At 48.7% G+C, this 144,179-nt stretch overlaps 1 protein-coding gene across 1 annotated transcript; it reads right to left on the reverse strand.

Annotated features, from left to right (window-relative positions):
- Positions 1-9,094: 9,094 nt before the first annotated feature.
- Positions 9,095-116,865, reverse strand: MAN2B2 (mannosidase alpha class 2B member 2). Its single transcript, XM_075333372.1, has 19 exons — positions 116,685-116,865; positions 113,525-113,671; positions 110,428-110,533; positions 107,976-108,148; positions 102,746-102,861; positions 102,017-102,194; positions 76,731-76,926; positions 75,893-76,083; positions 72,282-72,435; positions 70,549-70,670; positions 54,035-54,300; positions 53,008-53,199; positions 51,799-52,051; positions 51,551-51,661; positions 49,825-50,017; positions 47,763-47,894; positions 46,740-46,849; positions 42,865-42,982; positions 9,095-9,545 (listed from the first exon to the last, which is right to left on the reverse strand). The coding sequence occupies exons 1-19, from the start codon at positions 116,805-116,807 to the stop codon at positions 9,457-9,459; spliced, it is 2,970 nt and encodes a 989-aa protein (XP_075189487.1). The 5' UTR covers positions 116,808-116,865; the 3' UTR covers positions 9,095-9,456.
- Between the last annotated feature and the right edge of the window lie 27,314 nt (positions 116,866-144,179).

Below are 144,179 nucleotides of genomic sequence, written 5' to 3' on the forward strand. Positions count from 1 at the left end.
TAAGCCACATTCGGGTTATAAGACGCACCCCTCATTTTCCTCCCAAATGTTAGGGAGCAAAGCGAGTATTATAATCCAAAAAGTATAGTGATTAATTAAAAAATAAATGAAGAAGTTTAAAACAAACATTTCAAATTAAAAAAAGTTCTAATTTCTTCTATAAATAAGATGCGAGGAGGCTGATGAAGCTGCATTTCCTGGCAATTGTTTGTTCTATAGAATGCAGATTATAACACCTATTTACCACAAACTTATATTTGTCCCAGTCCGAACAGTCTCAATTCTAGAAAAAATTGCAAGAAAAACTAAAACAAACTTAAATAAAAAAAAAATCAAAAAAAAAAAAATCACATTTTAAATGTATACCTAAATCTTCTAATTAAAGAAAAATCTAAAATGTATTCTTGCTTTTTTCTGCTTGTAAATAGTGATGTTCTTGTAGAAAATTTTGGTTCCAATTCATCGTTAATATTTTTTTTTTAAAGGGAACCTGTCAGGTGTAATATGCACCCAGAACTACGAGCAGACTGCCTAACTGTCCCTGTAAACACCAGCATAGATTATAAGATCCTTAGAAAAAGTATTTCTAAAGATCTTATATCGTATGCTAATGAGTGAGGGGACTAGTCCCCTGGGCGTTAGTTCCCCTAACTAGTATGCTCCACTAGCATGTTTCACTTTAAAGTCACTTTTTTGTCTTATGGTATTAATTTTGTGCTGAATCATTAAAAATGGTACATTTTGCGTAAGATCAAATTACCGTATTTTTCGGACTATAAGACGCACCTGACCATAAGACGCACCCTGGTTTTAGAGGAGGAAAATAGGAAAATAAAATTTTAACCAAAAAATATGGTCATGACACACTGTTATGGGGCGAGGATCTGCTGCTGACACTGTTATGGGGGTAATGTCCCCAAATTCTCTACTAAGGTACCCCATTCTGATAAGGATCCTCCTGCCTTGTATATGATCCTGCTCATATACCCCCCATCCTGCTAATAATATACCCCCCATCCATCCTGCTAATAATATACCTTCCATCCATCCTGCTCATGATATACCCCCATCCATCCTGCTCATGATATGCCCCCATCCATCCTGCTCATGATATGCCCCCATCCATCCTGCTAATGATATGCCCCCATCCATCCTGCTCATGATATGCCCCCATCCATCCTGCTCATGATATGCCCCCATCCATCCTGCTCATGAAATGCCCCCATCCATCCTGCTCATGAAATGCCCCATCCATCCTGCTCATGATATGCCCCCATCCATCCTGCTCATGAAATGCCCCCATCCATCCTGCTCATGAAATGCCCCCATCCATCCTGCTCATGATATGCCCCCATCCATCCTGCTCATGAAATACCCCCATCCATCCTGCTCATGAAATGCCCCCATCCTGGTAAATGGCGTGTATCCTGTGGCACAGGAAAAAAAAAAAAAAAAATGTTTATACTTACCCTTCCTCACTCCCTGAAGCACCGATCTCTGTCTCAGCTGCAGCGCCGGTGTATGGAGCCGTCACCGTGTGTGGAGCCGTCACCGGTGTCTGCAGCATCGTGTCTTCTTGTCTGTGCCGGCGGTAAGCTGATCGATTCTGGTGGATACTAGCGGCGCGCACAGCGATGACGTTATCGCGGTGCGCGCCGCTAGTGTCCAGATCAGCTGACCGCCGGCACAGACAGGAAGACGCGATGCTGCAGGGGGGCGGCTCCACACACGGTGACGGGTGAGTGCACTGATTCACTGCACCCCGCGCTGATAATGATGCACGGGGGGCAGTGAATACAGCCGCACATGATCACTCCAGGCTGTAGTTGCCAGGGGTGATCACGGCCGGCTGCTAATTATGCACGCACCCCCGCCCATCACCCCGCCCACCTGTCAGCGCCGGTTTCGCTGAGAGATGATGGGCGGGAGGATGGGCGTGCATATATAATAAGCGGGCCCACGTGGTCACGGCAGGCTGTTACAGCCTGCTCGTGCCGCCGATGACACGCTGCACCGCGGCACCCTCATTCCCCGCACCCGCAACCTTATAGTCAGACCATAAGACGCACCCCCCACTTTCCCCCAACATTCGGGGGGGAAAAAAGAGCGTCTTATAGTCCGAAAAATACGGTAGCTTTTTATTTTTGTCTTTTACCTTTTGTGCATCTATTTTAGCGTTCACCTTCGGGGGATTTAGAGTACATTTGTGAAAAACATTTAAAGACTTTTTAAAAACTTGGAATGGATCAATTTTACACAAACATCTGGAAAATAAAAAAAAACTATGTCCATAATGGTGAACATAAAAACAGGGGAATACATGAAGTAGACTTCAAAGAAGGTGAAAATTAAAAAAAGTTGGTGAAAATAAAAAAAAAAAAAAGACGAAAACACAAAAAATTAGACAAAAATAAAAGTGGAAATGAAATAATGAAATCAGGCCCTCTAATTTTTCTATTATGACTGATTTAAACACAAATCTACAATATGATTTTCACAATTACAGTACCAAAAGTTAAATGCCGAATATTCTCGCATATAAGCCGACCCGAGTATAAACCAAGGCACCTAATTTCACAAAAAAAACCTGGGAAGATTTATTGACTCGAGTATACACCTAGGGTGGAAAATGCAGCAGCTACTGGTAAATTTCAAAAATAAAAATAGATACCAATAAAATGTGATGTGCCCATCCTTGTGCCCTGTAGTAACGTGCCCATCCTTGTGCCCTGTAGTAACGTGCCCATCCTTGTGGCCATTAGTAACATGCCCATCCTTGTGCCCTGTAGTAATGTGGCCATATTGTCTCCTGTAGTAATGTGCCCCATCCTTGTCACCTATGTGCCAATATTGTCCCCTGTATTAATGTGGCATATTGTCCCCTGTAGTAATGAGCCCTCTAGTAATGTGCCCATCCTTTAGTAATGTCCTTGTACCGGTCACCTTCTTGTCCCCTATTATGCCGTTGTTCACATACACAAAAAATTATTCTCACCGGTCATCCGTTCCCACGGTGGCCTCTTACCCGCTTCTTGCGGACCGCAGGCACAACAGACCCCTCTGTGATCGCGGACGGTACACGGGGCCACCACTGCTATCAATGCTTTACTGTAGTTGAATGATTTGCGGTGCCGCAAATTATTCAAATGAAGTAAAGCGCTGATGACAACAGCGGCGGCCCCTGCATCGGCTGCGATCACCGCGGAGTCTATTCAACTTGTGGTCTGCAAGAAGCAGGAAAGAGGGCACAGTGGGAACTGAGGGCAGGTGAGAATAATTTTTTGTGGGAACCTCACTTGAGTATAAGCCGAGGGGGGAGTTTTCAGGGTAAAAAAATGGACTGAAAAACTCAGTTATATAGGGTATGTATATAAAAATACTTGCCGACTGAAGTATTCATGTTTTTCAAGGGATCCTTCCCATTTTTTGGACTAACCACCTGTTGTGTCAAATTGGTTCTAGCGCCAGATCAGAAAACATTGCATTCACTGATCTCCGATTTGGCTACAGATGCCTTGATCAATAACATGTTTTTGTTTGATTACTTGTACAATACACAGCTATATTGCAATTTATTAGTTTGTTAATGTTATCCCGTTAATTCATGCCTTTGGTTGCCAAAGAGGTGATTATTGCTATTGACTGAAACACGTTAGCAGCTTTTGTTTTGATCCAAACCATTGAAGAAGAAACCTGCTCTACCTACTGCTCTGTTTCTTCACCTAAAGTCCCTTTTTTTTTTTTTTTGAGGTTGAGGTCTTGTCTTATGGTATTTTGAGTTATTTGGGTCATCAATTTGGGAAAGTATATATCAGATGTAGATTAATTATCCATTTAGAAGAAACAAATATTGTCCCACCATGTGTGCCGTCTAGGGTGCCTAAACAAAAATCCCATTTTTGTACTTATCAAATCCATACGGATGTAAAATTACTCTAATGGTAATTGTAGCACATTTGGTTTTAACACATAGCAAAAAAAATTATGTTAAGTCTGTCAGATGGTGCACATCTTGGCATATATTAGTAACACTAACACAGTTGTGGTTACAGTGTTTCTGGCACAGGAAGCCACAAAAATATGTAGTCACTTTCGGAATTTTAATGTACACCCCCCATATTAACGTATAGTACCAGGTCTTAGTGAAGGGCACTGCCATCCCCTCCAGAGGCCAACAAATCACGAGACTCAAAAAAAAATGAAATGCAGATTGGGTGGAGGGTCTCTACGCATGACCCTCGCGTCGGACAACTTCTGGGCTGTAGCGAACGTTTTTTGACCATCTATGTAATTATGTTTATGCACAAAAAAACTCAACAATGTCGACTGGAGATGGTGGTACTAACCACAGTGTAGGTATGTACCTTGAAAAGTTGCATGTCCTAAATTCTTAACTACCAAAATCAATATAAGAGAATTTACCACCAGCAGACCTGGCAGACCTCAGCTTTGTGACATACATGGTTCTCAGGGTTCCACTTCTTTAACATCAGCTCAAAACACTCTTTGCACTCCACTTTATGGTTTGCTGATGGGGTTTACGGTAAAACGTTCATTTTATATGGCTCGTAAAATAGAACTGGGCATAAATCTTTCCTTCTAGAATACATAACTAATGTAGAAATATTTAGTTTCTTCTCAGTTATTTCTTAATCTTTTTACTCACTTACGCAGCGCTTTACAGACTATATAGAAAACTTCTCTCCAGATGGTACAGAACTTTCACGTGATGACCGTTGGAAATTTTCTTTGGTTTTCACACTATGCAGGAGATGCTCCGATGATCAGGGCACTAAGCGCCACATCTCATGAGCTAGTTGGTACCATACATGATCTTGGAGGCACCATTATCCATTTCTTCAACACTATTTTCAAGGGTTGGGTAGCAAATTCTCTTAAAGCTTCCAATATATTATCCATCCATTCGGAAGTGATGTCTTAGGTATTTTCTGATGGGCATGAAGTTGGTCGTTCTCAGACTCCCACAAGCCCCACCAGAGCACAGTGGGTACAAACAAGAATTTTTCGGATTGGTAATCGGGACAGTTGAAAAAGTCTCTCCACCTAGCATGGCTTCCATGGACATCTTTCTGGAGCTCCACATATTGTTAAAACCTGAGTTATTGGAATCTGACCCTTGCTACACGTCTAAAGTGAAGAAGATTTCTACTAATGTAGGAGAGGATCTTTATTGTAAGAGCAGGGGGACAATGAATGTTGTCACCAGGTAAAACTGTCGTGCTGAATTCACACAGGATGTCTTTGTTTATAGGAATGAGATTACCTATTCTGGGTACTCGATTATTGGAAATGAGTCATTAATCCAGGGTTTTTTTCTGATGTCAGTCTTTTTCCTAATTTGTTTTTGTGTCATTGGGATTTTTGCCTTCCTCTGGAGACTAGGCCGAGAAGGTAGACACTTCAGTTTTACAAACTTTTTTTTAATATTCATTTTTTTGTCGCGTCAGATGAAGGCTTTTATTTCTTCCTTCCAATTCTCATCACCAAACACCTTCCTCTTTTTTACACCCCCTGTACAGTATGTACCCCTTACCCTGCCTTCCCTGTCTTTTCTCCCCTTTGTTTCTTGTGTATTTCCTTTGTTCTGTATCTTTCCTACACCTGATAAATAGCACACACTTTATTCTGTCACTCCTTTATGCGCTGAAGTGGCTTCATCTATTCACAATAGATCATTTCCAACCTTAAGTGATATTTTGCCATATTTATAATGTGGACTACTATTTTAAGCTATTAAGTGTTTGTAGAAAAAAAAATTGGGTTTGTAATGCTATATTGCGAGAACAATAACATTTTAATTTTTCACATGTGTAAGATTTTGCTTTTTGTAAAATGAGATGACTGTTTTATTGCTATAAGTTTAGGATGCACATGGGGTTTTGATTGCTTATTGTTGTAATTTTTTTAGTGAGGTGTGGTGATTGAAAACCTGCCATTTTGGCATTTTTCTCTTTCAGCATCTACCCTAGACATATACAGTCTTGGCCAAAAGTGTTGGCACCCTTAAAAATGTTATAGAAAATGGAGCATTTCTCCCAGAAAAATTATTGAAATGACATGTTTTGTTATACACATGTTTATTTCCTTTGTGATTATTGAAACAACACAAAAAAAGGCAAATTGGACATAATTTCACACAAAACCCCAAAAATGGGCTGGACAAAATTGTTGGCACCTTTCCAAAAATTGTGGGTGAATAACTGTTTCAAACTCACCTGTGGCAACTAACATGTGTGGGCAATATTGAAAATCACACCTGAAATCAGATAAAAAAAGGGGAGAAGTTGACTCAATCATTGCATTGTGTGTCTGTCTGAGTACTTGAGAAGCAAAATGGTTGAAAAATCTAAAAAATCTGAAGGTTAAAAGTCCATCTCCAGAAATCTTGATGTTCCTTTGTCCTTGATTAAAACAACATAATCAAAAGGAGTTTACAACCAGAGTTGAGCGAGTACCTAACTATTCGTACTCGATATACTCATAACAAATACTAATACTCGCGTATTCATTCCGAATAGCTTGTGCAATGCAAGTCAATGGGGGAAAACTCCCAATGTAATGAGTAAACCGAATGCCACACTATTCGCTAGTCGCACAAAAAGTATGACATTCAGGTTACTCATTACATTGTGAGTTATTCCCCATTGACTTGCATTGCACATGCTATTCAAAACGAATACGCGAGTATTGGACAGTATTTGTTATGAGTATAGCGAGTACGAATAGTAAGGTACTCACTCAACCCTATTTACAACCCATGGCACTGTAGCTAATCTCCCTGGACGTCTACAACAGAGAAAAGTTGAAGAAAGGTTGCAACGCAGGATAGTCTGGTTGGTAGATAAGCAGTCCCATTCAAGTTGCAAACAAATTCAAGCTGGCCTGCAGGCTCAGGGTGCATCAGTGTCAGTGTAAACTATCCGACATTTGAATGACGCGCTATGGCAGGAGACCCAAGAGGACCCCACTATAGACAAAGACATAAAAAAGTTATAGACTGCAGTTTGCCAAAATGTACATGAGTAAGCCAAAATCCTTCTTGGAAAACCTCTTGTAGATAGATGAGAGCAAGATAAAGCTTTTTGGTAAAGCAAATGCTACGGTTTACTGAAAACGAAACACATACTTGTATTTATATTACTTAGTTCAAAAATGTCCAATCTATCAAAATATGAAATCAAATTAATCCGATCAGCAAATAGGGTAAAAGAAAAATAAATAAATAAATAAGCCAGAATTACATTTCTTGGACCACTGCAACATTACAATACAATAAAATACAATAAGATATCAAAACATCGCATCTACTCAGAAATAGTAATCAGTAAAAAAATCAGCTTAGGGTGCAAAAAATAAGTCATCTCACAGCCATACATCCTGAAAAATAAAAAAATTATCAGTCTCGGAAAATTTCGCCAAAAGCAAACTTTTCCATGTTTATTTTATTTTTTTTTTTTTATAAACTTCTGAATTTTTTTTCATTATCTAAAAGCAAAACTATACATGTTTGTTATCCAAGTATTCATACTGACCTGGAGAATCCTAATGCTAGGTCAGTTTTACCATATCGTGAACATGGTAAATAAACCCAAAAGACAATAATAGAATTTGCAATTCCACTGAACTTTCTTTTCCCATTTTCTAGTACACTATATGATAAAACGTAATGGTTTCATTAAAAAGTACAACTCTTCCTGCGGGAAAATAAACAAAAAGTTTTGAGAAAAAAAAAGACGAAAAAACACGAAAAACTGAAAAATCGGCGGGTAGAGAAGGGGTTAAGTTGAAAGTGCCAACAATTTTGGCCAGCCCATATTTGAAGTTTATAATTTTTGGCTTTTTTTCTGTTTTTTTTTTTTTTCTTTGTTTTAATACACGCAAAGGAAATAAACATGTGTATAACAAAGCATGTAAATTGCAATAATTCTCTGGGAGGAATACTTCATTTTCTATAACAATGTAAAGGGTGGAAACTAGTGATGTGCGGAATCGCAGATATCTGGGATCACTGAGTCTAACTGGATTTAAAATAAGAAAACCAAAAACCTGTTCCAGTCCGCAACTGATCTCGGATAACTGGACGGACACGGTCCCCATGCAAGTTTATGGGGACCAGAATACGGCTCTTAAAAAAAGGTGGTAGACGGGCAAGGGTGATTAGAGCAAGCGCGCTGTACTTACCGAGGCACCAGTGTGGGTGTAACTGCTTTTGGGCCGCTAATTAGCCTCATACATATTTAATGCTTCAAGCACCCACCGGCAGTCCTGGAGTCTGTGATTGGTTGCAGTCAGACAGCGCCCCCAGCCTGTGTGACAGAGTGTCGCACTGCTTGTAATCACAGACCCTGTCTGCGGGTCACTGTACATTGCTGTAAAAATAAATCAATAAAAAAAAAAAAAAAAAAAAAAAAACAACTTGTCGTAGGGTCCCCCACTGCAGTCCACAGCCGTGCACTTATTTCGGTTGTGTATCAAAATAAGAGGAACCGCATGCGACTTTTTTAATATTTAAAAAAAATAATTAAAAAACAAAAAAAAAAAACAGCCTGCGGTTACCTGGTTCTTCCCGATTGTCCTGGTGCGGAGGCAATCAAGGTAATAAGGGGTTAATAACAGCTCACAGCTGCTACTAAGCCCTAGATTAGTAAAGGGACATTAATGCTCAACATTTCTTGATGTTTGTGTGAAAATTTGAACTGTTGCATGTCACAAAACTGATAACATTTTGCAACTATAACATACCCCTGATGTGAGCTGCACACAGCGCTTTACAGACATCATTCCTGTCCCCGTTGAGGCACATAATCTAAATTTCATAGCAATATGGCTTTGGAGTGTGGAAGATAACTGGAGAATCCAGAGGGAAACCCGGAGAACCCAGAGGGAAAGCTACAGAACCCAGAGGGAAACCCACGCATACACAGGGAGAACATACAAACTCTTGGCAGACGTTGTCGTCAATGGTGGGATTTTACCCAGGACCTGACTGCTTTAAAAAGGTTACAAAGTTTCTATATCTGCATTAAAACTCTGTTTTCATTAATATAGACCAATAATTTCATATTTATCAGCAATTTAATCATGTAACCATAAAAAATATTTTTTTTCATTTACAAGTGAAAATGTATTTACATCATCAACTGGACATAATAAACAACATTTTTTTTTATATATATATAATACATCTCATTGGTCACTAAAGTTTTGGTTTAACAGGACAAAGTGCAGAAGTTCCATAGAATAACAAATAAAGAAGGTCACTGAGAAGATTCACTGGGTACCCAATGTCAAGATCTCTCCAACACTGAAGACCACCAGATACCTAATCACATTTACTGTTCTGAACTCCAGGTGTTGCCAAAAAAAATCAAACCCCAAAAAACAGGAAAGAAAAACGGAATAAACTAGTTTTCTTTGTAGTATAAGAACTACTAGTTACTGAAAGTATACAAAAAGAGTTCTTATTTCCTTTGATTCAACAGTTACAGTAAAGTTCTCCATGCTTTTCGAAGATATTCTTTCACCTATATAAAAAAAAGCAAAAAACAATTAGCAATTTTTAAGGCAACTATATTCACCCCCTTTGTATAAAAAAAACAATAATTCAGTATCAGAAATTTCATCTTCTGTCAGTTCCGCCACACCAACAATCTATATATATAATTGCCTTATTCTGTCTGTCTGTCTGTCTTGCTCCAAAATTGTGTCCTTACGGTGACACAAAGCTGATTGGCCGCTGGGCTCGCCATGGCCCCGCCCCCCTGCCGGATTGGCCGCTCGCCCACGCTCTGCCCCCACACGGATTGGGCGGCCGCTCGCCCAGGCTCCGCCCCCCACACGGATTGGCCTCTCGCCCCGGCACCCTGCAGGCATTGGCAACTCGGCCACGCCCAACCCCCCTAACGCAATGCACGCTCGCTCTGGCCCCGCACCCCGCACGCATTCCCCGAACTGACACGGAAACACGACTCCCAGGTGAGTACTGTACCCCCGGGAGCCCACATCAGCGTACGCCGCAAACCCAGCCGACACATACCCTCGCATTGCTGGGGCTGGCCGGCGTATGCTGGTGTGGGCCACCGTGCGAGCGGGGGACGGGATACGCTGGTAACCATGTTAGCATAGTTACCAGCGCATCAAGGTCCTGTAGCGGCGGAACATACACACACGCACACACATAACAACAGACACACACACACATCAGATCACACTCACTCTCACACACACCTCACACACACATCACATCGCATCCACACACTCAACATCCTGGAATATCGCTTGCTTCTCGGCGGCGATACTGTGCTGTGAGCTTCCAGGACCTGCCGGAGGATCACATGGCCAGAAGCATGTGGTATCTCCGGATGTTGTGAGTGTGAGCGCGTATGTGTAATATCGTCAATGTGTGTGTGCGTGAGTGTATGCGATCGGGTGTGTGAGAGTGTATGCGATCGGGTGTGTGAGAGTGTATGCGATCGGGTGTGTGAGAGTGTATGCGATCGGGTGTGTGAGAGTGTATGCGATCGGGTGTGTGAGAGTGTATGCGATCGGGTGTGTGAGAGTGTATGCGATCGGGTGTGTGAGAGTGTATGCGATCGGGTGTGTGAGAGTGTATGCGATCGGGTGTGTGAGAGTGTATGCGATCGGGTGTGTGAGAGTGTATGCGATCGGGTGTGTGTGAGTGTATGCGATCGGGTGTGTGTGAGTGTATGCGATCGGGTGTGTGTGAGTGTATGCGATCGGGTGTGTGTGAGTGTATGCGATCGGGTGTGTGTGAGTGTATGCGATCGGGTGTGTGTGAGTGTATGCGATCGGGTGCGTGTGAGTGTATGCGATCGGGTGTGTGTGAGTGTATGCGATCGGGTGCGTGTGAGTGTATGCGATCGGGTGCGTGTGAGTGTATGCGATCGGGTGCGTGTGTGTGTGTATGCGATCGGGTGTGTGCGTGTATGCGATCGGATCTGTGAGTGTCGGCAGAGGAGCACGGCGTGCTGGAGGAGGCTGGGAGGAGAGAAGCTGATCCTGGGGAAGGCTGGGAGGGGGAGGGGGGAGGCTGAGAGAAGAGAGGCTGATGCTGGGGGAGGCTGAGGCTGGGGTAGGCTAGGCTGATCCTGGGGAAGGCTGGGAGGGGGAGGCTGGGAGGGGGGAGGCTGAGAGAAGAGAGGCTGGGGAAGGCTGAGGCTGGGGTAGGCTGGAAGGAGAGAGGCTAATGCTGGGGACAGAGAAGGCTGATGCTGGGAGGAGAGAGGCTGATGCTGGGAGGAGAGAGGCTGATGCTGCGGGCAGAGAGGCTGATGCTGGTGCAGCATGGGGGATGGAACACGATGGGGGGTGCGCAGCATGGGGGATGGAGCACGATGGGGGGTGCGCAGCATGGGGGATGGAGCACGATGGGGGGTGCGCAGCATGGGGGATGGAGCACATTTGGGAGTGCGCAGCATGGCGGATGGACCACGTTTGGGAGTGCGCAGCATGGCGGATGGAGCACGTTTGGGAGTGCGCAGCATGGCGGATGGAGCATGTTTGGGAGTGGGCAGCATGGCGGATGGAGCACGTTTGGGAGTGCGCAGCATGGCGGATGGAGCACGTTTGGGAGTGCGCAGCATGGCGGATGGAGCACGTTTGGGAGTGCGCAGCATGGCGGATGGACCACGTTTGGGAGTGCGCAGCATGGCGGATGGACCACGTTTGGGAGTGCGCAGCATGGCGGATGGACCACGTTTGGGAGTGCGCAGCATGGCGGATGGACCACGTTTGGGAGTGCGCAGCATGGCGGATGGAGCACGTTTGGGAGTGCGCAGCATGGCGGATGGAGCACGTTTGGGAGTGCGCAGCATGGCGGATGGAGCACGTTTGGGAGTGCGCAGCATGGCGGATGGAGCACGTTTGGGAGTGCGCAGCATGGCGGATGGACCACGTTTGGGAGTGCGCAGCATGGCGGATGGAGCACGTTTGGGAGTGCGCAGCATGGGGGATGGAGCACGATGGGAGGTGCACACCTCCCCCCAACACACACACACACACACACACGCGCACTGCACAACACACCACACACTGGGAACCACAAACACCGCCCTACATAGACACCCACACACAGACAACGCCGCACACACACAACACACAACACCCAACACACAAACACCGCAGCATACATAAATATACGCACATACCGCACAACACACACATTGCACAAAACATACCTCCCCCAAAACACACCACACACACACAAACCGCGCAACACACACACAACGCTCCACAAACAACGCAACACACGCAACACACATACAACACCGCTCTCACCCCCCGCCACACCCAGACAACACCCAGAACATGTACAGCGCCCTACACAAACACTTGGTAACTACACACAACAACATCTATAGATATATATATATATATATATATATAACAAAAATCATACATGAACTACACAATACGTAAATTCTAGAATACCCGATGCATAGAATCGGGCCACCTTCTAGTCTATATATATAATTGCCTTATTCTGTCTGTCTCCAAAATTGTGTCCTGTGTCCTTACGGTGACAAACAGCGGATTGGCCGCTGGGCTCGCCATGGCCCCCCCCCCCCCCCCCGCACGGATTGGCCGCTCACCTCGCCTCGGCTCCGCCCCCTCACACGGATTGGCCTCTTGCCCCGGCCCTCTGCACGCATTGGCAACTCGGCCACGCCCCGCCTCTCCCTCACGCATTGCACGCTCGCTCTGGCCCCGCCCCCCGCACGCATTCCCCGAACCGACTCCCAGGCGAGTGCTGTACCCCCGGGAGCCCACATCAGCGTACGCCGGGGTACGCTGGTGTGGGCTCCCGTGCGAGCGGGGGGGCGGGGTACGCTGGTAACCATGGAACTCATCGAGTAATATTGTAGCATGGTTACCAGTGTACACCGGCTCCCAGGTGAGCGCATCAAGGTCCTGCAGCGGCGGAACACACACACACGCACACACATAAGAACAGACACACACACACACATCAGATCACACTCACTCTCACACACACCTCACACACACATCAGATCGCATCCACACACTCACAACATCCCGTAATATCGCTTGCTTCTCGGCGGCGATACGGTGCGTGCAGTGACCTTCCAGGACCTGCCGGAGAATCACATAGCCGGAAGCATGTGGTATCTCCGGATGTTGTGATTGTTTGAGCGCGTATGTGCAATATCGTCAGTGTGTGTGTGTGTGTATGCGATAGGATGTGTGTGAGTGTGTTCTGATATGTGAGTGTGTGTGTGTGTCAGTGTATGCGATCGGATCTGTGAGTGTCGGCAGAGGAGCACGGCGTGCAGCACAGCTGCTGGGACCGCCCACCGGTGGGCACAGGGAGAAGTGGGGTGTGTGTGTGTGTGAGTGTATGCGATCAGATGTGTGCATGTATACGGTCTGATGTGTGACTGGAGCACGATGGGGGGTGCACAGCATGGGGGATGGAGCACGATGGGGAGTGCGCAGCATAGGGAATGGAGCACGATGGTGAGTGCGCAGCATGGGGGATAGAGCACGATTGGGAGTGCGCAGCATGGGGGATAGAGCACGATGGGGAGTGCGCAGCATGGGGGATGGAGAACGATCGGGAGTGCGCAGCATGGGGGATGGAGCACAATGGGGAGTGCGCAGCATGGGGGATGGAGCACAATGGGGAGTGCGCAGCATAGGGGATAGAGCACGATGGGGGAGTGCGCAGCATGGGGGATGGAGCACGATGGGGAGTGCGCAGCATGGGGGATGGAGCACGATGGGGAATGCGCAGCATGGGGGATGGAGCACAATGGGGAGTGCGCAGCATGGGGGATGGAGCACAATGGGGAGTGCGCAGCATGGGGGATGGAGCACGATGGGGGGTGCGCAGCATGGGGGATGGAGCACGATGGGGGGTGCGCAGCATGGGGGATGGAGCACGATGGGACGTGCGCAGCATGGGGGATGGAGCACGATTGGGGGTGCGCAGCATGGAGGATGGAGCACGATGGGGGGTGCGCAGCATGGTGGATGGAGCACGTTTGGGAGTGCGCAGCATGGGGGATGGAGCACGATGGGGAGTGCGCAGCATGGTGGATGGAGCAAGATGGGGAGTGCGCAGCATGGGGGATGGAGCACGTTTGGGAGTGCGCAGCATGGGGGATGGAGCACGATGGGAAATGCGCAGCATGAGGGATTGAGCACAATGGGGACTGCGCAGCATGGGGGATGGAGCACAATGGGGAGTGCGCAGCATGGGGGATGGAGCACAATGGGGGGTGCTCAGCATGGGGGATGGAGCACGATGGGGGGTACGCAGCATGGGGATGGAGCACGATGGGGGTGTGCAGCATGGGGGATGGAGCACGATGGGGGTGCGCAGCATGGGGGATGGAGCACGATGGGGGGTGCGCAGCATGGGGGATGGAGCACGATGGGGGGTGCGCAGCATGGGGGATGGAGCACGATGGGGGGTGCACACCTCCCCCCAAAACACACACACACACACACACACACACACACACACACACACACTGCACAACACACACACACACTGGGAACCACAAACACTGCCCTACACAGACACCCACACACACAGACAACGCCACACACACACACAACACCCAACACACAAACACCGCGGCACACACAAATATACGCACATACCGCACAACACACACACTGCACAAAACATACCTCCCCCCAAAACACACACACCCCACACCAACACACACACACACAACGCTACAGACACACAGCGCTCTACAAACAACGCAACACACATACAACACCGCTCTCACCCCCGCCACACCCAGACAACACCCAGAACATGTGCAGCGCCCTACACAAACACTTGGTAACTACACACAACAACATCTATATATATATATATACATATATATATATATATATAAACAAAAATCATACATTAACTACACAATACGTAAATTCTAGAATACCCGATGCGTAGAATCGGGCCACCTTCTAGTTAAAACATAAAAATCTAGGTGATCACTACTATGATGCTAAAAATTTGCCCGATGTTACTTTAAAAAAAAAAAATTCTACAACTTTCCAATATACTTTGTTTAAAATTTTCTGCTTCCGGTCAGTAAATGAGAAGTCACTTGTTTACAGTCACAGGCTGCAGATCTACACATAGCTAGTCCTGCTCACAGCTGGATACACTCGTTTCTAGTCCAGACAATGCTCTGTGAGTTCAACAACTGGTAACAGACTAATACAGCAAACTTATGTATTTAACTCGCAGAGCATGATCTAGAGCTGGGTCGGGCAAGTACAGCCCACAGGCCACATCTGAATGTTCCAGTCCGGCAAGTGGAGAGACAGCCGAAGAGCTGAAAACATTCGTCCATGGGCTGGGCTGTGCCTCCCCCACCGGGCAACTGCTGCGCCTCGCTTCCTTTACCACTATTTGCATCCATAGGATGCAGCAGCGGTGAACACATTGGTGGAGGAGGGGCCACAGGCTCTGTCTTCCACTAATCAGTGCGAGGAACAGCAGACACTATGAGATCACATCATCGCGAGTGCTGTGCAGAGCGTCAGTGCATTTGAGGCCGGAGCAGAGCGCCTAGGAATCAGGAGAGTGGGGAGTATGTGGTTTTTTTCCCTATGTGTGTGGGATGCTTACATGTATGTAGGAGGCCATTTCCGGCCTCATATAGGAGGCTATGTGGGAGTTCATGCTTTATAAATATGAGGCATGTGGGGTTTCTAATGTATATAAGAGGCCAATATGAGGGTCAACGTATATAGGCGGCTATGTTGGGGCTTATGCTTTATATATGGGGCTAAGAAATGTATATAAGAGGAAATATGGAGGCTCATGATGGATAGATATGTGGGGCTCATAATGTATATAGGAGTCTATGTAGGGCTCAATGTATATAGGAGACTATATGCGGGCACTGAAAAGTATATAGGAGGCTATGTGGGGGCTCCTGTTGTATATAGGGGGTTAAGAAATGTATATAAGAGGAAATATGGAGGCTCATGATGTATAGATAAGTGGGGCTCATAATGTATATAGGAGGCTATGTAGGGGTCAATGTATATAGGAGACTATATGCGGGCACTGAAAAGTATATAGGAGGTTATGTGGGGGCTCCTGTTGTATATAGGGGGCTACGAAATGTATATAAGAGGAAATATGGAGGCTCATGATGTATAGATAAGTGGGGCTCATAATGTATATAGAAGGCTATGTAGGGCTCAATGTATATAAGAGAGTATATGCGGGCACTGAAAAGTATATAGAAGGCTATATGGGTGCTCACACTGCATAAAGAGGGGCTGTATGGGGGCTCAAACTGTATATGGAAGGGCTACGTGGGGGCTCATACTGTATACAGGGGAATATGAGCATAGGTAATTCTGCTCAATACTAAGTGTTATTAATAATAGTTATTTTATATTAATAATACTTCTAATTAATATGCGAATACTAAAATTGAGCAGAATTAATTTCAGCCTATTGGTCCGGCTCCACACCAGTCACCGTCTCTCATGTGGCGCCTTTGGGAAAATTAATTGCAGACCCCCTTTCTAGACTGTATACAACTGTATCCCTTTCTCGGCTCGCAGCCCCCTCTAATTGTGAAGTGCTCTCATTCACTGACCGTAAGCATATTTTAATAATGGTGTGGAATTGATGAATAATACTGTGATTCTCAACAGAAGCTTACTGGACATTTGTTTCCATTGTCGGGGAACAAAGCTGTGATCAGTGGCCGAGACTGTAACAGAAGGGATTCAGGATTCCGTGACAGGCAGAACTGTCATAGTTGCTGAGATTTGTGCATGATCTGCTTCGGAGTTTTAAGATTACAGAATGCAGAAGAGCAGGACACACACCGGCATGTCCAGGCTCCGAGGCAGGAAACCACAAATTAATGAATGCTTACATTACTTTTTAGCTGGGTAACCCAGGGAATGACACGGCTAATAAGTTCTACGTTTGCCCAATATCTGTCAGTGGATGAAAACAAATCCAGATGCTGAAACCCATATGACGTGACATGTGAGTAATTCCTGCAATTTAATTCAGTGCAGTAAATTAATGTCCCAAATCTTTCATCCCAAGGATTTGCTAAATTGTATCACATCTGAATGATGGCTTCATCGCGTAGCGCATGGCTACTTTACTATACCTAGACAACACTTCTATGCCTATAGCTGCCGCTGTTCTCAAGTTAATGGCAGTGGACAGGATATGGGTGGACACACTGTATATAGATAACACAAGGATTCCTTTTACTCCTCAAAAGGAGAAAGGATAGGGTATAACTGGTGAAGAAAATGTATACCATGTACTATAGCAGCTATTAAAGGCAAAACCCCTTCAAGTGCAAGTAAAATTCAAAAGTCAACACAGCGGGATATGTGCAAAATCATATCCAGGATGAATCCTGCACCATCACATATCCCCGGATCTTCCTCCCTGATGAAGGAACAATACCCTGGTGAAACGTGTGTTGGGGGTCCTTAGGTCTTATTCTGGGGTTATGTGATGCACTCCATCCCTCACCTTACCCAAAAGCCTCATGTGTTTTTAACTTCCACGCTGATCTTATATGTAGGTTTTTAGAAGCCCAGACAGATGCAGTATAGAGTAGGAACTAGCAAGGGATGTTGCCGTGACATGGCTGCTGGACAGGTATTACAATGGCCATTCTAATATGCCAAACACCTGTAAATGTTTTTATATTAGTTTTTTATAAGTTTGCCATTACAGTGCACGACCGTTTTTCTCTTGGTTATATTATGCATTATGAACAGATACGCACTTGTTCACACTATTGGGAGTGCTGCCAGTCTTCTCTTTTGTTTGCATCCATAATTAGAGACGAGTGGACCCGTGGAAGTTCGGGTTCGCCTGGTTCAGCCGGACTTTAGATAAAGTTGTGTTCTGGACCGACACTTCACCTGAACTTAAATCCAGAGCACTAACCCCATTGCAAATCACTGATTGGGCTTTCCGCCCACATACGGCCATAAACAGAGCATTTTCGGGAGCGAGGGGTGTTTTGTAGATCATACATCCAAAATCATTGTTTTAACTCCCAGTGAGAGTCATTTAGAGACTGCAAGTGGCTCGCACTGGGCCGAGCACTGAGGGTACCCGAGCACTGTGATGCTTGATTGATTGGTCACCACCTGAACTCCGAACTCTGATACTGATTTTTTTTTTTTAAAAATCCGTGGTTGGTACAAACCCCAAACTTTACAATTCAGGTCACTCATCTCTATCCATAATGCTTGATCCTGTCTGGCCTAAGAGACCAAGTTTTTACCTCCTGATCCCAAATGTTTATCAACATTAGGAAGAAAAATTACACATGTACATAAGAATTTATGATATTTACTTCTAAAAAAAGAAAAAGATGTCGCACCTTTTGGAAACACTTGACCATTCCCGTTGTGGACGTCTTTTCCACAGATTAATAGTTCTCATGATATAGATGACTTATCTCCTCTGGAGATTGAAACTTCCTTTCTTGCCACTGTATGTAAAGCGCTGTGTTTAATCTTTCCTCATGACCAACGTCTTCCATGTCACATCAGTTTTGTGGCTTTTCTTTGTACTTTTTTCTATCCTTTCTATGAACTGATGCCCACAACTGAACTGCATATTCCAAATAGTGGTTGCACACACATTTTGTAAAGTGGTAGCATTATGTCCCTGTCCATCGAATTTATACCTCTGTGAGAATACATAAACGTAAAAAAAAAGTTTACAGCCGATGCCGTTGTAATGGCGCTGTCACATATTGACAGCGCCATTTAAGGGGTTAAACAGCACGAGCAGATAATGATTCTGCTCGTGCCTAGCAGGCACACATCTCAGCTGTGAAAATCAGCTGAGATGTGTGCACCGATCGCAGCATGCTGCCGGCAGCAGACTGTGGGCAGTAACATTATGACCGCTAGGACGTAATATTACTGCCCGCAGTCGTTAAGGGGTTAATATATTTTATATTTTGATAGAACGGACTTTTATGAATGTGGCGGTACCAAATGTGTATCTAGTATTTATTTTCAATGGGGCAATAGGGGGTTGATTTCAACTTGTGTGGGGTTTTTTTTACAATTTTTTTTTGTTTTATTGTGTTTACCAGTCTCTTCAGGGGACTTGAAGCTACAATTGTCCTATTGCCTGTGCTATACAGAGCAGACAGCGTTCACAGGAGGACTGTGAAGACAGGAACGAGAGTTATCAGGTGACGGGGGCGCCGATGGGTAGAATAAGTGAGGCGCTCCCTGTCAGCGCATGTTAAATATCGCTGCATTTAACTGGTTAACAGTCAGGTGCGGGGAAAGATGCGGGTTCAGCGTGTGAGCCCGCATCAAAGACAGGGACACAGCAGATTACGTCATATGTCGTGAAGGGGTTAATGCATGACAATACCCTGCTAACTTTAGAAGCTACTGATTGACATTGGATGCCATTACGTAGTCTTTGATCTACAAGTAAATCCCTCTCTATTAGGCTAAAGTCACACTTCAGAGTGACTCATATCGCATCACCCGCTACGGCCACACACTCTGACAGGAGCGTCTCAGCTGCATAGAGATACATGCAGCCGACCCGCTCCTGTGAGCAGAGTGCGAGTCTGTGACGGGTGATGTGATGCGAGTCACTCACAAGTGTGACTCCGGCCTAAGGCCAGTGTCCCACTTGCGATTGCCTCGCGTGTATCTCGCGCGAGTTTCACGGTGCATCACCCATCACGGACTCACATGCTGCTCAGAGGAGCGGTTCGGGTGCATAGAGATGCATGCAACCAACCCGCTCCTGTGAGCAGAGAGTGTGAGTCCGTGATGGGTGATGCACCGTGAAACTCACGCAAGATACACGCGAGGCAATCGCAAGTGTGACTCCGGCCTAACTTAGATCTACAAGTACATCCCCTCTCTAGAAGTGACTCCTAGTTTTACTCCCTCTAGAACACATGGAGCCTGTAGGTAATTAGTGCCCAGGTGCAAAACTCTACATTCTCTACATTGAACCTCATCTGCCAAGTACACGCTCAAATACTTAGTTTGTCCATTTTCCATCAAGAGTGAACATACTATTGGTGTAAGCTGTGCAGCCCTGTAAGGGTCAAAAAGGGAAAAGGAGTCACTTCCACCTCCAAAAGTAGTAAGCAATGTATGCCACAGACATAGCGGAGTGCATGATGGTGGCATAGGGCCCACATTCGGTTCTAGCACAAGGACCTTCTTTTGTCTCTGTCTTCTATTGTCTACACTATACTACGTTGTTCGGTGTCATCTGTAAAAATAGAATCACAAATAATTTTGTCATCGACATCATTAATAAATAATAGATGACCCAGCACTGAAACTTGGGGTCACCACTTATAACCGGGAACCATTCAGAGTAGGAATCATCACCACAACTCTATTTTTCGATCCAATTGCAAACCTTACTTTCTGAGCCTAAGGAGCTTCATTTACCCATTAAGTCTCTATGTGAGACAGTGTCAGATGAGTCCGCAAAGTCAAAATCATTCTATTCACAGCTAGGTCTCTGTGAAGGATTCTACTCACCTCTTAATAAAAACTTATCAGGTCAGTCTGACAATTCGTGTCCTTAGTAAAACCATGCCGGCTATCACTTATAATATTATTTTCTATCACATACTCCTACTTATAATCCCTTAAAAGCCCCTCAAACCATTTTTCGGTGATCACGCTTCAAAAGTTTGGCAATTTCAAGACTGCTGCATCCCTCTGCAAGACATCTCACAATTTTGGACTTTTCAGAGCCCGTCAAATCTCTCTTCTGACCCATTTTGCCAAAGGAAAAGGAAGTTGCCTAATAATTAAGCACACCTTATATAGGGTGTTGATGTCATTACACCACACCCCTCCTCATTACAGAGATGCAAATCACCTGATTTACTTAATTGGTAGTTGGCTCTCAAACCTATACAGCTTGGAGTAGGACAACATGTATAAAAGAAGGGAATTTTGTTTACTTACCGTAAATTCCTTTTCTTCTAGCTCCAATTGGGAGACCCAGACAATTGGGTGTATAGCTATTGCCTCCGGAGGCCACACAAAGTATTACACTTAAAAGTGTAAGGCCCCTCCCCTTCTGGCTATACACCCCCAGTGGGATCACTGGCTCACCAGTTTTAGTGCCAAAGCAAGAAGGAGGAAAGCCAATAACTGGTTTAAAGACCAATTCAATCCGAGGAAACACCGGAGAACTGAACCATACCACATGAACAACATGTGTACCCGAAAAAACAGAAAAACCCCGAGAAAACAGGGCGGGTGCTGGGTCTCCCAATTGGAGCTAGAAGAAAAGGAATTTACGGTAAGTAAACAAAATTCCCTTCTTCTTTTTCGCTCCTAATTGGGAGACCCAGACAATTGGGACGTCCAAAAGCAGTCCCTGGGTGGGTAAAAGAATACCTCGTGATAGGGCCGTCAAACAGCCCTTTCCTACAGGTGGGCAATCGCCGCCTGAAGGACTTATCTACCTAGGCTGGCGTCTGCCGAAGCGTAGGTATGCACCTGAAAATGCTTGGTAAAAGTATGCAGACTCAATCAGGTAGGTGCCTGACACACCTGCTGAGCCGTAGCCTGGTGCCGTAATGCCCAGGATGCACCCACGGCTCTGGTAGAATGGGCCTTCAGCCTTGAGAGAACCAGAAGCCCAGTAGAACTGTAGGTTTCAAGAATTGGTTCCTCGATCCCCCGAGCCAGGGTGGATTCAGAAGCTTGCGACTGTTTACGCCGACCAGCGACAAGGACAAAGGGTGCATCCGGGTGGCGCAGGAGCGCCATGCGGGAAGTAGAACCTGAGTGCTCTCACCAGAACCAACAGATGCAAATCCTTCTGAAATTGATGGACTGGACGAGGACACAAAGAAGGTGAGGTGATATCCTGATTGATATGAAAGTGGGATACCACCTTAGGGAGAAATTCCGGAATCGGACGCAGAACTACCCTGTCCTGGTGAAGGACCAGGAAGGGAGATTTGTATGAGAGCGTTGCTAGCTCGGAAACTCTCCTAAGAGACGAGACCGTTACTAGAAGGCCACTTCCCGAGAAAAGCGGGAAGGGAGACCTCTTTCAAAGGCTCGAAAGGCGGCATCTGGAGAGCAATTAGAACCTTGTTCAGATCCCAGGGCTCTACCGGCCGCTTGTACGGAGTGCTGAGACGACAAACTCCCCGTAGGAACGTGCGTACCTGAGGAAGTCGTTTCTGAAAAAATACAGATAGCGCTGAGACTTGTCCCTAAAGGGAACTGAGCGACAACCCTTTTTCCAACCTAGATTGCAGGAAGGAAGGAAACATAGACGATGCAACCGGCCAGGGAGAAACACCCTGCGCCGAGCACCGAGATAAGAATATCTTCCACGTCCTGTGGTCAATCTTGGCGGACGTTGGTATGCTAGCCTGTCTCATGGTGGCAACCACGTCCTGAGGTAATCCTGACGACACTAGGTTCCAGGACTCAATGCCACACCATCAGGTTGAGGGCCGTAGAATTCAAATGGAAGAATGGCCCTTGAGACAGCCAGTCTGATTGGTCTGGTAGTGCCCCCGGTTAGCCTACCGTGAGGCACCACAGAACCGGGAACCACAACATCCTCGGCCAATCTGTAGCGACGAGGATGGCGCGGCCGCAGTCGGTCCTGATCTAGCGCAGCCCTCTGGGCAACAATGCCAGAGGTGGCACATAAGGTAGCTGGAACTGCGACCAATGCTGAACTAAGGCGTCTGCCGCCAGAGCTCGATGATTGTGAAACCGTGCCATGAAGCTGGCACATTGTTGTTGTGCCGTGACGCCATTAGATCGACGTCCGGCCTCTGTCAGCGGCGCCAGATCTCCTGAAACCCGTCCGGGTGAAGAGACCATACCCTTTCGGCCACACCCCGGCGACTTAGGAAGTCAGCTTCCTAGTTTTCCACGCCTGGGATGTGAACTGTGGATATGGTGGATGCCGTGTCTTCCACCCACATCAGAACCTGCCGGACTTCCTGGAAGGCTTGCCGGTTGCGCGTTCTTCCTTGGTGGTTGATGTATGCCACCGCTGTGGAGTTGTCCGACTGAAGTCGGATTTGCTTGCTGTCCAGCTGCTGTTGGAAGGTTTGTAGGGCAAGATACACTGCTCTGTGTTCAAGAACATTGATCTGAAGGGTGGACTCTTGCTGAGTCCACGTACCCTGAGCGCTGTGGTGGAGAAAAACTGCTCCCCACCCTGATAGACTCGCGTCTGTCGTAACTATCGCCCAGGATGGGGATAGGAAGGACCTTCTTTTTGACCATGAGGTGGGAAGAAGCCACCACCGTAGAGATTCCTTGGCCGCCTGAGAAAGAAAGACGACTCTGTTGAGGGAGGTCGACTCCCCGTCCCATTGGCGGAGAATGTCACATTGTAGTGGACGCAGATGAAACTGCGCGAAAAGAACTGCCTCCATTGCTACCATCTTACGTAGGAAGTGCATGAGGCGTCTCAATGTGTGCGACTGGTTCTTAAAGAAGAGATTGCAGCCCGTAGTGAATGCTGTTTGTCTAGCGGACGCTTCACTATCGCTGAGAGAGTATGAAACTCCATGCCTAGATATGTTAGCGATAGGGTCGGGGTCGGATCTGACTTCAAAAAGTTGATGATCCACCCAAAACTCTAGAGAGTCTCCAGCGCAACGTTCGGGCAGTGTCGGCATGTTTCCTAAGAGAGTGCCTTGACAAGTAGATCGTCTAAATATGGGATCACAGAGTGACCCTGAGAGTGCAGGACTGTGACTACTGCTGCCCTGACCTTGGCGAAGACCAGTGGGACTGTCGCTAGCCGGAAGGTAGAGCTACGAACAGAAGGTGTTCGTCTGCTATAACGAAGCGTAGAAACGCTAGTGCTCTGGATCAATCGGCACGTGTGGATAAGCATCCTTGATGCCTAATGATGCTAGGAAATCTCCTTGGGACATTGAGGCGATGACATGGCGGAGGGATTCCATCCGGAACCGCCTGGTGTCCACGAGCTTGCTGAGCAGTTTTAGATCCAGAACGGGACGGAACGGCCCGTTCTTATAGGCACCGCAAATAATTTGGGGTAAAAACCGTGACCTTGTTCCTGAAGAGGAACGGGGGTCATCACTCTTTCTGCCTATAGAGTGCACCCTGTTTGCAGAAGAGCAGCGGCTCGGCCGGGAGGTGGAGAAGTTCTGAAGAATCGAGTTGGAGGACGAGAAGTGAGCTCTATCCTGTACCCGTGAGACAGAATGTCTCACACCCAACGGTCATTGACCTATGGCAGCTAAATATCGCCAAGGCGGGTGAGCCTGCTACCGACCGAGGATGCGGAGAGAGGAGGCCGCAAGTCATGAGGAAGCCGCCTTGGAAGCGGGTTTTCAGACTGTCTCTTTTTTGGGCGTGACTGAGCCCGCCAAGAATCTGAGCTCCTCTGATCCTTTTGAGTCCACATTGGACGAGGAAAAATGGGACCTGCCCGAGCCTCGAAAAGACCGAAACCACGACTGCCTCCTGCTCTGTTGGGGTTTGTTGTGTCCGGGCTGAGGAAAGGATGAATCCTTACCCCTGGACTGTTTAATGGTTACATCCAAACGCTCACCAAACAGTCGGTCAGCAGAAAAAGGCAACTGGTTAAGCAACCTTTTTTGGAAGCAGAATCTGCCTTCCATTCACTTAACGAGCAGACCAGGCTCTGCTTAAAAACACGGAGCAGCGTAGGCTACTGCCGTACGGTTCGCAGAGTCTAGGGCAACCTGAATCGCGTAAGAAACAAATGCAGACATTTGAGAGGTTAAGGATGCCACCTGCGGCACAGATGTACGTGTAACCGTGTCAATCTGTGTAAGACAAGCTGAAATAGCTTGGAGTGCCCCAAGGGTGAGAATGCTGGGGCCAACGGTGCGCCGACAGTCTCATAGATGGATTTAGACCAGAGATCCATCTGTCTGTCAGTGGCATCTGTAAGTGCAGCTCCATCTCCCACTGCAACTATGGATCTAGCTACAAGCCTGGAGATTGGAGGATGCCGCTTGGGACACTGGGTCCAGTCCTTGACCACGTCAGGGGGCAGGGATAACGTGTATCCTAAGCCGTTTGGAGAAGCGCATATCTGGATAAGTGTGGTGTCCCTGGACTGCCTCTCTGAAGGCAGAGTGGTCCAGAAAAATACGTGAAGCTGACTCCTCCACTGGAGGAGCTGGGTGAGAAATAACCAACATTCTATTGATGGACGCTATAAGATTATTCACTATGGCGTCACCATTAGGTGTATCCAGATTGAGAGCGGTCTCAGGATCAGAATCCTGAGCCGCTACTTCCGCCTCATTACACAGAGAGTCCTTCTGCTAGGACCCTGATGAAACCGAGGGCCGCTCATAGTGAGCCCGCTTAGGCTGTCTGGGACTGACGTCTGTGCAGAGCCGTGACTCTGGGATGCGTGTGACATTCCCGGAGCTGTTAGTTGTTCACACTGAGGGGGGCCATGGATCAATGATTCAACAGTGCCCATGTTGTGAGAGACATGTCCGGACTGCTAGGCTTCTAGTATCATAGCCATAGTCTCAGAAAATCTGTCAGTAAATACTGCAGACAGCGTCCTCATCCTCTGGCCATTAGCAGAGACTCCGGCTGAGTTAGACATAATGGGGGTCTATGTAACCTGCCGGCCGTATAGCCGTACATGCTGTACCGGCTGCATAGAAAAACATGTGGTTCTGCACCTTTGTTTTACACAGAGAATATGCTGATAACTCCTCCGCACAATCCAGGAGGGTATATACAACGTGCGACCAAACAGTGCAATGTATATAGTACAAGCATATCTATAAGTGCACTTCTGCACTAGTGGGGTTAGCACCACAGGTGCTGCTTAACGCCTGTTGCAGCGATTGTGTGACTATCAGAATGCCAGGGTCTTCCACACTTGTCTCTGTATCGTACAGAAACTGACACTAATGGCTGCCGGCGTCCTTGTAGAGAAGGAAGCCGTGGGCGTGCCTGAGAAAGTGCGGGAATCCGGTTTCACAGTGCACACAGTGAGAGGGGTGGAGTATGCAAAACATACTCCAGCTCTCAGCGCTGCTGTGCTATGCAGCGTCACGCCCCTACCCTGACTGTCAGGCCTGTGGGCGGTAACGAAGGGAGACTAGGCCCAGAAGCCGGGGACTCGAGTTAATAAGCGCGGCCGGCATATCAGTGCTGGCCGGCGCGGAAGTCCCCGGCGCACCACAAATCCCAGCGGCGCCTTAAATAAAAGTGGCAGCGGCGGTTAGCGCAGTAGTCACCCAATACACTAACACACCCAGCAACGCTGTGGTGTGCGATGGCACTAGTGCGGACAGCGCCGCTGTCCCTGGCGCACTAACACACCCAGCAGTGCTGCCGTGTGTCTGCGCGGTCCCCACAGGGACACAGAGTACCTCCATGTAGCAGGGCCATGTCCCTGAAGATACTCCGCTCCATGTCCAGCAGATACCAGGGGCTGTGGATGGAGCACGGTCTCAGTGCCTGGAGACCGATAGAATCCCACTTCACCCAGAGCCCTGTAAAAAGGGATGGGGAAGGAAGCAGCATGTGGGCTCCAGCCTCCGTACCCGCAATGGGTACCTCAACCTTAACAAACACCTCCGACATGAAGTGGGGTGAGAAGGGAGCATGCTGGGAGCCCTGTATGGGCCCTCTTTTCTTCCATCCGACATAGTCAGCAGCTGCTGCTGACTAAACAGTGGAGCTATGCGTGGATGTGTTGCCTCCTTCGCACAAAGCACAAAACTGGTGAGCCAGTGATCCCACTGGGGGTGTATAGCCAGAAGGGGAGGGGCCTTACACTTTTAAGTGTAATACTTTGTGTGGCCTCCGGAGGCAATAGCTATACACCCAATTGTCTGGGTCTCCCAATTAGGAGCGAAAAAGAAAGTATCATGTGATCAAAATACTCATTTGCCTAATAATTCTGCACACAGTGTAGTCACCACTTCAACCTCTCCGCTACTTTAAAGATCTGGTCCTTGCTGCATCTTTTAGGAGTCCCGAGGATTCCAGTGCGAGTGTCGGGAAATCAGAAGATACAGAGAGGACCAGACAGATGACAGTGAGTGGCAAAAAGGGTCGGAGAGGGGGGATTAGAATTTTTTTTTTAAATATTTTCATGGCCATTTGTGGTTCAGAAAGATGCTGGACAGTAACTGCCACTTTGCTGAAACCACACGGAAGAGAATTAAAAAAAAAAAAAAAAAAAATACTAATTGCCGAATTTGGATTTTTGAAGAATTTAATTTCACTTAAATTTATGCGCTCATCTCGAATTGTAACCTCTGGATGTAATCAGAAATGGTTCCAACCAATGAGGACAGGGAGGTGAGGACTCTAAATACAGATTATTTTAGAAAGTATAATTCATTTCTAGCTTCAAAAAAAAGAGAATTTTGTTTACTTACCGTAAATTCTTTTTCTTATAGTTCCGTATTGGGAGACCCAGACCTTGGGTGTTTAGCTTCTGCCTCCGGAGGACACACAAAGTACTACACTTAAAAGTGTAGCTCCTCCCTCTGAGCTTATACACCCCCTGGTGAGCCAGTCCCAGCCAGTTTAGTGCAAAAGCTGAAGGAGAATAGCCACCCACAAGTAGAACAGAGCAAGAGCCGGAACAACCAGAGACTCTGTCCACGACAACAGCCGGTGATAACACGCGGAACAAGAAATTGCCAACAGGCAACAGGGAGGGTGCTGGTTCTCCCAATACAGAACTATAAGAAAAAGAATTTACGGTAAGTAAACAAAATTCTCTTTTTCTTTATCGTTCCTTTGGGAGACCCAGACCTTGGGACGTTCCAAAGCAGTCCCTGGGTGGGAATAAACAGAAAAACTAAGAAGTAGGCAGAACCTAACTTCACAAATGGGCGACAGCCGCCTGAAGGATGCGTCTGCCCAAGCTCGCATCTGCCGAAGCATGAGCATGCACTTGGTAGTGCTTCGAGAAGGTATGCAGGCTAGTCCAAGTGGCAGCCTGACAGACTTGTTGAGCCGTCGCCGGGTGCCTAAAAGACCAAGAGGCACCGACAGCTCTGGTCGAGTGTGCCTTGATCCCCGGCAGGGGAGGCACCTGAGTACTCTGGTAGGCGTCCGAAATGGTCGATCTAATCCAACGGGCTAAGGTCGGCATAGAAGCAGGGAGGCCCTTGCGCCGACCTGTGGTTAGCACAAAAAGAGGTGCACCGCCTAAGCGCAGCGGTGCGAGACACATAGATCCGGAGAGCACGCACCAGATCTAGAGTATGCAGTGCTTTTTCAAAGCGATGAACAGGAGCCGGACAGAAGGAAGGTAGGGTAATGTCCTGGTTAAGGTGGAAAGGAGAGACCACCTTAGGAAGAAAGTCCGGAGTCGGACGGAGAACCACCTTGTCTTGATGAAAAACTAAAAAAGGTGACTCCGAAGAGAGCGCAGCCAAATCAGAGACTCTCCTGAGGGAAGTTATGGCAACCAGAAAAGGCCACCTTCTGAGAAAGACGATACAAAGAAACCTCCCTAAGAGGCTCAAAAGGGGGTTTCTGCAATACCGTGAGGACCAAGTTAAGGTCCCAGGGATCCAAGGGCCGCCGATAAGGCGGAATGATGTGAGACGCGCCTTGCATGAAGGTGCGGACCTGAGCCAGCCGAGCGAGACGCCGCTGGAACAGAACTGACAGAGCTGAGACTTGTCCCTTGAGAGAGTTGAGGGAGAGTCCTAGCTGCAGACCGGACTGTAGAAAAGACAGAAGGGTCGGCAAGGAGAATGGCCAAGGAGGATGGTCGGTAGAGCGACACCAGGACAGGAAAATTTTCCAAGTCCTGTGATAGATCTTAGCGGAGGAAGAATTACGGGCCCGAGTCATAGTGGAGATGACTTCAGGAGGAATACCAGAAGCCGTCAAAATCCAGGACTCAAGAGCCACGCCGTCAATTTGAGAGCCGCAGAATTCGGGCGGAAAAACGGACCTTGCGAGAGTAGGTTTGGACGGTCCGGGAGATGCCACGGCATCTCTACGGACAGATGGAGCAGGTCCGGATACCAAGCTCGCCTGGGCCAGTCCGGTGCAATGAGGATGACTCGATGGCCCTCCATTCTACACGTAGGAGAGACGAAACTGGGACCAGTCTTGAACCAGAGCGTCCGCGACGAAGGCCTGAGGATCGTGGGAGCGAGCCACCTAAACAGGAACTTTATTGTTATGACGGGATGCCATTAGGTCCACGTCCGGAGTGCCCCATTTGCGGCAGATTGACTGAAACACTGCCGGGTGCAGGGACCACTCGCCACTGTCCACGCTTTGACGGCTGAGATAATCTGCCTCCCAGTTTTCCACGCCTGGGATGTGGACTGCGGATATGGTGGACTTGGAGTCCTCCGCCCATTGAAGGATGCGTTGTACCTCCATTATTGCCAGGCGGCTGCGTGTCCCGCCTTGGTGATTGATGTAGGCAACCGCTGTCGCGTTGTCTGACTGGACTCGAATGTGCCTGCCCGCCAACAGGTGGTGAAAAGCTAGGAGAGCTAGAAGCACGGCTCTGGTCTCCAGCACATTGATTGAAAGGGCTGACTCGGACGGAGTCCAAGTGCCCTGCGCTCTGTGGTGGAGACATACCGCTCCCCAGCCGGATAGACTGGCATCCGTGGTAAGAATCACCCAGGACGGGGCCAGGAAGGAGCGCCCTTGGGACAGGGAGAGGGGCCGAAGACACCACTGAAGAGAGCTCCTGGTCCGTGGCGACAGAGTCACTAACCTGTGTAAGGAGGAAGGCCGCTTGTCCCAACAGCGGAGAATGTCCAGCTGCAGGGGGCGCAGATGGAACTGGGCAAAGGGAACCGCCTCCATGGACGCCACCATTTGACCCAGCACCTGCATCAGACGCCTGAGGGTATAACGGCGGGGCCTCAGCAGAGAGCGCACCGCTAGCTGGAGTGACTGCTGTTTGACTAAGGGCAACTTCACAAGTGCCGGCAAAGTCTCGAACTGCATCCCTAGGTACGTGAGACTCTGGGTCGGAGTCAGAGTGGATTTGGGAAGATTGACAAACCACCCGAATTGGGCTAGCATGGCGAGAGTGAGCGAGACACTCCGCTGACAGTCTGCGCTGGATGAAGCCTTGACTAGAAGGTCGTCCAGGTAAGGAATCACTGCCAACCCCTGGAGGTGCAGAACCGCAATCACTGCTGCCATGACCTTGGTGAATACCCGAGGGGCCGTGGCTAACCCGAAGGGGAGAGCCACGAATTGGAAATGATCTTCTCCTATTGCAAAACGTAGCCAACGCTGGTGTGAAACTGCAATTGGCACATGCAGATAGGCATCTCTGATGTCGATGGACGCCAGGAAATCTCCTTGGGTCATTGAGGCAATGACTGATCGCAGAGACTCCATGCGAAAGTGCCGCACCTGAACATGCTTGTTGAAAAGCTTGAGATCCAGGATGGGCCGGAAGGTACCGTCCTTTTTGGGAACTAGGAAGAGATTTGGAGTAAAAACCTCTGAACCGTTCCCGGGCGGGAACTGGTACAATTACTCCGTTGGCCTGCAAGGCTGCCACGGCATGTGAGAAGGCGGCGGCCTTGGAGCAAGGGGGAGTTGAGAGAAAAAATCTGTTTGGCGGGCTGGAAGAGAATTCTATCCTGTAGCCGTGGGAGATGATATCTCTCACCCACTGATCGGAGACGTGTTGAAACCAAGCGTCGCCAAAGTGGGAGAGCCTGCCACCGACTAAGGACGTTGCCGGAGCGGGCAGAGAGTCACGAGGAGGCTGCCTTAGTGGCAGCACCTCCTGCGGTCTTCTGTGGACGCGCTTTTGGGCGCCAGTTGGATTTCTGGTCCTTGGCTGAGTTAGCGGACGAGGCGGAGGGCTTAGAGGACGACCAGTTGGAGGAACGAAAGGAGCGAAACCTCGACTGATTCCTACCCTGGGCGGATTTCCTGGTCTTGGTTTGTGGCATGGAAGTACTCTTCCCGCCAGTAGCTTCTTTAATAATTTCATCCAGCTGTTCTCTGAACAGCCGGGACCCAGCAAAAGGGAGCCCAGCAAGGTACTTCTTAGAAGAAGCATCTGCCTTCCACTCTCGAAGCCACAAGATCCTGCGGATAACGAGGGAATTAGCCGAAGCCACCGCAGTGCGGTGAGAAGCCTCCAGCATGGCAGACATGGCATAAGATGAAAAAGCTGAAGCTTGAGAAGTTAAGGCAACCATCTCGGGCATAGATTCCCTGGTGAGGGAATGCATCTCCTCTAGAGAAGCAGAGATGGCTTTGAGAGCCCACACTGCTGCAAAAGTTGGGGAAAACGCGGCCCCCGCCGCTTCATACACGGATTTGGCCAGAAGGTCAATCTGACGGTCAGTGGAATCCTTAAGGGAGGTGCCATCAGCCACCGACACAACGGTCCGGGCTGAGAGCCTAGACACCGGAGGGTCTACCTTTGGGGAATGAGCCCACTCCTTGACCACCTCAGGTGGAAAGGGGAAACGGTCATCAGAACCACGCTTTGGGAAGTGTTTGTCAGGACAGGCCCTGGGTTTGGTCACAGCAGCCTGAAAACTGGAGTGGTTAAAGAACACACTCTTTACTCTCTTAGGCGAGGTAAACTGGTGCTTTTCTGCCAGAGAGGGTTGCTCCTCTGATACTGGCGGATTGAGATCCAGTACAGAATTAATGGAAGCAAGTCACTAAGATCTCAGTCACCCTCGGAAAGATCAATGGGGTACATGGAGTTAGCCTCCGAGCCCCCTGTAAAGGCATCCTCTTCATCCTGCGAGTCAGCTCTTGAATCAGAGCCGCGGGATGAGGAGGGAGAGGAAACCCTGCGTCTCCTCTTAGGAGGACGGGGTCTGGGCCCTGATGATGAATCCTCTGTGAGCTCCGGTGGACGGAGGTCAGAAGATAGAGATCCTAAGGGACCCTTAGCAGTAGAGGCACCCTGTAAAGGGGGCTGATGCATATTCATCAAGGTCCTGGACAGAAGTCCCATGGACTCAGCAAAAGACTGGGAGATAGACCTAGAAAAGGATTCTACCCAAGCCGGGGGTTCAGCCACAGGTGCAGGAGCAGCCTGAGAGACCACTGGGGGTGAGACTCCAGGCAAGTTAGAGCAGACATCACAATGTGGATAGGTGCTCGGTTCAGGCAGCAGGAGCTTACATGCAGCGCATACAGTATAAAGCTTTGGAGCCTTGCTCCTCGTGTGAGACATGCTGCTGGAGTGGGGGCTCTGCAAGAGAATGAACCCCAGAGAGTATATACAGAGGTCCACAACCAGAGACCGGTTGTGGCATACCAGACCGCTGGAAGCGGTGTGTGCCCTCCAGATCCCGAAGCCCGGACCCCCAATGCACAGAGCACCTCAGCAGGGATGCAGAGTGCAGGCCAGCGCAGAGTGAACCCTGTCTGAAAAAATGGCCGCCAGAGCGAAGAAAGGGGGCGGAACTTGGGGCGTTCCTGCAGGAGAGCGGGATCTGGAGGGCCATAGAGACCTACAGGGGAGGAGACACGCACAGCAGTGGGGAGTGTCCCTCCCCTGTGCAGGACGGCCGCCGGGAGGAGCCGAGCCTGTCCCTCTGCATGAGTGACATGCGAGGGCAGTGAACAGAAACTAGGCCTCCGGCAAAGCCGGGGCCTAAATTTGAGCGGCGAGGCCGACGCGCAGGCACCATCGGCGCGGTTCTCGGGCGACAGCTCGAGAACCCGCCGGAAATGCCAATAAATACAGTAAGCACACTCTCCCCAAACAATAAAGCACAGGGACCCCCAATATATAAACGTCTCAGGTACTTAGCTGCTGAGACGCAGGGCCAGGTCCCTGGGGATGAGTGCTCCGGTCCAGCAGGGTCCTGAAGGGCTGCGGATGGAGACCGGTCTCCTGCCAGGCATGGAGACCGTGCTGGCTCCCACTTCAAGCCAGAGCCCAGGAGGGATGGTGAAGGAGCACAGCATGTAAGGCTCCAGCCTTGGAAATCAACCTTACAACACCACCGACACAGTGGGGTGAGAAGGGACATGCCGTGGGTCCAGACGTGGACCTGCACTTCTTCAATCTCATTCCAAAAAGGAAAAAATCATATGAGAATGCATGTGTGGATGTATGCCTCCTGAACACAAAGTGATAAAACTGGCTGGGACTGGCTCACCAGTGGGTGTATAAGCTCAGAGGGAGCAGCTACACTTTTAAGTGTAGTACTTTGTTTGTCCTCCGGAGGCAGAAGCTAAACACCCAAGGTCTGGGTCTCCCAAAGGAACGATAAAGAAAATTTTGACATGTCAAAGTGATGGTCATACTTGTCAAAAAGCACAGCGGTAAGTTGAAGCTTTCTGCCTAAAATCGTATTTTCAATCAGTGCATTGTCCAGGGAATCTCACCCATCAAGACGTCTGACTTTCCAAAAGTATGGCGCTTAGCCGGGCCCTTTGTCCAGAGAATCAAGGTTAGTTTTGTAATGGTTCAAAGATACTATAATATCTACAGTAGACATTGTCCAAACACTTCCAAGGAGAGCAGAGCCGAGCACAGTGATCAATGGGGTCTCCCTAACCAAACTCCAAATTTTTTGACATATCACTTTGCTAATTAGGCCTGTGACTAGTTGCAGAGGACCCCCATTTCCTCCAACCTTCATGTATCACACATTTCTTGCACGTGTGTTACTGCTGTAGAGTTGTGTCTCTCCACGACCAATATCCGATCAAGTCCCTGTAAGTGAACTTTAAGGCCAGCTCCTAAAAACATTGCGCATGCGCTTGGCTCATTTTGGCAGCATAAGTGTGCCTTGGAAGCGGGGTGAACACTTCCTAGCTTCATTAGGTGCACTGCGCATGACCAGATGTTCAGAAGACGTGTACGTGAGCCTCCTTTTGCACTTCCGGTCACGTGCAATATGCCAAGTGAAGCGTCCACCTGCTTCTGAGGTGCACGGACGCTGTTGAAATGAGCCCCGTGCATGTGCGAGATTTCCAGGAGCGACATTAAAGTTCACTAACAGGGACCTGATCGAATATATCTGTCATGGAGAGACACAACTCTATAGCAGTAACACACATGCAAGAAATGTCTGATACATGAAAGTTGGGGGGATGGGGGTCCTCTGCGCCTCCTGTTCAGCACACCAAAGAAGAGAAATCCAGGAGGCTGTGCACAACCAGCGATATCTACACTTAGGGTGCACGAGGCGTACAATCTAATGGAGATATACCCTTTATTTTTCCATAGATCAGTAATTTCATGAAATAAAATACCAACAGTGATAATTAAATTAAGAAATTACTAATCTTTCTTCCTGGCTGTGTGGCTGACATGTTACAATGTACTGCTCTTTGATCTAAGGAAAGAGGGGGCTTCAAAAGGATGAAATCAATGGGTGGGGGAGCGCAGCTCTGTGCAGATAACATCTTCCCTGTGTGTAGTATTGGCATTTACTTACATTCAGAAAAATAAGTTGAAAATACTCTAAAAGCCGGGTTCCCTCATATGAAAATGCGTTTTTGCAGCTGCTTGCCCAACAATACACAACAGCAACCGGATTATTGTGCTCTTCTTCGTTTTCACCCTGTTTGCTGAATTTTTGGGCGCTGATTTGATGCAGCATTTTTACTGCATTTTTTAATTAAAAATAGCTGTGATTCTTGTGTTTTTGTGTGACTTTTATTTAGCCTCCCCATAGAAGCCCATGGGGGGGGGAGGGGCAAAAAAAGCACCAGAAACCGCAGAGTTTATCACCATCGGCAGGAGTTTTCATGAAAATCACATTAACTTTGTCTGACCTGTCCCCCAACTGCAGTGTCCCTGAATTTGATGCGGGCTTGCATGCTGAGCCTGCATCTTTCCCGAGCAGATGATGGCTGAACTATTCAGCCATCATCTGCCCTAACAGCCACGGGTGGAGCTGAGCTCTGATCACAGCTGTTAACCTATTAAAATGCCACTGTCAATCTCAGACAGAGGCATTTAAAACGGATCAGAAGGAGGGTGAATCAGTCCATGCACATGTAACGGGGCGCAGATGAGGTGCCATGATAGCTGGGGGTCTGCTGAAGACCCCTGTGCCTGTTATTAGGGTACTCCTATGACAGCCAGCCTGTATCTATACATAGCACAAGCAATCGGATGAACGCAGGTTCAAGTATTTTAAGGGAACTAACAAATACAGTAAAAAAGTGAAATAAAATGTTTATAAATATGAAAAAGAAGGGAATTTTGTTTACTTACCGTAAATTCCTTTTCTTCTAGCTCCAATTGGGAGACCCAGACAATTGGGTGTATAGCTTATGCCTCCGGAGGTCACACAAAGCATTACACTTAAAAGTGTAAACCCCTCCCCTCTGCCTATACACCCCCCCGTGCATCACGGGCTCCTCAGTTTTGGTGCAAAAGCAGGAAGGAGGAAACTTATAAATTGGTCTAAAGTAAATTCAATCCGAAGGATGTTCGGAGAACTTAAACCATGAACCAAAGAACAATTCAACATGAACAACATGTGTACACAAAAGAACAACAGCCCGAAGGGAACAGGGGCGGGTGCTGGGTCTCCCAATTGGAGCTAGAAGAAAAGGAATTTACGGTAAGTAAACAAAATTCCCTTCTTCTTTGTCGCTCCATTGGGAGACCCAGACAATTGGGACGTCCAAAAGCAGTCCCTGGGTGGGTAAAAGAATACCCCGGTAATAGAGCCGAAAGACGGCCCCTTCCTACAGGTGGGCAACCGCCGCCTGGAGGACTCGCCTACCTAAGCTGGCATCTGCCGAAGCGTAGGTATGCACCTGATAGTGCTTCGTGAAAGTGTGCAGACTCGACCAGGTAGCCGCCTGACACACCTGCTGAGCCGTAGCCTGGTGCCGCAATGCCCAGGACGCACCCACGGCTCTGGTAGAATGGGCTTTCAGTCCTGAAGGAACCGGAAGGCCAGAAGAACGGTAGGCTTCAAGAATTGGTTCCTTGATCCACCGAGCCAAGGTTGACTTGGAAGCCTGCGACCCTTTACGCTGGCCAGTGACAAGGACAAAGAGCGCATCCGAGCGGCGCAGGGGCGCCGTACGAGAAATGTAGAGCCGGAGTGCTCTCACAAGATCTAACAAGTGCAAATCCTTTTCACATTGGTGAACTGGATGAGGACAAAAAGAAGGTAAGGAGATATCCTGATTGAGATGAAAAGGGGATACCACCTTCGGGAGAAATTCCGGAACCGGACGCAGAACCACCTTGTCCTGGTGAAACACCAGGAAGGGAGCTTTGCATGACAGTGCAGCTAGCTCAGACACTCTGCGAAGTGATGTGACTGCCACTAGGAAGACCACCTTCTGCGAGAGGCGAGAAAGAGAAATATCTCTCATTGGCTCGAAAGGTTGTTTCTGAAGAGCCATTAGCACCCTGTTCAGATCCCAGGGTTCTAGCGGGCGCTTGTAAGGGGGGACTATGTGGCAAACCCCCTGCAGGAACGTGCGTACTTGCGGAAGCCTTGCTAGACGCTTTTGAAAAAATACAGAGAGCGCCGAGACTTGTCCCTTAAGAGAGCCGAGAGACAGCCCCTTTTCCATTCCGGATTGAAGGAAAGACAGAAAAGTGGGCAAGGCAAATGGCCATGGAATAAAACCCTGATCAGAGCACCAGGATAAGAAGATCCTCCACGTCCTGTGGTAGATCTTGGCTGACGTTGGTTTCCTGGCCTGTCTCATAGTGGCAATGACCTCTTGAGATAACCCTGAAGACGCTAGGATCCAGGACTCAATGGCCACACAGTCAGGTTGAGGGCCGCAGAATTCAGATGGAAAAATGGCCCTTGAGACAGCAAGTCTGGTCGGTCTGGTAGTGCCCACGGTTGACCCACCGTGAGATGCCACAGATCCGGGTACCACGACCTCCTCGGCCAGTCTGGGGCGACGAGGAGGGCGCGGCGGCAGTCGGACCTGATCTTGCGTAACACTCTGGGCAGCAGTGCCAGAGGAGGAAAGACATAAGGCAGTCGAAACTGCGACCAATCCTGAACTAAGGCGTCTGCCGCCAGAGCTCTGTGATCTTGAGACCGTGCCATGAATGCCGGGACCTTGTTGTTGTGCCGGGACGCCATTAGGTCGACGTCCGGCTTCCCCCAGCGGCAACAGATCTCTTGAAACACGTCCGGGTGAAGAGACCATTCCCCTGCGTCCATGCCCTGGCGACTGAGAAAGTCCGCTTCCCAGTTTTCCACGCCCGGGATGTGTACTGCGGAGATGGTGGAGGCTGTGGCTTCCACCCACAGCAGAATCCGCCGAACTTCCTGGAAGGCTTGCCGACTGCGCGTGCCGCCTTGGTGGTTGATGTATGCCACCGCCGTGGCGTTGTCCGACCGAATTCGGATCTGCCTGCCTTCCAGCCACGGATGGAACGCCTTCAGGGCTAGATACACTGCCCTTATCTCCAGAACATTGATCTGAAGGGAGGACTCTGGCTGAGTCCAGGTACCCTGAGCCCTGTGGTGGAGGAAGACCGCTCCCCACCCTGACAGACTCGCGTCCGTCGTGACCACAGCCCAGGATGGGGGCAGGAAGGATTTCCCCTTCGACAAAGAAGTGGGAAGAAGCCACCACTGAAGGGATGCCTTGGCTGCCCGAGAAAGGGAGACGTTCCTGTCGAGGGACGTCGATTTCCTGTCCCATTTGCGGAGAATGTCCCATTGAAGAGGACGCAGATGAAACTGTGCAAATGGAACTGCCTCCATTGCTGCCACCATCTTCCCTAGGAAGTGCATGAGGCGTCTCAAGGGGTGCGACTGGGCTCGGAGGAGAGATTGCACCCCTGTCTGTAGTGATCGCTGTTTGTCCAGCGGAAGTTTCACTATCGCTGGGAGAGTGTGAAACTCCATCCCGAGATATGTCAGCGATTGTGTCGGAGTCAGTTTTGACTTTGGGAAATTGATGATCCACCCGAACCTCTGGAGTGTCTCCAGAGCAATGTTCAGGCTGTGTTGGCATGCCACCCGAGAGGGGGCCTTGACAAGAAGATCGTCCAAGTAAGGGATCACTGAGTGTCCCTGAGAGTGTAGGACTGCAACGACTGTTGCCATGACCTTGGTGAAGACCCGTGGGGCTGTTGCCAGGCCGAAAGGCAGTGCCACGAACTGAAGGTGTTCGTCCCCGATGGCGAAACGCAGGAAGCGCTGATGCTCTGGTGCAATCGGCACGTGGAGATAAGCATCCCTGATGTCGATTGAGGCTAGGAAGTCTCCTTGGGACATCGAGGCGATGACGGAGCGGAGAGATTCCATCCGGAATCGTCTGGTTTTCACGTGTATGTTGAGCAGTTTGAGGTCCAGGACGGGACGGAAAGATCCGTCCTTTTTTGGTACGACAAACAAGTTGGAGTAAAAACCGTGACCCCACTGCTGAAGGGGAACGGGGATAACTACTCCTTCTGCCTTCAGAGTGTTCACCGCCTGAAGAAGAGCATCGGCTCGCTCGGGGGGCGGAGATGTTCTGAAGAAACGAATCGGAGGACGGGAATTGAACTCTATCCTGTAACCGTGAGACAGAATGTCTCTCACCCATCGGTCTTGGACATGTGGGAACCAGGCGTCGCAAAAGCGGGAGAGCCTGCCACCGACCGAGGATGCGGTTCGGGGAGTCCGCAAGTCATGAGGAGGCCGCTTTGGGAGCAGTTCCTCCGGCGGTCTTTTTAGGACGTGCCTTAGACCGCCATGAATCAGAGTTCCTCTGATCCTTTTGAGGCCTGTTGGACGAGGAGAATTGAGACCTGCCTGAGGGCCGAAAGGACCGAAACCTCGATTGTACCTTCCGTTGTTGAGGTCTGTTAGGTTTGGACTGGGGTAAGGACGAGTCCTTACCCTTGGATTGTTTAATGATTTCATCCAATTGCTCGCCAAAACAGGCGGTCGCCAGAAAACGGCAAACCGGTTAAAAACTTCTTGGAAGCAGAGTCTGCCTTCCATTCACGTAGCCACATGGCCCTGCGGACTGCCACTGAATTGGCGGATGCTACCGCTGTACGGCTCGCAGAGTCTAGTACCGCATTCATGGCGTAGGACGCAAACGCCGACGCCTGAGAGGTTAATGACACAACCTGCGGAGTCGCGGCTCGTGTGAGTGCATTAATCTCAGACTGACAAGCTGAGATAGCTTGTAGTGCCCATACGGCAGCAAATGCCGGAGCAAAGGACGCGCCGATAGAGCTCCTGATGAAATCCATCTATGAGGCTATCTGCCTGTCAGTGGCATCCTTGAGTGATGCACCATCTGCCACTGCAACTATGGATCTGGCCGCCAGTCTAGAGACTGGAGGATCCACCTTGGGACACTGAGCCCAACCCTTGACTACGTCAGGGGGGAAGGGATAACGTGTGTCATGAAGTCGCTTAGTAAAGCGCTTATCCGGAAAAGCTCGGTGCTTCTGAACTGCGTCTTTGAAGTCGGAGTGATCAAGAAACGCACTCCGTGTACGTTTGGGAAACCTAAAATGAAATTTCTCCTGCTGAGAAGCTGACTCCTCAAATCGGAAGGGGTGGAGGAGAAAGATCTAACACCTGATTGATTGACGCTATAAGGTCGTTTACTATGGCGTCCCCTTCAGGCGTATCAAGGTTGAGCGCGGCGTCAGGATCAGAGTCCTGATCTGCCGCATCTGCTTCATCTTCCAGAGAGTCCTCATGCTGAGAACCTGAACAGTGAGATGAAGTCGAGGGAATCTCCCAGCGACCCCGCTTCGTCGGTCTGGGACTGCGGTCCGTGTCGGAGTCCTCCCCGTGGGACCTATGAGTTGACCCAGGAGCACTTTGCTGCTCCGACCGAGGGGGGCATGGGGGCAATGAATCAACAGTGCCCGGGGCCTGTGTTACAGGTCTGGACTGCAAAGCTTCCAGTATCTTAGCAGACCATCTATCCATAGACTCAGAAAGTTTGTTAGCAAATACTGCAAACTCTGTCCCTGTCACCTGGACAGTGGGGGCTGGAGGTTCCACCTGGGCCGGGGGTCCCACCAGTGGCTGAGACTCCGGCTGAGTGAGTGTCACAGGGGCCGAGCATTGCACACAATGAGGGTAGGTGGAACCTGCAGGAAGCATTGCCGCACATGAGGTACAGGTTGCAAAGTAAGCCTGTGCTTTGGTACCCTTGCTTTTTGCAGACGACATGCTGTTTCTCCTCTTAGAATAATCAGTGAGGGTATATAGCCAAACGCTAACAGTGTGGCCGTACAGAGTAAATGTATACACTATAAGCATATAAATATACACTTCGGCACCCAGGGGGACCAGCACCTAGTAACAGGTGCGGCTTACCGACCGCTCCCAGCGGTTGTGTGACCACCAGATCCCTGCCTGGGCCTCCCAGAGCTGCTGGAGCTCAGTTGTCTCCCCTCTGAAGTTCTCCAGCGTCTTGTAGCAATGGCTGCCGGCGTTCAGAGAGGAGGAGGGGGCCGTGGGCGTGCCTGTAAAAGTGCGGGAATCTGGTGCCCCACGGTGCTCAGTGAGGGGGGAGGAGGATACAAAGTATGCTCCTGCCCTCAGCGCTGACGTCCAGTGCAGCGTCCCGCCCTTACCCCTGACTGGCAGGCCCGGGGGCGGGAATATGCGGCACTAGGCCGCAAAAGCCGGGGACTAAAGTTATAAGCGCGGCCGGCAAACAAGCGCGGCCAGCGCGGTAGTCCCGGCGCACTAACACACCCAGCAGCTGCTGCAGTGTCTATTACCCAGGCGCACTATGCGCCGTCCCCAAGGGGACACAGAGTACCTCAGAGTCGCAGGGCCTTGTCCCTGATGATACCCGGCTCCTGTCCAGCAGATTCCCCCAGGGGCTGCGGAGGGAGCGCGGTCCCAGTGCCTGGTGACCGGTCAGGATCCCACTTCACCCAGAGCCCCTAAGGGATGGGGAAGGAAAACAGCATGTGGCTCCTGCCTATGTACCCACAATGGGTACCTCAACCTTAACAGCACCGCCGACCCGAGTGGGGTGAGAAGGGAGCATGCTGGGGGCCCTGTATGGGCCCACTTTTCTTCCATCCGATATAGTCAGCAGCTGCTGCTGACTAAAATGTGGAGCTTGCGTGGATGTGTGCCTCCTTCCACAAAGCAATAAAACTGAGGAGCCCGTGATGCACGGGGGGGTGTATAGGCAGAGGGGAGGGGTTTACACTTTTAAGTGTAATGCTTTGTGTGACCTCCGAAGGCATAAGCTATACACCCAATTGTCTGGGTCTCCCAATGGAGCGACAAAGAAAATACAAGTTGCAAAAAAGTTCAAATCACCCCCCTTTTGCCCCATTAAAAATGCAATTGAAAAAAAAACAAAAAAAAACCAAAACACACGCATATTTGGTATCGCTGCGTCCAAGAACATCTGATGTAGCAAAATGTAAAATAAATCAATCCAAAAATCAAAATGCTTAAATTAATTTTTTGCAATAAAATTCCATAGGAGATGATCAAACCATCGTATCTACCCCAAAATGGTATCAGTAAAAACATGATCTCAGGGTGAAAAAACAAGCTCTCACACAGTCCCAAATCATGAAAATTAAAAACACTACAGGTCTCGAAAAGCGGTGTCATGAGAATTTATGGTAAATAAACAAACCCAAAAAGCATTATGAAATTTGACTTTTTTGGCATTTCAAGAACTTGGATTTTTTTTCCATTTTTTTTCCTGTACATCACATGATAAAATGAATGGTATCATTCTAAAAACACAAATTGTCCCGCAATAAAAAAACAAAAACAAACCCCTATATGGCTATGTTGATGGAAAAATAAAAGTTATGGTTCTTGGAAGAAGGGAAGTAAAAAACAAGAGGGCAAAAAGGGAAAAACATCAGATCATGAAGGGGATAAAAAGCAAACTGCGTTTTTCTCCCCTTTCCCAGATCCAGTGCCGAGTCTCTGCCTCTGCTCCTGGTGTTGTTACTGTCTGCAGCGCTGACAACACTGCAGCTAATCCATGAGCTAAACAGCTGGTGCCGTCAACTCTAGCAGAGGCGCTCCATAACTGGCTGCAACGCTGCCGATGTGATGTTAGGGCTGGCAATAATCAAAACTGGGCGCAGAGGTGGAGACTCCGCGCTGGACCCGGGGAGGGGGAGTAAAGCACAGTTTGTTTGTTTTTTTAAACACGCTGCGGCTGGGGAACCTTTGAGAAACCAGAAAATCCCTCTAAGGCATCCTTTACACGTCCGTGTCTCCGGAACGTGTTTGGTCCGTTTCCTCACGTGCCGGAGAAACGGGCACACGTAGACCCATTGAAATCAATGGGTCTGCACTCACGTGCGTGTTTTGCCATGGACCGTGTGTCCATGTGGAGCATACATGTGGCCGTGTGCTCCACATGTAGACATGTCCATTTTTCTCCGGCATCATGGGTGTCACACGGACCACACACGGACCGCACAGATGTGATCTGTGTGACATGCACCGGAGAATACACATGTGTCTGTGAAATAAAAACAATTTCTATACTCACCTTCTCCAGCACTGCTGTCTCTGCTGCTGCTGTCACTTGCTTCTGACCCCCGCTCATTATGCTCATTGCATATTCACTCCACTGCGGGCCGGAAGCAGCAGCAGCGGGGAGTCGGCAGGACGGGAAACCGAAAATCAGCACCACGGACAGTAACGCCAGGGACAGGTGAGTAGAAAGTTCCCATTCTCCGTGTGTTATCCGTGATAACACACGGAAAACACACGTGTGCCATAAACACTGCACACGAAGTGCAATACGCACCTTTTACACGTCCGTGAAAAACGTGCGTGATTATCATGGACATGTGAAAGAGGCATAAGTGCAGCACATTTTCTCCATAAAAGAACATTTTAATGTACAGACCTAATCAGTTATTACTATTTATGTACTCACCACTGTCTTCTTTCTGTGTGAACTTCCACTTCCACCGCTTCATGGTGGTCAGGTCCCAGGTTCCAGTAAGTGAGCGTTCCTCCACTAACCGCACAGTTCCCAGAGACTGAAGAAGAAGCTAAGACACAAAAAAATATTATGGCAATAATTTAACAATAAGGAAACTCAATGGCAAACAGTACAATCACATTAGAATATATTGGTATGCATTACTCACTACAGAAAACGTCGTTTCACACATACTATTAATTCTGAGTTCCCGAAGGTTCTGATGATTCTGATTTTTTTTCAATTTTATATATTTTTTATTTCTATGGAACATTTATGTATCTAACACATTTCTGCCTGTGCATCTAACAAGGAATATATAAAGATGGTTTCTGTTAGGCCCATGGCTCTCCTTTAAAACCAATGGTCCAGGTAATGACCTTTACCTGAACTAATGAGCATGGATCAGTGGGAGTCTCCCGTCCTGCTACATTCACAGTGGTGTTGCCTGGATTTCCCCTTTAAACCCACCTTATAATATAGCAAAGAGTATACTAACTGGAAATGATCCACACGGCAGACACTTTGGCTGAAGTCAGTGCGGTGTGAGAAGATCGTGTACGATAAAGCGATGACTGTATATGAAAGCATATGTGAGAACACGAGGTCAACCTCAGAGGAAAATATTCCATAGGAAGAGAACATCCTCCCTGCGATTCATAAAATAACTAGTAAATAGAAGAAGGAAAAGTCATCCACTTCTAGCAAAACCTAAAGTTTCAGAATTATTCCTGTCTCTGGGAAAGCTGTGTGCTTCCAGGGTGGACACTGAGCTTCTGAAGGACTCCCAAAAGGCAGTTGTTAATGATGAGATTCGAGGAGGAGCAAGAGGGAGGGGGAAGGAGCGAGAGGCAAGAGCAGGAGCGAGAGAGGGGGGCAGGAGCGAGAGAGGGGGGCAGGAGCGAGAGGGAGGGGGCAGGAGCGAGAGGGAGGGGGCAGGAGCGAGAGGGAGGGGGCAGGAGCGAGAGGGAGGGGGCAGGAGCGAGAGAGGGGGGCAGGAGCGAGAGAGGGGGGCAGGGGCGAGAGAGGGGGGCAGGGGCGAGAGAGGAGGGCAGGGGCGAGAGGGAGGGGCAGGGGCGAGAGGGAGGGGCAGGAGCGAGAGGGAGGGGCAGGAGCGAGAGGGAGGGGCAGGAGCGAGAGGCAAGGGCAGGAGCGAGAGGCAGAGGGCAGGAGCGAGAGGCAGAGGGCAGGAGCGAGAGGCAGAGGGCAGGAGCGAGAGGCAGAGGGCAGGAGCGAGAGGCAGAGGGCAGGAGCGAGAGGCAGAGGGCGGGAGCGAGAGGCAGAGGGCGGGAGCGAGAGGCAGAGGGCGGGAGCGAGAGGCAGAGGGCGGGAGCGAGAGGCAGAGGGCGGGAGCGAGAGGCAGAGGGCGGGAGCGAGAGGCAGAGGGCAGGAGCGAGAGGCAGAGGGCAGGAGCGAGAGGCAGAGGGCAGGAGCGAGAGGCAGAGGGCGGGAGCGAGAGGCAGAGGGCGGGAGCGAGAGGCAGAGGGCGGGAGCGAGAGGCAGAGGGCGGGAGCGAGAGGCAGAGGGCGGGAGCGAGAGGCAGAGGGCGGGAGCGAGAGGCAGAGGGCGGAGCGACAGGCAGAGGGCGGAGCGACAGGCAGAGGGTGGAGCAGGGGAGGGAGGGGCAGGGGAGGGAGGGGCAGGGGAGGGAGCGAGAGGCAGAGTGAGAGGCAAAGGGAGGGGCAGGGGAGGGAGGGGCAGGGGAGGGAGGGGCAGGGGAGGGAGCGAGAGGCAGAGTGAGAGGCAAAGGGAGGGGCAGGGGAGGGAGGGGCAGGGGAGGGAGGGGCAGGGGAGGGAGCGAGGGGCAGGAGCGAGAGACAGAGGGAGCAGCGAGAGGCAAAGCTACGCCCCCTCCTTCTCATCTATCTACATAGGAGTTGGCATGTGCTGCTGATGAGATTCTCTCTCAGTAATGGGAAAATCTTCACTGAAAACAGATATTACCTCACAATTGAGAATTTTGATAATAACTGATCCATTCTGGCAGAGAACTAAGCAGTTTTCTCTGATAATATATTACAAAGTTGCTATTTTCATGTGCAATATTTATTACATTTTTTTTAAAAAATGATGGTTATGCTTAAAATAAAGAAGCCCACCTAAGAATTAACATTTACTGGTGATATTTTTATATTGCAGGGGCAGTAGGGGTTCTCTGCTTTAAACAATTTCCTTCAGTAAAAGAATCCCCTGACAATAAGCTGATTACAAAGCGTCTGCTGGGATCATCTATAATCTTTGAGGAAATTGGGCAATACATTTTCACTTTGCTGGCAGCACCACCACTCGGGAAATCAAGCATTCCACAGTAACAATTAAAACAAATAGGTTGTCTGTGTAATGCAATACAGGACAGGGCACAGTCTATTCTGGATATGAAATGGGACGCCTATCTATTTCCAACTGTGCCAGATAGATACTGTTTGATAAAGCTTGTAAACATAAGCAATTCTGCAACTTACCGCTTATTAAAATATGCAGCCATTCTTGAGATTAACAATTTTCTTCTGAGCGCACTGCCTAGGAAACTGACCACTGCTGTTTGTCTAGTTTGTAAGCACTTCCCCACCATATTATATCCAGTGCAGGGTCTTCAGGGGTGGAGCAAGACACTTTTTGAATGCACGTCTTCTGCTCCGCCCCCGAGGATCTACTCCAGGAATAACACAGTTGTAATAGCTTTGAAATCAGAGTATATTTTCTAGAAAATTCTTTGTGATTTTGAAGACATAACCAGGGTGGTAAGGGGGTAGAGAGAAAGTGTGTCCATCTTTGGGAACATTTTTTTTTTTCGGAGCTAAAACTGTATATTACTTGAACAGCCCCTTCTTAATTGCTGTAGTCCCCAGAGTAAAATAAAAAAAACAACAAAAAAAAAAACAAAAAAACAAAAACCGTACACTCATTGGGTCTCTTATGACATTATTATGTCGCACGAGCAGTGCAGCCAATCAGCAGGCACTTTTTGGGCTGCGAAGCTCACACTCTTCCTGACTGTCCAAGTCTCATCCAAGGAAACATGTGAAAAAGCCCAATAGTGTCCGCTAATTGTCACGTCACGTGAGATTAATGGAACATGGTGGCTTAAATTTCTGGGACAATGGGGAAGATTTATTAAGGTCTTAAAGGAAACCTGTCATATCCCCAAATGCTTATAACCTGAAGATTTGGGGCCAATCTGCAGCATAGTGGTGTTTTAGAGCTGCATGGCCTCAGGCTTTCAGTCATAGAGCTGTGGCTGGCACAGCTTCAGTCACTGCTCAATACATAGCAAGCAGCAGCTGTGAGCACACTCAGCACATTGACTGACAGCCGTCTCTGCAGTGTATCAGTACAGATCCAGCTGTACGTCAGTGCACTGGTTACAGCTGCTGCTCAATTTTTACTGAGTGGTGACTGAAGCCCCACCGGCCGTGCCACTGACAGTCGTCTTTGCAGTGTATCAGTATACCAGCTGTCAGTCAGTGCCGCTCACTGTATACTTAGCAGTGGCTGAAGCCGCACCAGTCGCACCTCTATGACTGACAGCCGTCTCTGCAGTGTATCAGTTTAACAACTGTCAGTCATTGCTGAGGTGCAATTAGAGCTGCCGCTCACTGTATACTGAGTGGTGACTGAAGTGGTGTCACCAGTATGACTGACAGCCGTCTCTGCAATGTATCAGTATACCAGCTGTCAGTCTGTGCTGAGGCACGTTTACAGCTGCTGCTCATTATATGACTGAAAGCCAGTGCTGCCAGGAGGAATACAGTTCATTTACTCACAGTAGTAACAATCAGAAGGTGCTTTATCATGTGTTGAATATGCTTTTAGATGCCTCTAATTACCTTGATATTTATTGTAGCTGGTTTGGAGAGGACGGGGTCTTCATCAGCCTCATACAGGTGCTGTATCCTCAAAAGAACCCGGCTAAAATCTGCTTCATCCCGTTTATTAGCTTGGATTGAAAAAAGTGAAAGGTGGAAATATTTAACATCTTTTAGTGAACTTTTCTGGTACATATGTGTGCCACCCTGGCAAAACCAGGGTGTCACAGAGGTTTGCATACATCTTTATGGTGCAGAGGTCACTCTCCCTTGGGGAGTTTCCCACACCAATACACACCAGCCAATCAGGCCCCACTCGCCCCCTCCTCAGGAAAAGGGGAAGGGGAGAGAGGAGCTTGGGGAGAGCAAAGTGTAGTTTCAGTCAGTCTGCAGGAGGAGAGAGGGCTGGAAGCAGCCCCTGTGTGGGGCTAGGAGAAGTGGCAGTGAGGGCCTCAGGAATAGGCCAGCCGCTTCCTGTGTACGGAGCAGACACAGACACTAGGCAGGAGAAAAACACCCGAATTACACACAAGGATGTGGGACCCGTCCTCGCAGCAGCCGTGGGCACCAGTTACCAGCAACTTGGTTAATTCTTGGACTCGTGTCAGTTATTGCCTTATAATGTGAATACTCCTGCACCACCCGGTCCAAGCCGTGGACTGCACCCGTTACTCCCCAATCCATCACACCGGGGTCCCGGGACATTAGCACCCTACCCGTGGAGGGAAAATCACCACCTTGCTGCCCATTATCATCCCCAGGATCCTGTGACCGGCAGCGGCGGTGCTCCATTACCTCACCGCACACCACGGGTGGCATCGCGGAACATAGACTACCAAACCTCCCCTGTATATAATGCCCCTTTTGTTGTGGTGCCTGGGATCACAGACCGGGTCACGCCACCATGATACCTTCAGAAGCGACCCCTTGGCCTGGATCTAAGTACCCCCTATCCCTGGGCGACACATATGCATTTTTATCACTTGTTATTCCTCTTGGAAATGTATAAACAATGGATGATGTGAGAATTAATTATAATCCTACCTTTGTGTACAGTGCGCATGTGCTCCGTGTGGTCTGAAGAATATTTCCATCCAGGAACACTTAGGATCTGAAGGTGAATATTCGGGGGTAAAGTAACCGGGGCATCAGCCACCATTTGATCCTCAGCTTTTCCTGACCAACAATAATGATTATTAGAGCAGAGATTATAAGCCCTTTCCCATAACAAGCAAAAGAAAAAAATATATTTTAGCAAATATATGTAGTTGCAATAAAACTAACATTGTCAGGCCATTTATATTTTTTTTTTACTCTCCATTATGCCATTCCTCTGTTGTTCCTCTTGGAAATGTGTGAATAAATTAACAGCTAGGTGTTACCACTCCACTTGTCAAAGGTGTGCAAAAAAAGCAAATAAGAGTTCATCCTTTTGACTATGAGAAAGGTAAAACTTAATTGTCAATTTATTATTAGATTTACAGGAAGAGTTACAGAGGCACAACACATTAGAAAAGATGCTTGAAACTGATATTTTATTGGGAAATTTACCAAATCATACATTTAAAAAGGGACAGTATCAGCAAGTTTCTGCAATGTAATGTGAAGACAGCATGCTGTAAGAGTTAAAACAGAAAATTCAGCCCTGTGTCGGTTATCTCACAGACTTTTTTTTGTTTCCCTGCAATGATAGTTTTAGGCTCTTCTCTTTATCATTAGTAGGTCTCAGCTGCTCATGAGTTCTAGTCTAGTCTGACTCTGCCCCTTCTGTGATTACCAGCTTCTGTCTATGGAAATGTACACTGAAAGCCTGGTGTGGGTGGGGGGGCAGCTCTCCCAGCTCTGCTACATGCAAAATATCAAATCTGAAACTGTGTCAGAATGACTGTACTCAGTAATCTAAGTGATACATCGTTGAACTCAGGGCCTCTTTGCCTACATCATGCTGCTCTCAGAGGAGGTAACACAAACCTGCTGACACATTCCCTTTAAGAAGCCTGATATACTTGGTGAAAGGCTTCTCGGAAGTCATTATATTACCATTTGCACCAGATCAGTCTACCTGCCAGGGGTGTTGCTAGGGTCAGAAAAGATCAGGGGCCCAAGCCCCAATGCATATATGTTTTGCAGTCAACCACCTCCGTCAAATAAAACATGTAACTCCACAATATAACCCTTACAACGGGAAGGAGGAGGAGGAGGAAGCCGGGATGCGGGGAAGAGGAGGAAGATGCCGGGGTGCGGGGAAGAGAACGAGGAAGCCGAGGTGCGGGGAAGAGGAGGAGGAGGAAGCCGAGGTGCGGGGAAAAGGAGGAGGAGGAAGCCAGGGTGCGGGGAAGAGGAGGAGGAAGCCAGGGTGCGGGGAAAAGGAGGAGGAAGCCAGGGTGCGGGGAAGAGGAGGAGGAAGCCAGGGTGCGGGGAAGAGGAGGAGGAGGAAGCCAGGGTGCGGGGAAGAGGAGGAGGAAGCCAGGGTGCGGGGAAGAGGAGGAGGAAGCCAGGGTGCGGGGAAGAGGAGGAGGAAGCCAGGGTGCGGGGAAGAGGAGGAGGAAGCCAGGGTGCGGGGAAGAGGAGGAGGAAGCCGGGGTGCGGGGAAGAGGAGGAGGAAGCCGGGGTGCGGGGAAGAGGAGGAGGAGGAGGAAGCCGGGGTGCGGGGAGGAGGATGATCTGAGGTGTGGGGAAGAGGAGGTGGAAGCCAGTGTGAGGGGAAGAGGAGGAGGAAGCCAAGTTGCGGGGAAGAGGAGGAGGAAGCCCAGGTGTGGGGAAGAAGAGGAGTTGAGGTGTGGGGAAGAGAAGGAAGAAGCCAGGGAAAAAAAGGAGGGAAGACAAGGGTGCGTGGAGGAGACCAGGGCGTGTGAAGCAGCTACCAAGGTAACTATGGAGATACACCAAGCCGGGCTGTCAGGCAAATCCTGCTTCTGTGCGTGCCTGCACAAATAATGACATTTATTCAATTAAAAAAAAAAAAGGTGTTCAAGATAATCGAGCAGTGCACTGATGATCCGAGGCCAGGGCTCTGCATCCAAGTGCCTAGCGATGCCACTGCTACCTGCCATCATGATCAGACAGCTTTTCAGGCATATGACAAAAAAGAAAAAAAAAAAGTTACCTTTAAGTGGACTTAACATCACCAGCGGTTTGTGCTCCAGACAGATCCCCAATCTTGGGTACAAAGAACTGGTAACTTCTTTGGATCCCACCATGAGCCAGATGGTTGGCCGGACCACAGCGGTATCGTCCAGTGTGAGGTTGTAGTTCAGGTCCCATTCCATGTTGTTCCACAGTCTTCTATGTAACATGATCTAAACATAAAGAAAGTAGAAAACTGCCATTGACGTCACCAATAAAGTCCAATTAGGTATTCACTAGTTGTGTCGCTAAAGAGAGTCTATCCAGACAATTTTATTAATCTACAGATATCGCTGCATAGATGGTAGAAAAACAATAAAACATCTAATGTGCGAATATTGAGAAATCAATCTTTGAAGCCACATGAAAATTAGCCTGGAGGTGCATTGGGGGCATGCTAAACCATTGTGGCGTCCCACTAGCAATACTACTTAATTACTAACACAGTCCTCATGGGTTCCCCTTAATAAACACCTTGTTAATGAACAAGTGTCTAGTTTTTGCGCTTATTTTTTCCTGCTGCTCCCCTGAGTATTCTGCCATTTTTTTTTTTAACTGACAAAAGGTTACAGAGATACGGTGAAAATTGTCTCTCCAGTAAAGGAGACAAACTCTAGCACAGCGCCACCTATTGGAAGTAGCGATCCTAAAAGTCACAAGTGGATTTTCGACAATCCTTTGCAATATGACTCAGGATATATAAGCCAGATCAGAATCCCAATTTGCAGACACGGTGTTTCGGGGTGCTTGCCCCTCGTCAGTGCAAAGTATGGGGGTGTCTGATCTGGCTCATGAGAAAGCTATGTGGGGACCACGGGGGAACACTATTCTCCTTAAGGAGACTTTGCAAGCCAGTCTGGCTGCCAGGTAAGGGGACTTATAGCTGCAATGCCCCTAAAATTCCACGGGGGAACACTATTCTCCTTAAGGAGACTTTGCAAGCCAGTCTGGCTGCCAGGTAAGGGGACTTATAGCTGCAATGCCCCTCTGGGAAATATTCAAATTGTCTCTCCAGTAAAGGAGACAAACTCTAGCACAGCGCCACCTATTGGAAGTAGCGATCCTAAAAGTCACAAGTGGATTTTCGACAATCCTTTGCAATATGACTCAGGATATATAAGCCAGATCAGAATCCCAATTTGCAGACACGGTGTTTCGGGGTGCTTGCCCCTCGTCAGTGCAAAGTATGGGGGTGTCTGATCTGGCTCATGAGAAAGCTATGTGGGGACCACGGGGGAACACTATTCTCCTTAAGGAGACTTTGCAAGCCAGTCTGGCTGCCAGGTAAGGGGACTTATAGCTGCAATGCCCCTAAAATTCCACGGGGGAACACTATTCTCCTTAAGGAGACTTTGCAAGCCAGTCTGGCTGCCAGGTAAGGGGACTTATAGCTGCAATGCCCCTCTGGGAAATATTCAAATTGTCTCTCCAGTAAAGGAGATACGGTGCTAATTTTTGTTGTCTTTTCCAAGTAGATGGTGCTTAAAGGGTAACTATGCAGAGCAGCCCAATGACACTCGCCCACTTGTAAAGAGCTAAAGAAGTTAGCACTGATTAAAAAGACCTATATCTCTGGAACCGCTTGACAGATTAAAGGAAAAAAAACAAAAAAACAACAGAAAAACGGAATACTCATGGGGGATAAAAAGAGCAAAAATTTACCACTTTCGACCCAGATGGCAGGTCATCCAAGGTCTCCATCATACCTCCACTTGACCATTATATTGACTGGAGACTCCATGTGACCGCTCAGCTAGGAGGACGAGTCTTGTCTTCTCATCTTCAATATATGCCGTACGGACCATTGGGTAATAGTTCTAAAAAACATAAAAGAGAAAAACAAACTGATTATATTGTGAGGTCTCAGCATTGGCATTCATTAATTCATTTTGCTCTTCTGTCTAGTCCGTGGCATTGATCAGGAAGGTTACTACCCGTCTATCTCCCATCGTACCCTTGGCACTGTATTACTATTATATGTCTTGAATTCTCTGGCTTGCATCTGGAAGGCATTGTCATCAGTGAAAATCTTCTTATTAGTCTGTAGATTGGTCTGTATTCTGATTATGGCCTCACGATTGCGTTCTAGAGGTCCAACTCTATATTGCTGCTCTATAGGCCGGCAAGCCAGTGTCTTGTCATAGCCATCGGGGACTTGGTAGAGTCTGGAGAATACGGCATAAGTGTAATTCTGCTCGTTCACATCTCTGTAATGAGAGCGATAAAACATTAGTTATACGTGCAGTCTGATCACAGGCCTGGTTTCATAGAGCGATGAGGCTGCTATGTGTTCCCTGGACATAGGGGGTCCGGTTCTGGGCTCATAATATATGCTATTGTGTCACTTTAGTGTACAGGCCACCATACACATTAGTCTAAGGCACTGAACAGAAAACTCCCTGTGCAAGAACCATATTTGGGCCTTTTGCAGCCCAAGAGCTCATGAAGATGCACAATTGCACCTGGTTTGGAGGTGGAAATGGGCCCCAATACCTCCTGGGTCAATGTGCGGCTGCACATGTTGCACCAATGATATGTCCACCCCTGGTCTAACGTCAGCCAAAGCCACTGACAGTGTATGGGGGCTTCCCCACTCTCCCAAACAGAATTTCAGGAACGATAAGGATCTGGCAATCCTTTTGATTTCAAAGAAATATGTCCCCGTTAGAGGAGTCCAACAGCAGCTCTCTCATAGGGAACACAGGAGAGGCAGCGTTCCTATGTATGGGAGGGATGGGAAAGACAGTTGGCGGCTGAACAAACGTTCGGATGACAACTAACTAAAGTTTAGGGGGGCTTAAGACTGTGATTCAAAATATGCATTGGTAACAAGAGTAGGAAATTGGGCTGTCATAGATGGGGTGCGGTGGGAAAGACAAACACAACATCGTTCTGTTCTGGACAGGACAAAACTTGACCACAAAAAAAGTGTATCCTTCCTTATGTCTCCCCATGGTACGTATAAGACATCCTAGCATCAATGGTGAAACATAACCAGCTTTAGAAAATAAATAAAAGTTTGAATTTAACGGTATTAATTTTGGGGGAAAAAGGAAAAGTTGTTTGTTTTTTGTTTTTTTAAAGCTTGTCCTCTTGCGCAATCTGACATAAAGATGACGGGTAATGAGGCCTCCATTTACATAAACAGTCGCAAAGTATTTACCTGTAAAAATACTGTCGCACTTCTGTCACTAGTTTCCCGGTCACAATCTCCAGACCTACAGACTTTGATGCAGGAACAGCATTTCCATTAGAAAAAAACATGTAGTTATCAGATATTGGCCCAGCACCAGTATCCCCATTCGCATGGTATTCCAAAAACTCCTGGGTGGTCTGGACGGTGACATTTCTCTCCCTGCAATCAATAAAAATAAATAATAAAGGAGAAATTCAAAAAGTTAGCAACCGTCTAACTGTCTGCAAGACACATAAACCAAAAATATTATCTCTATCTATCTATATAATAATATATATATTATATATATATAAATAAATAATTTCATTCAAGATGGCAGCAGAACATCACATGTACATGAGACTCATTCATAAATCTTGACTTTGATTCATGTTCCGGACTTGTGCCAGGAATATCTCTTGACTGACATAACTAATGGAAAGCCCAAAGTCTGTAGCTTTATGCCATAAATTTGCAGTTACCAACTTTTATGTTAAAGAATCATTTACATTGCAATAATTGTATAAATTCAGGGACCTGAGAACTTATGTCAAGTTTGGAGATAATCAGAGCCTATGAATGGGTTCAGTACATGTGTCCTGAGCAATACAAAACTTGCATAACATGTTATGTCTACCTTTGGAGTGAGTGTAACCTTACAGCTGCAGCCATACATCACCAAGCACAATGCTAAGTCTCGGATAGAGCGGTGTAAAGCCGTCACCACTGGACTCTAGAGGAGACGTGTTCTGTGCAGTGATGGATCACACTGGTGAATGCCAGGGTGTTCTCTATTTAGGATCCTCATCTCCTGCCCCTGGATCACACATGCAAACCACTGATTTAAGTACTGTGTAATTCCTACCTTTGCCTGTAGTGGCGCTGCAGAAGGAGATTTATTTTTCAGGCTGGAGTTGGTAGACTTGTTAGAAGACTGTTTTGACAATTTAAGTGTCTTTATTTTTACATTTTGAACAATTGCCTTAAAATTAGGCCTATATATGACACCTCTTACCTATCTGTTATGCCAATGAGCATGTTAGTGTTCAGATCGATCCACAGAGTGTAGCAGTCGTTGGATACAGGCATTATTTTCTTTTTGGTGTTTTTAGTGCTAGCCCATGACTTTCTAGAAAACTTCCCCTGTCGTCCCACATTCAGAGTTTCCTTCCCGCGCTCTGCATGCTCGGTCTTTATAGAATACCGCCTGTAGCCAAGACCCGGCAGGGTAACAAGTATATACAAGTCAAAGGCATATCCGGGATCACTGGAATTCTGTATCTGATAGAAGTAAAATAAAAAATATATGAGGCAAAATGAAATCTAAAACACGATAATCGAGAAAAGTATTTTCTTGGTTGGCTCATTGGGGAGGTGGGAGGTGTGGACACAGGAACCATGGGTTCTATGTCCCATGGTTTCGGTGTCCCCCAATGAAGACTATGAGAGAAATGTTTTTATGTACCAAAGCTCTTAATTCAGGATCATTTTCACTCTCCATTAGCTACTGATAAAAGCATAAGAAACAGCCATCATTTGGGATATAATACAGTACCCAAGTACTCCTACAGATCACCAACTATAGCCTTTCATGCTATTAAAATTTAATATCTGATTTTAAAAACGACTTTAGATACAGTCATCCAAAAAAATGCAGCAGAGTGTGCGTCTCAGGACAACAGGCAGCAGAGTGTGCGTCTCAGGACAACAGGCAGCAGAGTGTGCGTCTCAGCACAACAGGCAGCAGAGTGTGCGTCTCAGCACAACAGGCAGCAGAGTGTGCGTCTCAGCACAACAGGCAGCAGAGTGTGCGTCTCAGCACAACAGGCAGCAGAGTGTGCGTCTCAGCACAACAGGCAGCAGAGTGTGCGTCTCAGGACAACTTGCAGCAGAGTGTGCGTCTCAGCACAACAGGCAGCAGAGTGTGCGTCTCAGCACAACAGGCAGCAGAGTGTGCGTCTCAGGACAACAGGCAGCAGAGTGTGCGTCTCAGGACAACAGGCAGCAGAGTGTGCGTCTCAGGACAACAGGCAGCAGAGTGTGCGTCTCAGCACAACAGGCAGCAGAGTGTGCGTCTCAGGACAACAGGCAGCAGAGTGTGCGTCTCAGGACAACAGGCAGCAGAGTGTGCGCCTCAGGACAACTTGCAGCAGAGTGTGCGTCTCAGCACAACAGGCAGCAGAGTGTGCTTCTCAGCACAACAGGCAGCAGAGTGTGCGTCTCAGGACAACAGGCAGCAGAGTGTGCGTCTCAGGACAACAGGCAGCAGAGTGTGCGTCTCAGGACAACAGGCAGCAGAGTGTGCGTCTCAGGACAACAGGCAGCAGAGTGTGCGTCTCAGCACAACAGGCAGCAGAGTGTGCGCCTCAGGACAACAGGCAGCAGAGTGTGCGCCTCAGGACAACTTGCAGCAGAGTGTGCGTCTCAGCACAACAGGCAGCAGAGTGTGCTTCTCAGCACAACAGGCAGCAGAGTGTGCGTCTCAGCACAACAGGCAGCAGAGTGTGCGTCTCAGCACAACAGGCAGCAGAGTGTGCGTCTCAGCACAACAGGCAGCAGAGTGTGCGTCTCAGCACAACAGGCAGCAGAGTGTGCGTCTCAGCACAACAGGCAGCAGAGTGTGCGTCTCAGCACAACAGGCAGCAGAGTGTGCGTCTCAGCACAACAGGCAGCAGAGTGTGCGTCTCAGCACAACAGGCAGCAGAGTGTGCGTCTCAGCACAACAGGCAGCAGAGTGTGCGTCTCAGCACAACAGGCAGCAGAGTGTGCGTCTCAGCACAACAGGCAGCAGAGTGTGCGTCTCAGCACAACAGGCAGCAGAGTGTGCGTCTCAGCACAACAGGCAGCAGAGTGTGCGTCTCAGCACAACAGGCAGCAGAGTGTGCGTCTCAGCACAACAGGCAGCAGAGTGTGCGTCTCAGCACAACAGGCAGCAGAGTGTGCGTCTCAGCACAACAGGCAGCAGAGTGTGCGTCTCAGCACAACAGGCAGCAGAGTGTGCGTCTCAGGACAACAGGCAGCAGAGTGTGCGCCTCAGGACAACAGGCAGCAGAGTGTGCGGCTCAGCACAACAGGCAGCAGAGTGTGCGTCTCAGGACAACTTGCAGCAGAGTGTGCGTCTCAGCACAACAGGCAGCAGAGTGTGCGTCTCAGCACAACAGGCAGCAGAGTGTGCGTCTCAGCACAACAGGCAGCAGAGTGTGCGTCTCAGCACAACAGGCAGCAGAGTGTGCGTCTCAGCACAACAGGCAGCAGAGTGTGCGTCTCAGCACAACAGGCAGCAGAGTGTGCGTCTCAGCACAACAGGCAGCAGAGTGTGCGTCTCAGCACAACAGGCAGCAGAGTGTGCGTCTCAGCACAACAGGCAGCAGAGTGTGCGTCTCAGCACAACAGGCAGCAGAGTGTGCGTCTCAGCACAACAGGCAGCAGAGTGTGCGTCTCAGGACAACATGCAGCACAATGTGTATTGTCTGACTCCAGCTTCTCCCTCCTGCTTTAACCTCCCTTCTCCATAGAATTATATGAGCAGCAATGGTCATCTATCTCAGTAATGGAAAAATCTGTCTTCACTATACAGATTTTACGCATGAATTGAGAGTGAAAGATCAGTCCAGGAAGAGAAAAAAGAGAATTTTGTTACTTACCGTAAATTCTTTTTCTTATAGTTCCGTATTGGGAGACCCATACCATGGCTGTTTAGCTTCTGCCTCCGGAGGACACACAAAGTACTACACTTAAAAGTGTAGCTCCTCCCTCTGAGCTTATACACCCCCTGGTAGGCAGTCCTAGCCAGTTTAGTGCAAAAGCTGAAGGAGAATAGCCACCCACAAGTAGAACCGAGTAAGAACCGGAACAACCGGAGACTCTGTCCACGACAACAGCCGGTGATAACACACGGAACAAGAAAATTGCCAATAGGCAACAGGGAGGGAGCTGGGTCTCCCAATACGGAACTATAAGAAAAAGAATTTACGGTAAGTAACAAAGAAGGGAATTTTGTTTACTTACCGTAAATTCCTTTTCTTCTAGCTCCAATTGGGAGACCCAGACAGTGGGTGTATAGCTACTGCCTCTGGAGGCCGCACAAAGAACTACACTTAAAAGTGTAAGGCCCCTCCCCTTCTGGCTATACACCCTCCCGTAGGAGTACGGATTCCTCAGTTTTAGTACCAAAGCAAGAAGGAGGAAAGCCAATAACAGTTTCAAAAACAAATTCAATCCGATAACAAGATCGGAGAACTTAAGAAACAACATGAACAACATGTGCACCCGAAAAACGAAACCCTAAGAACAAATAGGGCGGGTGCTGGGTCTCCCAATTGGAGCTAGAAGAAAAGGAATTTACGGTAAGTAAACAAAATTCCCTTCTTCTTTTTCGCTCCTAATTGGGAGACCCAGACAGTGGGACGTCCAAAAGCAGTCCCTGGGTGGGTAAAAAGATACCACATGAACGGGCTGTCAGACAGCCCTTTCCTACAGGTGGGCCACCGCCGCCTGAAGGACCTGTCTACCGAGGCTGGCATCTGCCGAAGCGTAGGTATGCACTTGATAGTGTTTGGTAAACGTGTGCAGACTCGACCAGGTAGCCGCCTGGCACACCTGCTGAGCCGTAGCCTGATGCCGCAATGCCCAGGACGCACCCACGGCTCTGGTAGAATGGGCCTTCAGTCCAGATGGAATCGGAAGCCCAGCAGAACGGTATGTGTGAAGAATTGGTTCCTTGATCCACCGCGCCAGGGTGGATTTGGAAGCTTGCGATCCCTTATGCTGACCAGCGACTAGGACAAAGAGCGCATCAGAACGGCGTAGAGACGCCGTGCGAGAAATGTAAATCCTGAGTGCTCTCACCAGGTCCAACAGATGTAAACCTTTTTCAAATTGGTGAACTGGATGCGGACACAAAGATGGCAAAGTGATATCCTGATTGAGATGAAAGGAAGAAACCACCTTGGGAGAAAACTCTGGAATTGGACGCAGTACTACCTTGTCTTGGTGAAACACCAGGAAGGGAGATTTGCAAGATAACGCCGCTAGCTCGGACACTCTTCGAAGAGACGTGACCGCCACAAGAAAAACTACTTTTTGTGAAAGCCGAGAAAGGGAAACCTCTTTCAAAGGCTCGAAAGGCGGCTTCTGGAGAGCAATGAGAACCTTGTTTAGATCCCAGGGTTCCAATGGCCGTCTGTAAGGAGGAACGATATGACAAACTCCTTGGAGAAACGTGCGTACTTTAGAAAGCCGTGCCAAGCGCTTCTGAAAGAATACGGATAGCGCGGAGACTTGACCCTTAAGAGAGCTAAGCGACAAACCTTTTTCCAACCCAGACTGCAGGAAGGAAAGAAAAATTGGCAATGCAAATGGCCAGGGAGAAAACCCTTGAGCCAAGCACCAAGCTAAGAATATCTTCCACGTCCTGTGATAGATCTTAGCTGAGGATGGTTTTCTAGCCTGTCTCATTGTGGCAACAACTTCATGAGATAAACCTGAGGCCGCTAGGATCCAGGACTCAATGGCCACACAGTCAGGTTCAGGGCCGCAGAATTCAGATGGAAAAACGGCCCTTGAGACAGCAAATCTGGACGGTCTGGTAGTGCCCACGGTTGGCCTACCGTGAGATGCCACAGATCCGGGTACCACGACCTTCTTGGCCAGTCTGGAGCGACGAGAATGGCTCGATGGCAGTCGGACCTGATTTTCCGGAGAACTCTGGGTAACAATGCTAGAGGTGGGAACACATAGGGGAGTCGGAATTGCGACCAATCCTGAACCAAGGCGTCTGCCGCCAGCGCTCGGTGATCGTGAGACCGTGCCATGAAAACTGGGACCTTGTTGTTGTGCCGTGACGCCATCAGATCGACGTCCGGCGTCCCCCAGCGGCAACAGATCTGCTGAAACACGTCCGGGTGAAGGGACCATTCTCCTGCGTCCATGCCCTGGCGACTGAGAAAGTCTGCTTCCCAGTTTTCCACGCCTGGGATGTGAACTGCGGATATGGTGGACGCTTTGCTTTCCACCCACGTCAAAATCCGCCGGACTTCCTGAAAGGCTTGGCGACTGCGTGTTCCCCCTTGGTGGTTGATGTACGCCACCGCCGTGGAATTGTCCGACTGAATCCGAATCTGCTTGCCTTCCAGCCATTGTTGGAAGGCTCGCAGAGCAAGATAGATTGCTCTGATTTCCAGAACATTGATCTGCAGGGTGGACTCTTCCTGAGTCCACGTCCCCTGAGCCCTGTGGTGGAGAAACACCGCTCCCCACCCTGATAGGCTCGCATCCGTCGTGACCACTGCCCAGGACGGGGGAAGGAACGACTTTCCCTGTGACAATGAGGTGGGGAGAAGCCACCAACGCAGAGAGTCCTTGGCAGTCTGAGAGAGGGAGACAGTCCTGTCGAGGGACGTCGATTTCCCATCCCATTGGCGTAGAATGTCCCATTGTAGAGGGCGCAGATGAAACTGCGCGAACGGGACCGCCTCCATTGCTGCTACCATCTTTCCTAGGAAATGCATGAGGCGCCTCAGTGAGTGCGACTGGCTCTGAAGGAGAGATTGCACTCCTGTCCGTAGCGAACACTGCTTGTCCAGTGGAAGCTTCACTATCGCTGAGAGAGTATGAAACTCCATGCCAAGATAAGTCAGAGATTGGGTCGGGGTTAGATGAGACTTTGGAAAGTTGATAATCCACCCGAAACTCTGGAGAGTGTCTAGTGCCACCTTCAGACTGTGTTGGCATGCCTCTTGAGAGGGTGCCTTTATAAGCAGGTCGTCTAGATACGGGATGACCGAGTGACCTTGCGAGTGCAGAACAGCTACTACTGCTGCCATGACCTTGGTGAAGACCCGGGGGGCTGTTGCCAGACCGAAAGGTAACGCTACGAACTGCAGGTGTTCGTCGTGTATGACGAAGCGTAGGAAACGCTGATGCTCTGGCGCAATCGGCACGTGGAGATACGCATCTTTGATATCTATTGATGCTAGAAAATCTCCTTGAGACATTGAGGCTATGACGGAGCGTAGGGATTCCATCCGGAACCTCCTGACTTTTACGTGTCTGTTGAGCAACTTTAGATCCAGGACGGGTCGATACGATCCGTCCTTTTTTGGGACCACAAACAGATTGGAGTAAAAACCGTGACCTTGTTCCTGAAGAGGGACGGAGGTCACCACTCCTTCCGCCTTTAGAGCGGCCACCGCCTGCAACAGAGCATCGGCTCGGTCTGGTGGTGGAGAAGTTCTGAAGAAACGAGTTGGCGGACGAGAACTGAACTCTATCCTGTACCCGTGAGACAGAATATCCCTCACCCAACGGTCTTTGACGCGTGACAGCCAAATGTCGCCAAAGTGGGAAAGCCTCCCACCGACCGAGGGTGTGGGAATCGGAGACTGCAAGTCAGGAGGACGCCGTCTTGGCAACGGTTCCTCCGGCTGTCCTTTTTGGGCGTGACTGAGACCTCCAAGAATCTGAGCGTCTCTGGTCTTTTTGAGTCTTTTTTGACGAGGCGAATTGGGACCTGCCCGGTCCTCGAAAGGACCGATAACCAGACTGACCCTTCCTCTGTTGGGGTTTGTTTTGTCTGTGTTGCGGTAAGGATGAGTCCTTACCCTTGGAGTGTTTGATGATTTCATCCAAACGCTCTCCAAACAATCGGTCACGAGAAAAAGGCAAATTGGTTAAGCACTTCTTGGAATGAGAATCTGCCTTCCAATGTCTCAACCACAGGGCCCTACGCAAAACAACGGAGTTGGCTGACGCCACTGCCGTGCGGCTTGTAGCGTCAAGAACAGCATTAATTGCGTACGACGCGAATGCCGCCATTTGCGAGGTCAATGGTGCTACCTGCGGGGCAAATGCACGTGTGACTGAGTCGACTTGCACAAGCCCGGCTGAGATAGCTTGGAGTGCCCATACGGCAGCAAAAGATGGCGCTAACGACGCTCCAATCGCTTCATAGATGGATTTCAGCCAGAGCTCCATCTGCCTGTCAGTGGCATCTTTAAGTGCCGCTCCATCTTCAACTGCAACCAAGGATCTAGCTGCAAGCCTGGAAATTGGAGGATCCACTTTTGGACACTGGGTCCAACCCTTGACCACCTCAGGGGGAAAAGGATAGCGTGTATCTTTAAGCCGTTTAGAAAAACGCCTTTCCGGATAAGCGTGGGGTTTCTGGATTGCGTCTCTAAAGTCAGCGTGGTCCAGAAAAGTGCTTAATGTACGCTTAGGATATCTGAAATGGATTCTCTCGTGCTGCGAAGCTGACTCCTCTACAAGAGGAGCTGGTGGGGAAATATTTAACATCTTATTGATGGACGCTATAAGATCATTAACTATGGCGTCACCATCTGGTGTATCTAGATTGAGAGGGGTCCCAGGATCAGAATCCTGATCAGTTACGTCCGCCTCATCACCCATAGATTCATCTCGCTGGGATCCTGACCATTGAGATGAATGTGAAGGCCCCTCATAGCGAGCCCGCTTAGGTTGCCTGGGGCCATCGTCCGAGTCAGAGTCTTCACCCTGAGGTGTATGTGCCCGTCCCGGAGCTTGGAGGTAATTCAGCTGAGGGGGACCAGGGGGCAATGATTGCACAGTGTCCGTGGCCTGAAGTACAGGCCTAGCTCGCAATGTGTCAAGAATTTGTGACATAGTGAGAGACATTCTGTCAGCAAAAGCTGTAAACTCAGTTCCTGTCACCTGGACAGCATTCACAGGTGGTACACCCTGGGTCACGTCCAGCAGAGGTCCCGACTGTGCAAGTGCCGCAGGGGCCGAGCACTGCACACAATGGGGGTCAGTGGAGCCTGCCGGTAGAAAAGTCCCACATGCGGTACAGGAAGCATATAATGTCTGTGCCTTGGCACCCTTGCGTTTTGTGGACGACATGCTGTTGGCTCTCTGCAATGTGAGAGAGTCTATAGCCAAAGGGCGACCAGCGCTATGCAGTACAAAGTATTTGCAGGAACAAAATACTAAGATTACTACTGGCACAAGAGGGGGTGAGCCCTGAGGGCTGCTTACCGCCCGCTGAATAGCGGGTAAGAGGCGCAGAATTCCTTGTCTGGGTCTCCCTGGCTCCCCTCTGCAGCTCAGCGTGTCAGCAGGAATGGCTGCCGGCGTCTGTGGAGAGGGGCGGTCCGTGGGAGTTCCCAAACAAAAGTGCGGGAAACAGTGTCCCCTCTGTGCCTATTGTGAGGGCTGGAGTATGTAAAAACGACTCCAGCCCTCAGCGCTGATGCACTGACCAGCGTCCCGCCCCTCTCCTGACTGGCAGGTCTGGGGGCGGGAACGAACGGAACTAGGCCGCAAAAGCCGGGGACTCGAGTTATCAGCGCGGCCGCCGTAAAAGCGCGGCCCGCGCTGAAGTCCCCGGTGCACCACAAGTGCCAGCCGCGCCGCAGTCCCAGCGGCCGGCGCGACCGTTTCCCAAAAGTGTGCCTGCTTCAGCGAAGCTGAATGAGGCCATGGCACAAGCGCCGCAGCGCTGATGTCCCCGGCGCACTACAACACCCAGCATGCTGCGGTGTGAGCGCCAAACGCACGGGGACACAGAGTACCTTGAGGAAGCAGGGCCATGTCCCTGATGTACTCCGCTCCATCCAGCATCTTCTCCAGGGGCTGTAGATGGAGCACGGTCTCAGTGCCTGGAGACCAGTAAATCCCACTTCACCCAGAGCCCTGTAAAAAGGGATGGGGAAGGAATCAGCATGTGGGCTCCAGCCGCCGTACCCGCAATGGGTACCTCAACCTTACAAACACCTCCGACATACAGTGGGGTGAGAAGGGAGCATGCTGGGAGCCCTGTATGGGCCCTCTTTTCTTCCATCCGACATAGTCAGCAGCTGCTGCTGACTAAAAACAATGGAGCTATGCGTGCGTGTCTGACCTCCTTCGCACAAAGCTAAAACTGAGGAATCCGTACTCCTACGGGAGGGTGTATAGCCAGAAGGGGAGGGGCCTTACACTTTTAAGTGTAGTTCTTTGTGCGGCCTCCAGAGGCAGTAGCTATACACCCACTGTCTGGGTCTCCCAATTAGGAGCGAAAAAGAAATTCTCTTTCTTTATCGTTCCGTAGGGAGACCCATACCATGGGACGTTCCAAAGCTGTCCCTGGGTGGGAATAAACAGAAAAACTAAGAAGTAGGCGGAGCCTAACTTCACAAGTGGGCGACAGCCGCCTGAAGGATGCGTCTGCCCAAGCTCGCATCTGCCGAAGCATGAGCATGCACTTGGTAGTGCTTCGAAAAGGTATGCAGGCTAGTCCAAGTGGCAGCCTGACAGACTTGTTGAGCCGTAGCCTGGTGCCTAAAAGCCCAAGAGGCACCGACAGCTCTGGTCGAGTGTGCTTTGATCCCCGGCAGGGGAGGCACCTGAGTACTCTGGTAGGCGTCCGAAATGGTCGATCTAATCCAACGGGCCAAGGTCGGCTTAGAAGCAGAGAGACCCTTGCGCCGCCCTGTGGTTAGCACAAAAAGAGAGGTGCACCGCCTAAGCGCAGCGGTGCGAGACACATAAATCCGGAGAGCACGCACCAGATCTAGAGTATGCAGCGCTTTCTCAAAGCGATGAACAGGGGCCGGACAGAAGGAAGGCAAGGAAATATCCTGGTTAAGGTGGAAGGGAGAAAAAAAAAAAAAAAAGGGAGAGACCACCTTAGGAAGAAAGTCCGGGGTCGGACCGAGAACTACCTTGTCTTGGTGAAAAACCAAAAAAAGGTGACTTCGAGGAGAGCACAGCCAAATCAGAGACTCTCCTGAGAGAAGTTATGGCAACTAGAAAGGCCACCTTTTGAGAAAGACGATACAAAGAAACCTCCCTAAGGGGCTCGAAAGGGGGTTTCTGCAATACCGTGAGGACCAAGTTAAGGTCCCAGGGATCCAAGGGCCGCCGATAAGGCGGAATGATGTGAGACGCACCTTGCATGAAGGTGCGGACCTGAGCCAGCCGGGCGAGACGCCGCTGAAACAGCACTGATAGAGCTGAGACTTGTCCCTTGAGAGAGTTGAGGGACAGTCCTAGCTGCAGACCGGACTGTAAAAAAGACAGAAGGGTCGGCAACGAGAATGGCCAAGGAGAATGGCCGGAAGAGCGACACCAGGACAGGAAAATTTTCCAAGTCCTGTGATAGATCTTGACGGAGGAAGACTTACGGGCCCGAGTCATAGTGGAGATGACTTCAGGAGGAATACCAGAAGCCGTCAAAATCCAGGACTCAAGAGCCACGCCGTCAATTTGAGTGCCGCAGAATTCGGGCGGAAAAACGGACCTTGCGAGAGCAGGTCTGGACGGTCCGGAAGATGCCACGGCATCTCCACGGACAGTTGGAGCAGGTCCGGATACCAAGCTCGCCTGGGCCAGTCCGGTGCAAGGAGGATGACTCGACGGCCCTCCATTCTGATCTTGCGCAGGACTCTGGGCAAGAGAGCTAGAGGGGGAAACACGTAGGACAGACGAAACTGGGACCAGTCTTGAACCAGAGCGTCCGCGGCGAAGGCCTGAGGATCGTGGGAGCGAGCCATGTAAACCGGAACCTTGTTGTTGTGACGGGATGCCATTAGGTCCACGTCCGGAGTGCCCCACTTGCGGCAGATTGACTGAAACACTGCCGGGTGCAGGGACCACTCGCCACCGTCCACGGATTGACGGCTGATATAATCTGCCCCCCAGTTTTCTACGCCAGGGATGTGGACTGCGGATATGGTGGATTTGGAGTCCTCCACCAAGAATGCGTTGGACCTCCAACATTGCCAGGCGGCTGCGTGTCCCGCCTTGGTGATTGATGTAGGCAACCGCTGTCGCGTTGTCTGACTGGACTCGAATGTGCCTGCCCGCCAACAGGTGGTGAAAGGCTAGGAGAGCTAGAAGCACAGCTCTGGTTTCCAGCACATTGATTGAAAGGGCTGACTCGGACGGAGTCCAAGTGCCCTGTGGTGGAGATGTACCGCTCCCCAGCCGGAAAGGCTGGCATCCGTGGTGAGAATCACCCAGGACGGAGTCAGGAAGGAGCGCCCTTGGGACAGGGAGTGGGGTCGAAGCCACCACTGAAGAGAGCTCCTGGTCCGTGGCGACAGAGCCACTAACCTCTGTAAGGAGGAAGGCCGCTTGTCCCAACAGCGGAGAATGTCCAGCTGCAGAGGACGCAGATGGAACTGGGCAAAGGGAACCGCCTCCATAGAGGCCACCATTTGACCCAGCACCTGCATCAGGCGCCTGAGGGAATAACGGCGGGGCCTCAGGAGAGAGCGCACCTCTAGCCGGAGAGACTGCTGTTTGATTAAGGGCAACTTCACAAGTGCCGGCAAAGTCTCGAACTGCATCCCTAGGTACGTGAGACTCTGGGTCGGAGTCAGAGTGGATTTGGGAAGATTGACAATCCACCCGAATTGGGCTAGGGTGGCGAGAGTGAGCGAAACACTCCGCTGACAGTCTACGCTGGATGTACCCTTGACCAGAAGGTCGTCCAGATAAGGAAGCACTGCTAACCCCTGGAGGTGCAGGACCGCAATCACTGCCGCCATGACCTTGGTGAATACCCGAGGGGCCGTGGCTAACCCGGAGGGGTGAGCCACGAATTGGAAATGATCCTCTCCTATCGCAAAACGTAACCAACGCTGATGTGACACTGCGATTGGCACATGTAGATAGGCATCTCTGATGTCGATGGACGCCAGGAACTCCCCTTGGGTCATAGAGGCAATGACTGATCGCAGAGACTCCATGCGAAAATGCCGCACCCGGACATGCTTGTTGAGAAGCTTGAGATCCAGGATGGGCTGGAAGGTACCGTCCTTTTTTGGAACTAGGAAGAGATTTGAGTAAAAACCTCTGAACCGTTCCTGAGCGGGAACTGGGACAATCACTCCGTTTGCCTGCAAGGACGCCATGGCCTGCGAGAAGGCGACGGCCTTGGAGCAGGGGGGAGTTGAGAGAAAAAATCTGTTTGGAGGGCTGGAAGAGAATTCTATCCTGTAGCCGTGTCTCTCTCACCCACTGATCGGAGACTTGCTTTAACCAAGCGTCGCCAAAGTGGGAGAGCCTGCCACCGACTAAGGACGTGGCTGGAGCTGGCCGAGAGTCATGAGGAAGCTGCTTTAGTGGCAAAACCTCCTGCGGTCTTCTGCGGACGCGCTTTTGGGCGCCAGTTGGATTTCTGATCCTTGGCTGAGTTAGCGGACGAGGCGGAAGGCTTAGAGGATGACCAGTTGGAGGAATAACAAGAGAATTAGCTGAAGCCACCGCAGTGCGGTGAGCAGCCTCTAGCATGGCAGACATGGCATAAGATGAAAAGGCTGAAGCCTGAGCAGTTAAGGTAACCATCTCAGGCATAGATTCCTTGGTGAGGGAATGCATCTCCTCTAGAGAAGCAGAGATGGCTTTGAGAGCCCACACTGCTGCAAAAGACGGGGAAAACGCGGCCCCCGCAGCTTCATACACAGATTTGGCCAGAAGGTCAATCTGACGGTCAGTGGAATCCTTAGGTGAGGTGCCGTCAGCCACCGACACAACGGTCCGGGCTGATAGCCTAGACACCGGAGGGTCTACCTTTGGGGAGTGAGACCACTCCTTGACCACCTCAGGTAGAAATGGAAACCGGTCATCAGAACCACGCTTTGGAAAGCGTTTGTCAGGGCAGGCCCTGGGTTTGGTCACAGCGGTCTGAAAACTGGAGTGGTTAAAGAACACACTCTTCACTCTCTTAGGCGAAGTAAACTGATGTTTAATAGAAGCAATCAAATCACTAAGATCTGAGTCATCCTCAGAGAAATCGATGGGATACATAGCCTCCGAGCCCCCAGTGAGGGCATCCTCCTCATCTTGAGAGTCAGCTCTTGAGACAGAGCCGTGGGATGGGGAGGGGGAGGAAACCCTGCGCCTTCTCTTAGAAGGACGGGGTCTGGGATCAGATGATGAATCCTCCGTGAGCTCTGATGGACGGAGGTCAGAGGATAGGAGTCCTCTGTCAAGAGTATTAGAGGCACCCTGTGAGGGGGGCTGATGCATATTCATCAAAGTCCTGGACAAAAGTCCCATGGACTCAGCAAATGACTGGGATATGGACCTAGAAAAGGACTCTACCCAGGCTGGGGGTTCAATCACAGGTGCAGCAGCAGCCTGAGAGACCACTGGGCCTTGCTCCTTGTGTGAGACATGCTGCTGGTATACAGAGGTCCACAACCGGAGACCGGCTGTGGCTTACCAGACCGCTGAGCGCGGTGTTGTGTGCCCTCCAGATCCCGAAGCCCGGTCCCCCAGTCGCAGCACCTCAGCAGAGATGCAGAATGCAGGATGTCCCAGAGCAGAGTGAACTCTGCCTGAGAAATGACTAGGGGGCGTTCCTATAAAAGAGCGGGAACTGGAGGGCTATAGAGACCTGCAGGGAAGGAGGGACGCCCCAGCAGTGGGGAGTGTCCCTCCCCTGTGTAGAACGGCCGAGCCGAACCTGTCCCTCTGCATGAGTGACAAGCGAGGGCAGGAAAATGAAACTAGGCCTCCGGTGAAGCCGGGGCCTAAATTTAAGCGGTGAGGCCGACAAGCAGGCACCATCGGCGCGGTTCTCAGGCAAAAGCTAGAGAATCCGCCGGAAAAGTTAAAACAATCACATACAGCATACTCTCCCCTTACAATAAAGAACCGGGACCCCCAACATAAACGTCTCAGGTACTTAGCTGCTGAGACGCAGGGCCATGTCCCTGGGGATGAGTGCTCCGGCCCAACAGAATCCTCAAGGGGCTGTGGATGGAGACCGGACTCCTGCCAGGCATGGAGACCGTGCTGGCTCCCACTTCAAGCCAGAGCCCAGAAGGGATGGTGAAGGAGCGCGGCATGTAAGGCTGCAGCCTTGTAAATCAACCTTAACAACACCGCCGACACAGTGGGGTGAGAAGGGACATGCCGGGAGTCCAGACATGGACCCGCTTTTCTTCAAACTCTTTCCAAAAGTCAAACAAATCAGATGAGAATGCATGTGTGGATGTATGCCTCCTGACACAAAGCAATAAACTGGCTGGGACTGGCTACCAGGGGGTGTATAAGCTCAGAGGGAGGAGCTACACTTTTAAGTGTAGTACTTTGTGTGTCCTCCGGAGGCAGAAGCTAAACACCCATGGTATGGGTCTCCCAACGGAACGATAAAGAAAGAGCATATTTCACTGATAAGATATAATACAAAGATGCCTATTTTCATTTATAGTATTGATTTATGAAAAATACATTTTAAAATGGTTACTTTTTTAAGCATGGCTTTGGGGGCAAGGTGGTTATAAAGTAGTTTGCCCTAAGAAAGCAGCCCAGGTGGCCATGCTAAAAATTATTGTTTTTTTTTTATTGGTACTTTTGGTAACGTTTTATCTCATTAACGTCTATAAAGTCTCTCTATAATTAGATTTCACTATTCATTACTGGATACAACTCTCGACATGTTGAGGACAGTTTACAAACTATAAAAAAAAAACCTCGGAATGTCTGAAAAATCATTTTTGAAAAATTTCCAGTCTGCTATTACAATGAGCGTTTTATAGGTCTGCAGTTTTTATTCTGAAATCTGACAGATCCCATTTAGAAACACCAAAACCAAGTTTTGAATACACACCCAATACAGTTCTGACCCAAAAGAGTAGCTGACTATTACGGCCATCGATAGATTTATTACAGACCTTCCTCCACAGAAGGTGGAGGAAGGTCTGTAAAAGCTAAAATGACAAATTCTGCTGATAAACACTAGCAGACCTGGAAATAGGGAGCTGCAGACTGTTAGCCCTAAATACAGAAGTGTGACATTCACAGAAGGAAGTAGATTTATGTGGTAGGAAGTTGGAAGCCATCCCCGACATGATGTGACCAATGTGTGATCAGTGCGGAGTCTGCAACACATCCAGAATAAAACATGCAAACAATATTATTAACAGACATTCACAAATGGGGACTCCAATGTACGGGGGCATCTAGAACTTAGATACTGATGTCCTATTCTTAGGGGCACTTTGCACGCTGCAACATCGCACGTGCGATCCCGTTGGGGTCAAATTGAAAGTGCCGCACATCCGGCGTCGCTGTCGATATCGTAGTGTCTAAATCCTTTATTATATGATTAACGAGCGCAAAAGCGTCGTAATGGTATCATTGGTGTAGCCACGGTCATTTCCATGAATTTGGAAATACCGATGTTACGATGTTGTTCCTCGTTCCTGCGCGTTCCTCCTTAATAAGGAGGCGGGTCGCCGGCCAGAGCGACGTCGCAGGGCAGGTGAGTGCATGTGAAGCTGCCGTAGCGATAATGTTCGCTACGGCAGCTATCACCATGATATCGCAGCTGCGACGGGGGCGGGTACTATCGCGCATGGCATCGCAGCATCGGCTTGCGATGTCGTAGTGTGCAAAGTGCCCCTTAAGATTGGTCATCAGCATCAGACCGACAGGGGCCCAGCACTAGGCACTCACAGCAATCAGCAGTGTGCAGAGAGATGACAGCTCCATACTCCATATACCGTTTGTCCTCGGGTAATTCAGCTCAGCTCTCATTATACTTATTGTGGAGAAGCTGAGGAATTCAGGCAGTCACAGGATTTGCAAACAGCTCATCAGTGGGTCTTATACTTGGCATCATAAGAAGATATCTTAAATATCGGAGTCCTGGACAAACCTTTAAACAGAGATCTTGATCTTAAATGCAATAAAGCTATATAGACTGGAGTGACCTCTATAACAGCAATTTGGAGCCCCCTACAACAGCAGTCTGGATGTGAAGCCTGGAGCCCCAACCCCCTTCTCCAAAACAGTCTGGATGTGTAGTCTGGAGCCCCCCTATAACAGGAGTCTGGATGTGAAGTCTGGAGCTGCCCTGTGATGGTGAAAAATGGGGGGGTTGTGTATTATTTTGTGTAGGTTTGAATTTTGGGCGAGGTGCTCTGTCCATTCTGTGTATATTGTCCTGTATGCAGGTTAATTACCTCCTGCCGGGCTTTTATCCCTATGGGGGAGGGGAGCCTGTGATCCACCAAACGCTCTGCTTACCTGGGAGATTATTCAGTCTGAGAAGGAGAAGAGAGAAGCAGGAAGATTCATTCTCTGGGTTTAAAGCTGCGGCTACAGGCAGCACCCCAGAGAGCTGTTGAGAAACCCAGATTTCCCTGGAAAAGGACTGCTGGAGGATTGTTACTGATTTATCTTCTGTGGGAGAAGCCGAGGCTCCCCAGAGAGACCTGGACATTTATCCCTTACTGGACTGTAGCCATGTCCCTGGACTATTTTACCCTCTGTAAAAGGGTAACATTTTTTATGAACCTTCTGGATTGCATTTACTAAAGGATCTTTAGATTGCTCACTCATCTCTCGGACCCTGTGACACCCACCTATAAGAGAAGTCTGGGCAGTCTGGATGTGTAGTCTGGAGCCCCCCCCCTTCCCCACAATAGCAATCTGGATGCGTAGTCTGGAGCCCACCTATAACGGCTGTCTGGATGTGTAGTTCCTCTATAACCCCGGTCTAGCTATTATATATGTAATCTTGCTTATTCTCAGTATATGTAGAGTCGGTACCTGCGCTGGCACAGTTTGGCCAAGGTCATCATACACTGCTGTGACTGAGGTATTCAGTGCCATGCTGATATACGTGGTGATGTTCCATGCCAGTGGGTTATACACAGTGATATATAGGAGACCTGTAGGACAAAAAAGAAGCTATAGAAGCACAATCTATTTAACAAATGCGATCTTTCTACATTTTTTTAGTATTTCTCTAGTACAAGCAGCAGTGTGAATATTGTGTGTTATTACTATTTTCCCCCCATACCTTGCATTCTATAGTAATGGACAAGCTGTGTGTATATACTGTAGTATATACGGAGAGTGTTCTACAAATTCTGAAGACTTTTTGTGGCACATCAAATGGATAACCTGCAAATAAATTCTCAGAATACAGTGGGGAGCCCCTCCTGACCACAAAAGTGGCCGGGGTGAGAAAACCATCAAAGTACTGAGAAACTGCAAAAAGATGTAATAGATGATTTCCAGCATACATTTGCTGTACTGGGGCGTTCTGCACGCTATAGGTCATTCGTGATACTGTAATTTATTCTTCACAATGTCAAAAAAAAAAAAAAAAAAAGCCTGGTGGAATCTGAAATGTTTTGAAGTTAGTATAAAAAGATAGACTCTACACATTAAAGTGAAGGGAAGGAAACTTTTATTAGGGTATGTGCCCACGATCAGGACTCCCTGTGTCCTGGACGCAGCGGGTCCTGACCTGCGGGTCCGCGAGTTTCCTCTGCAGGAGACCGCAGCTCCTTGTACTCATGATCAGGGTTCAGTGCACTGCGGTCTCTCACTTGTGTTCTCCCTATGGAGGACGCATGCAAATCCACAGCAAACAATTGACATGCTGCAGCCTGGAAAGCCGCACCGCAGGTCAGTGTTTGCTGCAGAAAAAACAAGCACAGTGGGCACAGGATTTCTAGAAATCCATCCACTGTGCTTGTACTGTACAACGCAGCATTTTGGATGCAGAGAAAACACTCTACAACCAAAACGCTGCAAACACTGATCGTGGGCACAGAACCTAAAGTCTTCAGATCTGATATGGCTCCATGTTTGATGTTCTGATTGGTGGGGGTGCGGGGAATCGAGAACCCACTGATCACTGAAACGAAGGCCCAATAAGGCTGTTCACACTCTAAGATAAGAGGAGCGATTTTGCACCTTTGTTTCAAGGATTGATTAAAAATGTAAAAGAGGTTGACCACTAGTTTTACATTGATGGCTTATCCTTAGGACAGGTCATTTATGTCTGATCGGCAAGGGTCTGACACCCAGCAACACAGCCGATCAGCTGTTCTCGGTCCCGACAGTGGTAGCAGGCAGCCAGAAATGCTTAGCTCTGGAGCTGCAATCTTTTCTGATAGCGTCCGCGGTCGGGTACTGCATGTCTGCTTCCTATTATAATCAATAGGAGGTGGATATACATTATTGGGCCGCGACTGCTATCGGAAGATGGACCAGCTGCAAAACGCAACATTTCCAGCCCTCTACTGGCGCCGCCGGGACCGAGAACAGCTGATTGGCGGAGGCGCGGGGTGTCAGACTCCGGTCAATCAGACATTGATGACCTGTCCTAAGGATAGGCCATTAATGTAATAGTAGTGGACAACCACTTTAAGTTTAATTACCCTTCTACCACTCTGCGATACAACACCCTGTGCTCGCTCTACAACTCATCTTTCACGCAGAAGCATTGAAAATAAATTAGTTTAACATTACAAACAGAATTAAACTACCTTCTGGAGTTCCAGTTCTCTCATATTCTAATTGGTCCATAACAATGGCTTCCATCAATTTTCGAACGCCAGTCATTCCTTGATGCAAATGTGCCATATACATATCTCTGACCTTTGGAGATTCGGTCCCAGTGATGCCATCATGATGCTGGACCTTTAAATCAGAGCCCAAATATGTATATATAATTATCAATTTATAAATATACATATCACTAAGTAAAAAAGTGCAAATAAAAATAAAAGCGAATAGCAGAATTATGAATGCTGCTCTGGAGTATAATAAAGACTCCAAATGTAAATAAAGGAATAAGTAATGTCATATACAGCGGATGAAATAAATATTCAACACCTCACCAATTGTCTAACGAAACATACTTCTTAAGGTGCTATTGACATGAAATTCTCTCCAGATGTCGGTAACAACCCACCTAATCCTCACAGGCAAAGAAATTAAACTTAAGGCCTTGTGCGCACTAGGCGTTTTTGCCGCGTTTTTAGCAGCGTTTTTTACCGCGTTTTGGTGCTGAAAACGCAGTGACATTGCTTCCCCAGCAATGTCAATGGGTTTTCATAAGTGCTGTCCGCACACAGCGTTTTTTTTTAGCTGCGTTTTTGTGGTGACCACAAAAACGCAGCATGTCAATTATTTCTGCGTTTTCCACTGCGTTTTTCACTCATTGAATTTAATGAGATGTTAAAAACGCAATGAAAAACGCATATAGCCGCGTTTCTATGACTAAAAACGCAGCTATAAACGCAAGGGGTGGGCACTACAGTGACGTGTACAGGAAGAGGATTCCTTCTGTTGGTAAACACAGAAGCATGAATCCTCCCGGTACCGTCACCGCTGCGTCCACCTCCCGTCCTGTGCATGTCAGCTCCGTGCGGCGCCATGTCTGGGCGGGAGGTGGAGGCAGCGGCGAAAACCAAAGTGAACAGTAGAAAAAAAAAAAATGTCATATATACTCACCTGTCTGCAGGGTCCCGGTGCCATGCCCGCTCCCATCTCCTCCCGGTACCGCCGCTCTGGCTGTGTGCAGTCTCCCCGGGGCAGGACCTTGCTTGCAAAACCTGGCGGTGGATCACCTGATGCAGTCACCTGACGCATCAGCTGATCGCGGTGTCGCCGGCTTTTTCGCGCCCGGCCGGCTATCAGCTGATCCTGCCGTCAGGGGACTTCATCAGGTGATTACTGGCAGCTGCTGCAGCGATCGGACGGGATCAGACTCCTGTCCAATCGATCGCTCCAGGAGCTGCCGGTCATAAGCACAGCACATAAGTGAGTATTATTTTTTTTTTTTTTGCACTGATGCATCAGCTGATTGTATAATCGGCTTTTATACAATCAGCTGATGCGTGATGTGATTCACATCCTTTAACCTGACACATCATCTGATCGCTTTGCCTTCCAGCAAACCGATCAGATGATATTGGATCCGGATTGGACGGCGCGGGACCCTGACCCAGGATTACTGCGGAGGGGGGTTTATTTCAATAAAGATGGAGTCACTAATTGTGTTGTGTTTTATTTCTAATAAAAATATTTTTCTGTGTGTTGTGTTTTTTTTTTTTATCATTACTAGAAATTCATGGTGGCCATGTCTAATATTGGCGTGACACCATGAATTTCGGGCTTAGGGCTAGCTGATAATATACAGTTAGCCCTAACTCCATTATTACCTAGCTAGCCACCCGGCTTCAGGGCAGCTGGAAGAGTTGGATACAGCGCCAGAAGATGGCGCTTCTATGAAAGCGCCATTTTCTGGGGTGGCTGCGGACTGCAATTCGCAGTGGGGGTGCCCAGAAAGCATGGGCACCCTGCACTGTGGATTCCAATCCCCAGCTGCCTAGTTGTACCCGGCTGGACTCAAAAATTAGGCGAAGCCCACGTCATTTTTTTTTTTTAATTATTTCATGAAATAATTAAAAAAAAAGGGCTTCTCTATATTTTTGGTTCCCAGCCGGGTACAAATAGGCAGCTGGGGGTTGGGGGCAGCCCGTACCTGCCTGCTGTACCCGGCTAGCATACAAAAATATGGCGAAGCCCATGTCATTTTTTTTTCTTTTTGGGCAAAAAACTGCATACAGTCCTGGATGGAGGATGCTGAGACTTGTAGTTCTGCAGCTGCTGTCTGCTCTCCTGCATACACTAGTGAATGGAGGATGCTGAGACTTGTAGTTCTGCAGCTGCTGTCTGCTCTCCTGCATACACTAGTGAATGGAGGATGCTGAGACTTGTAGTTCTGCAGCTGCTGTCTGCTCTCCTGCATACACTAGTGAATGGAGGATGCTGAGACTTGTAGTTCTGCAGCTGCTGTCTGCTCTCCTGCATACACTAGTGAATGGAGGATGCTGAGACTTGTAGTTCTGCAGCTGCTGTCTGCTCTCCTGCATACACTAGTTCTGCAGCTGTCTGCTCTCCTGCATACAATGAACATTTTGAAGAAGGAAATGACATCAGACCTTTTTTTTTTTTTTTTCATCAACAATCTTTAATGGCATTGTGCACTGATTAAAAACGCAGTGAGCAAAAACGCAGCAAAAAAACGCACCAAATCGCGGCAAAAACGCATGCGTTTTTGCCGCGTTTTTTTAGCCGCGGGTGCGTTTTTTAGACAAAAACGCACATAAAAACGCAGCGTGAAAAAAACGCCTAGTGCGCACATACCCTTAGATGTCCATAAATTAAGTTATGTGTAATAATGAAAATTGAAAAATAGTAAAAAAAAGTATAAAACACATAAAAGGAAAAAAAAAAAAAAAAGGAAAAGAAGAGGTGCAAAAAGCCAGGATGATTCATGCTGAAATCTACCAGTAATCAGAAAGTAATCCCGCCACTTAGTGAGAAATAATATCAGCTGATTCAACTGATGGCCAATCAAAGTGTCTCACTACTAAAGTGCCACACAAGAAACATCTCATGATGGGTAAAACCAGTGAGCTGTCTCACGACCTTCCCAACCTTATTGTTGCAAACATACTGATGGCATTGGTTACAGAAAAATGTATAAGTGAATATATTTTTAAAGTGTTATTGACATGAAATTCTTGCCAGATATCAGTAACAACCTATCCAATCCACACAAGCAAAGAAATCAAACCATAGATGTCATCAAGAAATTTAGTGATGTGTAATAATGAGCAAAATAAAGGGAAAAAGTATTTACTGAAATGTATTTAATACTTCGTACAAAACCCTTTGTCGGTGATGAAGCTTCAAGATGTTTCCTGTAAAAGGGGTATGCCAAAATGTGGTTATTTCGTGTGGGGTTAACAACCTACTGACAAGTAGTTGCCAAGTACCTGCCTGTTCTGCGCGGCAACGATCTCTGCTGGCTCACAGCGCTCCGGACGGAAATTCTGCTGCTTCTGGTGCCGACACGTCGTCAGTGGCTTTTTCTCTTCCTTGCTGTCAATCTCATACTGATTGACAGCTGGCTACCTGCCGCCTATCTGCAGGGAACTGGTTGTCAATCAGCACGACATCGGCTGTCCCACCAGTGGAAGAGAAGGAGCTGCTCTGTTGACGTGAGGTAACATGATGCAAAAGAATCGCCCCATATGAAAAAGATAACCAAAGTCACGGGTAAACCCTTTAACATCAGATTTACCTCGGAGACGGCCCATCGCAGAGCTTGCAGTTGCTCCAGTGCCCACATTTTACACACGGCACCAGACGGATATTTCATCAGATACTGAGTAAATGCAGACTCCCCCGCATACAGCAGTGAGCTCGCACTCCGTGCTACACCTTTTAGGACATTTCGGGATGCAAAAAATCCAGTCCAAGCTTGAAATTCATCTAGAAGTTAAAACAATCATATTATATGTACAATCTACAATATATGTAAGTAATATCACCAAGACATCTGAAGTCCAATTGTCTGGTACTTCTGTCCCCCGATATCTTTGCTAAGGGACAGTCACACCCAAACATGTTAGATGGTTAGCCGTTCCCACCACAAAACAGAAGGGTCATCAGACATTCATCTAATTACAATCTAATGAGTAAGGCTGTGTGCGCACAGTGCGTTTTTCGTGGCGTTTTTGCGCGTTTTTCGGGTGCGTTTTTGGCCTCAAAACTGCATGACTTTGCTTCCCCAGCAAATTCTATGAGTTTTCATTTTTGCTGTCCGCACACAACTTTTTTTTTAAGCTGCGTTTTTGAGCTTGAAAAAAAAAAAAAAAAAATGGGCATGTCAATTCTTTCCTGCGTTTTTCTGCGTTTTCCGCCCATGCAATGCATTGGAAAAACGCAGCAAAACGCAGAGATCAAAAACGCAAGAAAACGCAGCCAAAAACGCACCAAATCGCTGTAAAAACGCATGCGTTTTTTGACGCGTTTTTTCGACGCGGGTGCGTTTTTATTGGCCAAAAACGCACAAAAACGCAGCGTCAAAAAAACGCAGCGTGCGCACATAGCCTAAAGTTGAAAGTTTTGCAACACACCTGAAGAATAAGGAAGGAAATCCTGGCTGCCTCGCACTTCCCAGGTCATATTCCTATCATATAGAGCCTTGAAGTATTCGCCAAGTGTAGAATATTGCACGCTCACGCCGAACTCTGTGTGACTGTTTATATATTCCAGCAGCAGATCCATGTTACTAAACTGGACAGAAGAGTTGAAGAATTGCTTGTCGCACCCCTGCAATGGTAATCAGGAAAAATCAATAAAAAAAAAAAAAAAAGACACCAAGACCTTGGCTTAGGCATATGAATGTAATGGTAGAGCTGCAAATTACTAGTGCTCTACGCTGCAAACAATAAATCTGCTAACATAAGTCTGATGTGCTCAGGTGGCGATATACAGAAAGAAGGGAATTTTGTTTACTTACCGTAAATTCCTTTTCTTCTAGCTCCAATTGGGAGACCCAGACAATTGGGTGTATAGGCTATGCCTCCGGAGGCCGCACAAAGTATTACACTTAAAAGTGTTAAGCCCCTCCCCTTCTGCCTATACACCCCCCGTGCTCCCACGGGCTCCTCAGTTTTGGTGCAAAAGCAAGAAGGAGGAAAAAGAATTATAAACTGGTTTAAAGTAACTTCAATCCGAAGGAATATCGGAGAACTGAAACCATTCAACATGAACAACATGTGTACACAAAAAACAGGGGCGGGCGCTGGGTCTCCCAATTGGAGCTAGAAGAAAAGGAATTTACGGTAAGTAAACAAAATGCCCTTCTTCTTTGTCGCTCCATTGGGAGACCCAGACAATTGGGACGTCCAAAAGCAGTCCCTGGGTGGGTAAAATAATACCTCGTAAGAGAGCCGTAAAACGGCCTCTTCCTACAGGTGGGCAACCGCCGCCTGAAGGACTCGTCTACCTAGGCTGGCATCCGCCGAAGCATAGGTATGCACCTGATAGTGTTTCGTGAAAGTGTGCAGGCTCGACCAGGTAGCCGCCTGACACACCTGCTGAGCCGTAGCCTGGTGCCTCAAAGCCCAGGACGCGCCCACGGCTCTGGTAGAATGGGCCTTCAGCCCTGAGGGAACCGGAAGCCCAGCCGAACGGTAGGCTTCGAGAATTGGCTCCTTGATCCACCGAGCCAAGGTTGATTTGGAAGCCTGTGACCCTTTACGCTGGCCAGCGACAAGGACAAAGAGTGCATCCGAGCGGCGCCGGGGCGCCGTACGAGAAATGTAGAGTCTGAGTGCTCTCACCAGATCTAACAAGTGCAAATCCTTTTCACATTGGTGAACTGGATGAGGACAAAAAGAAGGTAAGGAGATATCCTGATTGAGATGAAAGGGGGATACCACCTTAGGGAGAAATTCCGGAACCGGACGCAGAACCACCTTGTCCTGGTGAAAAACCAGGAAAGGGGCTTTGCACGACAACATTGCTAGCTCAGACACTCTCCGAAGTGAAGTGACTGCTACTAGAAAAACCACTTTCTGCGAAAGGCGTGAGAGAGAAATATCTCTCATTGGCTCGAATGGTGGTTTCTGAAGAACCATCAGCACCCTGTTCAGATCCCAGGGTTCTAACGGCCGCTTGTAAGGAGGAACGATGTGACAAACCCCCTGCAGGAACGTGCGTACCTGTGGAAGTCTGGCTAGGCGCTTCTGGAAAAACACAGAGAGCGCTGAGACTTGTCCCTTAAGGGAGCCGAGCGACAAACCCTTTTCCAGTCCAGATTGAAGGAAGGACAGAAAAGTGGGCAAGGCAAAAGGCCAGGGAGAAAAACCCTGAGCAGAGCACCACGACAGGAAAATTTTCCACGTCCTGTGGTAGATCTTGGCGGACGTTGGTTTCCTAGCCTGTCTCATAGTGGCAATGACGTCTCGAGATAACCCTGAAGACGCTAGGATCCAGGACTCAATGGCCACACAGTCAGGTTGAGGGCCGCAGAATTCAGATGGAAAAACGGCCCTTGAGATAGCAAGTCTGGTCGGTCTGGTAGTGCCCACGGTTGGCCGACCGTGAGATGCCACAGATCCGGGTACCACGACCGCCTCGGCCAGTCTGGAGCGACGAGGATGACGCGGCGGCAGTCGGCCCTGATCTTGCGTAACACTCTGGGCAACAGTGCCAGCGGAGGAAACACATAAGGGAGCTGAAACTGCGACCAATCCTGAACTAAGGCGTCTGCCGCCAGAGCTCTGGGATCTTGGGACCGTGCCATGAACGTCGGTACCTTGTTGTTGTGCCGGGACGCCATGAGGTCGACGTCCGGCACCCCCCAGCGGCAACAGATCTCCTGAAACACGTCCGGGTGAAGGGACCATTCCCCTGCGTCCATGCCCTGGCGACTGAGATAATCTGCTTCCCAGTTTTCCACGCCTGGAATGTGAACTGCAGAGATGGTGGAGGCCGTGGCTTCCACCCACATCAAAATCCGCCGGACTTCCTGGAAGACTTGCCGACTGCGTGTGCCGCCTTGGTGGTTGATGTATGCCACCGCTGTGGAATTGTCCGACTGAATTCTGATCTGCTTGCCTTCCAGCCACTGCTGGAACGCTTTCAGGGCAAGATACACTGCCCGTATTTCCAGAACATTGATCTGAAGCGAGGACTCTTGCTGGGTCCACGTACCCTGAGCCCTGTGGTGGAGAAAAAAACGCTCCCCACCCTGACAGACTCGCGTCCGTCGTGACCACCTCCCAGGATGGGGGTAGGAAGGATTTCCCCTTCGATAATGAAGTGGGAAGAAGCCACCACCGAAGGGAAGCTTTGGTCGCCTGAGAGAGGGAGACGTTCCTGTCGAGGGACGTCGGCTTCCTGTCCCATTTGCGTAGGATGTCCCATTGAAGAGGACGCAGGTGAAACTGCGCGAAAGGAACTGCCTCCATTGCTGCCACCATCTTCCCCAGGAAGTGCATGAGGCGCCTCAAGGGGTGTGACTGGCCTTGAAGGAGAGATTGTACCCCTGTCTGTAGTGACCGCTGCTTGATCAGCGGAAGCTTCACTATCGCTGAGAGGGTATGAAACTCCATGCCAAGGTATGTGAGCGATTGGGCCGGTGTCAGATTTGACTTTGGAAAATTGATGATCCACCCGAAACTCTGGAGAGTCTCCAGGGTAGCGTCGAGGCTGTGTTGGCATGCCTCTTGAGAGGGTGCCTTGATCAGGAGATCGTCCAAGTAAGGGATCACCGAGTGACCCTGAGAGTGGAGGACCGCTACTACAGTAGCCATAACCTTGGTGAAAACCCGTGGGGCTGTTGCCAGGCCGAACGGCAGTGCCACGAACTGCAGGTGTTCGTTTTCTATGGCGAAGCGCAAGAAGCGCTGGTGCTCTGGAGCAATCGGTACGTGGAGATAAGCATCTTTGATATCGATCGATGCAAGGAAATCTCCTTGGGACATTGAGGCGATGACGGAGCGGAGGGATTCCATCCGGAACCGCCTGGTCTTTACGTGTTTGTTGAGAAGTTTCAGGTCCAGGACAGGACGGAAAGACCCGTCCTTCTTTGGGACCACAAACAAGTTGGAGTAAAAACCGTGGCCCTGTTGCTGAAGAGGAACAGGGACCACCACTCCTTCTGCCTTCAGAGTGCCCAGCGCCTGCAGAAGAGCCTCGGCTCGCTCGGGAGGCGGGGATGACCTGAAGAATCGAGTCGGGGGACGAGAGGTGAACTCTATCTTGTAACCGTGAGACAGAATGTCTCTCACCCAACGGTCTTTTACCCGTGGCAGCCAGGCGTCGCAAAAGCGGGAGAGCCTGCCACCGACCGAAGATGCGGAGTGAGGAGGCCGAAAGTCATGAGGAAGCCGCTTTGGTAGCGGCACCTCCGGTGGCCTTTTTAGGACGTGACTTAGACCGCCATGCGTCAGAGTTCCTTTGATCTTTCTGAGGCCTTTTGGACGAGGAGAATTGGGACCTGCCCGCGCCCCGAAAGGACCGAAACCTCGACTGCCCCTTCCTCTGTTGGGGTATGTTCGGTTTGGGCTGGGGTAAGGATGTATCCTTTCCCTTGGATTGTTTGATGATTTCATCCAAACGCTCGCCAAACAATCGGTCGCCAGAAATTGGCAAACTGGTTAAGCGCTTTTTGGAAACAGAATCTGCCTTCCATTCCCGTAGCCACAAGGCCCTGCGGAGTACCACCGAATTGGCGGCTGCAACCGCCGTACGGCTCGCAGAGTCCAGGACAGCATTAATAGCGTAAGACGCAAATGCCGACGTCTGAGTGGTTATGGACGCCACCTGTGGCGCGGACGTGCGTGTGGCTGCGTCAATTTGCGCTTGACCTGCTGAGATAGCTTGTAGCGCCCATACGGCTGCGAACGCTGGGGTAAAAGAAGCGCCGATAGCTTCATAGATGGATTTCAACCAGAGCTCCATCTGCCTGTCAGTGGCATCTTTGAGTGAAGCCCCATCTTCCACTGCAAGTATGGATCTAGCTGCCAGTCTGGAGATTGGAGGATCCACTTTGGGACACTGAGCAGAACTTTTGACCACGTCAGGGGGAAAAGGATAACGTGTATCCTTAAGGCGCTTAGAAAAACGCTTATCTGGACAAGCATGGTGATTCTGGACTGCCTCTCTGAAATCAGAGTGGTCCAGAAACATACTCGGTGTACGCTTGGGAAACCTGAAACGGAATTTCTCCTGCTGAGAAGCTGACTCCTCCACCGGATGAGCTGAGGGAGAAATATCCAACATACGATTGATGGACGCAATAAGGTCGTTCACTATGGCGTCCCCGTCCGGAGTATCAAGATTGAGAGCGGCCTCAGGATCAGAATCCTGATCAGCTGTCTCCGCATCATCAACCAGAGATTCCCCCCTCTGAGACCCTGCACAATATGATGATGTCGAGGGAAAATCTAAGCGAGCTCGCTTAGTCGGTCTGGGGCTGGGGTCTGTGTCAGAACCCTCAGCCTGGGATCCATGAGATACCCCGGGAGGACATTGTTGGTCCAGCTGAGGTGGGCCAGGGAACAAAGATTCAACAGAGTCCCTGTGCTGAGATACCGGCCTGGACTGCAAGGCTTCTAGTATCTTAGCCATAGTCTCAGAGAGTTTTGCAAACTCTGTCCCCGTCACCTGAACAGTGTTAGCAGGTGGCTCCCCCTGGGCCCCTCTTAGCAGAGGCTCCGGCTGAGTAAGTGCCACAGGGGCCGAACAGTGCACACAATGAGGGTCAGTGGAACCTGCCGGTAGCGGGGTCGTACATGCGGCGCAGGCAACATAATAAGCCTGTGTTTTGGCACCCCTGCCTTTCGTGGGCGCCATGCTATTATCTTCCCTGAGTAACACAATAGGGTATATAGCCAGAAATCAACTGTGCACCATACAGTGTAAAACATATATACCATAAACATATAATGTTACACTACTGCACAATGGGGCTAGCACCACAGGTGCTGCTTACCACCCGCCTAAAGCGGTTGTGAGGCCACCAGAGTCCCTGCCTGGGTCTCCCAGACTTTGTCCCCCTCTGCTGCGTCCGAGGAGCTGACAGGAATGGCTGCCGGCGTCCTGAGGAGAGGAGGGAGCCGTGGGCGTGACTCAGAAAGTGCGGGAACTGGTGCCCGCACTGTGCACAGTGAGGGGGGTGGAGTATGCAAAGCATGCTCCAGCCCTCAGTGCTGCTCGTTCTGTGCAGCGTCCCGCCCTTCCCCTGCCTGTCAGGGCTGTGGGCGGGAGGAAAGGAAACTAGGTCGCAAAAAGCCGGGGACTCTAGTAATAAACGCGGCCGCCGTAAAAGCGCGGCCGGCGTGAAAGTCCCCGGCGCACTACAAGTCCCAGCCGCGCCGCAGTGTTTCCATGGCCGCGGCGGTCAGTGCGGCAGTCCCTATACATAAACACACTCAGCAACGCTGAGTGTGTAATGGCACATATTAACCCGGTCAGCGCCGTGGTCCCCGGTGCACTAGCACACCCAGCAAAACTGGAGTGTTGCTGTGCGCGGTCCCCACCGGGATACAGAGTACCTCCAAGTAGCAGGGCCATGTCCCTGAACGATACCCGGCTCCTATCCAGCAGGCTCCACAGGAGTTGTGGATGAAGCGCGGTCTCAGTGCCTGGAGACCGATAGGATCCCACTTCCACCAGAGCCCTAAGGGGGATGGGGAAGGAAAAACAGCATGTGGGCTCCAGCCTCCGTACCCGCAATGGATACCTCAACCTTACAACACCACCGACAAGAGTGGGGTGAGAAGGGAGCATGCTGGGGGCTCTATATGGGCCCACTTTTCTTCCATCTGACATGGTCAGCAGCTGCTGCTGACCAATCTGTGGAGCTGTGCGTGCGTGTCTGACCTCCTTCGCACAAAGCAAAAAACTGAGGAGCCCGTGGGAGCACGGGGGGTGTATAGGCAGAAGGGGAGGGGCTTAACACTTTTAAGTGTAATACTTTGTGCGGCCTCCGGAGGCATAGCCTATACACCCAATTGTCTGGGTCTCCCAATGGAGCGACAAAGAAAATGTAATGTATCAATCTGCTGGTGCTATGTCTGCAAGTCTTATTATTAATTGGTCAGCGTCATGTCAATAAACTTAAAGGGAAGCTGACAGCTGAGACATGCTGCCTGATCCACAGGGAGCATTTATTAGCCACTGGCTGAATGGTTTCAGGCAGGTATGATTAACTCTTAAAGGAGCAGTTCCCCGATGCGTTCCGCCGCAGGTCCTCTATGCAGTCCACCGCAGTTCCTCACGACTCGGGTTCACCTGTGGCCTGAAGCAGTACGGTATTGTGGTGCCCTGTGCTTAAGTAGCCACAAAGAATGGCTGCATGTGTATTTCAATATACAGGGTGGGCCATAAGTAAAATGGAAGTGGTTGCAGATATCACTTTACCATTTGTGGTATATTAGTACATGAGAGGGGCCAAACATTTGAGGCCGGGTGACGCCCATGGCAGCCATCTCCAAAGCCGCCATTTTGAATTCAACTTTACTTTTTTCAATGGGAAGGGGGGGTCATGTGACACATCAAACACATAGAAAATAGCACAAGAAAAACAATGGTGTGCTCACTTTTAACGCAGCTTTATTCATTATCGAGTTATTGACAAGTTTATGACATGGAGCAATGACAGTAACCCACTAAACGATGTGCTCAAAGTGCTGCCCATTGACAATAAAACACAATGTGATTCTTTTCTCGCACTCCTGACACACCGAGAGCAATACCGCAGATCCAGGATCCAGGATGTGGGGCACCTGAAACATCGGATACAGGAGGCCGGTGGTATCATTTATTCTGCGGTATTGCTCTCGGTGTGTCAGGAGTGGGAGAAGAGAATTGCCTTGACAATTCAACACAATGGGCAGCACTTTGAGCACATCCTTTAGTGGGTTACTGTCGTTGCTCCATGTCACAAACATGTCAATAACTCGATAATGAAGAAAGCTACATGAAAAATGAGCACACCATTGTTTTTCTTGTGCAATTTTCTATGTGTTTGATGTGTCACATGACTCCCTTCCCATTGACAAAAAAGTAGTTAAATTCAAAATGGCGGCTTTGAAGATGGCTGCCATGGGCGTCACCCGGCCTCGAATGTTTGGCCCCTCCCATGTACTAATATGTCACAAACGGTAAGATGATATCAGCAACCACTTCCATTTTATCAGGGTGTATCCATACTTATGGCCCACCCTGTATATATAACATGTATTGCCAGCTTTAAATGAGATATGGTTTTCTCTCTTGTTCACCACATACACACAATCGCCCACACTCCCTTACTGGGGCTGTTCACCTGAGCTGATAGCAGAGCTCGTGTGTGCGCCCTAGAAGGAGAAAGGGGAGGAGCTTGTGTGCCCTAGAAGGAGAAAGGGGAGGAGCTTGTGTGTTCCCTAGAAGCAGAAAGGGGAGGAGCTTGTGTGTGAGGTAAATTCAGACAGTGGCAGTTGAAGTCGGCGTGAGGTGAAGAGAGGAGTGTAACATGGAGACGTCCTGTCCTGAGGTAACTGTTGAAACCTCTGAAGGGGCGGCTACACATAGGCAGGGAATGAGTACATATGCCACCAGGACTTTCAAGCTCAGTGGCAAACTGGGAGACTGCTATTAGCCTTTTCATAAGGAGCAGTGAAATTGCCCGGGAGCTCAGCGACGTGAACGGGTCTGGAAACTTCTAGAAGAAACAGGGAGTTTTCCCTCAGGATTCAAGTCGTCTGCTCGTCTGAAGGGATTAAACATCCAGAGTTTTCTTGTCTTGAAAATCCAAGGTCAAGACGCCTATTCCCAGGTAGGGAAGTAGCGGCAGGAGGACACGACCACCACACAGCAGAGAAGCCACACTCTCATTGGGGCAGGTCAGACCACCATCATTGTGAAGGCTGTGGGGAATGTTCCGCACTGTTCTGCAGAGATACAGTAAGAGCTCCCTGTCCTGTCTCTGGCTGAATGATTCTCTGCTGCGCCATCCTTTCCTCACCATCCCCAGGAACCAGCCCCAGATGGGGGGTGAGGGGGACCACCCTCCGGCACTGCGCACCACCACCTAACTCCTGGGCACCTCCAGCAGTACCCGGCCATACCACAGCCGAACATCCCAACTGGCGGCACAAACTCTCTATTTATTTAATTTTGTCTTCCCCTTTTTAATATTATTTTAAACCCCATCACAAAAGCCTGTCGCACACGCCTGGTATGGCCACATCGCATGGACCCACCACCATAACACCAGAGGTCTTCTGGGGGAGACACCGTATCCCTGGATGTGTGTGATGTTACTGCAAATCTGTGGAAGACACGGGGACCTGCTGTGAGAGGCGACTGGGATCGCAGGAGGACCTGAGAGCGACACAGACGCCCGGGGTTTGGTAGGTGCGATTCTCCTGGAGGGGGGGAGGCTGTATTTTTTTAGGGTGGTAAATTTACTGTGGTTCTCCAAAAACAAGCCCTAGCACATTTTTCGGGGGGGGGGGAAAAAAACAAACAAAAAACATAAAAGACAGGGTCTTATTTTCAGGCAAACACGGTATTTGGCTGCAATCATACAGCCAGTGTCTAATACAGGCTGCCCGCACATCAGCTGTCAGGTTCCCTTTTAGACTCACTTGATGAGCAATGCAATGATAAGAAGGGAATTTTGTTTACTTACCGTAAATTCCTTTTCTTCTAGCTCCAATTGGGAGACCCAGACAATTGGGTGTATAGCTACTGCCTCCGGAGGCCGCACAAAGTACTACACTTAAAAGTGTAAGGCCCCTCCCCTTCTGGCTATACACCCCCCCGTGGGAGCACGGGTCCCTCAGTTTTAGTGCAAAAGCAAGAAGGAGGAAAGCCAATAACTGTTTCAAAAACAATTCAATCCGATAAACAATATCGGAGAACGTAACTTATCATCATGAACAACATGTGCACCCGAAAAACAAATACCCTCAGAAAAAACAGGGCGGGTGCTGGGTCTCCCAATTGGAGCTAGAAGAAAAGGAATTTACGGTAAGTAAACAAAATTCCCTTCTTCTTTTTCGCTCCTAATTGGGAGACCCAGACAATTGGGACGTCCAAAAGCAGTCCCTGGGTGGGTAAAAGAATACCTCACGATCGGGCTGTCAGGCAGCCCTTTCTTACAGGTGGGCCACCGCCGCCTGCAGGACTTGTCTACCTAGGCTGGCATCCGCCGAAGCGTAGGTATGCACCTGATAATGCTTGGTGAAAGTGTGCAGACTCGACCAGGTAGCCGCCTGGCACACCTGCTGAGCCGTAGCCTGATGCCGTAATGCCCAGGACGCACCCACGGCTCTGGTAGAATGGGCCTTCAGTCCAGAAGGAGTCGGAAGCCCAGCAGAACGGTAGGCGTGAAGAATTGGTTCCTTGATCCACCGCGCAAGGGTGGATTTGGAAGCTTGCGAACCTTTATGCTGACCAGCGACCAGGATAAAGAGTGCATCTGAACGGCGCAGAGGCGCCGTGCGGGAAATGTAAATCCTGAGTGCTCTCACCAGGTCCAACAGATGCAAACCCTTTTCAAATTGGTGAACTGGATGCGGACACAAAGATGGTAAAGTGATATCCTGATTGAGATGAAAGGAAGATACCACCTTGGGAAGAAACTCTGGAATTGGACGCAGTACTACCTTGTCTTGGTGAAACACCAGGAATGGAGATCTGCAAGATAACGCCGCCAGCTCTGACACTCTCCGAAGAGACGTGACCGCCACTAGAAAAGCCACTTTCTGTGAAAGCCGAGAAAAGGAAATCTCCTTCATAGGCTCGAAAGGTGGCTTCTGGAGAGCAATTAGAACCTTGTTCAGATCCCAGGGTTCCAACGGCTGCTTGTAAGGGGGAACGATATGACAAACCCCTTGCAGGAACGTGCGTACCTTAGGAAGTCGCGCCAGGCGCTTCTGAAAGAATACGGATAGCGCAGAGACTTGTCCTTTAAGGGAGCTAAGCGACAGACCTTTTTCCAACCCAGACTGCAGGAAGGAAAGAAAAATCGGCAATGCAAATGGCCAGGGAGAAACTCCCTGAGCAGAGCACCAAGATAAGAATATCTTCCACGTTCTGTGGTAGATCTTGGCGGAGGATGGTTTCCTAGCCTGTCTCATGGTGGCAACAACATTATGAGATAAACCTGAGGTCCCTAGGATCCAGGACTCAATGGCCACACAGTCAGGTTCAGGGCCGCAGAATTCAGATGGAAAAACGGCCCTTGAGACAGCAAGTCTGGACGGCCTGGTAGCGCCCACGGTTGTCCTACCGTGAGATGCCACAGATCCGGGTACCACGACCTCCTTGGCCAGTCTGGAGCGACGAGAATGGCGCAACGGCAGTCGGACCTGATTTTGCGGAGCACTCTGGGCAACAATGCCAGAGGTGGGAACACATAAGGTAGTCGGAACTGCGACCAATCCTGAACTAAGGCGTCTGCCGCCAGAGCTCGGTGATCGTGAGACCGTGCCATGAAAACCGGGACCTTGTTGTTGTGCCGTGACGCCATCAGGTCGACGTCCGGCATCCCCCAGCGGCGACAGATCTCCTGAAACACGTCCGGGTGAAGGGACCATTCCCCTGCGTCCATGCCCTGGCGACTGAGAAAGTCTGCTTCCCAGTTTTCCACGCCTGGGATGTGAACTGCGGATATGGTGGATGCTGTGTTTTCCACCCACGTCAGAATCCGCCGGACTTCTTGAAAGGCTTGTCGACTGCGTGTTCCCCCTTGGTGGTTGATGTACGCCACCGCTGTGGAATTGTCCGACTGAATCCGGATCTGCTTGCCCTCCAGCCACTGTTGGAAGGCTCGCAGAGCAAGATAGACTGCTCTGATTTCCAGAACATTGATCTGAAGGGTGGACTGTCTCTGAGTCCACGTACCCTGAGCCCTGTGGTGAAGAAACACTGCTCCCCACCCTGATAGGCTCGCATCTGTCGTGACCACCGCCCAGGATGGGGGTAGGAACGACTTTCCTTTTGACAATGAGGTGGGAAGAAGCCACCATCGGAGAGAGTCCTTGGTTGCCTGAGAGAGGGAGACATCCCTGTCGAGGGACGTCGACTTCCCGTCCCATTGGCGGAGAATGTCCCATTGTAGAGGGCGCAGATGAAACTGCGCGAAAGGGACTGCTTCCATTGCTGCCACCATCTTCCCTAGGAAATGCATGAGGCGCCTCAAGGAGTGGGACTGGTTCTGCAGGAGAGATTGCACCCCTGTCTGCAGAGAGCACTGCTTGTCCAGTGGAAGCTTCACTATCGCTGAGAGAGTATGAAACTCCATGCCAAGATATGTTAGTGATTGGGTCGGGGTTAGATTTGACTTTGGAAAGTTGATAATCCACCCGAAACTCTGGAGAGTCTTCAGTGCCACGTTCAGACTGTGTTGGCATGCCTCTTGAGAGGGTGCCTTTATAAGTAGATCGTCCAAATACGGGATCACGGAGTGACCCTGCGAGTGCAGGACAGCTACTACTGCTGCCATGACCTTGGTGAAGACCCGAGGGGCTGTTGCCAGCCCGAAAGGTAACGCTACGAACTGCAGGTGTTCGCTTTCTATAACGAAGCGTAGAAAACGCTGATGCTCTGGCGCAATCGGCACGTGAAGATAAGCATCTTTGATGTCTATTGATGCTAAGAAATCTCCTTGAGACATTGAGGCTATGACGGAGCGTAGAGATTCCATCCGGAACCTCCTGGTTTTTACGTGTTTGTTGAGCAACTTTAGATCCAGGACGGGCCGAAAGGACCCGTCCTTCTTTGGCACCACAAACAGATTGGAGTAAAAACCGTGACCTTGTTCCTGAAGAGGAACGGAAGTCACCACTCCTTCCGCCTTTAGAGCGGCCACCGCCTGCAGCAGAGCATCGGCTCGGTCGGGCGGTGGGGAAGTTCTGAAGAAACGAGTTGGAGGACGAGAGCTGAACTCTATCCTGTACCCGTGAGACAGAATGTCCGTCACCCAACGGTCTTTGACCTGTGACAGCCAAATGCCGCCAAAGCGGGAGAGCCTGCCACCGACCGAGGATGCGGAGAGAGGAGGCTGAAAGTCATGAGGAAGCCGTCTTGGTAACGGTTCTTCCTGCTGTCTTCTTTGGGCGTGACTGAGTCCGCCAAGAATCTGAGCCTCTCTGATCCTTTTGAGTCCTTTTGGACGAGGAGAATTGGGACCTGCCTGAGCCTCGAAAGGACCGAAAACCAGACTGACCCCTCCTTTGTTGGGGCTTGTTTTGTCTGTGTTGAGGTAAGGATGAGTCCTTACCCTTGGAGTGTTTAATGATTTCATCCAAACGCTCCCCAAACAATCGGTCACGAGAAAAAGGCAAACTGGTTAAGCACTTCTTGGAAGCAGAATCTGCTTTCCATTCTCTCAACCACAGGGCTCTGCGCAAAACCACGGAGTTGGCTGACGCCACCGCCGTACGGCTCGTAGAGTCCAGGACAGCATTAATCGCGTAAGACGCGAATGCAGACATTTGAGAGGTCAATGGTGCCACCTGCGGGGCAGATGTACGTGTGACCGAGTCGACTTGTATAAGCCCAGCTGAAATAGCTTGGAGTGCCCATACGGCTGCGAAAGCTGGCGCCAACGACGCTCCAATAGCTTCATAGATGGATTTCAGCCAGAGCTCCATCTGCCTGTCAGTGGCGTCCTTAAGTGCCGCTCCATCTTCTACTGCAACTAAGGATCTAGCTGCAAGCCTGGAGATTGGAGGGTCCACCTTGGGACACTGGGTCCAACCCTTGACCACGTCAGGGGGAAAAGGATAGCGTGTATCTTTAAGCCGTTTAGAAAACCGCTTCTCAGGATAAGCGTGGTGTTTCTGGATTGCATCTCTAAAGTCAGAGTGGTCCAGAAAAGTGCTTAATTTACGCTTGGGATATCTGAAATGGAATTTCTCCTGCTGTGAAGCTGCCTCCTCCTCAGTAGGAGCTGGCGGAGAAATATCTACCATCCTATTGATGGACGCTATAAGATCATTCACTATGGCGTCACCATCCGGTGTATCCAGATTGAGAGCGGACCCAGGATCAGAATCTTGATCATTTATATCCGCCTCATCACCCATAGATTCGTCCCGCTGGGATCCTGACCAGTGAGACGAAGTTGAGGGCCCCTCATAACGAGCCCGCTTAGGTTGTCTGGGACTGTCGTCCGAGTCAGAATCGTCACCCTGGGGTGCATGTGACACCCCCGGAGCTTGGAAGTGTTCCAGCTGAGGGGGACCAGGGAGCAATGATGCCACAGTGTCCATGGTCTGAGTTACTGGTCTAGACTGCAATGTTTCAAGAATCTTTGACATGGTCATAGACAATCTGTCAGCAAAAGCTGCAAACTCCGTTCCTGTCACCTGGACAGCATTCACAGGTGGTACACCCTGGGTCACGTCCAGCAGAGGCCCCGGCTGTGCAAGTTGCACAGGAGCCGAGCACTGCACACAATGGGGGTCAGTGGAACCTGCCGGTAGAGCAGCCCCACATGCGGTACAGGCAGCATATAATGTCTGTGCCTTGGCACCCTTGCGTTTTGCGGACGACATGCTGTTGCCTCCTTGTAATCTAGGAGGGGGTATAGCCGAGAATCACCAGCGACCGTACAGTACAAAGTATTTGCAAACACAAAATACTCAGTATACAAACGGCACAAGTGGGGGTGAGCCCTTGAGGCTGCTTACCGCCCGCTGAACAGCGGGTATGAGGCCGTAGAATCCCGTGTCTGGGTCTCCCCGTCTCCCCTCTGCAGCTCAGCGTGCAGGCAGGAATGGCTGCCGGCGTTCTGTGAAGAGGGGCGGACCGTGGGCGTGCCACAAACAAAGAGCGGGAAACTGCGTCCTACTGTGCCTGGTGTGAGGGCTGGAGTATGTAAAAAAGACTCCAGCCCTCAGCGCTGATGCTCTGTACAGCGTCCCGCCCTCCTCCTGACTGGCAGGTGCGGAGGCGGGAACGAACGAACTAGGCCGCAATAAGCCAGGGACTGTAGTAATAAGCGCGGCCGTGATATATGCACGGCCAGCGCGGAAGTCCCCGGCGCACCACAAGTCCCAGCCGCGTCGCAGTCCCAGCGGCCGGCGCGACCGTTCTCCCTGAGTCTACCCACTCAGCTAAGCTGAAGTGGGGAAATGGCACAAGCGCAGCAGCGCTGTTGTCCCCGGCGCACTAACACACCCAGCAATGCTGCGGTGTGCGCGCGTATGCACGGGGACACAGAGTACCTTGACGGAGCAGGGCCATGTCCCTGACGATACTCAGCTCCATATCCAGCGGCTTCTCCAGGGGCTGCGGATGGAGCACGGTCTCAGTGCCTGGAGACCGGTAAAATCCCACTTCGCCCAGAGCCCTAATGGGGATGGGGAAGGAATCAGCATGTGGGCTCCAGCCTCCGTACCCGCAATGGGTACCTCAACCTTAACAAGCACCACCGACAGAAAGTGGGGTGAGAAGGGAGCATGCTGGGGACCCTTGTATGGGCCCTCTTTTCTTCTATCCGACATAGTCAGCAGCTGCTGCTGACTAAACAGTGGAGCTATGCGTGCGTGTCTGACCTCCTTCGCACAAAGCAAAAAACTGAGGGACCCGTGCTCCCACGGGGGGGTGTATAGCCAGAAGGGGAGGGGCCTTACACTTTTAAGTGTAGTACTTTGTGCGGCCTCCGGAGGCAGTAGCTATACACCCAATTGTCTGGGTCTCCCAATTAGGAGCGAAAGAAGGGAATTTTGTTACTTACCGTAAATTCCTTTTCTTCTAGCTCCTATTGGGAGACCCAGACGATTGGGTGTATAGCTACTGCCTCCGGAGGCCACACAAAGCATTACACTAAAAAGTGTAAGGCCCCTCCCCTTCTGGCTATACACCCCCAGTGGGATCACTGGCTCACCAGTTTTAGTGCAAAAGCAAGAAGGAGGAAAGCCAATAACTGGTTTAAACAAATTCACTCCGAAGTAACATCGGAGAACTGAAAACCATTCAACATGAACAACATGTGTACCCGAAAAACAACCAAAAATCCCGAAGGACAACAGGGCGGGTGCTGGGTCTCCCAATAGGAGCTAGAAGAAAAGGAATTTACGGTAAGTAACAAAATTCCCTTCTTCTTCGGCGCTCCATTGGGAGACCCAGACGATTGGGACGTCCAAAAGCTGTCCCTGGGTGGGTAAAGAAATACCTCATGTTAGAGCTGCAAAGACAGCCCTCCCCTACGGGGAGGCAACTGCCGCCTGCAGGACTCTTCTACCTAGGCTGGCGTCCGCCGAAGCATAGGTATGCACCTGATAATGTTTGGTGAAAGTGTGCAGACTCGACCAGGTAGCTACCTGGCACACCTGTTGAGCCGTAGCCTGGTGTCGTAATGCCCAGGACGCACCCACGGCTCTGGTAGAATGGGCCTTCAGCCCTGATGGAACCGGAAGCCCCGCAGAACGGTAGGCTTCCAGAATTGGTTCCTTGATCCATCGAGCCAGGGTGGATTTTGCAGCCTGCGATCCCTTGCGCTGACCAGTGACAAGGACAAAGAGTGCATCCGAGCGGCGCAGGGGCGCCGTGCGGGAATGTAGATTCTGGGTGCTCTACACCAGATCCAACAATGCAAGCCATTACATATCGATGAAATGGATAGCAGGAAGGTAAGGAGATATCCTGATTGTGATAAAAAGGGGATACCACCTTAGGGAGAAACTCTGGGATCGGACGCAGCACTACCTTATCTTGGTGAACACCAGGAAGGGAGCTTTGGATGACCGCGCTGCTAGTTCGGACACTCTCCGAAGAGACGTGACCGCTACCAGAAAGGCCACTTTCTGTGAAAGTCGAGAAAGTGAAAACATCCCTCAGAGGCTCGAAGGGCGGCTCCTGGAGAGCAATTAATACCCTGTGCAGATCCCATGGGTCTAACGGCCTCCTGTACGGAGGGACAATGTGATAACCCCCCTGCAGGAACGTGCGTACCTGAGGAAGTCATACTAGGCGCTTCTGAAAGAATACCGACAGCGCTGCGACTTGTCCTTTAAGGGAGCCGAGCGACAAACCTTTTCCCAATCCAGATGCAGGAAGGGAGGAAAAAGGAGACAATGCAAATGGCCAGGGAGACACTCCCGAAGCAGAGCACCAAGATAAGAATATTTTCCACGTCTTGTGGTAGATCTTGGCAGACGTCGGCTTCCTAGCCCGTCTCATGGTGGCAATGACGTCTTGAGATAATCCTGAAGACGCCAGGATCTCGGACTCGATGGCCATACAGTCAGGATCAGGGCCGTAGAATTCAGTGGAAAAAACGGCCCTTGGGACAGTAAGTCTGGCCGGTCTGAGAGTGCCCACGGTTGGCCGACCGTGAGATGCCACAGATCCGGGAACCACGACCTCCTCGGCCAGTCTGGGACGACGAGGATGGCGCGGTGGCAAGCGGAGATGAGCTTGCGTAGCACTCTGGGCAACAGTGCCAGAGATGGAAACACATAGGGTAGCTGGAACTGCGACCAATCATGAACTAGGGCGCCCGCCGCCAGAGCTCTTTGCTCGTGAGACCGCGCCATGAAAATCGGGACCTTGTTGTTGTGCCGAGACGCCATTAGGTCGACGTCCGGCATCCCCCAGCGGCTACAGATTTCCTGACACCATTCTGGGTGCAGAGGCCATTCCCCTGCGTCCATGCCCAGGCGACTGAGGAAGTCTGCTTCCCAATTTTCTACGCCCGGGATGTGAACTGCGGATATGGTGGATGCTCTGTCCCCCACCCACGTCAGAATCCGCCGGATTGCCTGGTAGGCTTGGCGATGCGTGTTCCGCCTTGGTGGGCGATGTCTGCCACCGCTGTGGAATTGTCCGACTGAATTCGGATCCGTTTTCCTTCCAGCCACTGCTGGAAGGCTTGCAGGGCAAGATACACTGCCCAGATTTCCAGAACATTGATCCGAAGGATGGACTCCTGTGAAGAGAGTCCTTGACCGTCTGAGAAGGGAACGTTCCTGTCTAGGGACGTCGACTCCCCAACCCATTGGCAAAGCATGTCCCATTGAAGTGGACGCAGATGAAACTGCGCGAAAGTGACTGCCTCTGCATGAGGCGTCTTAAGGGGTGTGACTGGCCTTGAAGGAGAGACTGCACCCCCGTCTGTAGTGAACGCTGCTTGTCCAGCGGAAGCTTCACTATCGCTGAGGGAGTGTGAAACTCCATGCCCAGATATGTCAGCGATTGGGTCGGTGCCCGATGTAACCTTGAAAAGTTGATGATCCACCCGAAACTCTGGAGAGTCTCCAGCGCCCCGTTCAGGCTGTGTTGGCATGCCTCTTGAGAGGGTGCCTTGACAAGTGGATCGTCCCAGTAAGGATCACAGAGTGACCCTGAGAGTGCAGGACTGCTCCCACTGCTGCCCTGAACTTGGTGAAAACCCGTAGGGCTGTCGCCAGACCGAAGGGCAGGGCTACGCACTGAAGATGCTCGTCTTCAATAACGAAACGTAGCAAACGCTAGTGCTCTGGAGCAATCGGCACGTGGAGATAAGCATCCTGATATCTATTGATGCTAGGAAATCTCTTTGAGACATTGAGGCAATGACGGAGCGGAGGGTTACATCCGGAACCGCCTGGCCTTCACGTGCTTGGTGAGCAGTTTTAGTTCCAGAACGGAACGGAAAGAGCCACCCTTTTTTGGCACCCCAATCAGATTGGAGGAAAAAAACGTGTCTTGTTCCTGAAGAGGAACAGGGATTACCACTCCTTCTGCCTGCAGAAGAGCCTCGGCTCGGTTGGGGGGGGGGGGGGGATGTCCTGTACACGTGAGACACAATGTCTCTCTCCCACCGGTCTGTGACCAGCGGCAGCTAAATGTCGCCAAGCGGGAGAGTCTGCCACCAACCGCGGATGCGGAGAGAGAGAGAGCTGAAGACATGAGGAGACCGCCTTGGTAGCGGTTCCTCCTGCAGCCTTCCTTGGGCGTGATTGAGCCCGGCCGGAATTTGAGCCCCTCTGAGCATTTTGAGCCCTTTTGGACGAGGACAATTGGGACCTGTCTGAGCCTGGGAAGGACCGAAACCTCGACTGTCCCCCCAGGACAGCATTACTAGGGTAAGTCGCAATGCAGACATTGCGAGGTTAAGGACACCACCTGCGGCACAGATGTACATGTGCTCAAGACCAGCTGCGCAAGACCAGCTGAAAAAGCTTAGAGTGCCCATGCGGCTGCGAATGCCGGAGCAACCGACACGCTGATAGCTTCACAGACAGATTTCAACCAGAGGTCCATCTGTCTGTCAATGGCATCTTTAAGTGACGTCCCATCTCCGCTGCAACTATGGATCTAGCCGCAAGCCTGGAGATTGGAGGATCCACCTTTGGACCCTGGGTCCAGCGCTTTACCACGTCAGGGGGAAGGGATAACGTGTATCCTTAATACGTTTGGAGAAAACGCTTATCTGGTAAGCGTGGTGTTTCTGAACTGCTTCTCTGAAGTCAGCGTGGCCAGAAAAGTACTCAATATACGCATGAGATACTGAAAAAGGATTTCTCCTGCTGTAAAGCTGACTCCTCCCCTGGGGGAGCTGAGGGAGCAATATCCAACATTCCATTGATGGACGCTATAGGATCATTCACTATGGCGTCACCATCCGGTGTATCCGGATTGAGAGCGATGTCAGGACCAAAGCCCTGATCAGCTACGTCTGCCTCATCATACAGAGAGTCCTCCCGCTGGGACCTTGACCAGTGATGAAGCCGAGTGCCGCACCCAGCGAGCTAGCTTAGGCTATGTGCGCACTAGGCGTTTTTTTCACGCTGCGTTTTTATGTGCGTTTTTGTCTAAAAAACGCACCCGCGGCTAAAAAAAACGCGGCAAAAACGCATGCGTTTTTGCCGCGATTTGGTGCGTTTTTTGCTGCGTTTTTGCTCACTGCGTTTTTAATCAGTGCACAATGCCATTAAAGATTGTTGATGAAAAAAAAAAAAAAAAAAGGTCTGATGTCATTTCCTTCTTCAAAATGTTCATTGTATGCAGGAGAGCAGACAGCTGCAGAACTAGTGTATGCAGGAGAGCAGACAGCAGCTGCAGAACTACAAGTCTCAGCATCCTCCATTCACTAGTGTATGGAGGAGAGCAGACAGCAGCTGCAGAACTACAAGTCTCAGCATCCTCCATTCACTAGTGTATGCAGGAGAGCAGACAGCAGCTGCAGAACTACAAGTCTCAGCATCCTCCATTCACTAGTGTATGCAGGAGAGCAGACAGCAGCTGCAGAACTACAAGTCTCAGCATCCTCCATTCACTAGTGTATGCAGGAGAGCAGACAGCAGCTGCAGAACTACAAGTCTCAGCATCCTCCATTCACTAGTGTATGCAGGAGAGCAGACAGCAGCTGCAGAACTACAAGTCTCAGCATCCTCCATTCACTAGTGTATGCAGGAGAGCAGACAGCAGCTGCAGAACTACAAGTCTCAGCATCCTCCATCCAGGGCTGTATGCAGTTTTTTGCCCAAAAAGAAAAAAAAAATGACGTGGGCTTCGCCATATTTTTGTATGCTAGCCGGGTACAGCAGGCAGGTACGGGCTGCCCCCAACCCCCAGCTGCCTATTTGTACCCGGCTGGGAACCAAAAATATAGAGAAGCCCTTTTTTTTTAATTATTTCATGAAATAATTAAAAAAAAAATGACGTGGGCTTCGCCTAATTTTTGAGTCCAGCCGGGTACAACTAGGCAGCTGGGGATTGGAATCCACAGTGCAGGGTGCCCATGCTTTCTGGGCACCCCCACTGCGAATTGCAGTCCGCAGCCACCCCAGAAAATGGCGCTTTCATAGAAGCGCCATCTTCTGGCGCTGTATCCAACTCTTCTAGCTGCCCTGAAGCCGGGTGGCGAGCTAGGTAATAATGGGGTTAGGGCTAGCTGTATAGCTGGCCCTAAGCCCGAAATTCATGGTGTCACGCCAATATTAGACATGGCCACCATGAATTTCTAGTAATGATTAAAAAAAAACACAACACAGAAAAATATTTTTATTAGAAATAAAACACAACACAATTAGTGACTCCATCTTTATTGAAATAAACCCCCCTCCGCAGTAATCCTGGGTCAGGGTCCCGCGCCGTCCAATCCGGATCCAATATCATCTGATCGGTTTGCTGGAAGGCAAAGCGATCAGATGATGTGTCAGGATCAAGTGCCTGAATCACATCACACATCAGCTGATTGTATAAAAGCCGATTATACAATCAGCTGATGCATCAGTAGAAAAAAAAAAAAAAAATAATACTCACTTATGTGCTGTGGTGATTACCGGCAGCTCCTGGAGCGATCGATTGGACAGGAGTCTGATCCTATACGATCGCTGCCGGAGCTGCCGGTAATCAGCTGATGAAGTCCCCTGACGGCAGGATCAGCTGATAGCCGGCCGGGCGCCCCCGTCACCGCGATCAGCTGATGCGTCAGGTGACTGCATCAGGTGATCAGCGCCAGGTCCTGCAAGCAAGGTCCTGCCCCGGGGAGACTGCACACAGCCAGAGCGGCGGGACCGGGAGGAGCTGGGAGCGGGCATGGCACCGGGACCCTGCGGACAGGTGAGTATATGACATTTTTTTTTTTCTACTGTTCACTTTGGTTTTCGCCGCTGCCTCCACCTCCCGCCCAGACATGGCGCCGCACGGAGCTGACATGCACAGGACGGGAGGTGGAGGCAGCGGTGACGGTACCGGGAGGATTCCTGCTTCTGTGTTTAGCAACAGAAGGAATCCTCTTCCTGTACACGTCACTGTAGTACCCACCCCTTGCGTTTATAGCTGCGTTTTTAGTCATAGAAACGCGGCTATATGCGTTATTCATTGCGTTTTTAACATCTCATTGAATTCAATGAGTGAAAAACGCAGTGGAAAACGCAGAAATAATTGACATGCTGCGTTTTTGTGGTCACCACAAAAACGCAGCTAAAAAAAAACGCTGTGTGAGGACAGCACTTCTGAAAACCCATTGACATTGCTGGGGAAGCAATGTCACTGCGTTTTCAGCACAAAAACGCGGTAAAAAACGCCGCTAAAAACGCGGCAAAAACGCCTAGTGCGCACATAGCCTTAGGCTGTCTGGGACTGCCGTCCGTGTCAGAGCCTTCTTCCAAATGAGGGTGGCCAGGGAGCATTAATCAAGATTGCCCATGGCCTGTCTGGACTGCAAAGTCTCTATCCCATGACAATCTATCAGCCGAAACTGCAACTCCGTCCCTGTCCCTGGACAGGGTTCACAGGTGGTTCCTTTGGCCACCTCTAGTAGAGACCCCGGCTGACCAAGTGCTACAGGGGAGCATTGCACACAATGGGGGTCAGTGGAACCTGCCGGTGGAACAGTATCACATGCAGGAAAAGCAGCATAGAAAGCCTGTGTTGCTTTTTTGCTGCTGTATTCTAGCCATCTATGCAATGTATAGCATACAAGCATAAACACTTCAGCACATGCAATACAAGCAGCCTATAAAGCCTGTGCCTTGGCGCCCATGCTTTTTTGCTGCTGCTGTCCAGCCCTCTAGGAGAATATAGCCAAGAGTAGCGACCGTACAGTGCAATGTATAGCATACAAGCATAAGTACAAATGAACACTTCAGCACATGCAATACAAGCAGCCTAGAAAACCTGTGCCTTGGCGCCCATGCTTTTTTGCTGCTGTTATCTCGCCATCTAGGATGGGCATATAGCCAAAGATAGCGACCGTACAGTGCAGTGTATAGCATACAAGCATAAACTACAAATGGACACTTCGGTATTTAGTGGGGTCAGCACTTCAGGTGCTGCTTACCGCCCGCCTATAACGCGGGTGTGTGGTCGCCAGAGCCCTGTGAGTGGTTGCCCAGAGCATGTCTCCGTTCCCCAGCTCGGACTGCGTGCAGGAATGGCTGCCGGCGTCCTTCTCCAGCTCGTGTGACGAGGGGCGGGCCGTGGGCGTGCCCCAGACAAGAGCGGGAAACTGGCGTCCCACTGTGTCCAGTGAAGGGGGCTGGAGAATGCAAAGCAGACTCCAGCCCTCGGCGCTGACTGTCTGTACAGCGTCCCGCCTCACCCCTGACTGGCAGGGCTGGAGGCGGGAACGAAACGAAAACTAGGCCGCAAAGCCGGGGACTCGAGTAATAAGCGCGGCCGACCATGTGCACGGCCAGCGCGGAAGTCCCCGGCGCACCACAAGTCCCAGCCGCGCCACAATGTAAAAAACACCCAGCAGCGGCCGGCGCGGCAGTTCCCAATACATAAAGTCACTCAGCAAAGCTGTAGTGAATAATAGCACGAGCGCTCCGCGCTGTTGCCCCCGGCGCACTAACACTCCCAGCAATGCTGGTGTGTGTGTGCGCGCTTGCCCGGGGACACAGAGTACCTTAATGTAGCAGGGCCTGTCCCTGACGATACTCAGCTCCATATCCAGCAGGTTCTCTGGGTCTGTGGATGGAGCCCGGTCTCAGTGCCTGGAGACCTGTAAGATCCCACTTCACCCAGAGCCCTGAGGGGGGATGGGGAAGGAAAACAGCATGTGGGCTCCAGCCTCCGTACCCGCAATGGGTACCTCAACCTTAACAAACACCCGACAAAAGTGGGGTGAGAAGGGAGCATGCTGGGGGCCCTAGTATGGGCCCTCTTTTCTTCCATCCGACATAGTCAGCAGCTGCTGCTGACTAAAAACAGTGGAGCTATGCGTGGATGTCTGACCTCCTTCGCACAAAGCAGAAAACTGGTGAGCCAGTGATCCCACTGGGGGTGTATAGCCAGAAGGGGAGGGGCCTTACACTTTTTAGTGTAATGCTTTGTGTGGCCTCCGGAGGCAGTAGCTATACACCCAATCGTCTGGGTCTCCCAATGGAGCGCCGAAGAAAAGAAATTACATTTTCAACCCGAAAAATCACTACAAAAATGAACTGTCCACTAGGCGTTTCCCTTCTGTGTAACTTGCTGTCCACTGCCTGTTTTCAAGTGGAATCCTTCTCCAGCAGCAGAGACACTGACAGATTACAGGAAGAGGGTGGTGGGAGCATTATCATTTTGCTCCAGGTCTGTCTGTCAAAATGCACACGGGCATACCAGAGAGGCGAGATTTCAGTTTAGGGCTGGAAGCCACTGGATAATGGCAGGAAGAAATCATGCTGGGAGGACGGGAAAGGAAGTACTAACACCTATAGTGCTGGCAGAATGCTATTGAAGACCAACTACACTCAAAATTAGATGACAAATTAAAAAGAGTATGATAATTAGGACAGTTACTGGTTTGTACGTGAAAAGGCATTGCAGGAGTTGAATGCAGCAAGACCATACTTCTCTATAGGTTTTATGTGAGAGGACAGGTATCTTATAACTTTTATATATGTAAATGTGTATTAGGCTAAGTTCACATTTCCGCTAAAATCTATCAGTCACAATCCGCTGCTCTTGTAAACAGCGGAATCCGTTTAGCGGATTCCGCTGCTCCCATAGACTTGTATGAGCAGCGGATTGTGACTGATGATGCTGCGTTGCACCCTCCGCCCGACTGATCAGTCGTGGAACGACTGACCGCCGGGCGGGGAGAACGCAGCATGTAACGTTTTTTGAGCAGCGAGATCCGTCGGATTTCGCTGCGCATGCTCTCTGGCTCCCTGCACACGTCACCAGCTTTGGTTGGTTACCCGATATTTACCCTGGTTACGGTGCAAGGAGCCAGCGCTAAGCGGTGTAGGCCCGTAACCAAGGTAAATATCGGGTAACCAAGGTAAACATCGGGTGCTTTGCTGTTACCCGATATTTAGGCTGGTTACGTGTGCAGGGAGGCCGACACCTCCCCGCTCGGCCCCGCCCCCTCCCGCACTCCGCACATGTATGTACACACACACACACACACACACACACACACACACCTGTCCCCAGCCATGCAGACAAGCACTGACACCCTCGTCTGGCCCCGCCCCCTGCTCGGCTCCGCCCCCTCCCGCACTTTGCATGTGCACACACACACATACATACATACATGCACATACACACTCACTCACACATACACTCACCTGTCCCCAGCCATGCAGACCGCAGCACTTCTACTGACATCCTCAGCGCCTGGCCCCGCCCCCCGCTCGGCTCCGCCCCCTCCCGCACTTTGCATGTGCACACACATACATACATACATACATGCACATACACACACTCACTCACTCACAGATACACTCACCTGTCCCCAGCCATGCAGGCCGCAGCACTTCCACTGACATCCTCAGAGCCTGGCCCCGCCCCCCGCTCGGCTCCGCCCCCTCCCGCACTTTGCATGTGCACACACATACATACATACATACATGCACATACACACACTCACTCACTCACAGATACACTCACCTGTCCCCAGCCATGCAGGCCGCAGCACTTCCACTGACATCCTCAGCGCCTGGCCCCGCCCCCCGCTCGGCTCTGCCCCCGAACTCCGCCCCCCGCACACAACGGAATCCGACAAAGAATTCTGTTCTTTGTCATCCGTTGTACAGCGTTGAACAGCGCATCAGTCACATGCGTCAAGCGACGCATGTGACTGATACAAATCAACGGAAATGTGAACTTAGCCTTAGGGTTATCAAACATGGTGTAAAGTGAAACTGATTCAGTTGCCCTTAGCAACCAATCACAATCCACATTTTTTTCCCCAGACTCTTTGGAAAATGAAAGGTGGAATCTGATTGGTTGCTAAGGGCAACTGAGTCAGTTTCACTTTACACCATGTTTGATAACCCCATTACACATATGTTCCACCTACGTTTGGACCACCCTGTATATATACAGTATACACACACACACACACACACACACACACACTTTTCTCATGGAGCTTCCTCTATTATGTGGGAGTCTTTGCACTTTATTCATACAGTGTATTTGCAGTAACATCTAATATGAAGCATAAAACACTATGGAGTAAGACAGAAGTCGTATTTACCCATGGCCACAGGACATCATTACTTCTAAACCAGGCTGCTCGGGTCTTTATGTTCTTCACCATGGTTTCTGCATACTGGTGAACGGAGTCACTTGTAACTGGCAGACTCATGTTGGGATAAATCCCATCTTTTGGCGGATCAGGAAACAGAGCGACGCCATTCCAGTAAAATCCCGATCTATATAGAAGAGAGGAGCCATAGGTCACATAACGCGAGCATGTACCTTCCATAGCTACTGCATATGCACGACCCTCTCTGCCATTCCCCTGGATGACGTTGGAGGGGGCAGAGGTGTTAGAGGATTGCATTTATGGCCTTTTTACAGTTAATGATAGGAAACCCCTCTCAATAGAATCCATTGCATGTCTGTACAGATATGGTTTCTGCCCTCTTCATGCACAGATCACAAGGTCCTACTAATCGTCACTTAAAGGGATTGTCTGATTAATCTTCTATTGCCTAAGTGGATCTGGAGGTTTGCGCCATTTGGGAGTCACAGCACTGCTGCAGGTTGTGATTGGCTGCAGTGGTTAGATGTCTAGGAGAGCACATGATCGGAGAAATATCTAACGATGCACTCTACTAGTGACATGATTGCTGCGGCCGGTAATTGGCTGGGACTTCCAAAGTCAGCACAGACCTCCTGTGCTGGAGCCGGGCTGTGGATCTCCAGGGTGCTGGGAGTCAGGGACGTACACACTTTTGCCCATTCCTTTATACTAATGTACCTGTTGGTAAAGGGCAAGTAAGAAGGGGTACAGTATCTGAACTCGTCCATGACGTGTGTAAAGATCTCCTGCTTCTCAGATAAGGAGCGAGACCCTCGCCAAACAAACTGCAGCTTCTACAAAAGAGAAAAGATAGGGATAGCCATGAGTAAAGCTGGGGTCACACTAAACGACAGCGACAACGACGTCGCTGTTACGTCACCATTTTCTGTGACGTAACAGCGACCTTGTAAGTCGCTGTTATGATCGCTGCTTAGCTGTCAAACACAGCGACGCAGCAGCGATCATAACGTCGCTACATGTGCAGAGAGCAGGGAGCCGCGCACACTGCTTAGCGCTGGCTCCCTGCTCTCCTAGCTACAGTACACATTGGGTTAATTAACCCGATGTGTACTGCAGCTACATGTGCACAGAGCAGGAGCCGGCACTAGCAGCAAGAGCGGCGGAGGCTGGTAACGAAGGTAAATATCGGGTAACCAGGGAAAGGTCTTCCCTTGGTTACCCGATGTTTACCTTGGTTACAGCTTTCCGCAGCTGCCAGACGCCGGCTCCTGCTCCTTGCTCGCTTCATTTCGTCGCTCTCTCGCTGTCACACACAGCGATGTGTGCGTCACAGCGGGAGAGCGACGACGAAAAAATGAAGCTGGACATTCAGCAACGAGCAACGACCTCACAGCAGGGGCCAGCTCGTTGCTGGATGTCACACACAGCGACGGGACGTCGCTGCAACGTCACAGAAAATGGTAACGTAGCAGCGACGTCGTTGTCGTCGTCGCTGTGTGTGACACCACCTTAAGGGTACAGTCTCACTAAACGACGTACCAGCGATTTCGACCACGATATGACCTGGTCAGGATCGCTGGTGCATTGCTACAAGGTCGCTGGTGAGCTGTCACTCAGGCAGATCTCACCAGCTACCAGTGACCAGCCCCCAGACACACGTGGAAGCGATGCTGCGCTTGGTAACTAAGGTAAATATCAGGTAACTAAGCAAAATGCTTGGTTACCCGATATTTACCTTGGTTACCAGTGCACACCGCTTAGCGCTGGCTCCCTGCACTCGTAGCCAGGGTACACATTGGGTTAATAAGCAAAGCGCTTCGCTTATTTACCCGATGTGTACTCTGGCTACGTGTGCAGGGAGCCGGTGTCTGGAAGCTGCGGATGCTGGTAACCAAGGTAAATATCGGGTAACCAAGCTAAGCGCTTCTCTTAGTTACCCAATGTGTACCTTGGTTACCAGCGTCCGCAGCTTCCAGACGCCGGCTCCCTGCTCCCTGCACATTCAGATCGTTGCTCTCTCGCTGTCAAACACAGTGATGTGTGCTTCACAGCGGGAGAGCAACGTCCAAAAAAATGAACCAGCACTGTGTGTAACGAGCAGCGATTTCACAGCAGGGGCCAGATCACTGTTCAGCGTCACACACAGCGAAATCGCTAATGAGGTCACTGCTGCGTCACAAAAACTGTGACTCAGCAGCGATCTCGCTAGCGATCTTGCTATGTGAGAAGTACCCCTAAACCATGCGGCGTACCTCCAGAGACTCTGGGATTGTGGTGAGGACTCATTCCTGGCAATTACAACAAACAAGTAATGAAGCACTTGTTTTCTTTACGAGAAACAATACTAGTTCAAAAGGAAAGTCTGGCCCCTCGCCCAGGAACCCCCCAGAGACCCGCACAGGGGTACATGATGTTACATCCAAAATACGGAGAGTGGAGAGGAATCCTCTCCAGCTGCCTCATAGATTTACACATGTATAAGAAATATTATGTGCAATGCACCTGTATTACCGAATATCATTCATATCAGACTGCACATAATGTACAATGTAATAGTATAATATTATTACAGTATATCATTTAGCACAATTGCAGCTGGAAAAAAAAAAAATGAAAAATCATAATATAAATAGAAATTATAGAAATCCAGAGACTACAATTGTGTTAGAGTTTGGGTAGATTTACTCAAGAAAATACTGCAGGAACACCAAATTACTGAGTGCAGTAGTATTCAGTAATGAACTTCCTATCAGACGATGGTAAAGTAGAGCAAAAATGGCAGAGGACAACCCCCAAGGTTCTCAAACCTTGTCCAGTCTGGTCCTCTGTGACGGCCGGTCTTCACTTCTGCACGCGCCTTACCTGGCACTTTGGCCATAACATCATGACATACATCTCTGGGCTTAGTAAGGTGCAAAGGAGGTGTCACGGGTGACAGACAGTCATATGGTTTCTGGCGATTGAAAGTCACAGAATTTGGCTGCGCAGAATGCTCCCGGACTTTCTATTGTTCCTGCTGTCAGTATTCACTAGTATAGGTAGCTTTCCTGCTGGATTTTCATCTCTCCTACTTTTGGACCCAGCAGGAGCTCTCCTTCCATCCAGCTGCTGATCATCAATATTCTCTTGGTACTTAAATACTCCTGGACTTCTGGTGGTGATATTATTCAGTTCATTCTTGCTCTGGTTGCAAGCAGGTGGTTTGCTCTCATCTGTAGTATTGTTGCTGAACATTTACCTAGTCATTGGTGGGTAAGTAGTTCATGCTTTTTTCCCTATGTGTCCTACTTTAGCGTTTAATGGAGTTGATGAAGAGCTCATCCCAGCCGTTCCCTATTTAAGTCCCATCACTAGGGATACCTAGGCTCAGGTATTCATATGCATAGTTGCAAAACCTATCTAAGGTGGTGAAGGACCCCAGGGGCCAGCAGTAGGTTTGGTCAGGGGTTACTCTCTACCCCTTCCCTTACCTTTCGCCACTCACTTAGTACTTCCCTGTACCTAGCGTGACAGGATGGCGGGTGAAGTAAAGATTGGCCACCAAAAGAGCAGACTGGACTAAGAGACAAGGGCATCAGAAATCAAAACTGCTCATCTCTAATAAATAAAAAAAATTTTTTGCATCATGTAATGAAGAGGTGGTTTTCAAACTTATAAAGCTATAATATATCGCTCCGGTATTCCATTGCTTTATGATGGGTGGGAGTCTGAATTCTGATAATCCCACCCACACACAGAAAGGAGGGGCTGCAATTCTGATGATTTCCCCTTCACAGCTGTGCACATGGCAAGAAGCAGAAGTCAGCGTTATTCATTTGAATGGGGAAAAGACAATGACGAGGAACACGCTGCTACCCCATCGCTGCACCTTCTCAATGCATTTTCAAAAGCGTATTAGGGAATTTCTATTATTGTTCTATTATTGCAGCTTATTTCTATTTCTGCAGGTTATATATATATATATATATATATATATATATATATATATATATATATATATATATATATATATATATATATATATATATATATATATATATATATATATATATATATATATATATATATATATATATATATATGTTAGGTCCAGAAATATTTGGACAGTGACACAATTGTCGCGAGTTGGGCTCTGCATGCCACCACATTGGATTTGAAATGAAACCTCTACAACAGAATTCAAGTGCAGATTGTAACGTTTAATTTGAAGGTTTGAACAAAAATATCTGATAGAAATTGTAGGAATTGTACACATTTCTTTACAAACACTCCACATTTTAGGAGGTCAAAAGTAATTGGACAAATAAACCAAACCCAAACAAAATATTTTTAATTTCAATATTTTGTTGCGAATCCTTTGGAGGCAATCACTGCCTTAAGTATGGAACCCATGGACATCACCAAACGCTGGGTTTCCTCCTTCTTAATGCTTTGCCAGGCCTTTACAGCCGCAGCCTTCAGGTCTTGCTTGTTTGTGGGTCTTTCCGTCTTAAGTCTGGATTTGAGCAAGTGAAATGCATGCTCAATTGGGTTAAGATCTGGTGATTGACTTGGCCATTGCAGAATGTTCCCCTTTTTTGCACTCATGAACTCCTGGGTAGCTTTGGCTGTATGCTTGGGGTCATTGTCCATCTGTACTATGAAGCGCCGTCCGATCAACTTTGCGGCATTTGGCTGAATCTGGGCTGAAAGTATATCCCTGTACACTTCAGAATTCATCCGGCTACTCTTGTCTGCTGTTATGTCATCAATAAACACAAGTGACCCAGTGCCATTGAAAGCCATGCATGCCCATGCCATCACGTTGCCTCCACCATGTTTTACAGAGGATGTGGTGTGCCTTGGCTCATGTGCCGTTCCCTTTCTTCTCCAAACTTTTTTCTTCCCATCATTCTGGTACAGGTTGATCTTTGTCTCATCTGTCCATAGAATACTTTTCCAGAACTGAGCTGGCTTCATGAGGTGTTTTTCAGCAAATGTAACTCTGGCCTGTCTATTTTTGGAATTGATGAATGGTTTGCATCTAGATGTGAACCCTTTGTATTTACTTTCATGGAGTCTTCTCTTTACTGTTGACTTAGAGACAGATACACCTACTTCACTGAGAGTGTTCTGGACTTCAGTTGATGTTGTGAACGGGTTCTTCTTCACCAAAGTATGCGGCGATCATCCACCACTGTTGTCATCCGTGGACGCCCAGGCCTTTTTGAGTTCCCAAGCTCACCAGTCAATTCCTTTTTTCTCAGAATGTACCCGACTGTTGATTTTGCTACTCCAAGCATGTCTGCTATCTCTCTGATGGATTTTTTCTTTTTTTTTCAGCCTCAGGATGTTCTGCTTCACCTCAATTGAGAGTTCCTTAGACCACATGTTGTCTGGTCACAGAAACAGCTTCCAAATGCAAAACCACACACCTGTAATCAACCCCAGACCTCTTAACTACTTCATTGATTACAGGTTAACGAGGGAGACGCCTTCAGAGTTAATTGCAGCCCTTAGAGTCCCTTGTCCAATTACTTTTGGTCCCTTGAAAAAGAGGAGGCTATGCATTACAGAGCTATGATTCCTAAACCCTTTCTCCGATTTGGATGTGAAAACTCTCATATTGCAGCTGGGAGTGTGCACGTTCAGCCCATATTATATATATAATTGTATTTCTGAACATGTTTTTGTAAACAGCTAAAATAACAAAACTTGTGTCACTGTCCAAATATTTCTGGCCCTGACTATATATATATATATATATATATATATATATATATATATATATATATATATATATATATAATATATATATATATAATATATATATATATATATATATATATATATATATATATATATACATACACACACACACACACACACACACACACACACACACACACACACACACACACGTGTTAGAATAACAAATAAGCAGTTTATTATGCCAGTATGTTCATACCTTGGAATCCTGCATTGCAGCTTTACTGTCAAAATCAATGCGGGCAATAACGTGGGCATTAAATCCAGACATGGCAAATATGGTAGGCGAGGTGGAAGAAGCTCCGAAGGGATCCACATGCCAAGAAAACTGGGGTCTTACTCCAAATGTTTCATACAAAAAGCCGTGGCCCTCTGTATAGAGAAAGAAGTATTGCACAATTTCTATTGGTATCCAATCAACTCTACATTGCCTGACTGTATAAATGCGGAAGTAGAACTGGACAGGCCTAGATTTGGACTAGGCTAAGTGATGTTCTCCCACTATGGATGGAAGGAGCTACTTCACTGTGTGTGATATAGCTGTCATACTTTAAGGTGGACCCTCAGCACGGCAAATAGCAAATTCTGCATAATTATAATGCGTAATAAAAAATAAAGCCAAAATATATATATTATATACACACACACACGATTTTGCACATTTTCCCACCTACAAACAATGAAGAGGTCTGTAATTTTGGTATTTGATACAATAGTAAAACAAAACTTAATATTTGGAAAAGAACCTTTGTTTGAAATTACAGAGGTCAGACATTTCCTCTAGTTCTAGACCAGGTTTGCACACACAGCAGCAGGGATTTTGTCCCACTCCTCCATACAGACCTTCTCCAGATCTTTCAGGATTTGGGGCTGTCACTGGACAACATTGAGTTTCAGCTCCCTCCAAAGATTTTCTATTGGGTTCAGGTCGGGAGACTGGCTCGGCCACTCCAGTACCTTGAAATGTTTCTTACACAGCCGCTCCTTAGTTGCCCTGGTTGTGCATTTTGGGCGATTTTCATGCTAGAAGATCCAGCCATAAACCATCTTCAATGCTCTTACTGAGGGAAGGAGATTGTTCATCCTTCTTCCAAACACAGCGAGTGGAGTCGATACCAAAAAGTTGTATTTTGGTCTCATCTGACCAAATCACCTTCTCCCATGCCTCCTTTGAATCATCCAGATTGTCATTGGCGAACATCAAACGGGCCTGGGCATGTGCTGGCGTGTGCAGGAGGACCTTGGACCTTGTGCTCTGCAGGATTTTAATCTATGACAGCATAGTGTGTTACTAACGGCAATCTTTGAAACTGTGGTCCCTGCTCTCTTCAGGTCATTAACCAGGTCCTCCCATGTAGGTGTGGGCTGATTCTTGACCTTTCTCAGAATCATCTTTACCCCACGAGGCGAGATCTTGCATGGCACACTAAGACTGACATTCAACTTGTGTTTCTTCCATTTTCTAATAATTGAGCCAACAGTTGTTGCCTTCTCATCAAGTTGCTTGCCTATTACCCTGTAGCCCATCCCAGCCGTGTGCAGGTCTACAATTTCGTCCCTGGTGTCCTTAGACAGTGCTTTGGTCTTGGCCATGGTGGAAGAGGTTGGAGTGGATGGACAGGTGTCTTTTAAACAACAAGTTCAAACAGATTGAATTAATACAGGTAATGAGAGCAGAGTAGGAGCTTCTTAAAAGTAAAAATAACAGGTCTGTGAGAGACAGAATTCTTGCTGGTCGGTAGGTGATAAAATACGTATTTCATGCAATAAAATGCAAATTAATTATTTAAAAAACATACAATGTGATTTTCTAGATTTTGGGGGGGATTCTGTCTGTCACATTTGAAGAATACCAACAATAAAACTTACAGCACTGTCCATTCTTTGTAGGTGGGAAAACTTGCAAAACCAGCAAAATATATATATATATTATATATATATATATATATATATATTATATACACAAGCACTGATAACACATAATACCGCTCTAAAGTGCTCAGTTCTTGAATGCAGTGCACACAAAAAGCAATATACAGGCCCATAGTAAGCATATGTGTCCGTACATTGCTCAGAGGGATAGAGTGTACAGACCCGTAGACTTACTATTAAGTCCATACAGCACTTTGTACTGTAAAAAAGAGCTGCATACTGCAGACCAATATTTTATGGTATCAATGGGGGTCTCAGGACCCAGACCCCCACTGACCAGTTGTGCTTTTTGCAGGATCTATATTTCGCTCTCCTAAAATATGATGTGTAATGCATACATTAAAAATATGACAATTATTACTGAATCATGTGTAACACTAGTGAACAGCAATGTGAAAAGAGAAGATAGACTAAGGGCTGTGTAAAATTTGGTGTAAGTAATAGGAGAGAAATTTATCATAGCAACTAACAGGAGGGTTTATAGAGGAGCAGTCATACAGAAGGCCTTGTGCTACATATGGAGATACCATTATAAGTGGCACATAGTAAGAGATGACCCAGTTATGGTTTTTGCATTGCAGCCCAGGAAATCTGAACTAGGCCACTGGTAACCGATCAGATTTCAAACTCATTTCTTAAAGACACTTTGGAGAATCAAATAATGGGCAGGTAATTAACAGGTTTTGGTAAGTCGGTCCATTAGAGTATGGAGCAGGCACCTGTGAGCTGTAATATCTGATCATCTACTGCAGTAACGGCTTCATCGTGCATCACTTGTCCACCGATGATGAACTCTAATCGTCCGTCTTGTACCAACTGATGCACCTGTGAACACCAGAAGAAATATGAGGATGGGCTGCAGGATAGCAATAGTTAAGTGCTGCACAATACAGGGGTAACAAAGGGATAGTATAAAAGGAAGTCCCTGGTGATAGGAAAGCGGAGACCTCCTGCAACTCACCTGAGTCTGTCCATAAGCTCCCTAATGTCCCTATACGAGTCATTCCACCCGTTGCCATCACATGTCAAGGCCCTTGCTTGACCCGAGCTCACCTTGGCTAGTAAGAAGACCAGCAAGAGCATTAGTCTAACCACAATAATATTAGAACACAAGGTAAGGAAGACAGACAGAGGAGGGGGGGGCGGGAAATCAATGCAGGAAAACACCACCACAGCAATAGTCATGACACCCCAGCTTCTTCCAGACTAGCTATTTCTAAAGTGGTCAGCATAAGGATGAGATTCTATAACCGGCATCAGATGGTAAAACGTGACTTAATAGCAAAGGGGAGTGGTCACAAACAGTTGCACCTGAGATTAAGGCTACAAAGGATAGCCAGATAAGAAAAATTGCTTAAATCCTATAGCAAATAAGAAAGTAGATTCCCTCAAATACAAGCTGCAGACCCGTGCATAATAAAGGTGTTGTGACCTTCTGGTTCCAGACTTGCCAGAGGTCTTCCCAGAGTGGGACACACCCATGACAATAAGGCTGTGCAGACTGCATAGCAGGGGGATTGAAAATGAATGAAGGAAGCAATATTGCAGACTGTAACTTAGAAGCTTGAATGATTTGATATGGAATAGTTCTATGGAAGGTATATAAATCAATTTCCATTTGTCCTCCATGCAGGGCCGCCATCAGGGCATTACAACCGTGACTACTGTATGGGGCCCTGTGAGCAGAAGTCAGGAGGGGGGCCGGCAGCTCACAGCCCGGGCACCTCCCCTTTCATCCCTCAGCTCACCAGGCCCCAGGAGGCGGAGCCACAATCAGGGAAATGAGGAAGGCCCATGCCGCTAATAGAGAGCTGCCCTCTCTCTTTCTACTCTGCACTTATCTTTGTGATCGATGAAGAGCAGGACAGGAAACTTATCGGACCAGAACGGAGGAGCTGAGAAAATGAAGGACATTCTGCCCCAGCAACTTCAGGACCTTTCAGGTCATCTGACTAATCATGTGCCTGATCACATGACCAGAAATGGAAGTTGCTGTAGCTGTTTAACTACTGCAGCCTCTGTGCAAGTCACAGCGGCTCCTCTCCTGCTCTGCACCGATCAGGAACTACAAGATGAGGTAATGAATAGTGTATATTAATGCTTGTGCCTGTTGTAGGGCTGTGTGTGTATATATGCATGTATTCTGCGTGCAGCAAAGCTATGTGTGTGTACATGTGCATGTAGTCTGCGTGTAGCAGAACTGTGTTTGTATGTGTGCATGTATTCTGCGTGTAACAGAGCTGTGTATATGTGCATGTATTTTGCGTGTAGCAGAGCTATGTGGGTATATGTGCATGTAGTCTGCGTGTAGCAAAACTATGTGTGTGTATATGCAGTCTGTGTGTAGCAGAGCTATGTATGTATATGTACTCTGTGTGAAGCAGAGCTATGTGTGTGTATATGTGCATGTAGTCTGCATGTAGCAGAGCTGTGTGTGTCTATAGGTGCATGTAGCAGAGCTGTGTGTGCCTAGGTGCATTTTGCATGCATGTAGCAGAGCTGTGTGTTCCTATAGGTGCATGTAGCAGAGCTGTGTGTGTATATATATATAATATATATATATATATATATATATATATATATATATATATATATATATATATATATATAGCAGAGCTGTATTTGTGTGTATATGTGCATGTAGTTGCATGTAGCAGAGCCGTGTATGTACAATATACTGTACAGACTGCAGAGAGACACTACCTTAGTACATTAAAATTAGTAATTCACCATCAGGGAAGTTTTAATAGGAAAAATGTTTATTCTGTTTCTGCTGTGTAGACCTGGGGTGTGTCTTATGGTAAAGAGCATCTTGTAGTCCAAAAACTATGGTACTTAGCTTTATTAAGCCCCGGGGCCCCAGTCATAGCCACTAAGGTATGGCCGCTGAAGAGGGGGCCGGCCGTTTGTGACATCATCAGCGACGTTTGATGCTGCCGGCCGCCCTTTGCTCCTCTGTTCATTGTGAAATTTGTACTGTGCATGTGTTAAAGAGGCTGCTATGCGCAATAAAAACAGGACCCTCCCGGAAGATGAAGGATGTCACCGCGAGGAGAGAGGATCCTCCAATCACTGCCGAGCACCAGGTCTCTATTTGAGCCTTGTGTCTTCAACATGGGAGCAGCCCACGGCTCATGAGTATAATCTGTGTGTGTCTTTTTTTCGGCTCCTCTTTGCGGCTCATACACAGCACCATACTGTATATACCAGTGCACACTATAGTCTGTATTATGTCTATGTATACTATATGTGTATATAGTGTGGATGTGTGTGTACAGTATGGTGCCGTGTATACACTATAATACACTATATGCAGCCCCCAGACTCCATATTTTGTATACGCGACCAGCATCCTCTATATTTTATTATGTAGCTTGTATGTATCTTACATACATTATATATATATATATATATATATATATATATATATATATATATATATATATATATACACACACACATATGACCGACGATTCTGTTTGGGGCTAGTCTCATTTTGAGAAAACCCGAAAAATGGTAAATGCAGCTTTTTTCAGGCTGTCAAAATGACGACTAGCGGTTAATGTTTGATTGGTGGGGACTGTTTGCAGAATTAGAGATTTTCTAAGAGTGATGGTGGCACTGTGGAAGGTTTGAGGGGTGGAGGGGGAGTCTCAAGCAGGCCCAGAAATTTTGGCAGTATGGGGCCCTGAAATTCCTGGTGGCAGCCCTGCATCCTTGGGAAAGAGTTTGGAAAAAAAGAGAAAAAACCCATAAGTTTTCATAGATGAGTAAAGTAGACCCAGCTATTGGTATTAGTTTCATCCCTTGGCTTACCTGCTGCTTTTGGACGTCTCCTGCCACCACGTCCCACCATAAGCGGAAAAATTCCTGTTCGACCACAATGAACTTGCGATTCCCGTCCTTCATTAGCTCGTCCACTACAGTTGTGTACACATTGGCAGCATAGGCATGCATGCTCTCCTGAAAATATACCATTCTGTATTATTAAAACAAGAAAATATGAAATCCAAGAAAATATAAATAGTCCGGACAACAAAGGTCAACTCAGTGGGAAGACATCAGCCACGGGGAACTATGTAATGGGTGAAGAGGGGGTTGCCTAATACTGAAGAACCCCTTCTTAATAGCTTAGCAAAAGGCAAGGGATAAAAACAAGGTATCAGATAACTGCGTGACAGGTGATAACCTGATTGGTGGGGGGTCCATCCGCTGAGACCCACACTGATCTTTAAACTTTTTTTTTTTTTTTACGTGTTTTTACATTTTTTTCGCTGCAATTTTTATTTATAGCAGGTAATTTTAAATAAACCAAATGTGTTTCAAAAACCTCCCGTTTGCCAAGTTACCTGCTTTTGATAAAACTGTAGAAACAAAATCACGTATGGGTTACATGCGTTTCTAGTGTGCAAACGAATAAAAACGTAGGTGCGTTTTTTCTTATCTAAAGATTTTCCACATTTCCCACATTTCATTCACGTTTACGGGGAAAATTCACCAATTTCATTTTACAAAATTAGCTGACCCGTTGCAAATTTCAAAAAACGCTCTGAAGCTTTAAAAAACAAACAAAAAAACTACAGTGGGCGTGACGTGTTTATACTGTAGATTCAAACCACTTTGCTGGAACTAGAATGTGCTATAGTTTTTGCTCAAAGAATTACACAACAGAAAAAGTGCACCGGGTGCTCATACCAGGAACTCACCCTTAGGGCTCTTTTTCACTTGCGATTTTCAAGTGCGAGTGCGATCCGATGGAACATTGGATCGCACTCGCACCAGTGTTAACCAGTGAGGCAGTGTCCTCTGTCCTTTTATTTCTCCACACGAATCGTGCTCTCGGTGCAATCACAGTATGCTGTGTTTTGCAGGGAGTCTCAGCTCACACACCCCTACACAAGCCTATGGGAGCGTGTGAAACATCACACTGCACTCGTATGTTATGCGACTGCAGTGTGATATACGCAGAGACAGTCAGCGGAGGAGATGGGGAGAAAGTGCTCCCTCCCTCTTCTCTGATGCTGTGATACATTCGCATGACTCTTGGCTGACACCCGCATCAGAGGGTCATTAGCATATCGCTTCTGATGCTCTTGCATCCGAAGCAGTACGTAAGTGGAAAAGAACCCTTAAAAGGGTTGTCCAGGACTTAAGGCTACTTTACACGCTGCGATATCGGTCCCGATATCGCTAGCGTGGGTACCCGCCCCCATCTGTTGTGCGACACGGGCAAATCGCTGCCAGTGCCGCACAACATCGCGCAGACCCATCACACGTACTTACCTGCCCGGCGACGTCGCTGTGACCGGTGAACCGCCTCCTTTCTAAGGGGGCGGTCCGTGCGGCATCACAGCGACGTCACTGAGCGGCCGCCCAATAGAAGCGGAGGGGCGGAGATGAGTGGCCGGAACATCCCGCCCACCTCCTTCCTTCCTCATAGCGGCTGGGAGGCAGGTAAGGAGAGGTTCCTCGTTCCTGCGGCGTCACACGGAGTGATGTGTGCTGCCGCAGGAGCGACGAACTACATCGTTACTGCTGCAGTAACGATATTCGAGAATGGACCCCCATGTCACCGATGAGCGATTTTGCACGTTTTTGCAACGATGCAAAATCGCTCATCGGTGTCACACGCAGCAACATCGCTAATGCGGCTGGATGTGCGTCACAAATTCTGTGACCCCAACGACTCGGTATTAGCGATGTCGCAGCGTGTAAAGCCCCCTTTACACATTGATTGCCAGATTTTAGGATAGGTCATCAATATGTTACTAATGAGTGTGCGGCACCCGGTGCCCGGCTGATCAGCAGTTTATGGCAATGGATTGAATAGCCATAAACTCCAGCTCCATCAATAGTTATTTGGGCAAGGCCGGGTACTACAGATCTCCCCTTGTTTGAATTATTAAAGGGGTTGCCCGGACTAAAATTACAAGTCTGCAGTTACTCTATGTGACTGCAGACTTGTATTTCCTTACATCAGGTGCACGGTGAGGACACGCTGGTGTCAAAGTCGGAAACTGCACGAGTATGTGATATCCACACTCCAGGCCAAAATCCGACTAGAGGGGTGAGGCCTCACTCTATTGAAGTGAGCGAGCCCGAGACCATCTAGTCGGATTCTGCATATCACATATTTGTGGTCGCATGACCACCGTTCACGGGTCTGAAATTGGAGACTCTTCACTGCATACAATGTAAGGCTCCGCAAGTCTGCAGTCACATAGTGTCACAGAGACTGACTGCAGACTTGTCATTTTAGATTGGATGATCTCTTTAAAAGGGAATCTGTGACTAGGTTTGTGCCACTTAATATGAGAGCAGCATAATGTAGGGACAGAGATCCTGATTCCAGCAGTGTGTCACTTACTGAGCTGCATAGTATAGTTTTGATAAAATCACTGATTAATTAGCAGTAGATAATCATTACAGGACTACTTGGTGTGCTGCAGGTAGTCCAGCATAATCATGAGCTCTGTATAACTGCTAGATCTGTAGCAGAGAAAACAGTGATTTTATCAAAACTACAGCAAGCAGCTCAGTAAGTCGCATATCACTGGAATCAGGATCTCTGTCTCTATATTATGCTGCTCTCAGATGGGGGAAGCAAAAACCTGGTGACAGATTCCCTTTAAGGGACAGATGTGCAGTACCTGTTCGCAGTCTCTATACCGTTGATGGAGCTGTGAGGTTGGGGTGACCGGTGTCGCACCCCCACTGACCAGATGTTAATGACCTATCTCAAGAATAGCCTATAAATATAAATGTCCTGGACAACTCCTTTATTCTTGGTTAACTTCCTGGTACCTAAGAAATACAACTCCCAGCAGGCATTGGTGCTACATATATGCTGCTGCTGCTTATGGCAGACTGTAATAATATATACTGTGTGAAGAAAGTGAAACCAGCATCTTCACGTGATGCAAACTTGGTGTCAGCTGACTTCCCTATATACTATATACACAGACTATGGCTGTACCTGCACTGTGTACACCCAGCCGACGTCCATGTGACTGTGGGGGATGACAAACACCCGAATGGGGTGAGCAGAGGAGCCGGCTCCGCACAGGGAGAGGAAGACGAGAAACAGCAGCGGTGACATGGAGCAGAGAGAACCAGGAACCGGCCGTGCAACACTGGATCACAGGAGGAAACCCAGTCTACGGCAAGCCAGAGCAGGCAAAATATACAAACGCGTTCCTCTTGTACTGTGAGGCTGGAAATAAGGATCCTACCATTATACTTCAAGAAGAGTCATTACTAAGCGGAATAGCATATGTTTATCAGGTGCATGTTTATAATGGAAAGCAATTATATGTATATAATACTTTATTGCAAATTAGTCCTAGAAAAGGTCAAATTTCATATACATAAAACAGATTTAGGCCTCCTTCACACATCTGTGGCTCTGGTACGTCTGACGTCTGTCTTCACACGTGCTGAGATATGGACACACGTATACACATTAAAAAATACAATGCTGAAGTTGGTTTCTTATTCGGCAGTTTCTTATTCCGCTATATGATTTATTTTCTGGGGTTTTTTTACAGGTTTCTCAACAAAAATAAAACATCCCCAGTATATAATACCATGCAGTCATGTGACCTGTATATAATACCATGCAGTCATGTGACCTGTATATAATACCATGCAGTCATGTGACCTGTATATAATACCATGCAGTCATGTGACCTGTATATAATACCATGCAGTCATGTGACCTGTATATAATGCCATGCAGTCATGTGACCTGTATATAATACCATGCAGTCATGTGACCTGTATATAATACCATGCAGTCATGTGACCTGTATATAATGCCATGCAGTCATGTGACCTGTATATAATACCATGCAGTCATGTGACCTGTATATAATACCATGCAGTCATGTGACCTGTATATAATACCATGCAGTCATGTGACCTGTATATAATACCATGCAGTCATGTGACCTGTATATAATGCCATGCAGTCATGTGACCTGTATATAATACCATGCAGTCATGTGACCTGTATATAATACCATGCAGTCATGTGACCTGTATATAATACCATGCAGTCATGTGACCTGTATATAATACCATGCAGTCATGTGACCTGTATATAATACCATGCAGTCATGTGACCTGTATATAATGCCATGCAGTCATGTGACCTGTATATAATACCATGCAGTCATGTGACCTGTATATAATACCATGCAGTCATGTGACCTGTATATAATGCCATGCAGTCATGTGACCTGTATATAATACCATGCAGTCATGTGACCTGTATATAATACCATGCAGTCATGTGACCTGTATATAATACCATGCAGTCATGTGACCTGTATATAATACCATGCAGTCATGTGACCTGTATATAATGCCATGCAGTCATGTGACCTGTATATAATCCATGCAGTCATGTGACCTGTATATAATACCATGCAGTCATGTGACCTGTATATAATACCATGCAGTCATGTGACCTGTATATAATACCATGCAGTCATGTGACCTGTATATAATACCATGCAGTCATGTGACCTGTTTTGAATACACTTAAAAACACCTAAAAAAAATTATAAGTCTAGTACAAAAATGGGATCAAAATGGTCACGGAGGTATGTTATTGAAGGGGTTAAATGGCTTTGGGCCACTGATCCCACACTACAATTACATACCTAGTGATGCCCCACATCAAATTCATGTCACTCCAGCCTGGCCGAAATGGGTTCTGGGCATCAGAACTGGCATCAAAGTGAGCAAAGTGCCAATTTTCACAGTAATAAGTAACAGCTGTTTTTAAGGGGTTAAATGGCTTTGGGCCACTGATATCTCACCATATATACATACCTAGTGATGCCCCACATCAAATACATGTCAGTCCAGCCTGTCCCAAATGGGTATGTAACTGTACACTGTAGTGTGATATCAGTGGCCCAAAGCCATTTAACCCCTTAAAAACACCTATTACTTATTCAAATCTGTGAAAATTGTGTTTCTGCCCACTTTGATGCCAGTTCTGATGCCCAGAACCCATTTGGGCCAGGCTGGAGTGACAGGAATTTGATGTGGGGCATCACTAGGTATGTAATTGTAGTGTGAGATCAGTGGCCCAAAGCCATTTAACCCCTTCAATAACATACCTCAGTGCCCACTTTGATGCCCATGTTTGTGCCAGTTTTATATATTTTTTTAGGTGTTTTTAAGTGTATTCACAACAGGGCATATGACTGCATGGTATTATATACTTTGGATGGTTTATTTTTGTTGAGAAACCTGTAAAAAACCTGAAAATAAATAATAGCCGAATAAGAAACTGCCGAATAAGAAACCAACTTCAGCATTGTTTAAAAAATCATGACATGAACCATGTGTCCAGGTGCTCCACACAGTGACATGTCCTTTTTCTGCCGGCAGAAGAAACAAATCTCCTTCTAACCATATCTATAACGTTCATGGGGCAGGGTGACAAAATAATCACCCTACCACCAGCACAAACTCCATAGGGAGAGTACAACACAGGAGAACAAAAGGAGTTACGGTATATGTGATCAGATAATTTATTTTTAAATATTTTTTTTAAATAGTAACAATATAATTTTATTAACTGAGAAAGATGATGACACACACATCTAAAAACAGTGAATGGATCGTAAAAAACAATATATAGGGGTACCGAAAGCCATATAGGCGTATAATAAGGCAAGGCAAAAAATGGTAAGTATACTAAAGAGGTGTAAATATACATCTCAAAACTACTGAAAAAGTGCCAGAGTGCAAACAATGAGCAGCATCAAAAGGAGGCAAATGTTAAACCATGAAAATATCACTATAATATTTAAAGGGAATCTGTCAGGTAATTTGTGTTTTAACCTAGAAGCAGTGTGATGTGTGGCCTAGTACCCACTTCCTACCCATCCCTGTGTTGTAATAATGTGTAAAATGAATGTATAAAAATATGTTTTATTACTTACATGTTCCCTATGTAAACAGAGGGTCTAGTCCCCTTCGCGTTGCATCACATATTTTCCTTGGTATCAAGCCCCTGTGGGTGTGATACCATGGATCTACTTGAGCGACGTCCCGTCGCTCCTTGAGATCCCGTGCGTGCGCACTTACCATTCCTGCAGCGTTGTTATCCGGGTGCTTGCTTCATGTCTTCAAACGCGCTCTGTGCATGCTCAGAAGACTCGTGTGGTTCCAGTCATGTGCAGTGCGCGTCTGAAGACGAGAAGCAAACACCCAGATAACAACGCTGCGAGAATGATAAGTGCACATGCGCGGGATCTCAAGGAGCTGACGGTGACGTCACTCAAGTAAATCCATGGTATCACACCCACAGGAGCGTGATACTACGAAAAGCATGTAAACGCCCATGGGGCTAGAGCCTCTGCTCATTTACATAGGGGACATGTAAGTAATAAAACTTTTTTATACATGCACATTACACATTATTACAACACAGGGTTGGGTAGGAAGGGGTTACTAGGCCACACATCACACTGCTACTAGGTTAGAACACATAAATTACCTGACAGGTTCCCTTTAAGGGAGAGGATACGTCCTGAATATATATATGAATTATAAATATCAATTGCCTCCTTATATAAAGTGCCAGAGTGCAACAAAAAGCAGCATCAAAGAAAGAGAGTACATATGACACAATAGTATAATGTATACCAAAGAATGGTCAGCAATTGCCATCTAAATCCGTATCGGTATCCCCTAGGACAGTGATGGCGAACCTATGGCACGCGTGCCAGACTGGGCACGCAGAGCCCTTTCTGCCGACACGCGCTGTCGCCACATTCAGCCACTTTGAACTGTCGGTGTGATCGCGCCGGCAGTTCAAAATAGTGTTGGAGCAGAGGAGACATTTCTCCACTCTCTGACACTCCTCCTCTCCTAGGCTGCAGGCCTGTTGCCTAGGAGACGACGGAGCGTCAGTAAGCGGCGCAGCCGTCTTGTGGCCGCGCGGGAACTGACTGAGGACCCAGTGGCGCGCAGCGGTGGAGCGGGTGCTGGAACGTGAGTTGTTTTTTTTTTTTAATTTTTAAACTGTGTGCGGCTGTGCCAAAGTGTGGGGGGACATGGACAGTACGGAGCAAACATGGACAGCGCGGGGCAAACATGGACAGCGCGGGGCAAACATGGACAGCGCGGGGCAAACATGGACAGCGCGGGGCAAACATGGACAGCGCGGGGCAAACATGGACAGCGCGGGGCAAACATGGACAGCGCGTGGCAAACATGGACAGCGCGGGGCAAACATGGACAGCGCGGGGCAAACATGGACAGCACAGGTGGAAACATAGCTGCAAGGATGGGGGAAGCATGCAAAGATGGAGGGAAACATGCAAAGATGGGGGGAAACATGCAAAGATGGGGGGAAACATGCAAGGATGGGGAAACATGCAAGGGTGGGGAAACATGACTACAAGGATGGGGGAAACATGGCTGCAAGGATGGGGGGGAAACATGCCAGGATGGGAGGAAACATGCCAAGATGAGATGAAACATGCCAGGATGGGGTACATTTAGCAGGAAGGGGAACATGCTACGAAGGGTGACATTTACCAGGATGGGATATATTTACCAGGATGGGATATATTTACCAGGATGGGAGATACATTTACCAGGATGGGGGAAAACATGCCAGGATGGGGGTACATGAACATGCCAGGATGGGGAACATTTAGCAAGAAGGGGAACATGCCACGAAGGGTGAAATTTACCAGGATGGGATACATTTACCAGAATGGGATATATTTACCAGGATGGGATACATTTACCAGGATGGGGGATAAATTTACCAGGATGGGGGAAAACATGCCAGGATGGGGGTACATGAACATGCCAGGATGGGGAACATTTAGCAAGAAGGGGAACATGCCACGAAGGGTGAAATTTACCAGGATGGGATACATTTACCAGGATGTGGGATACATTTACCATGATGGGGGAAAACATGCCATGATGGGGGTACATGAACATGCCAGGATGGGGAACATTTAGCAGGAAGGGGAACATACCAGGAAAGGGGACATTTACCAGGATAAGGGAACATAGCTGGATGGGGTACATTACCAGGATGGGGGAACATGCCAGAATGGGATACATTTACCAGGATGGGGGAACATGCCAGGATGAGGTACATTTACCAGGATGGGGTCATTTAACAGCATGGGGGAACATGCCAGCGATGAGATACATTTACAATAATGGGGTACATTTACCAGGATGGGGTACATTTACCAGGATGGAGGACATTTACCAGAAATGGGGTACATGCCGGAATGGAGGAACATTTACCAGGATGGGGAATATGTCGGGATGGGGTACATTTGCCAGGATGGGACCATGATGGGGACAAAAATACCAAAATGTAGGAAATATATACCAGGATGGGGGACATGTTTACCAGGAAGTGGCCCAGGAAGGGGGACAGAACTACATAATGAAGGGGGAGGGGAGCAACTCGTACGTCTTTATGGGTTTTCAGTATGTTCAGACTTTGAAATGTAGATGTGGATTACAGGGTGAAATCTGATTGCATTCCATGCTAAAATTTCTGTCTGTCTAATATGCTGCAATTTTTTCCAGAAACATCAATGCAACTTCTGTGTCTGAAAAGGGCAGTGGCTCAGCTTCAATGTGCGGTAAGCATGCATGAGCGTGAAGCCCCCTGCTGAAGAGAAGACTGCAAAGGTAAGGTTAAAATCAATTATTTACATAATAGGATTGGTTGGCACTGTGGAAAAAAAATTGGGTTTAGGGCTACAGTTTGGGCACTCGGCCTGTGAAAGGTTCGCCATGACTGCTCTAGGACAAGGATTCCCCCTGCACCCACCAACGCACGTTTCACCTGAGGGAATGAGTGTCCCCACATGTGGTTTCTTCAGCGGGGGGACAACTACTACCATCCCTATCCATTACTCCTTATACCTAAACTGTTTAATCAGTTAGCTTGGAGCTAAATTGTTTTCTAAACTTGATTTGAGGTGATCATATACTCTTATACATGTTTGACAGGATGATGAATGAAAAAACGCTTTTAACATGTCTGAAAGTCAATATTGTGATGCTATCTGGGTTGACCAACGCACTAGCGGTTTTTCAGAGTTTCATAAATTACATTTTTTGCTTTCTAGATGGGTAGATTTGTGGTAATCTGTCTGAATGACATTAATTTATTCACGTTCTTAGGAGAAACATGGGAGCATGTCTAGCAGGTCCTTTAGATTATTTGTGACAATCATTTATTTAATAAACTGAAGAAATGTAATTTTGAAGTGCAGCAGGTCCAATTCTTAGGTCATCTGTTTTGTGCTTCAGGGTTTTGGATGGATCACGTTAAAGTACAGACCGTCCTTGATTGGGTGCAACCGAGTAACCTTAAAGAATTGCAGAGTGTAGCACCTGGTCCTGGTCCCAGCCTGGTATCCCCACGCATCTCTGCTCCCAGGTCCCAGTAGGGGCATCCTTCATCTCATCTACCCGGTCCTAGCATAGTATCACCATGCGTCCCAGGTCCCGGCAAGGGCACCCTCTGTCTCACCTGCCCAATCCCAGCATGATATCGCCATGCGTCCCTGCTCCCAGGTCCCGGCAGGGGTGCCTTCCCTCTCACTTGCCCGGCAGTTCTTCTTGCTCCTCTCCTGTCCCAGGATCTACCACGGTCTCCTCCTGCTTCTAGGTCACACACAATTCTGCTGTGAGCGCCTGGTCTCACCCTCTTTCTTAAAGGGCCAGGCATCTCATTACCCAGAAGCTATTCCTAGGTCACCTGTTACCCTAAAGGTATTTAAGACTGCCTCCCCTTACAGGAGGGGCCTGAGCAATGTTGCCTTTTAGTGTGTTGCTAGTTATCAGGTCCCTGTACATTACTGTGCCTATTATTGCTATTTAGTCCTAGTAGCAGCCTCGTGTGCCTAACCTCTGTCTTGTCCTAGAGCCACTTCTTCCGTGCCGTGACGTCAGAGCCGCTACCTCCGTGTTGCCACGTTTCAGCCACCTCTGTGTTGTCACGTCTGAGCCATCACCTCTGAGCCACCAAGTCTAAGTTGCCATCTCCATGCTGCCACACCTGAGCACTCCTGCACCAGACATTAATAGACTTCAAAAAACCACTAAGTAACTCCTCAAGGAAATTACTAGAATGCCACAATGTCATAAAACAAAAATTTTTATTGATGCACTTTTTTTAAAAAAATGACAATTTTACCTTTGGCACAATAGGACAGTGAAAACCACAAATGAGTCCCTCTTAACAGGGGAGGGGTAGGTGCGGACACAGTGAGACCATCAGTACAGGTCAGATGTTATACAAAATAACCATATATATTATATTTATATTGCCTACCACGTGGTCTACGAATCCCCATAGACCAACCTCATATACCCATAGAGTATTCCTGAAATGCTCTCACACGGTCTAATTACAAGTGCCAAAATATAGTGACATGTGCTCAACCAGTGTAAGTGCATTCACGGGGACTCCAAGCTATCAATTAGTAAATCAGAGGTTTGGTCAATAACTAAAGTTTATAACATTCCCTTTTGTGACAAATTCTGCCACTAAGGCATGAGTCAGGATGGGGCTGCGAGGGAGGGCACCGCTACTGCAATGGATCAAAAAGTGCATTGCCAAAATGGCATCACAGCAGCGGTATCCAGCCTCACAACTAGCCCCGAAGAAGCAGTTAGTGAAACGCGTCGAGGCGTGGTGGTTGCGGGCACGCTGTCAGTCCATCGGTCAGGTCTGTATACTTGGTTTTGGTCTTGCCTTCTATGCGACTTTATGGTCTGGATTCATGTTTTGGACCTTTGTTGTCCATGGAGTTGATGGGCTAGTTGTGAGGCTGGATACCGCTGCTGTGATGCCATTTTGGCAATGCACTTTTTGATCCATTGCAGTAGCGGTGCCCTCCCTCGCAGCCCCATCCTGACTCATGCCTTAGTGGCAGAATTTGTCACAAAAGGGAATGTTATAAACTTTAGTTATTGACCAAACCTCTGATTTACTAATTGATAGCTTGGAGTCCCCCTGAATGCACTTACACTGGTTGAGCACATGTCACTATATTTTGGCACTTGTAATTAGACCGTGTGAGAGCATTTCAGGAATACTCTATGGGTATATGAGGTTGGTCTATGGGGATCCGTAGACCACGTGGTAGGCAATATAAATATAATATATATGGTTATTTTGTATAACATCTCACCTGTACTGATGGTCTCACTGTGTCCGCACCTACCCCTCCTCTATTAGGAGGGACTCATTTGTGGTTTTCACTGTCCTATTGTGCCAAAGGTAAAATTGTCATTTTTTTAAAAAAAAGTGTATCAATAAAAATTCTTGTTTTATGACATTGTGGCATTCTAGTAATTTCCTTGAGGAGTTACTTAGTGGTTTTTATGGATATGATGCCGTCTAATGGATGTTAAGATGTGGTATTTGTGGTTTATTAGATTAATAGACTTCATCAGTCCATAAGAGCCTATCTCCCAGTCCCTGGCAGGCATGCATTTAGGCCCTCTGTTGGTGCGCCTCACAATCCCTGTTTAGGGGTTTGCTGCTGGTTGCACCTTTTGGGGGAGTTCGGTGCATGGCCCAGTGGGTCCACCCCCAGACGCTCGCCGCCACTCAGCGACTGTAACACACAGATTTCTAGGCTTTGTAAATTATTACTGTAACTTCATAAGAACTTTTCAGTCATAGCCAAGCCTTTGACTTATATGACCAAGAAGGCAACAGACTTTTTCTCATGGTCAGTAAATGCCTTTTCTGCCCTCACTGCAGCCTTTTCTAAAGCTCTTGTTCTCAGTCAACCTGATATTGATTTGCCTTTCATAGTAGAACTAGAAGATGCTCCTGCTATGTGAATAGGGCTGTTCTCTGCAAAAAAAAAGAATGGTTACCTTCATACGTGTTTGTTTTTTATTCCCAAAAGTTCTCGCAAGCTGAGTGTAACTATGATATAGATGACTGTGAGCTTTTTGTGGTTAAAAGATCCTTTGAGGAATGGAGACACTGTTTGGGGACTGTCTCTTTACCAATCATAACCACCTTTTGAATGTTGATACTATTAAGTGTCTAAACACCAGAGAGACCCGGTGGACTCTTTTCTTTGCTCAGTTCGATTTCTGTCCGACTTATCTTCCCAGCTCTAAAAATGTTAAAGTTTTGTTCCAGAGTTGAGGGACGAAAATCCTTTTAAAATTCTTAGTGAGGGGTTGGTAGTGGGTGTGACTCGCCCACCCCAGGGCTTTGGGACACCCGGTGCCGGGCCGGACTAGTCCGGGGGTAGTCAGTGGTGGCGGGGCCCGGCTCCGAGACCCTGGCGGGGTCAACTAATATGGCAGTGGTGGGGATGGTAATCAATAATAAAGTTCATGGAATATTCGTGACGCCACATGTGGAATGCGGCTATGGAGCCGCCGCTGCTGAATGGGACCTCTGGGGATGATGGACTAGCAGCTGGGATGGTTCTGCTCCCCACAGGTGGAGCGGTACCCCGGGGCAACCGTTGGTGCTTATTAGAGTCTATGTTGGTGTTGTAGTTGGTGCAGTGCAGTGCAGGCGAAATAATGGAGGCAACACCAGGGGGTGCAGTTTCAAGGTTTTACTCACTGGTTCATGGATGTCGCGAACGGGTCGCCCACTGGTGTGCTGGAATTCCCTGTCAGGAACCTCCGCCGATCCGGGTAATTTGGGGAGTAAATGCCGGTGCACCCTTTTGTTGTGTCTCTTCCCTCGGCTGTCTTCCAAGCCTCGACTTCTCTGGATAAACCTGTCTTGGCCTCCACTATAGGTTCTGGTCAAGAAGTCTTGCCTGGATGGAACTTTGCCCTCTTCCCAGGGGTTCTACAGTGGGATGTGGCCCTAGGCGCTTGCAACCACCCTGGGCCTCGGTGTTCACTTTTGGAAAATGACTTCTCGTCCTCCAGTTTCTAGGGACCGTTCCCTGTATGCAGCCTGATCCCTCCACCCGATGACTTAGTGGAACAGGCCACAAGCTTGAAAGCCTTTCAGTGGCCCTGGAATCCTTTCTGTAGTTTACTGCTGTGGTGTCACCTGGGCCTAGCTGGGCCCCATGGTCTCCACCAGGAAGCTTCACTTTCTGTTGCTGTTCTGAGGTATCAACCTCTCTCTCTCTTCCAACTCTTCTCTTCAACTCCTCTGCCTAACTCCTCTCAGCTCTCCTTCCCAACTTCAACTAACCTTGACCTTCCTGTCTCTGCTCTATCTAGCTGTTGGCTCCTCCCACCTACCCAGTTGCTAGGCCCCACCTAGAAGGGATGGGTCTTACGGCCCCCCCAGCATGCAGCATGGGGGAGGGGGTAGCTGCCACTATCCCCGGTCCCAATATATGCCTAACAATAAGTGTAGTGTGAATTTGCCTGTGTACCGGCGTTTACTCCCTTCCTTACCCAGAATGGGACATCACACCTCTGGCTGAGGTGCAATGTCTCTGTGGCGACGGAAGCCTTAGGGGCGCCACAGGTGCTCTAGGGTTAGATCTAAGACAGTGCATTCAGGATGCTCAGGACAACGCAACAGAGGTTTTGCCTGTATACAAACTGTAAGTAATGTCCTCTTGACGCATGGGTCTTCTTGAGGAGGGGCAGGTTTCTGTTTTGGGTACGGCATCAGGGTTCTTCTGTCACTTGGAGATCTCTTTACAAGTCCTTTTGGTGGCAGAATGCTCTTAAGGATGCTTCGTCATTCCTCAGCAGGTTATCTTCTGCCTAATGAGATTCTCTCACAGCCCTGGACCCACTTGTCCATTGACTTTGTTGCTGATTTACCTAATTCTGGTGGTAATACTATTGTGTGGATGGTAGTGGACCATTTCAGCAAGATGGTTCATTTAGTTCCACTTCTAAAGTTGCCTACTGCTAAGAGCTTAGCTACATTATTCATTTCTCATATTGTTAAACTACATGGTGTTCCCCAAAACATTTTTTCCAACATAGGGGTCCAGACTTAAGGACAGACTGAGAGGATAAACCAAGAGATCGAGCAATGTTTCAGGTGTTGTGTTTTATCTAACCAGGTAGACTCGTGTAGTTTCTGCCCCTTGCTGAATTTGCATTAAATAACCATACCTCCATGGCTACAAGGACATCGCCTCTTTTGTGGTAAGAGTTTTCATCCAGTTTTTGGTAAGTTTTATTTGTTCCAGTGTTCCGTGCCAGAGGAGAATTTTTTTTTCCCAACTGATAAAAGTCTGGAGGAATGTGGAAAAGGGTTTTTTGGTCACTTGTGATTGGGCCAAAAAGGGAGCAAACCGCAGATACAGAATTTCTCTTGTCTTTTAGGGTGGGGGAGTTTGTGTGGTTGTCCTCAAAAAAGTTTATGTCTTAAGGCCCCGTCACACTAAGCAACATCGCTAGCAACATCGCTGCTAACGAACAACTTTTGTGACGTTGCTAGCGATGTTGCTGTGTGTGACATCCAGCAACAACCTGGCCCCTGCTGTGAGGTCGTTGGTTGTTGCTGAATGTCCTGGGCCATTATTTAGTTGTTGCTGTCCCGCTGTGAAGCACAGATCGCTGTGTGTGACAGCGAGACAGCAACAACTAAATGTGCAGGAGCCGGCTTCTGCGGAGGCTGGTAACCAATGTAAACATCGGGTAACCAAGAAGCCCTGTCCTTGGTTACCCGATATTTACCTTTGTTACCAGCCTCCTCCGCTCTCACTGTCAGTGCCGGCTCCTGCTCTGTGCACATGTAGCTGCAGCACACATCGGGTTAATTAACCCGATGTGTGCTGTAACTAGGAGAGCAAGGAGCCAGCGCTAAGCATTGTGCGCTGCTCCCTGCTCTGTGCACATTTAGCTGCAGCACACATCGGGTTAATTAACCCGATGTGTGCTGTAACTAGGAGAGCAAGGAGCCAGCGCTAAGCATTGTGCGCTGCTCCCTGCTCTCTGCACGTGTAGCTGCGTGCACTGGTAACCAAGGTAAATATCGGGTTGGTTACCCGATATTTACCTTAGTTACCAAGCGCAGCATCTTCCACGCGGCGCTGGGGGCTGGTCACTGGTTGCTGGTGAGCTCACCAGCAACTTGTGTAGCGACGCTCCAGCGATCCCTGCCAGGTCAGGTTGCTGGTGGGATCGCTGGAGCGTCACAGTGTGACATCTCACCAGCAACCTCCTAGCAACTTACCAGCGATCCCTATCGTTGTTGGGATCGCTGGTAAGTTGCTTAGTGTGACTGGACCTTTAAAGTGCTTTCTACGAAATTTGTTCCCAAATTTGTAGATCCTTATAGGATTACTAAAATTTTGAATCCCTTGATGATTACGGTAATCTTCAGCTCCCTGTAGCTTGGAAAATCAACAATTCTTTCAATTTTTCCCTTCTTAACAGAGTTCCTTCTTAAGAAATTTGAAGGGACACCTGGTCCACAAGACATTATTGAGGTGAATCTGGAGTATACAGCAGAGTGAATTGTGGGATGCATGTGGGTCAGTCACCATTTCCAGTATCTTGCAAAATGGAAGGGTTACGGTCCTGAAGATAACTCCTGGGTTAATTTGGAGAATCTTCATCCAGATCACCTGATAAAAGAATTCCATCAGAGTCGTTCGAGGATGATGGTTTCTGAGGGTCCATTGGCCCCTCGTAGAAAGGGGGGTACTGTTACGGCTCAACTCTGGGGCTCAATCCGATAACCTCTGGTTGTGTAGTTAATTTCCTTTTTCTGTTGGACCACAGCTTGTTTTGTCTTTGTCCAACATCTGATAGTTCTTTTGTTTTTCCTTTTCCTTGCTTGCCTGTTTCACTTCTATTCACTTCCTAGTTTTGTTTACCCTATCACATCTTGGGAGGGGCTCTTTAGACTCACCATGAACATGCCTTCATTGATGGCTATATTTCAAGATACAAGGATGTTTAACACTAGAACTACTGCACTCGTGACACCTATATAGAAATACATAGTGCAAAGTAGTCAAAATGACTACCTCAGTAGTTCTAGTGTTAATGTCCCAGCTCTTCAGTTAAGAATTATCTTGCTGCATTATCTCTATTGCTATTCCCTGTGGTTTATTTGTGAGTTTCCTTTCGTAGCATTCTTTCCATTCTGTTACATTTAGGATTTGGAGGGTTTCAACATATTCCATAAGTCTTTTGGGTTTTTTCCATTTTCTCCATCTTCCGTTTATGACTGTATGACAAAGTCTGTAGTCCTGTGTCTCCCCCTGTTCATGTGTGAACTATTTTTGTAGTTATTGTTTTGTTTTATACTTTGTTTATATTTGACAGTGCAGTTAAGAACCCTCAGGGTCAGCAGACATTGATTGGGGGCGCCATTGTGTAATGTTAGGGTACCAACCTCCACGGGTAGGGACACGTCGGAGTCAGCTTTAGGGCTTCTCCTAGTCTGAATAAGGACTTGGATATTGCAGGTTTAACATCTATACTGGTTTGTTCATTATCGTGTGAGTGGTAGTGCTCATTCATAACACCTTCTTCTTCATTTTTCATGTGGCTCTTGCGTCCCTCATCCCCATTATCTACCCCAGCCCCTCTTTTTTATCTTGGTTTTGGTTGTCCCCATTTTTTTTATTACTTTCCTCATTGCTCCTGCCAAATGTGAATGAAAACAATCAACAGGAAGTGAACAGCAGCCGCAGTGCTCATTTGTCCAAAGGGGGGTGTCACTCTAGGTACTGGGAAGTACTAATCAAGTGATGAAACGTAAGGGAAGGGGACTCCTACGTCTAGGCAACAGGGAGATAGTTACCCCTGACCAAACCTACTGCTGGTCCCTGAGGTCCCTCACCACTCCAGATAGGTTCCACACCTATGCACTGAGCCACATACCTGACCCTAGGTATCTCTAGTGCTAGGCCTTAAATAGGGAACGGGTGGGATGAACTTTTCGTCAACCCCACTAAGCACTAAAGGAAGAGACAAGGAGGACACACTGGAGGAAAATACATGAACTACTTATCTACAGGTGACTCAGGTAGAAGTTCAGCAAAGTTTCAGCAACAATCCTACAGATGTTTACAAGCCACCTGCTTGCAACCAAAGCTTTCATGAACTGAATAATATCACCAGCACAAGTCCAGGGAAGATGGGAGTATTTAAGCACATGGAGAATACTGATCAACAGCTGGATGGAAGGAGTGCTCCCCTGGGTCCTAAATGGGAATAGATGAAAATCCAGCAGGAAAGCTACCTAGTACAACGAAAACTAACAGCAAGAACAACAGAAAGTCAGGGCGCATTTTGCGCAGCCAAACGCTGTGACCTTCTATTGCCAGAAACCACATGACTGTCTGTCATCTGTGACACACCCGTGACAGGGGGGCAGAAGCAATCAGTGATTGGGCAAAAGGCTGGTATAACAACGTCATGTGAGCCCCAGGACACCACTTGACCAGTGCCGATAGGAGAGTATAGGCTTTTTAATTTTATTTTAAGCTTCTGCCTAATTTCAACTGATAAAAGCACAATCAAATATTTGAAAGAAAAATGATCATTCACATTATTATTAAAAGTAAATATGTAGGACTTCCTGTTCCGGTCCTGGCTGAGGAGGCAGCATAGAGGAGAAGCTCCCGACACCCCTCTGAGAAACCGACGATAAACAGCATACCCGGGCAAGTGAGCGAGCAGAGAGCAGCACGTCTGGTAGCAGGAAGCACACAGCTATGGAGCGGTACTTACTGAGGAGTGCTGGTGGTGGTGAGGGGCCCTGCAGGAGTGGAGATCCTGACTGCCGGCGTGGAGAAGAGGAGACTGTCATGGCACCGACAAGCCTGATGGAGGAGGAGCCAGAGTCCCCAGTGCAAGATGTGGTAATGGAAGGCAGGAGAGGGAGAAGTGAAGGAGATGAGAGCGGGGGGTCGGGGGAGGATGGAGCAGGAGAGAAATCGCTGCAGGGGATTGCAGAGGGAGAAACACAATGGATAGAGGAAGGGGACATGGAGGAACAAGAAAGAGAGGAGGAGGAGGAGTGCAGCAAGCAAAGAGTGGCCAGAGACGCAGGAGACCGGACTGATCACTTAGACATGCAATATAAGGTGTCTAATCATGATAAATGCCAGCAGAAGCTGCATGTCAGAAACAGTAACATTCCTTCTAAAGCAAACAAGAAACTGCCGGCCACACCATTATCTAAATACTGTAAACAAATGGGGGAGGGTGGAAAATCCCCAGCTCAGAATAAGAGAACTAAGAAACCAGCACCACCTGCAGGCCAAGACAAGCATGCACAAGAGCTCAATGTTGATTATAAAAAATTGGCTGCCGAAGTGACATCACAGCTATCAAAAGAGATTAAAGTGGCCATTGAAACAGCCATACAAACATCCCTAGCAGCTATGCAAAAGCAGATTAGTGGACATGCATCTAGACTGGCAGAAACAGAGCAGAGAATATCTGACTCAGAGGAGAAAATAATGGCTATGCAAGAGCAAATAGCAGCTCTAGTGAAATCTAACGATTATTTGAGAGATAAAGCGGAAGACTTAGAGAACCGATCGAGGCGAAATAATCTGCGCATTGTGGGGCTGCCAGAATCGGTATCTTTGGGACAGCTGGATAACATATGTGAACAGGAGTTACCTCAGGCCCTGGGCATTAAGGCTAAATTCAGAGTGGAAAGAGCGCACAGAGTGGGACCACTGAGACAACAAGAAGCGAATAGGGGAGAGGATCCAAACCCAAACAAGAAAGCCCCGCTGAGGGCTAGACAAGTGATAGTCAAATATCTTGATTATAAACATAAAGAGGAAATACTGAGGGCCTTTAGAGACAGACAGCGACCATTGCATTACCAAGGCAACAGACTGCTAATTTTCGGCGATTATTCAGCAGAAGTCTCCAGAAAGAGAAAAGAATTCAGCAAAGTATGTTCATTCCTGTATAACAAAAAAGTCAAGTGCCAACTGCTATACCCTGCCACACTGAAAGTCAGAAATCTTAATGGCTCGTTTGCATATTACAAAGACTTTAAAGAAGCAGAGCGTACTCTCATGGCAGAACAAGATAAGAATCGGGCTGATGGACAAAAAAGAGGAAACAATGGAGAAGGGACCAGCAGAGGAGGATCTCCAAGAGGCCCAGGGAAAGACTCGAGAAGCTTTGAGGAGCAATCGCGGGTGGAGAGTAGAGAGGAAAGGAGATTGAGCCCAAAACAACAAAATAATCCTCGCTCGGAACACAGAGACTAACTGTTGGAAATGGTTCATGATAACTGAACTGAACTAGATATTGCTGGTCCTGTTCTCGCACTCTCTCACTCTCTTGATTTCACTCTCTCATGTTCAGTTTTGCTTTCACGCTTGCTATCAGTTTCACTTTCAGTCTTACTCCTAACGTTCAGTCTCACACTCTCACACTTTTTTTTTTTTCTCCCTCCCTCACATATTCAGTCTCATTTTCAGTTTCACGCTTACTTTCAGTTTCACACTCACTCTCATACTCAGTTTCATTTTCAGTCTCACGCTCACTTTCAGTACCTCACGCGCTCTGTCTCACTCTTTTTCTCTCGCATATTCAGTCTCACGCTTACTTTCAGTTCCACTTCCAGATTCACTTTCATTCTTACTTTCACTCGCCTTTGTCCAGGAACGACTTCCAGGCGTAAATGAAGTGGATCTGTCTGCTCTGAGTGCGGGGATGACCACCAGAAAATAGAGCTAAGTTGGACTTGAAGTCCTTATAGAGTTTTTGTCATACTGTACTATTTTTGCCATTATTTAAGGCTTGTTCATGTGACTCATGTGAATCCGGGGCTAGAACGTATACTCTAAGGGGGGTGACTAGGGAGCGCAACAGTTTGGCTAGGAAAAGGGGAAGTCATCAGCATGGCGAAAAGAGCCAAAAATTTCCCAGAAGGGAAAACTTGTTCTACAGTTACTTGTTTATTGTTATATTTGTTATACATACAAGGTGGGGAAAAGATATATCAAGCCTGGGGGGCAAATTCTATACCTGGTAATAATTGTCTCGTCTCTTGTGAGTTCAGGGCCCACAGGGGAGGAAGTAGTAAGAGCAAAATACAAAGGCAAATATGGTACAAATAACTACATGGAATGTGAAAGGCTTGAGATCTCCTAACAAACGAGCAATGATACTAAGACATCTGAAAAGACTAAAAACAGATATTGCATTATTACAGGAAACGCATTTGAGGAAGGAGGACTTTTTCCGCATGAAGAAATACTGGGTGGGTACTGTATATGGGGCAGAGGCACAAGGTAGGAAAGCGGGGACAATGATTCTAATACATAAACAGCTCAGCCATGAAGTAGTGACACACGAGGCAGACGACCAGGGACGGTGGCAGCATTTAACAATCATTAGTCCAGCGGGTAAATTAAGTATCTATAATGTTTACGGTCCAAACTCCCAACAGAGCATATTTCATGATGGCATAAAGGCCAGCATACTAGCAGATGGGGAGACCAACATCATAGTAGGAGGTGATTTTAACACAGTTCCAGACTCAGCTGAAGACAGGAGGAGGGGGAAGGAGAGGACAGGGGATGTGGACAGAAGGCCGGACCATAGGGATGTGACATTAGAAGACGTGGGTTTGAAGGACATCTGGAGATTAGCTCACCCGCATGATAGAGAATATACACACTTCTCGCATCCTCATGATAGCTGGTCGCGTATTGATCAATTTTGGATTTCTCAAGGCCTAGTTAATCGGGCACAAGAATGTGTGATAGAAAACATGGTGATATCTGATCATAGTCCGCTGAGATTGGGTATCAGAGAGCAGTTCAAGAGAGGTACAGATATCATATGGAGATTTCCATCATTTCTTCTCAGACAAGATAATTTCCACAGGGTATTACGAGAGTGGTGGGGAGAATTCACAGAGGAAAACAAGGAACACAAAGGGAACCCAGTGCTATACTGGGAAACGGCAAAAGCGGTCTTGAGGGTTCTCCTGATTGGATATGCGGCCATGATCAAAAGGAAGACCAATGAGAATTATAATGCCCAGAGTGAAGCAGTGCGGGTAGCATACACAAAGTATTTGGCTAATAGATCTCCCACGACGAAAGACAGATGGTTGGAGGCAAAAAGGGGGTTCGACGAATGGGCAAAAAAAAAGGAACAATTATTTTGGTCGCACAGGGAAGCAGAGCTACATAGATTTGGCAACAAGGCGGGGAGGATGCTGGCAAATTTGGCAAGGGGTAGCAGGAAAATGACAGTGATTTCCAAACTAAAAAGAAAGGGGGGGGAGGTGACCACAGATCCTAAGGAAATTAATAAATTGTTGGGACATTTTTATAGAAAACTATATGGGCCAGGAAACAATGACATGACTGATGAGGCAGAGTGGTTAAGACAAGCGCACTTGCCTAGCGTAACAGAGGAAGATCTGAGTGACCTAAATGCAGATATCACAGTTGAGGAGGTGACTAGAACAATCGGGGAGCTTAACACCAACAAGGCACCAGGCCCCGACGGTTTTAACAGCGAGTTTTATAAGGCTATGAGGGATCTGATCTCGCCAGATTTAACTGCGGTATTTAATGCATTTTTGGAAGGAGAGGAAATTCCTAAAAATTCAAACGTAGCATATATCAAATTACTCCCTAAGGGAACTAAAGACCTGGATGATCCCTCTAGTTATAGACCCATATCACTTATAAACCAGGATTTAAAAATAATATCTAAGATTATGGCTAATAGATTGGCCATGATTCTTCCAAGGATCATTACAGAGCATCAGGTAGGGTTTATTAAAGGGAGAAATGCTGTCACTAATATCCGGAAGACAATACTAGTGGTGGATGCGGTGAGATTGGATCAGATAGAGAGGGGGGCAAGACCCGCTCTAGTTACACTCGACGCAGAAAAAGCGTTTGACAATGTAAATTGGAGCTGGCTGGACAAAGTACTAGAGGCCACAGGGATTGTAGGCAAAATGAGGCTTTACATTAGGAATCTTTACGCTAACTCGGGAGCTAGGGTACACACTCCAGGTTTTTTATCAGACGTGTTCCCTTTGATGAAGGGAACAAGACAAGGCTGCCCGCTATCTCCCCTCCTATTCGACTTGGCCATTGAACCATTGTCAAGAATATTGCAGGGCCCGAATAGTTTTAAAGGGATTAAGGTAAGGGGAACTGAAATAAAGACAGCACTTTTTGCCGATGATGTCATACTATATATGGGGGACCCTAGCGTGGATTTGCCACAGACTCTAGCCCTAATTGAAAAATTTGGATTAGTCTCAGGATTCAAATTGAATAAAAAAAAGTGTGAGATCCTGTTCCTAAAAGGGGGGAATGTAAGGGATGGTTGTATATGTGGCATTCCTATAGCACAGACATCACTTAAATATCTGGGAATTCATATAGGAAGAACGGTGGAATCAATTTACGAGATGAATTATGGCCCACTAATTAGGAAAATTATAGCACAACTAAAGGGTTGGAAGGGTCTGCCTCTACCACTACTGGCAAGGTGCCACCTGATAAAAATGACGAGCTTTCCTAGACTGTTGTACCCATTCCAGACGATCCCGATATTGCTAAAACTGAGGGACGTAAATAGGCTCAACTCAGCGTATGCGGATTTTATATGGCGGGGAAGGAAACCTAGAATAAAGTTACAAACATTGATGAAGTCAACGGAGGAAGGAGGTCTTAGTTTCCCGGATGTTCGGGGTTATAACCTGGTGTGTATAATGAGACATGTGTTTGATTGGTTGAGAGGAACAAGCAGGCACTCAGACTATGGCATGGAAGCCAAGTATGCATCACCGTGGGATTTGGCGTCCATTTTACACTCCCCATTGTCCAGGGCGGATGGGCATATAAGGAACTCAATCTTATTCCGAGACACTATGCTAACATGGAAACTGGTAAGAAAGAAATTGGGACTGTCATGGAAAGTATCTAAGTACTTAAATCCCTGGGCATCTCCGAACTTTCCCATGGGACGGGAAAATAAGCTATTTACTAGATGGAAAGAGAAGGGCGTCGAGAGAATGAAGGATGTCATGAATGTGGAGGAGAGAAGGTGGCTGACAGGACGGGAAGTGCTTGACAAGTATGAACTTAATAGCTCACATATCATCCAGTATGAACAACTGAAGCATGGAGTATTTGTAGATTTGGGGGAGCTTGGAAAGGAATTGAATAAGAGTTTGATTGATGAGCTTATGGAAAGTGATGTAGCAAGTGTAAATGTTTCCAAAATTTACCGAACATTTCGGGGAATGCTTATATCTGGGGAGGATAGCCGTACTCTAACAGCGTGGGGGAAACAATTGAAAGGGCAGGAAGTTGTAGGGGATATATTGAAGGGATGGGTACAGATGCGGAAACATGTTACCAATGAGAGATGGAGAGACACCCAATTTAGAATTTTACACAGGGCTATTATGGGCTTCAACATTCCGGGAAGAGATATGCGGTGTCCTAAATGTCAAAGAGAAAAAACAGATATGCTACATGGACTATGGGAGTGTAAGGAAATTCACAGGTTCTGGAATCAAGTTAGATTATTTGTCCAGGCAAAATGGGGAATTTCTGGAAATCTAGAGCTAATGGTGTGGATTTTCCATTCCTTTGAGGGAGGAGTAAGAGGGGGAACGGACATGCCGGGAAAGAAGAAATATACAATAGTACATGACATAGCCATGATAGCCAAACGGTCCATATTAAAGCATTGGATACAAAGGGAGGGACCATCCATAAAAGAGGTCATCGGGGAATTACATAATTTATTGAGGCTGGAGAAAGTGGAAGCGGAAACGGAAAAAGACAGGTTGACACCCAAGTTCTTTGGGAAATGGAGAAATTTCATTGAAAGTCAATTTACTCAGGGAGAAATAAATAATCTGATGACACCTTTTATACAATCGGAATGGTACCTTCTGAATGATATCCAGGACAAACTGGGTAAATTGAAAATCACAGAGGTGTGGGTTCCAGAGGAAAGGGAGACGAGACGCTAAGGTAGCCACAAGACGTGCCAGAAAATTTGGAAGCATTCGGGGTTGGCTTAGGGGCTTAATGACTCTAATTGACTTGTATCGCGTCTGTTATTTCTTAGTACTTTTGCCTTGGTTTAATAGAGACCATATCAATCAGATAATCAGTTTAAAATATCAAGTTGGGGCATTGCACCCTATTATGTCACATATTGTCAGACAAATGTTTTTCCTTGCGTAACCTTGAATATCTTGTTATGTTTATAAAAAATTGGAAAATTAATAAAAAGTTTTGGAAAAAAAAAGTAAATATGTAAAAACTAAACCATGGTGTATTTCTGGATGATGACATTTCTGTCTGACCTCCTGTGTCTGAATGGCGACTAAACTTCATTCCAGGCTGCTCCATAAGGCTATGTGCACACGTTGCTTTTTTTTCAGCGCGGAAAAAAACGCACCCTCTGCCAGAGGGGAGAATTGTAAATAATGCTTTTTGAGAAAAACGCATCGAAAACGCATGCGTTTTTCATGCGGTTTTCATGCGTTTTTCATGCATTTTTTTAGGTGCGTTTTTTTAAGACTTGTCAGTGTTAATAAAGTTGGTTGAACACAGACCTTTGGAAAAAAAAACCCGTGATGTCATTTCCTTCTCCACATTCTGTTTGGATAAATGGGAGGGCTTGGAATGGAAGGAGCACCATTTGAATTTTGGAAAAGTTGAAATAAACTTCGCGCACCATGTCACATTAGCAGGGCCCCTTGGGTACCTATACGTCAGAAAACCCCCACAAGTGACCCCATTTTGGAATCTGCACCCCTCAAGGATTTTATTCAGGAGTATATTAAGCATTTTGAATCCACAGCTACTTCCCCCAAAATGTTGCTGTAGCAACAATATTCTCACTTTTAGGCCCGTTTCACACGTCAGTGAAAAACACTGACGTTCTTCACTGGCGTGTAAAACACGCACATGTCCCTCCGTGTGCCGTGAATCACGGCACACGTGGGTTGTCTAAGTGCAATCCGGGCTCCGTTCTCCGTGGCCCGTGATTGCACTCAGTAATCATCTCACCTGTGCCCGCTCCTGCTCTCTATGGTGCTGATCGCTCCCGCGGTGCAGCATCCGGCTGGTGCTGACCCCCGCAGCAGCTGCTTCCGGGTCGGCTGTGTCGTGCATCCTGAATATGCGCGACAATAATGAGCCGGCTCAGAAGCAGCAAGCTGCACGGGCTGCAGAGGACATCGCTGGACGCCGGGTGAGTTAAAATGATTTTTATTTTAAAAGCACGTTTTTTTCTGGCACGTGTTTCACGGACCACACCACTGCGTGATCCGTGGGACATCAGTGATTCCAGAAAAAAATGGACATGTCTCCGTGCAGCAATCACGCACAAGCGGGTACGCCGCACGGAGACACGTGCAGTGAAAAATCACTGACGTGTGAGCAGACCCATTCATTATAATGGGTCTGCGTATGTCAGTGATTCTGGTATGTTTAAAAAAAAGCACAAACGTCCCAGAATCACTGACGCGTGAAAGAGGCCTAAAGGCTACTTTACACACTGCGATATCGGTCCCGATATCGCTAGTGTGGGTACCCGCCCCCATCTGTTGCGCGACACGGGCATATCGCTGCCCGTGCCGCACAACATCGCCCAGAGCCGTCACACATACTTACCTGTCCGGCGACGTCGCTGTGACCGGCGAACCGCCTCCTTTCTAAGGGGGCGGTCCGTGCGGCGTCACAGCGACGTCACTGAAGCATCACTGAACCGCCGCACAATAGCAGCGGAGGGGCGGAGATGAGTGGGACGTAACATCCCGCCCACCTCCTTCCTTCCGCATAGCGGCCGGGAGGCAGGTAAGGAGAGCTTCCTCGTTCCTGCGGCGTCACACGCAGCGATGTGTGCTGCTGCAGGAACGAGGAACAACTTCGTTACTGCTGCAGTAACGATTTTTAAGAATGGACCCCCATGTCGCCGATTAGCGATTTTGCACGTTTTTGCAACGATGCAAAATCGCTTATCGGTGTCACACGCAACGGCATCGCTAATGCGGCCGGATGTGCGTCACAAATTCCGTGACCCCCAACGACTCCGCATTAGCGATGTCGCAGCGTGTAAAGCGGCCTTTAGGCTATGTGGCCATGATCCAGCGACACGGCGTCTAGTACACAGTGTCAGCCTTCCTGCAGCTGCCCATGCCCACGATTTGGGTTCAGGCTGGCGTGGACTTGTTCTATGCTACCTGCAGAGAACACTCATCTCCGCAGCATAAATTGACATGCTGAGGCTCGGGAAGCCACGCTACCGGTCAGTTTATGCTGCGGAGAAAAGAAGCACAGTGGGCATGGGATCTCCAAAAATCCTTCCACTGTGCTTCTACTGCACAACGCAGCGTTATGGACGCAGGGAAAACACTCAGCGCCCATAACGCTGCAAACCCTGATTGTGGGCACACAGCCGAAAAAGCGTCAATGGATGAATGGATGTCAAATATATATAACGTCCCATCCCCGCCTGCATATTTGTTAGGGCCAGGTGGACGGGCAGACCCAGGAGGTGGATCCACTGGGCCGAACTCCCCGATGAGGGAAAGGAGTCCGGTAGCCGGAGCACTATAGGTAGCAGAACAGTCCGCGCACAAGAGCACAATGGAGAAGTCCCTGGAACCACGGGGTCACTGATGATGGTCCGGGTGACGGAGCTCAGGTTCGGAAGCCGGGATGATGTCAGGCGTGGTCCGGAACCGTTGGAGCGAGATGACGGGTCACCGCAGGGAACAGAGATGGTGCGGACTGTCAGGATGGCAGATAGGCAGCGTTCGGGGTTCGGGATACGGCAGGACCGGATGGCAATGCAGGATCGGCTTTAGAAGAGAGAGAGGTAAGTATCTCACAGGAACACAAGGAGACCTGACTCCTAGCTTGGAAAACACGAAGATCAGGCCCCGCCCCCTTGGACATTGCACCCCTTTATACCCCGTACCTGTGTGCTTCATTTCCTGTCAGTGGTCACTGGCCCTTTAAGAAAGGGTCAGTGACTGCGCGCGCGCCCTAATGCGCATGCGCGCGGCCCGGGTGCCAGAAGCCAGGGCAGGAAGCTGAGAGGAGGACGCAGCAGAGCCGGGCTGGGGCTGGGAAGCCGACGGGCGCCGGGAGCGGGGACCAGGAGGCCTGGGAAGCGCGGGCGATGGAGGCTGGAGAGCGGGGAGTGTGGCAGGTGAGCCAGGAAGCGGAGCAGAGGACCCGGGGAGCGTGACAGTACCCCCCCCACGCCCCCCTCCCCGCAACCGGGACAGGAAGGCACGGATCAGAGGAGTACCCACATTCTCTCTGGGCTCCCAGGACCTATCCTCAGGACCATACCCTGCCCAGTCCACCAGAAAGAACTGTTGACCCCGTACGGTCTTCATGGCCACGATATCCCTTACCGCATAGATGTCGTCATCAGCAATAGGAGGAGGAGCCGGACTGGCAGCAGCGGAGAAGGGACCAAGGACAACCGGCTTGAGCAGAGAGACGTGGAAGGAGTTGGGTATCCTCATCGTGGCCGGGAGCTGCAGTTTGTAGGAGACCTCATTGATCTTGCCGAGGACTTTAAACGGTCCGATGTAGCGAGGACCCAGCTTGTAAGATGGTAACTTCAATCGGACGTACTTGGAAGCAAGCCAGACAAGATCTCCGGGGGAGAAACACGGAGGATCCAGACGTCTCTTGTCTGCGTGTCTCTTCATCCGCAGGGATGCACGTGCAAGGGACGCCTTAACTGAGTCCCAAATGGTTGTAAAGTCACGGACTACCGCATCAGCAGCAGGGACATCCGAGGAAGAGGATACAGGCAATGGGACCGAAGGCTGAAGTCCGTAGACGACATGGAAGGGAGAACTGGAGGAGGACTCACTGACGTGGTGATTATGGGAGAATTCAGCCCAAGGAAGAAGCGTGGACCAATCGTCATGATGGGCGTTGACGTAGTGACGTAAGAAAGAGGTCAAAATCTGATTGACCCGTTCCACTTGGCCGTTCGACTGAGGATGGTAGGCTGAAGAAAAGTCCAGAGTTACTCCCAGATGTTTACAGAGAGCCCTCCAGAAGCGGGAGGTAAACTGAGTTCCTCTGTCGGACACAATGTGTGATGGGAAGCCATGCAAGCGGAAGATGTGATGTATATAGGCGTCCGCGAGTTCCTGGGCAGAGGGCAGTCCAGCCATAGGGACGAAATGGGCCATTTTAGAGAACTGATCCACCACAACCCATATGACTGTGTGTCCGGAGGACAATGGCAAGTCCGTAATAAAGTCCATCGCAATGTGTTGCCAGGGAACTGAGGGTATAGGCAGAGGCAGAAGACGGCCATATGGCAGGTGTTTGGGCGTCTTGTTTCTGGCACAAGAGGAGCAGGCAGAGACAAAAGAGGCGACGTCCATGCGAAGGGATGGCCACCAATAATGACGTACAATCGCACTCCAAGTTCTTTTCTGGCCAGCATGACCGGCTGTTTTCGAGGCATGGCCCCAGTGTAACACCTTTTGCCTGTCAGTCTCAGAGACATAGGTCTTCCCGGGCGGTATCTGGGCCAGGGTGACAGGAGCCACCGGAATAATCTTACTTGGACAGATGATGGGTTGGAATGTCTCCTCTTCCTGCTCCATGGGCATGAAAGACCTAGACAAGGCATCAGCGCGTACGTTCTTGTTCGTGGGTCGGAAATGGAGCTGGAAATCGAACCGGGCAAAGAATAAGGACCACCTGGCTTGCCGTGGGTTCAGTCGCTGAGCAGACCGCAGGTATTCCAGGTTCTTGTGGTCCGTGTAAATTATAACGGGGTACACTGCTCCTTCCAGAAGATAACGCCATTCCTCCAGAGCCAGTTTGACTGCCAATAGTTCTCGGTCACCGATGGTGTAATTGCGTTCAGGCGCTGAGAAGCTCTTGGAGAAGAAACCGCAAGTCACCATCTTCCCGGAGGAGGACTTCTGCATGAGCACTGCTCCGGCTCCCGAGGAGGAGGCATCCACCTCCAAGGTGAACTGGCGGTTTAACTCCGGACGGTGGAGTACAGGAGAGGAGGCAAAGGCCCGCTTTAGGGAGCCAAACGCGGCGTCGGCCGCACGTGACCAGTCCTTTGGATTAGCCCCCTTCTTGGTCAAGGCGGAGAGAGGAGCAGTCAGAGCAGAGAAATGAGGGATGAACTGGCGGTAATAGTTGGCGAATCCCAGAAAGCGTTGGATTGCCTTCAGTCCAGAAGGAGGAGGCCAGTTGAGAATGGAAGAGACCTTCTTTGGATCCATCTGCAGTCCGGTATCGGTGATGAGGTAACCCAGGAAGGGGAGAGAAGACTGTTCGAAGACACACTTCTCGTACTTTGCGTACAGACGATTCTCTCTCAGTCTTTGTAGAACCAGTTGCACGTTCTCTCGGTGGGTCTGAAGGTCCGGAGAGAAGACAAGGATGTCATCCAGATATACCACCACACAGCCGTAGAGAAGGTCCCGGAACACGTCGTTCACTAATTCTTGGAAGACTGCTGGTGCGTTACACAGGCCGAAGGGCATCACGCAGTATTCATAGTGCCCATCGCGAGTGTTAAACGCGGTCTTCCATTCATCCCCCGAGCGGATACGGACCAGGTTGTAGGCACCCCGAAGATCCAACTTGGTGAACACGCGAGCTCCTCTGAGCCGATCAAACAATTCGGGGATGAGCGGCAGGGGATACTTGTTTTTTACGGTGATTTGGTTCAATCCCCGGTAGTCTATGCATGGGCGTAAGTCGCCCTCTTTCTTCTTTACGAAGAAGAAGCCTGCTCCAGCAGGAGAGGAGGATCTCCGAATGAATCCCCTTGCCAGGCTCTCTGTGATGTAAGAAGACATGGCCCTTGTTTTGGCTGGAGACAGTGGATATATCCGTCCTCGAGGTGGGGTAGTTCCCGGGAGCAGGTCAATGGCACAATCGTAAGGACGATGTGGCGGAAGTACCTCTGACTCCTTCTTATCAAAGACGTCCGCGAAGGACCAATAGGCTGAGGGTAGTCCCGGTAGGGACTCTGGAACCGGAGGTCGCCGGATGGGTTGTATGGTCTTCAGACAGTTCTCATGGCAAGAAGAGCCCCATCGAGTGATTTCACCAGTGCCCCAGCTGACTGAAGGTTCGTGTGTCCGTAACCAAGGAAGGCCCAGCAGGATTTGATGTGACATGTGTGGGAGGACGTAGAGAGCGATGTTCTCGGTGTGCAGAGCACCGACACGCAATTCAACCGGCCTGGTGATCCAGGAGATGGTGTCAGAGAGGGGTCTCCCATCCACAGAGGCAATCACGAGGGGTTTGTCGAGTGGAGTAACAGGCACCTGGTACTTGTCCACCGTGGCCTGCTGGATGAAATTGCCTGCTGCCCCAGAATCGAGGTACGCCTCAGCCGTGAACCGTGTCTCTCCCGTTGTCACTTGTACAGTCCACATAACCGGGTCTGAGAGAGTCCCAGCACCTAGGGTGGCCTCTCCTACCGACCCTAGGCTTTGGAGTTTCCCGGCCTCTCTGGACAGGAGCGT

Source organism: Anomaloglossus baeobatrachus, chromosome 1, assembly GCF_048569485.1.
Source record: "Anomaloglossus baeobatrachus isolate aAnoBae1 chromosome 1, aAnoBae1.hap1, whole genome shotgun sequence".
Taxonomy (NCBI): domain Eukaryota; kingdom Metazoa; phylum Chordata; class Amphibia; order Anura; family Aromobatidae; genus Anomaloglossus; species Anomaloglossus baeobatrachus.

Bases quoted from the DNA above. Each gene is read 5' to 3' on its own strand.
- MAN2B2 (XM_075333372.1), bottom strand. From the start codon at position 116,807: ATGTCACCGCTGCTGTTTCTCGTCTTCCTCTCCCTGTGCGGAGCCGGC. The intron at 46,850-47,762 runs GTAGGATTATAA...TTTCAATCCAAG, and splicing joins CATGCGCACTGTACACAAAG to CTAATAAACGGGATGAAGCA. The intron at 9,546-42,864 runs GTGAGTACATAA...TTTTTTATATAG, and splicing joins CACACAGAAAGAAGACAGTG to GTGAAAGAATATCTTCGAAA.